Source organism: Brachionichthys hirsutus, chromosome 23 (assembly GCF_040956055.1).
Source record: "Brachionichthys hirsutus isolate HB-005 chromosome 23, CSIRO-AGI_Bhir_v1, whole genome shotgun sequence".
NCBI lineage: Eukaryota > Metazoa > Chordata > Actinopteri > Lophiiformes > Brachionichthyidae > Brachionichthys > Brachionichthys hirsutus.
Genome location: NC_090919.1, coordinates 3,237,779 through 3,374,201, shown reverse-complemented (window position 1 = coordinate 3,374,201; position 136,423 = coordinate 3,237,779). Strand labels below are relative to the sequence as shown.

Genomic DNA, 136,423 nt, shown 5'->3' with positions numbered 1-136,423 from the left:
CGGCGTTTATCTGTCTGTCTGTCAAAAAGTGATTTTCGTGATGATCCAGTAGAGATCCTGGATCCTGCATCACTTTGAAATTTTCATTAAAATTGCAGTCAGTGGAGCTTAAGAATTTGATCCTCAATATGTACGTTGATTATTGACCGATGTTTATGTAATTTGTCACAAACATGCAGGGTCTATCTTGCCACCGAATTCAATCCGGATCGGAGCCATATTATGAATATTATTGACTTTTTTTTAATGGGGGTGGACTTGAGTTTCGGGCCTGCTGTGCATTTAATATTGGAGATAAAGATTTTTAACAAGCGTCGTCTTATAGCTGAGTCAATTCCACATCAAAGCAGGTCGACGGATTTCTTACCTCCACCAAGGAAGGTTCTGTGTTTTGGCGGTGTTTGTCTGTTTGTTAGTAGGATTATGGAAAGACTGTCAGATGGATCTTGATTTTTTTTTAAATCTGAAGATGGGTCTTTGTCCGACTTAGATCCCATAAAATGTTGAGACCGATCTGGATTCTCATCTGGATTTTTCCATTTAATCATGATGGAGGCTTTAAAAAAAAAAAAAATCATATCTTGTAAAATATGCATTGAATTCACTCACCAAAACGTCACAGACATAAAGTTGTCCAATATGCACTATCATGCGAAATGACTTCTGGATCTGATCCAGAATGAGGTCAGGAAATCATATTACATTTTAACATTTTAGTCACAGGCCTCTCATAACTATGACGCAAATCCAGCAGTCGTCCTTTTCCCAGCCTTATGTCAAGCCCGCTGGTGTCAGCACGGTTCGCTACCAGCACCGTGCTGTTCCGGACCTTGGCAGGGTGGAGGTGGAACCGGTGGGAGGCTGTTTGGGAGAGGTAAGGAAGCCAGATGGCGACACAGCAGAGAGGAAAATGCAAGAATCGCTGTAGAGGCTTGTGAACACAGCAGATGTGTGAACGCCACCACCTTCTGTCCGTTTTCTTGTCGCTCATTAACATTTGCACATGCCGTGAGGTGATCTGCAGCATCCTGTGGTGTATGAAGACAGTCTCCTGACTCATAGGGGTGGGGGGGGTTGGAGATGGGAAGGAGGGAGGATAATGGGGTATAGGGAAAGGTTGGAAACGGGGATTAGTGGGCTGGTGTCGTGCTCGCTTTGAGACAGTTGCTGCAGTGACGTAAAAGGCGTGGGCTGTGTGGGCGGGATGATGTCTTTTATCCTTGTCTATGATCTTTGCAGTACTTGCCTCTGGCCACCTGGTGGACCCCCCCCCCCCCCCCCCTAAGTAGAGACTGCATAGAGGTGAGTCAAGCCGTGATTTCACACGAATAAAACGTCATTGCTTTCCTACTCATACAGGCATGGATTTTTATGCAGTCCTGCCCACTTCTTGTGTTTCTATTTGAATGAAGGCATTGCGTGTGTGTGTGTGTGCGTGTGTGTGTGTGTGTGTGTGTGTGTGTGTGTGTGTGTGAGCGTGTGGTTTTGGATTCTCCCTCCGCCTCTTCTCACATTGTGTGTTTCTGCATTCTGCTGTTATGCAAGCATTGAGCAGTTTAATAATTCAGCAGCGTCTTTTTTCATGCCCAGGCTTTCCTTCACACGACAGTGACCTATGATTAACCCACACACACACACTAACGATTCCCACACACACACACACACACTCTTAACAACACCCACACACACACTCATAATGTCACGCCAACGTCACTTTTTGTACACCACTGGATAGACTCCAATAAAACACGACCGCACAAGCTTTCTCTTTTTCTTGCTCCCGGTTTATTTGGCAAATTGTTCTCCGCTTTTTTTTTTTTATTATATATATATTTTTTTTGGTTCTCTTGTCATTCGTTTACAAGAGTAAAAATAAATCTTTCTGTTCAAGGTTTTACATTCGACATTTTACAAGTGCAATGTGTAACATGTCCATCTTATAAAGTGCATTTGTACTTTTTACCGTAGTCGACTGTTTCACAGCGCGAACGCGAGAGGAAAAAACAAAAGGAATAAAAATACAGTAGAAATAATAAAAGAACAACATGAATCAAGGACACTGCTTCAAGTCTGACATCACATGATCATTACCCAATAACACCCTGATGTTTTTTTACCTCTCCCATGTCGCATGTGCTGCGTCCTCACCCAGACCCAGCGATGCATAAAACAATGTTCTTCTATGAAGGCCATATTTGGTCCAATAGATAATTAGCTCTGTAATGTTTGATTTAGTGTCAGGTCTCTGCTCAAATGTTGCCAGGTTGGAGGTTACAGAGGGGAAACTGTTAGCCTAGCCTGACTGACCAGCGGTCAAGGCAGAGTCGCACTCGCGTTGAACCCTGCTTTAAAAAGCCTTTTGTGGTAACGCTTGTGCTCGGAAGAGTTGAAAATAAAGAGCATGAACGGGGAGAGGAATAAAAATAGAGAAAGATGAAAGCTTGAGAAAGGAGGAGATAAAAGACACTTAAAGACGCAGAGTGAATGTTCACCTCTGCAATCATGGAAGGAGGTCGATTTTCTTCTCCTTTACTACCCCCCCCCCCTCCTTTTTGCCTTTTTATCTGCTTTCAGGATACCTATTTTTAGACAGCGCCTGCACAACTAGCTTCTCATAGGCCACAGATAGCAAGTTACAAGCAAGACATGATGGGAAGCAGGGAAGAAAGGGTAGAAAAAAGAGAGAGATGTGGGAGAGTACAGCAGAAGCTCGGGAGAGAAATGAGAGCGCGACAAAGAGGGGAACGTGTGAGGGAATGAAGAGGCAGAGAGACGGGGGGAGGGTGAAGTGAGGGGGGGGCTGTTTATGAAAGGAGGAAGAGATGTCTTTGAAATGACCTGTCAGACACGACTCAGACAAAATGACGTCTGTCTGTCTGGTCGTCTTGACAAACGTATATGTACACACACCAAAAAAACTCAGACAGTACAAAGTGGAAAAATATGGCACTTTTTCAGCATATCTGATGCACAACGTTTTTAACCCTAACCCCACCCCCAAAAAAAATATTTTGTTTATAGGAAGATCACAAAAGAAGAGCGAGAAACACACACTTGCGCACTTGCAACGTGCTCACAGCAGCAAACATGTCCGGTAACACATGCCCTGATGAACATTACAAAAATATACATTTCTGTACAGCATTGCATAATAAACACACACACAAACACACACAAACACACACTCACGTGTATGTTTTCTTTTCTTTTTTTCACACACAGTGAGTGGTCACTCCACTCCTGCCCCAGGAACGGTTGACTTTAGCAGTGGCATATTCACAGATGAGTGTTATTCAGCTGTTGAAACAATCGCTAGGTGGACACGCCGGGTGGGACACGCCGGGTGGGACACTTGAAAAGACGGCTGTCTCAAATACTCCAGGACCGAAAGGTTTTGGGTTGTTTTTTTATCAATTTAAGCCAATTTTGGAGAAAAGGACGTCTGCAAAACAGCATTTATAAATGGAAATGGGGGCGTTCGCTGTATCTCGGCTCGTCCTGCTTTCCATTCTCGTCTGCTCGGACGTGACCTGGAAACCGCAGCCAATCAGGACGCACGTCTTTAAATCAAAATGTGCTCTTTGTTGCTTTTGAGCGTTAACTTTACTCTGGCCCTCCACCTCTACCTTTCTTCAATCTCCCCCCCCCCCCCCCCCCTTGTGGCTTTTTAGAAACAACATATTACAATTGGATGTTATTGCGAGGGAGGTTTTGAGGTTTTGTTCCCAACATAAACAAACAAACAAAAGGACACCAGAGGATTGTGGCTTTTCAAACACAATCATGGACAGAACAACACGATTGTTTGCTGCTGTCGAGATTCTAACCGAAAGACACTGAACCTCATGCGTCTCCCGAACGCCGTCGTCCAGCTTCCTGTGCGTATTTGTGTTCTTTTTGCAAGCGCTCAGTTCGGAAGTAACTTCCAATTGTTGCGATAACAACCTGTAATATTATTATTTTATTCTTTTTAATCTTTGTGACTGAGTTTAACCTCTGTTTTCTTACAGCCCGTGTAGTTTCAGTGAACTCTATTTTCCCAGAGCCAGTACACCTCCCACACGAGTGTGTTAGCAGCATGCCAGCGGCTGAGTCATGATGCGTCTCTCGGAGGTCGTGTGGAGGAACACGGAGGAAAACAAACTCTGTAGATCATTAAAACGCAGCGTTCACTGCGTCCTCTGCACATTAGGCCAGTTCCCAGCTTCATTATTGCAGAGCTGTTATTAACATTATGCCACATGATGCCCTTTCAGTGGCGGTGGGGGGGGGGGGGGGGGGGGGGGGGGGGGAGCTTCTTCCTGATTGCATACGTGGGGGACGAGACCTGAGGTTACGTTAAAGCATGTCTCGCCTGGCGTTTCTATTTCACGCCGCGTCACCTCGCCTCTCTTGCGTCTCATTAGCCCGCTGAGCTTTAAGGAACGCCTGGAGGCAGCGTGTATGTGTGTGCGTGTGTGCGTGCACGTGTGTGCCAGGAAATTAAATGGTTAAACATTATATGTGCATCGTTTTCAGATGAACTTTACCCGTCACGCACAAACATGTCAAATATTTTTAACGTCAAAAAAATAAATAGTCCAGCTTGTGCTCTGTCGCCAGAACGGTGTGCAGCCTGGATGGTTTAATGCGCCTCCACCCAGCCCTCGACTGAAGGCCCAACCTCCGGGGGGGCCCCGGGGGTCCTGGGGCTCCAGGGGTCCCACACTTTTGAGATGCAAGAGAGGCGAAGAACAACTTAATTTGGTGTTTAATGATCATTTAATCCTGATAGGAAACTTCTTTTTTTGTTGTTGGACTGTGAGGTTTTCCATCATCATGAAAGAATCTTCGTGTCGCTCCCTTCAGCGCGGAATTGTGTGTGAACTTCTGTTTGAAACGGCTCCTTGAGAACAGCGTTAACCCCGCCCCGCCCCGCCCACCGCAGCCGCAGCAACGAGCGCTCCCCCCGGGTGGCTGCGCTCTGCGCTGGCGCTGTCCTTGGTGCTGAATTCAGCTCCCTGCGCCACCGACGGGGAAGCAGGTTTGATTTCATCACGGCAAGGACAACGCACGCTGGCCTGAATCTGGAACCCCCCCCCCCCCCCTCTGCGGGTTTTTGACTGCTCGGGGCGGGGTATCTTTACATCGGGGGCCTGGTGGGCCGAGGAGCTGCTTTTAAATGAACTATACAAGCCCTAAAATGTGTTTGATTGTGCTCTTGGCATGGGGGGGGGGTCATCATGGCTTCTGAACCCATCGCAGGCAATTTCAAATCGCATAATAGTTCATTATTGTTGCGCTCGCCGCCCACAAACGCATTAATGAACAATGGAGCAGCGTTTTTTTTTTGTTACAAGGCTGCAAATAAAGCCCATTGAAGATAATCAAGGTAATTCCTTGTGCGTATACTTTAGCTCATTGTGTTTTGATCCGCGCACCAAACTCATACAGACGTTCAAGTTTCACTCCTGATTGCAAAGTTCCTGACCGAGCTCAGGTCCGAGATGAAGGACGTTTCCTCCCAAATCCCATCACGGTCCCGTTTCTGCTACTCTCGAGACGCGGGGCCTCGCTTCCTGCACTTCTAAAAGGAGGCCAGCTGGGAAAGACTCCTGATTCGCTCCTCACCATGAGGATGCCGTATATAGTCGGGGTCTCTCCATCAGGACGTGACCTCGTGACCTTGATGTAGCTCTATTTTGTTGCTGGGCCCTCTTTTCATTGTGCAGGCGGCGCTTTCACCGTGGCCAGCGGCGCCGCCCGCCGGCCCTGATATACGGCGATCCGAGGAAGTCGCCTTCGTCCTTCCTCCTCTTCATCCCTCCCATTACCAGCCTGACTCCACAGCAAACACCGTGCGTGGAGAGAAACCAACCCTCCGTGCTAAACGTCGCTGGAGGTTCGGGGTCTGAGGGACAGGTTGGACGGGACGCACCCGCAGCAGGCCAGCCACAGCGACTTCTGGATGTCCGGATTTCGGAACGCGTAGATGATGGGGTTGATCACGGAGCAGCAGGTGGCTGGGAGGGCGGTGGCGTAGGTGTATATCACGGGGTAGCTGGAGTCGGCGACAATGGAGTACATGGCGAACGGCAGCCAGCATGCCCCGAAGGCGCACAGGATGGCCGACAGCGTGGAGACGCCTTTGGTGGTGGAGATGGCCACGAACTGGTGCTGCACGGCGATCTGCTGCGCGTGGCGGAAGGCGATCTTGCAGATTTGCAGGTAGAGCTGCGTCATGGTGGCGAAGACGAGCAGGAAGGTGACGGCGAGCGCCACGGCGTAGTTTTTGGTGACGGGCCAGCAGACGCTGCACGAGGACTCGTCCTTCAGGCAGTTCCAGCCGAGCGCCGGCAGCAAGCCGAGGGCGAGGCACGACACCCAGATGAGGATCACCATGGCGTAGGTGAAGGTGACGGTGCGCTCTGTGTGGTAGGTCAGCGCGTTGTACAGCGACAGGTAGCGGTCCACCGTGATGGCGAGAATGTTGAGGACGGATGCCGAGAAGGCCGCCACGAGGAGCGCCGTCGACAGCAGCGTCACAAACTCCGCCGAGCTGTCGATCAGATAGGTGAAGACAAAGTTCAGGATGAGGCCCAGTCCCGCCAGAAGGTCCGCCGCCGCCAGCGATCCGATCAGGATGAACATCGGCGCGCGGAGCGTCGGCGTGTAGAACAGCACGGCGATCACCAGAGCGTTCTCGCAGGAAATGAGCGTCCCAGTCACGCAAAGCGCCACGTCCCAGGGGCTGACTTCCTGGATGGATACGGCGGTGGTCGCCGGCTGGAGGTCAGGGGTCAGAGTTCTCGCTACAGGCTCCGAGGAGGAGTTGGTGGGATCCTCCACCAGGCTCCAGGAGGTGGAGGAGTTCAGGCTGCCGCCGTTGCCGCTGCTCAGAGCTGCTGCTGCAGCCAGGGAGAGAATCATTGCTGGGGAGACGAGGGAGAAAGAGGGAGGTCATAAAGGAGGGGGAGCAAGAGAAGAAAGAAAAGAAGAGAGTGTGTGTTGATGAAAGCCACACACAAAAAGCAGGTGTGATCACGCACAAGTGATCAATACATGAGAGTAATCGTTCCACTACTGGCTTCAGAGTAACGGTGCAGAGACCCGCAACAAAAACACAACACGGTAGAACCATCGAGTGTGTAGCACCGAGTGTGTAGCATCGAGTGTGTAGCATCGAGTGTGTAGCATCGAGTGTGTAACACCGAGTGTGTAGCATCGAGTGTGTAGCATCGAGTGTGTAGCATCGAGTGTGTGACACCGAGTGTGTGACACCGAGTGTGTAGCATCGAGTGTGTAGCATCGAGTGTGTAGCATCGAGTGTGTGACACCGAGTGTGTGACACCGAGTGTGTGACACCGAGTGTGTGACACCGAGTGTGTAGCATCGAGTGTGTAACAGCGAGTGTGTAGCACCGAGTGTGTGACACCGAGTGTGTGACATCGAGTGTGTAGCATCGAGTGTGTAGCACCGAGTGTGTAGCATCGAGTGTGTAGCATCGAGTGTGTAACACCGAGTGTGTGACACCGAGTGTGTAGCATCGAGTGTGTAACACCGAGTGTGTGACACCGAGTGTGTGACACCGAGTGTGTGACACCGAGTGTGTGACACCGAGTGTGTGACACCGAGTGTGTGACATCGAGTGTGTGACATCGAGTGTGTGGCACAGAGTGTGTAGCACCGAGTGTGTAGCACCGAGTGTGTAGCACCGAGTGTGTAACACCGAGTGTGTAGCATTGAGTGTGTAGCACCGAGTGTGTAACACCGAGTGTGTAACATCGAGTGTGTAGCACCGAGTGTGTAACATCGAGTGTGTAACACCGAGTGTGTAACACCGAGTGTGTAACACCGAGTGTGTGCCACCGAGTGTGTAACATCGAGTGTGTAACATCGAGTGTGTAGCACCGAGTGTGTAACATCGAGTGTGTGACACCGAGTGTGTAACATCGAGTGTGTGACACCGAGTGTGTAGCACCGAGTGTGTAACATCGAGTGTGTAGCACCGAGTGTGTAACAAAGCTGCAGTGTGGTGCATTCCTACCGAGGAGACGCCGCACACAGAGGATGCTCACTTCTCTCACCATCATCAACAAATTCTATTTTTAGCTTCTTCTCTAAAAATGGTGCATGACGTCCCGGGGCCCGGCGTGGCGGCGGCGGCGGCGGCTGCTGTCCTGTTCGCCGGTGGCGTGCACGAGCGCGTGTGCGTGAAGACCCCACCGTTAATTCTCATCCACCACATATGCTGCTGCTGCTGATGCACGGAGACGGAAACATCAGGCGAGGTGCTAAGTTTAGCTCAGTCAGCCGCCAGGGCGCCCGCGCGTGCGCGCCACCAAGGATCTGGAGCTCCATTCACAAAAAAAAAACTCTCCCCTCTAGCACCCCGCCCCCTTACCTTTAATCTCGCCCCTCCTCTCCTCTCTTGCTTTGGTGCTCCTGTGCACGCGCGCGCGCACTCACCGCCAATGACTGAAAACGGCCGGCGAAGGTCAGAACCAGCGGCTCCCCCAAAGAGCCCTGCGGCTGAAGGGCTCACATGCGCAGCGGAGCGGCCACGCGTCCTGCATGCGCGCGCGCGTGTGCGTGTGTGTGTGTGTGTTTTAGTAATGGAGAGAGCAATAAACACCAGGATCACTTTCATTCAGCTGCAGCAGTGCAGTCCCCGAGAAAGGGGGGAGGGAGGGAGGAGTAGATGGAGAGGATGCCAGAGAAAGAAAAGAGAGAAAATTACCAGCTTGTCTTCTTCTTCTTCTTCTTCTTCTTCTTCTTTCCCCCCGCAGGGATGTCTCTCTTGTCCTTGCTCCTCCGTTTTTATTATATATTTTTTATTTTATTCTCTTTCTCCCCCTTTTCTCCCCAGTCAGAGGAACGCGCTCTCATCCCCGGTTGGCATGGTTATTAGCCTTCTATCGAAAGCTCCGTCCTCGCGCGGCGCATCCTCGGCTCCTCATTGGACGCGCTTGTCTGACGTCAGAATTCTCCTCTCTCCTCCAGTCACCGTCATCGTGGTCTGAGACGTGAAACGCGCAGAAAGACAGTCCGTGCACGTTGCTGTTATTGTTATAGTAACATGCATGCACATGCACAAGGTCGTGCGTGTGTAAGCGCGTCAAACGCGAGTGACTTTTCTGCACTTTAAATTCATCAAAGGTAAAATTCTTCCACTTCCACCCGTCACAAATCGAAAATGTAAGAATATCGAACACGGAGAATGTTACCAAAAATCGATTCTATATTTACTCGTGCGCGCGACAGCGTGCGTTCTTGCCGGTTGTCCGCAGCATGCAGTCAGTCAACAGCTCTATACGGTTATGCAATCTCGGAGCGCTGCAGGGCATCTCACCGCATTCGCTGCGCACGCGGGCGCACGCGCGCACGTATGTGCTCGTTTAGGGCTCACATGTGTCAGCCACGTATGACAACAGAATGGCGCGTAAAAAAGAGTATGCTTTTACTTATTTATAGTGGTTATTGTAATTTTACTTCAATGTAAACATGGTAATCATTGTAAAGCAAAAGCTCTCCGCAGTGGATTTATATTTTAAATTCGCACCCAACTCTGAAAGTCCCTGAAAAATTGTTTTAATAAGAAGGAAAGGATGAACAATTTGTACAGTATTCGTGAAAACCAAACATAATCGTGATCCTTCACAGCAAATCAAAAAACAGTAAATCAATCAGACAAATGAAGAAAACCGACAAAAAGCACTAAAATTCAGAACCATGTGATAAAATAATCGATAAAAGATCTGTTAAATCAGCAGTATAAAAACAAACAAAGTAAATTTGAAACAACTTGGAAATTTAACCACAAACGTTATGAGAGTCTTTTTTTATATGCCTTAAACTCTCATTTTAAAGAAGATGCTGATTTGTGAAGCCAAACTTCCTCAGGAAGATCGTTTAGTCATGTGTCAGCTCTCCTCTTCCTCTTCCTCTTCCTCTGCGAAATGATAAATAAAATAGGAAAGAGGCTGCTGTGCACGTTTGATGCACAAACACACACATTACTATACAGCCACTCCCATAAGCGCATCTCCGTGTATGAATCACAGATGAAATGTGTGTGCATGTGAGAGTGCGCGCGTCTTCATTGACTCCTCTGCCATGTCTCACTTCATTCATCTTTCCAGCAATGCATCATGGGTAATTGAAAGCTTGGTTACATCATCTTGCTGCTTTGGTATGCTCAGTGTAACATCTACGATGCACAGTCTTTGCAGCGGTGACAAAGTCAAACTGTATTACGTCACTGATGCATTTCCAACGCCGGGCTCTGTCCCCCCCCCCCTGCACCAACCCACGTCTCATCTGAGGACAGACGTTACACTGTTTCATAACTCCTTCATTTATAGGGCGGTGGTGTATTGCCATGACGTAGTCGTGTAATCAGGTGTGACGATTTCTTAAGTAGGAAGAAATGTGGGAGGAAAAACTCCCACATATATGAAGCATTTTATTTTTTTTACGATGCTGTTAAAAATAGAATAAGTAGAGATTATGGGTTCAATCGCCTGAAAGACCTCAGCAGTAAAAGTAGATGACTAAGACTATGGCTTTATTGTTGGTTGATGACATCACAAAGCCCTCCAGCATCTTTAGAGTATGTACCCGTGCGTCACTCAACCGCGGCGCTGATGCCGATCGCGTCACGCCGTGGGCCTTTAGCGTCTTTACGGGACAATGTTTCCTGTCGTTTCGCCACTGCTGAGGTATTAAGGAGCTGGATCCCACACTGAATCACCAGTTTGTGCCTTTACTCTCTCGTGCATTATTCATCTCGCTGCTGAGGGATTAAGAGGAGGAGACACAGATTTCATCAGACTATAGCCAAATCCCTGCAGTGCTGTCAGGGATGTGTGATGTTTGGTAGTTAGCGATGGCTCTGGGGAGCCATAACTGCACTTCAATTAAGGGTTGCTGTGAAATGGTCAACGGGGAGAGGGAGTCGGACTGATGGACTCCATTGATGGAGATGTAAAATCTTGCCTCAACAGCTGGACTTAAGCGGCTTCGCTGATTGTCCTCCAGCCTCTGGAAAATGTCCCCTGGAAGGCTCCCATGTCCCTTTTTGTGGCGCTTCTCTCAATTAACAGGAAGCGTCGAATGTCACGTCAAGAAAGAGTCAAAGTAACGACTCGTCAGGTCTTTTTTCTTTAAGGATGTCAGGCGTCGGCCATCCCTTTGGACTTCCTGCCAATCTTCTACTGAAGACCAGTCAGACGCACGCACACACACATAGGCATGGCCTTTAGTCTGTGTGCACGGAACACACACACTCATGTCTTCCTGCCTGGAGGTACTTACTATTCCTCACAGACTTGTGTGTGTGTGTGTGTGTGTGTGTGTGTGTGTGTGTGTGTGTGTGTGTGAGGCTTTGGCTCCTGTTGTGGGCAATTTGTCTGAAGGGGTTTCCTGCAGAGACCTGCAGTGGTGTTTTGTCAGCAGTGAAGACGTAGTAAAGGAAACCGACAATGTGTGTGTGTGTGAGTGTGTGTGTGTGTGTGTGTGCTGGCAAAGGGTGGAAAAGAGAGACGGCAATATGAGAGTCATTGAGAGTAATATTGCTCTCAGGACAGAGGGAAGAAAGAAGACAGCTGGAACAAAACGCGACAGCGAAAGACATAAGGAGAGACAACGGGACAATTAAAGACAATTAAAACCTCTCTCAAAATGCAATCAAGACAATATAACACCCATAAATAAAAGGGGTTGTTCCTGTAGCTTCCTAGCGCGTCGGCTTAAGCAATAAATACTTTGTCCTTCATGTATAATTAGGTTTTTCTAGCACAGTTCTCGACATATTTCGGACAAGTGTAGCTGCAGAATGTGTTTATTTCCAGTCAGGACGCTAACTAGCTTGTTAGCCTGCTAGCTAGAGATTAGCCTAGGGATTAGCCTTAAAGCGAACAAAAGTGTGTGTCTGGTTTTGTAGGCGACAGAGAAACAGTGATGCGGTCGGACAGGCCAGTGTCGGAGTGAGCAGCTGTGGGTTAAGACCCCATTGTGAACCCACTACTGCTGTCTGACACACGCGTATGCACCCCCCCCCAGTAAGAGGCAGTGACGCTGGGGGGTTGTATTTTTGGAGATGCACGTCCCTTCATTAGCGGTGCTGTGCTTGTTAAGCCTGACAGGAAATGTTGGCTTCATTATTGGAGGTCTTCACCTATTTGCGCCCTCAGTCTTGCGTTCCCATGGAAACCAACACTGGCCAGGAGTCACGCCAATCAAGGGCCTCTTTGTCTTTTCCACTTGTGCACGGCGTCATACCTGCATGTTCGCCACTCCTGCTGCAATGTTGACCTCTGAATTGCGCAGAGCCGAGTCTGATTATAGTTCATCTGGTTCACCGGGGCTATTAAATAAAAGCTATTGAAGTTTGACGTCCAGCTCTCGTGGCTTCAACTGGCGCCTTGTCCAGGGTGTGCCCCGCCTCTCTCTCCCGTAGACAGCTGGGATAGGCGACTAGATTTACGGATAAAGCGGTCAAGAAAATGAATAGAAGGATGGCATTGTATCCTCAACAATATTTCACTTAGCAGCGAAAAAAAAAAGGTCCTGGTATGGAACACCGCCATCTATGGCCCTGGCATGAATAGTGCAGCTTCTTTATTTTTGTGCATAGACGTGTAAAGTAAAATGCAGTGCTAATGTTGAATTAAAAAAAATAAAAATGCAAAACCAGACCTTTTTTTCCAGCACAATTGTTGCCCCCCCCCCCCCCCCCCTCCCGTTGCTAGTCTTCTGCTGAACATTTGTCTTTTAAACCATGCTCCCTCTACACGCCTCATTAGCAGCTATTAGCCAGCCTCACTCATCAAAGGAGAAATTGCAAATGAACTCCATTATTGATGCTCTTTAGGAGCTCGACGTCGGACTTCGAGCAGCTTTCCCTGACTCCGGTACCTGTCCTTCCTGCTCAGCGGCTCACAGATCATCTTTAATGGAGGAATAAATCACTAGGTGGCAGCATAGCAACACACGGTGCATACGTTGAAGGGAGCGGGTTTAAATGGACCGGATCGTATGGGCTGCTGATGGTGCCCAGATTACAGATGTGGAATAACAGTTGCGCCATTCATCTTTTCATTTATCGCTGCAATTCCCCCTAATTAGCAGATCAATAAGCCCCCAGTTTGAATGCAGATCAATTGGAATAACGTTAGCCTGATCCATTGATGACCTTTTGTGACCTCTTGAAAGCACATCAGGCCTCCTCCTGTGGCTCCCAGATAATGAAGATAGATAGATTTTGGTGCAGTTCATAATTCCGATGACGGCCAAATACGTTTTATTTATTCATTGTATTTATTTGCCTGATTTGCGTGTTCAGACATCGCTACATCTGGGGGGGTTGCCGTGGGTAACGACACATCATTAGATCTACAGCCGAGCGACATGGCTTATATATTAACAGTCCTACGATGAACACATTTAGAGAAACACCAAAAATATCAACTTTATGAGTGGAAAAGAGCCAAAGTAGAAAATATAGCTAAATGCAAATGTGGTTCCATTCACAAAACGACTAAATATGTATTTTGTGTGCAAACTTGCAGCAGGAACAAGTGTGTGAAAACCCAGCGAATTCTATGCATATCATTAAACGGCCTCTTTGGGGGGGGGGGGGGGGGGGGGTACGTGTAAATGATGAGTGCAGGATGTGCGGCAGCATGTTCGTATCTGCGTGATGATAATGGCAGCGTCGTTTGATAAGTGACACAGTGCCGTTAATTATATCCCCCGTTATCTGTTTCTGTTATTGCCGAGCTCTGATTGCTGCTCTCGCCGCGCTCTGCTGGGATGGAGGAAATTTGACAACCTGTTAGCAAGGCTGGCAGGAGGTGTGTGTGTGTGTGTGTGTGAGAGAGAGAGAGAGAGAGAGAGAGAACTTATTCCTCCTCTTTTCTGTCTCATCAGTCTTCTTTCTCTTTGTAACCGAATTTGTCTAATAATGTGAAATGAATGAAAATATCAAGAAGAAAAGAAAAAGCGCGTGCGACACTTTGGGAATGGAACAATTTAATTACGATTTTTTTAAAAATAGCAGCAGCTTCTCGTAGACGAGGGCTTTTCTGTTTCACTCATAGTAAACTGAATACGTCTGGATTTTGGACTGTTCTTATTTTTTAATTTGGATAGAATTAGAAACAATTTGGATATGGTTTTGGCTCTGATTTAGTTTTTTCACCCTGCTAACCGCCCCTCCCCTCTCTCTCTCTCTCTTCTCTTTTCATCTTTTAACCCGCATCCTTCACTCCGTTGCTAAGAGCAACTGGAGCAAAGAGCCCAATACAAAACAGTATCACCTGATCTGTCAGAGGATCCAGCAGGTGGGTGAGTTTGCACCTGTTACTACGCACGTGTCACACAGAAAAGCAGGCTCTCTCACAAACACACACACACACACTGTAAATGAAGTATCGGCAGGCTCACGGTTAATTCAGCGTGAATATTTAACTAACTGCAAACCAATCACTTCTGCAGCAATCTGTGTGTGTGTGTGTGCACCTAATTCATGTGGGTGTTTTTCTCTCTCTCTCTTTGAAATGGAGTTCCATCTCTTTGTTCAGCGTGGACTTTCCTTCCAACGACACTCATGAATGAGTTCAGGGTTCAGAAGAAAATATTCTTCAGTCCCAACCAGAGATAATGTGACTCAGCGGTGTGATCTGTGCGTGGAGCCACCCTAACCCTGACGCTGGGGTGATTGTCAGGAGGATTACGCAACAAGTGCAAGTATTTAGAGGTAATGGAGGGGGGAAAAAATAAAAGAATATAGAAGCTACGAAGCCATGAAGAGATCACCAAATATCAAAGGTGATCCGAGTGCAGGAATTCTTCTCCGGCTTTCCCTTTTTGTCTGATCCCACTTAAACTGATTCATCGACACAAAACTTTGAGGAGTGGGTAAAGAGAGCTAAACAGAATCAGATCTTAGTTCCTCGGTTTATTTAAAGGAGTTTTTCTGCACATCTAAAACATGAGATGAATATATATATATATATAAAAAAAGAAGAAGCAGAATATGGTTTCAGGCTTTTGTACGTCATCGTCGTGTGTCTCCTGGTTTCCCGCTGGATCAGACAACTGCTGACAAAGCCAAAACTGGAAAGAGATTGAGTCGAAACCTTTCGTGTGAGCAGTTTACAGTGCTTACAGTCTCAAGAATACAACTTAAATCAAATGGCAAAAACAAATAAATTACTAATTCAGATCAATCTCACACACAAAAAAGTAATTTTTCCAAACAAAAAAATAGCAAAGGAATACACATTTACACTAATAGCACAATATCAAAACACATATATTTATACGAAAGGCACTTTGTTACGTTTTAAAAAACATAATTTTGATCCATTCTTCCCATCAGGGCTTTCAAACTGGGATATCTTGGTGTTTTTTTTTTCAATGAACAAAATTCACTTTAATGTGATTTTAATGGATTCCATCTGTTGAAATCAATACAGCCGCTGTAATTCCACACTCGCCTATACTGTTAAGTGCTTTAATGGTGTCGAGCGCTCAGAGGAGCAAATGTAGTTTAAACCGAGACACAGCCCGAACCCCAAATTTCTCCTCCTCCTCCTCCGACCTGACTCAGATCGGCTCCGACGCTATGCGTATGACCGCGTCTCTCTCTCTCTCTCTCTCTCTCTCTCTCTCTGCAAGACGAGCGCCACCGGAGAGACCCGCCGTGCGCTGCTGCTGCTTCTGCCCGCCCGCGCGCACCCAACGCCGGCTGACGAGCGACCCAGGCCGGGCAACAGGAGCGGCAGAGCCCGCCGCTGATTGAATCCCCACTGCGGGGCAAAAAGAGGAAGACGAACAACCGGCGGAAGGTAAATATTTATATTTGGAGCGCGTTCAGTCGCGCAGAGGAGGTGGCCGCGCGGTGACGGTGGCCGTCCAGGCTCCTTCATTAAATGTGTTCGCGTTTCTGACAGCTGAGCCGACCGAGTCCGAGTTAACCGGAATATCGGTGCTTATTTCACACGCCGAGCGCTCCTGCGGCGGGCGGCGTCATGGATGGGAACGATTGATCGAGCCGCGCTGAGGCGCGCGACAGCCTGTTGTTGCGCATCCGCGTTTGTTTGCGATCCAGTTTCAAACAATAGCGTTACGCGCTGAACAACCTGTGCGCGCGTCCAGGTTGCAGAGCGCGTGCTGCGTTCGAAACGTTTATTTTTGGTAGCGATGTGGGGGCAGGTGTGCGTGCGTGCGTGTGTGTGTGTGCGCTTGTCCACATCGTATAATCAAAGAAACGCACGCATACGCGCGCGCGCGCTTAGCACACGCCGCAGATGGGAATCGCACTTAGCGGCTGTTCCACGTGCCTAAGCGCGTGCGTTAATGAGTCGAAATCGGGCACACGCACCAACAGCTGATGTCATTGCAGGTGTATCATAATAAATGGTCGTTCTCATACAACCCATCTGATCATCTTCATCATCATCATCATCATCATCATCATCATCATCACTCAGACAGGCTATGAACGGTTTTTCTCACCGGAAGGGGCGAAGAGGAACCGAGAAGGAGGAGTAGCTGCTATTCTCACTGAAATAGTGTGATTGAGGAAGAGGAGGAAGCATCGATATGAGCAGAGGAAGGGGAGGGTTTGTTTACATGCCCCTTCCTCTCCTCATGCCCCCCCCCCCCCCTTTTCTCTCCTGATCAATAATGAATCCCTCCATCTTTTCCAGAGTTGGCCTCCGACTGTAAACGGACGAGCGTGGCGTCCCAAAGCGCCGCCGTTCCGCTCGTCATCTTCTCCTCCTCCCCTATAAATCGGACGTTCCCTCCCGCAGCATCGTCTTCCTCGTCCTCGTCATGGCGTCCAAGCTGAGCCCCAACGTCCTGTACGTGGCGGAGCCCGGCGAGTCGCCGGGGTCGCCGCAGGCGGATCCTGAAAGGGCGCATATTGTAAGTAATACCGAATGAGATTTGATTGGATTGGAAATCATCTCTTGGATATATGTCGGAAAGTCTGAAAGACGTTTGGGCCAAAATTAAAGAAATAATTTCTTCAAAGAAATGTTGTCTCACAGGATTTTCTTTTTTTTTTTTTTAAGGTTAAGACAAAAAAAAAAAAAAAATCAAGAAAATGTATGCCGTGAATGACTCCTTTTTATTTTAATTTTTTCTAGGCTGGAGAAACCGGAGAGGAGTCGTCCGACAGCGACGGAGAACAAGAAGAGACGTCGCACAAGCTGATCCGCAAAGTCTCAACTTCCGGACAGATCAGGGCCAAGGTAGGAAAAAAACCGGTAAATGCAAAGGGGGGGGGGGATTAAATCCTCTGCAGCATTTACATCCAATAAAAACAGGGTTCCCGTAGCTCTTCCTCTCTTACAGATGATTCTTTGACTGGTTTTCAGTTGATTTTGAGAATTTTTTGATGTATATAAAAAAAAAAAGAACAAAAACTTACAAAGCAGCATTAGCGAAAGGGCTAAAATAATTAGCTTAGCGAACAAAATAATGGATGAAGCCAACAGGCTGAGAAGCCCGTGTGAACATTGGAGGCGGTCATTTGTTTAAAAGGAATTAGAGAGAAGGATGAATGAATGAATGAATGAATGAATGGATGAAGGGCATCTGGGAGGGTTTATAACTTGTTTGGCGCAGCCAGCGAAAGATTTTTCACTCCCAATCTGTCTTTGCTCTCTTCGAATGTCTCATTCTGTCGTAACTTTATTAACTCTCGAGTCGGACCTTCGATCTTATCCCGGCTAAGGTCACCTCTGCCTCGCTGCATCATTTCCCCCCCTCCTCGAGTTTAAAGCTCTGATCTCCTAACGAACTCCTCAAAGCTACCTTTTGACCTCTGGACGGCACTGATGGTTAGATATTTGCCTCTTACTGGCAGATACACTCTCTCACACACACACACACACACACACACACACATCGGCCTCATTAGTTATTGATGAGCTAATATGCAGGATGGGAAACGATACTGACATTGATCAAACGTAGACGGCGGCTGTGTAAATGATCCTCGTGTAAATGTGTCGTTTGCTGAAGTCATTATCCATCAGTTGCGCTGAGCATCATCTGGAAATCATATGCCAATCGATAGGAAGCACAGGACACCTAGCAACACTGTCGTCATGGAGACAGCATCCCATAATGTCAAGTTTGTTCCAGGAGCAGGATAATGGTGTTGAATGTCAGTCTGGTATCGATTGGGCAATCTCAAAGGATATCACTGTAATGTGGCGTCAGGGTTGATGCACATGCCCATATAAGGCATGATGACGTCATAGAGGGTCGCCACTGTAGTCGTGAAATTCAACTAATTTGGCACCAAAGTGATTCCAAAATCTTGCTGCACGTTTCTGTTCCCAGTGACTCTCTTTCTTCATCCATAGAAATGGTCACTTCTTAACAGTGAAGTCATTTTAATAATAATAATTAAAAATATATATTTAAAACTCCGAAAATTTTAAGAACAGGATGAGGATTGAGGATAAAAAAAAATAAAAAAAAGAAATAAAATACAGCGCATTTTGAATGCATTTTACGCATCATGAGAAGTTCTAAAATTGAAACTTTGATCACAATCTTTACTGTAAGTAACGTGTCTGTTGATGCGGTTCCAGACATAAATGAGATTTACTGTAATTTTCAGTGTAAAATCGCAGAGTTTGGTGCAAAAATATTCACTTCCGCAAATGACGTCATAAATCTCCGCTCCAATTGGCTGAACGACACTGCTGCTGCTACTCAGTGAGCTGTCAATCAAATTTGACAAAGACAGGATTACGTGTGTGTGTGTGTGTGTGTGTGTGAACCACACATGACTTGGATTAAGATAGTTATTGACTCCGGGATTATACCATGGTGATAATAGCCCAAGCAGATGATTTTATTTACTTGTTCTTCTAAACTGTTTAATTTATGTGCATGATTTGTTCATTGACAAACAGTCTCTGGTCTTGTCTGGCTTCATTTTGTCCCTTGCCTCTTGCCGTACTTGCGGGCTTTTGGCACACTTGTTGTTCATTCTGTGAATTGCGTCTTGACTTCCTGACACCGTTAGATTCATTTAGTCCCTGAATAATTGTACAGATGTCGCGATAGCCCCGAGACGTCAGGGTGTCGGATGTAATTTGATATCTGTGTACTTGGAGATGAACTTCTTCATAACCGGGAATCAGAAGTTCAAGTTTTTATTTACATTTTTCTAGAGGCCAGAAGTACAAACTGAGGAGCAAAACTGCCATGACTTCAAAAGGGTCTGGAAAAAAGGGTTAAGATGAAGGTGACTTAATCCGGTGATGCGTGAGATCTGCTGTAAGGCAAACAGTCGCCCTCCTAAAAAAACGTTTTACATTCAGATCAGCTGGTTTTGCAGTTTTTAACGGCACACGAAGGCCTGCAGCGACGCAAAAGCATCTTAGCGTTTAGTTCAATGTGATTTGTGACCTCCTGATTTTTATTATTGATCTTCCGTTTTGTCTTTTGTTTTATTAAGTCTCTCCAGGCTGCGTTACATAATTCTTCACACCATTTCTTCTCCCCCCCCCCCCCCCCCCCTTCTACAGTACTCTCCTCCTCCTCTTCCTCCCCCTCTCTCTCCTCCTGTTTGCCTTGCTCTCATTTACTGTGCGGAACATAAAGGAAGACACGGGAAGAGAATGAGGCGGACGGGCAAACAGCTCCAGCGTGTGTGTGTGTGTGTGTGTGGGGGGGGGGGACGCCCTCTCTCCACGCGAGACTCAGGACGCCGTCCTCTCTTCATTCTACTTTATGCAGATGAATTCCTGTCACTTCCTTCACGTTTTTGTTTTTTTAACTTTTCTTTAAGAGGAAAAAAAAAACTTTGTACATCCAGAGTTAAACCAAAAAGATCTAAACACGCTTCTTCTCGTTTGTCCAGCTTCTTTGAATTATCGCCGCCATTCCTGCACCTTAAGTCTCTTTTATAGATGTTGCGCAATCAATTAGCTTTCACTGCTTCCTACATGTTTCCTCCTGAAATAGCAGCCCCGCTTCGGTTATATAACCAGCCGTATCGCTGCCGTTTTGAGCAGTGACCATCAGGTAGAGCTACTTTTTATCCTCCATTTCTGTTCCTGTGGATTTCCTGCGTGGTCCCTTGGACTCAAACCCACACCACATTTGTTCTTCTTCTTTTTTTATCTGCATCTCGCTCCTCGTGCAGAAATCTGTGTGGGCGTTCACTGCAATACAGTCGAGGACGAGTCACGCCAGTGTGTGTGTGTGTGTTTGCGTGTGGGACGGCAACCAGGAATGGCTCGAGGAGAGCGCGCGAGTGTGTGGGATTGGCCGGTTATGTGCGATGGCCGCTTTGATTTATGCCCGTGGCCTGATGTGTTGCAGCTACAACGGTGTGTGTGGGTCAATGCTGAAAGGATGGAAAGAGATGCAGATGGACAAAAGGGAGAAAATTAGTAAGTGGAAGGCAGATGGAGGGCGAGTGGGAAGCAGCAGGTCTGGTTATATAAGAAAACAACAGCGTCTAATACCCATGTTTACCCTCACAACAGGTTGGCAGGACTGTCGAGGGGGCGGCTGGGCTATTTGAGACGTGTTATTCCGGAGCAAAACAAGTTAAGGCTGAACAAACATGGCTGCTGAACTTTCGGTGTAATAAAACAACCGAGAGGACTTTTTATGAACGTTTTGCATCATTTAAATTTACGTAATTTTTCTGTTTTCTGCATGCTCTCCAAAATGTGAAGCAGTTCTTATGGTAATCAAAGGATGGTAAAAAACAAACTTGTTCTTTTTGATTATGATCAAAGTTCCCGGCTAGTCAAATGAAGTTCATGTGAATATTTATAGCTTTTATTTTTAGGCTTTACACATATCCGCAGTGGAAAAGTTGCGTTGAGGTGACTGCATGGAACGAGTGAATGGAAATTTGCACCGTTTTGTATTTTCTTCTGCGTAATCTCTCAAAATTAAGTTAGATGAGATGGGATGGTTTGCATTGAACGTTTTTCAAAGTACTTTTTTTCACAAATAGTTGATGAATAATATACAAATATAGAATAAACTGATGCATGAAACAAGACAATTGTTCAAATTGTATTATTTTTCACTCAGTGCTACCTTTTTTTTAATGTTTTTCCCTCTTTTCGCAGCTCATCTTTTGAGTCCTGTCTTATTCCGATCCCTCTCCGTTATTGCTGCCACCTGGATGAGCTTTATTCCGCATGCCTTGATCTCTACATGCCCCCCGTCTCTCTTCTTTGACCTCCGCTTTTCATCATCCTAGCCTTTTTTTCCTTTCTTCCAGGCCTCACTAAACCTATTCACCCTGCTGACTTTAACCATATGACCTGAGCTTGATGACACTGGGTCAGTTATTGAGCTTGACGGGAATAAATTAACAAGGGTTTCGAGTAGAGTAGAGTTCCTAGAAGAAATATTACTTGTCGTGCATCCCTCTTCCGATCCCATTCTTCATGTTCTCCCCGCTTGCCCCGTCATCCCTCCTCCCTCGCGGCTGCAAAGTCTCAGCATCCATTAGCCTTCGAGTCTGCCATTTAGAAAAGTGTGTGTGTGCCAAAGTGTGTGAGGCAAACTCATCGACTTCTCGACAGCGACTGCGTCTGACGTGGCGACGCTCGCGCTGGAAACGCACTAACGATGAGCAGACGACGCCGCCGCCGCCGCCGCTAGTGCGTGTGCGTGTGTTTTAGCCATTAAGTGAACTCGTTTTCACTCTGTTTGCAGCTGTGTGTGTTTGTGTCATCACTAATGAGCGAACACATTTCAGTCTTGACAGCCGTGTGTGTGTGTGTGTGTGTGTGTGTCTCCACAGGCTTGTACTATTTGTCACATACTCGTCTCTCTGCTGTCGGCTGCCTAATGGACACTGACGGCAGAAAGCACTGAACTGATATTTCCTGTGTCGAGAGTGATGTTTTTCACTCAGCTGGCAAAGTTAGCATTGAGCTAAGTAGTTTGACTTCCCTGTAATAAGCACTAAAGTGCGTTTTAACACCAGGATCGTGCTACTTTTGCCCTTTCGAGGACAGAAATCTGGTTCCATGTTCATAACGTCGAACCAAAAATCACCTCCAGTTTGCCCAGAGGGCGCTCATGGTAATTAGCGTTCGCACAAGGATAGCCAGTTAGCGCAGTGCTTTCCTGTGTTTTCTTCGACCACACGCTTCAGCTTGTGTGAACCGCTTGTTTGCTTCTTCTTCTTCTTTTTTTTTTTACTCCTCTATTGCTGCGTCTGTCTTTCTCTTTCTGTGACCAAAAATAGACCGAATATCTCGAAACCTCTGTGACAGGAAGTGAGAGCGTCACCGCAGCAGATACACACACGCACACACACACACACACACACAAACTGATGTTGTTGTTATCCTGAAAAACAAGTACCGGTAATTCACTAAACTGTTATTTATTTGACTGTACTTGCAAAAACGATGTGCTTGTGTGTGTGTGTGTGTGTGCTGTCCATGCACATTCACGCCCCCTGATGTGAAGTACTGCATGAAGAGAAGCAGTATGAGTCAGCAGCTTAAAAAACCCATCTGTTAATGACACTTGATGTAAAGCCTACAGTGTGTGTGTGTGCGTGTGCGTGCGTGTGTCCTTGACAAATAAAGAGGACTTTGTGTGCACCGTTTTTTTTTTTCTCACCAGCTCTATTTGCTGTCCTTCCTCTCGTACTTTTCCATCAGCTACAGTAATTGCATTGATGATTATTGCCTACCTGCTGATGCGTGTCCATCTGCTGCTGGAGGGCAAACAGGTCGCACCGGCGGTAAATTCCTGTAGGCTGCATTTAAACGAGAGGTGACGTGTTTCCCGCGCGAAAATTACAAATAACGTTGAACACTTCCAAAGATGCAGAGAGAGAGAGAGAGAGAGAGACCTCCGTATTTACTCTTTGTTCATTTGTTAAAAATGTATTTCCGGACATTTGTCTGGAAACGGATGACAATATGACCGGAGACGGTCCCACGTTGGGTGGTTGAGCCGTCGGCGGTTCCGTCATGTTGAAAACTCTGACCACGCTCTAAACGAGATCAGTTCTTCCCAGGGAAATTGGACTTAACCAGATGCGTGTTTATCGTACCGGCCTCCTACATCTGCTGCAGCATCGTCTGCGTTCCTGCCTGAAGGCGTTTGAGATGCGCTCATTCTCCATTAACCGCAGATCGATCAACTGATGCTTCAGCTTTAACCTCAGCGCGATGTTTGCAGAAGATGCAGAGCCAGACGTCCGCTCTGGCCTCCTGTGGATTCTGTTTCCCCTTCTCGCCGCTCGGCTGCCTGAATTCCTGCTGGCGTCCGACGCCTTCACTTCATTTAAGCAACCCCCCCCCAGGACAAACCAAGGACACAACCGTCACAAAAAGATGAAGACAAGACGATTTATAATCATTTTAAGAAGCCCAGCCCAAAGTCGTACGAATGCCAAAGCCTTGCTCTCATCTCCCAGTCCTTGTCCGCGACTCTCCCTTTCGTCTCTCGCTTTTCCCGAGTCATCAAGCTCGACGCTGCGCCAGATAGCGAATCACATTAGAGTTAGAGCTGCTGGCAAGTTATCAGAAAGACAAAAACACCTCCCTTTCCGTTTTTCTCCTCGGCTTTTTAATCTGGATAATGATACCCCCCACCCCCATACACACACACACACACACACACACACACACAAACACAAACCCGCTCCTAACGGAAGTAAACTTGCCCTCAGTACTCGCTGCCCCAGAGAGGAGAGGAGGAGGAGACTGTGCGTCTCACCGTCTGTTGTTTGGGTGAAATGCTTCAGTGTGTGTTTGTGTGTGTTTATTTTTCACGCAAAGTGAAAGAAGTGTCCTACATACCCTCTGAGTGTGTTTGCAAGCCCTCTCTCTCACACACACACGCACCTCACTGAAAGAGTGTTACGGTAAACAGCAGGTGAAGACAGGAGATTGGAACTTTGAATCCGGCCTGGAAGTAGCTTCCAGGGTGTGTGTGTGTGTGTGTGTGTGTGTGTGTGTGTGTGTGTGTGTGTGTGCAAAACCTTGTGAGATTTCAGAAATGCCAACATGATTTATCTCAGGCGTGTTGAGTGGAGAAGTAGCAGCATAACAAACATTGTTCACAATAAACAATATTGTTGCAGCTAAAACGGAACCACATTTTCCTTCTTTTCAAAAAAGGAATCAAAGCCATGTTTTTGGCATCGACACTGTCCGTCTGATTTTCCTCTTTTTTGAGATGGATACAATGAAAAACAATTTTCCACACAAAGGGATTTTTTTTTTCTTTCTGCAGAGAGCGGATAAAAACCAGCAAATACTTTAACATCCCAATCTTTTAAAAAGATTTGTTCTATTTTTGCTCGAGCAATTCCAAACTGCTGTTTGTAATTCACGGTATGGAACTACTATCTCTGAAGCACAAGATTGGAGCAAAAAATAACAAAAGAATCCTGACAAAAGCAACCAACCAATGGACGCCTTTCCACCTGCAAACCAGATGAAAAACAAAAAATAGAAGTGCTTTTAATTTGTGTTCCTGTACACTTGAATCAATTACACTTCCTTCACCATACTATAGATGACATGCTCTCATTTTGAAAATAGTTGACCTCCATTTGAAGGAATTAAAAAGGACTCATGAGACCCCCCCCCCCCCCCCCCCCACAGTCTTGTCAGTGATGATCTAATTAGAGCTCAGTAATTAAAGGAGCAGTGTTCCTTCCTCCCAAACCACAGAAGAAGACATGGACAGAAAACCAGCTGAGAAGAAGTCCAACCACTTTGAGGTTGTGCCACATAAACACACACAGCTCACACTAACACTTTTTAGCATTGAGGCTACAGTGAACATGCTTAAGGAATCCCCAGAGCATCCGTTCAAAATGGGGAATCGATTATTCAACGCAACCTGATCGTTTACCGAAGCATCTCAAAATAAAAGCTTTGTGACGTCCATTAGAATCGATTGACACATTTGGCTGTTCCAATATACGTCCAACTACCAGCTTTGCAACTTTGTGGATCATCTGTGTGGAACTAGCCGCTCGTGGCTTTGCAGAAAAGCATCGGGGGGGGGGGGGGGGGCTGCGTTTGTGCATCTTCTCAGATGCCTGTTTGCACGAGATTAGGATTAAATTCCCCTCCTGTGTGTTTTTGTGTGTGGCCCGGGATTCCCCTCAGTCTGACGGCTCGTCAGAGAAATCGGAAGCACACAGACGGAGCGCTGAGAGTCTTCTCTATAAGCGCGCACGCACACACACACACACACACACACACGTCTGTCATGCTTTCTGCTATACTAACCGCTCAGCAAACGCCTTTTGTAGAATCTATTTTTGTCGACCATGTCTGTTTTTGAGAAACTGGGCCTGTTCTAGAAATGGGCTTGTTCTAAATCCCCAACATCCTCTCTGTTTATACAACGGGTCTTTTTTTTTCTTCCTCTTCTCTTTCATCTTTTTTTCTTTTTACTAGAACACATACAGTATTCTGCGTAAGATGAACTCATGTTGGTAGCACCTGGTGGTTCTGCTCCGGAGGTAAACATTCAATTCGAGTTCACCGACGGCCGGATGGCCAGATTTTTCCCGCATCTGGAAACGAATGTCATCCTTTGTGAAACCCCGAGAAATTCCAGCCTGAGCCGCAAGAATTCAAACGCGTACGCCGCCGGCATCCCCATGTTGCAAAACGGCAACATACAAGGACTCGTCTCCATTTTTAGAGCCTCTTCTGGGAGACGGGAGTCTAAATTTAGAAACGGGAGTCTAAATTTAGAAAGTCATTTTGTTAAAACAAATATCAGCATGTTGGAGTCGTGTCAAAACGCGCCGTCCACGTGTTTCCGTCAGTCTCTGTGTTTATGGGTGCAAATTTATCTTCCTCTGGACAAGCGCATGTGGCTGTACAGTAAGGTTATTTTAACTTTGCGAATTTTATACACACCAAAAAGTGGTGGGAGAGTGATGGAGGGGGAAAAGAAAAGGTAGAGCTGGATGGTGGGTGAATAGAGAGGAGGCGGAGGAGGGAGATGGGATTCACATGCACGCACGTTAGCGCATACACACATATAAGCAATGTAGAAATACAGGCTTCTGTGCTTGTGCAAGTCCCTTTAGTGCAACCGCTGTTCACCATGTTTCACCGGCTAGTTTTCTGTTCCTGGGATGTAATGTCTAGAAGAGGAACCTGTAGTGTCTCGCTGACACTTTACGAGCAGCGTGTTTTACAAATCCCATTTAGCAGGTAACACAATTAAGGAGCAACAGCCGCCAATAAGATCTCATGTTTTGTGTAAAAAAAAAAACTAATTTCATTGGGTCTTTCTTGTTTATATTCTTGACTTCCTCGAGGAAGAGGAAGGAGCTGTACGTAAGACCTCCATTTTTTATTTTCTTCTTGTGATCGCTTCACTTTGGAGCCCCTCTTGCGGTCAGGGCCTCGATCGAGTTCTCTGTTCGTAGTTTTCATGTTGCACATTCTTTAAATTTGCGGTTTCGCCATGCTTTAATTTTCCATTGTGCTGTGGTCTGCCGAGTCTCCACATTGCGTTAGCTGGGAAAACAACAAATAGTCCGTCTTACAAAGAGAAAGCTGAACGTGCAGATTTGTTTTTTTTATTTCAAACTAAACACTACAGCAAGTAATCTGTGGCTCGTTTAACCTTAAAACGGTAAACTTCGGTTGCATGTGGGCTGTTTATTTAAATGGCGGGCCCATGAAAACAGGATCCGGCGGTGTAAACTTTGGACAACGCCGCCATACTGTCACCATTGAGATGGGAAAAACAACTCTGAAAGAAAAGATGCCAGATACAGTTCCAGATTAAATTCACATATACAGATCACAGATCTCGCATGTGATGGAAGCAAATGAACAAATGACAGAGTCGTGGCTCGCGAGAGAAGATGGAGCAAAGAAAAAAGCAAGAGGAAAACCCCACATGGAGGTAAAAGAAACGAGGGAACGTAAAAGAGAGTGAAAGAAGGGGGTGGGCAGGACAGATGCAAAAGCACGGATGGAAAAGGCGGTAAGAAAAGGAGAGGCTTTGAAGATGGTGTAAAGCTGGAGGATGAATAAGAGGAGATAATGAGGATGAAGAGGTGGTGGTAAACAGATGGCCTGGATAATGGAAGAGTGGGCAAAGGCGGGAGGGGGGGGGGGGTAATTGATCGGAGGGAAAGAATGAAAGATCAGGGTGAGAGAGATAGAAAAGACATTTGGTGTCAGCTGATCCCCGTCGGCCTGCTGTTTGTTTTGTATTTATTTTATTTTATAATAACGGACAAATCTCCGGGGATAGTTGCAGGAGACTGTGGATTTAGGCACTTGGGGGGGGGGTTTATGTAATAAATAAAATTGCCAGCATTGTTTGTAGGAGCTCCGCGGAATTCAGTTTATTAGTAATTATGTGCGGAATGAGACTGTAGGGAAACGAGTCGGTAGTGCAGGAAATGCAAATGTAAATTTGGCTGTTCCTGTACAAAAACATTGTGTGTGTGTGTGTGTGTGTGTGTGACAATCAGTCAACACAGTCGATGTGTGTGAGAGCTAGGAGATGAGATTAAACTGTGTGATCTTCATGCTGACATCACACAAATACACAACAGGCATACTTCATCTTGACGCCTCCCCTCTTCACATTATCTCATAGCCTTATCCCATCATCTCTTCTCATTTAACCTCCTATCCTCATCTCTCCTCTTTTCATTTCATCTCATGTCCTCTCATCTTCCCTCGTTTCATCTCATTTCGTCTCATCTCATCCTCAGTCCTCTTTCTCCCCTCCTGTAAACTCGCCCCTGCTCCCCATCGCTCACTGACGATGTGCCAGAACGTGATTAACATCACGATTCACCGGCAGCATGGACGGCATGCTAATCACCTTCCTCTTGTCTTTAAACTTCCACCTCTTTCTGGCTGAGAGAATTATATCTTCATTCTAGTGTGTGTGTGTGTGTGTGTGTGTGTGAAAGAGAATTATGCCGCACCAGAGCCAGATTTGGCCCGTATGCTTCAAGGCAATAACCCCCCCCCCGACACACACACACACACACACACACACAGGCAGAAGCCAAAAACTGGATGATATTTCACCGCATCAACATACAAACATGGAATGAATGAATGAGTGTGTGTGTGTGTGTGTGTGACCCATCTGTCCTCTCAAGTACAACAAATTGTCCTTAGATTCTCTCTCTCTCTGTTTTATTGTGCATATCGCCGATATTTGTGTGCGTGTGTGTGCGTGTCTATTAATAAACACACGGAGGTACATGACACAGGATGTGGTCGCCATGGTGCAAGGTCCTCCCACTGACTGTGTGTGTGTGTGTGTGTGGTCAGGCAGCATGTTTATGCATGGAGATGATGAAAGACATTTCTATTTCAAACCATTTGTCTTGCTGTGTGTTTTGCCATTAGTTGCACAGTTTGATATAATTTGTTTTTACAAAATAAAAGTTGTCAAGCGCAGAAGGGTGTCACAAGTTCACAACACACAAACACACACACTCCTACATGGTGTGTGCATGTGTCGGCTTCTGTCTTTAGCTTTCAAAGCTGAAGGTTGTCTGAAAAACGGACTGCTTCCATGGCAACACTGCGTGCCTTTGCATCCCCAGCCAGAAATGTGAAGACATGAAAAAGGCGATAAAAGAAAATACGCTGGACCTGGTCAGCTCTTTGAAAAGGATGCCTTGCGTTTGTTTTAACCACTTCAAAGAACCAGACATTTTCGGTCTATTTTTTCTTTCTTGCATCCCAACCCCCCTCTTTCCACTTCTGTCTGACTGTTTCCATTCCCGTCCACTCCATCACTTTGCCTCCTCGTCCTGTCCCTCGTCTCGTCTCTTTGTCAGTCCGCCATCTGTTGGGCAGATTGAGTAACTGCATTCTAAAAATCTCAGCCTCTGGGACATGGGGGGGGGGGGGGCGAGCCTCATTTGGCATTCTGCCGTTGTCCACCCAAGGACAGCCGGCGTGGCCTCGTGATTACAAAAACAGGGATGAGTTTGAAAGGTTGGGGGGGGGGGGGGGGGGGTCCTTGTCTGTTCTGGCAAAGACACACCATTTTATTAGATAATGGTTTTTGCAATCGTGTCAAAAGAATATATGTCTGTCTTTCTGCGCAAAGCTTTTTCTATTTTGAAATGTCCTCTAGACAATGGAGTCGGATTTGCCGGATACACAATATCCCATTCTCTAAACTGAAGTGTCCCCCCCAACATCTGCCTCTGCGCGTGTTCAAAGTCACATGTATGTGCAAAACATCACCAGAGGAGGAGCCACATGACGAACTTCATCAGCGTAGCTACCAAACTGATCACCGTCTCTATTGGTACGCTGTCACAGCTCAGATGGGCGTGGCACTACGGTCATGTGACGTCCGGATGTGAAAGTATGACTCCAAACGTGACTCTCCTTGAAGATGTCCTATCTAAAAATGTGTGTGTGTGCAAATGATTATCTGTCTGCGTGTGGCGGCCCTGCGATGAACTGGCGTCTTGTCCAGGGTGTGCCCCGCCTCTCGCTGGGGATAGGCCCGCCACCCGGAAACGGGCAAAGCAGTCAGGACGATGTTGTTCCTAATTTCTGCTGTACTTCTGAGCTCATTTCTTTTTAATCCGTATTTCACTCAGAATCCACTTTTTTTTTTTTATCGCCCCTTCCGGCAGGAAAACAATTACGACTCCCTGTGGCACCTTAAAAGCAGCCTTGCTCCCGTTCTCAACGTTTGTCACTGCGTTATTTTTCTCTCCCAGGGTGAAATACTCCGAGCACAAATGGACTAAACTACCAATAACCCGTCTATAATCAGCCATTCCCCGTCAATGGTTTGACTACGCAACACAATAAAGTCTCTCATTAAGGTCTTTCACCTAATTCTGGAATCGGTTTCACCACAATCGATTGGGATGAAAGAGAGAGAGATTTACAAAGGCAGTTTGAGAATAGACTAAAAGACTAAAGGTAAGGGGGGGGGGAGAGACATAGAGTCAGACTCTCTCTCTCTCTGGTGTCTGTGTCTGTCTGCAGGGAACAACATGTTTCTGCTCATTAGAGGCACAATGATATGCCGACTGCCAATAAACACACGCAGCCACATGCACGCTCGCTGTTATTTGACTTGACACTCGCCTGACACGATGGTGCGTAGGCAGTGGACACACACACAGAGAGAGAGAGAGAGAGAGTCAGGACAGTTCATTTAGGGCAGGGGTCCCAAAACCTTTTCCTGTGAGGGCCACATCACTTTTCCCTTCTCTGATGGAGGGCTGAGGTCAGTTTGTAGGAAAAGTGTGATGATGGCAGGGGGGGGGGGCCTAAACATTTAGGGGCCGAATGCGGAGGCAGGCTGTAGTTTAGGCTTCATCTCACCATCGCAACTACACACAGTGACATGAATCGAGCGTCACACACGCAATGCCTCTCACACCCAAACTCAGTCTCTCTCCAGCATTATCACGAAGTGCAGAGGAGAAGAACGACTGGATCAATCAGCTGATCCAACACAGCTGCAGAGGACCAAACAACAAACCTCAAATTATCGTAAAGAACCTGAATGCTGCACGCCTTGGTTTTGAACCCAGGATCTCCCAGCAGGGAGTCAAGTGCACTACCCACTACACCACCTAGACGTTACCCCATCAAACGTTAGGATAAATAGACAGTAGCATTGTTGACTTTAGACCAGAGGCACTGGTTTCGAATCCAGTACGACGTCACCTGGTCGGGGACACGCCCACTCCACGTAGCACAAAATAACAACACAACAACACGCTGTGGTCTGAGATATCAACTTATTATTTGACAGGTACGACCTGAGTAATACCTCAAGCCTCCTCACCTATACGGTGGCGTGGTCGGTAGGGTTACCGACTCACAGCCGGAGGAACTGGGTTCGCATCCAACTGTGGGAGTGGGGGTGGCGCGGGGGCGGCGGGGCAGGCCTAGGGCCTTTGCCCGGGCGCAGTGGAGTTCGCTCCATTGCGTCCGGGCGTGCCCCGGGTCCGCCCTGTTGCCCCTGTTCCACCTCATTCCCGTAGTGGGATTCGATACCAGGGCCATTTTGCCCCCCTGCCAGGAAACTTGCCCTTGCCTTCCGGCGAGCGGTTTCCGGCGAGCGGGAACCAGCGCGGAAGCAACCGAGCCGCTCAAGTGAGCTGGAATGAACGTTTCTCTCGCATTTTCAAGCAGTATTTTATATTTTAGTACAGAATGAAGAAAGCTGCAAGTCAAACGCGACTTTTATGCGTCGTCGTCGCGCTAACGAAGCGCTAACGAGCTGCTAGTCAGCTGCTCAGGAGCTGCTAACGAGCTATGGAGGCTCACGCAGGTGAAGTCGGAGTCTTCGTCCGGATCGGACCGACGGCTAACTTCCCTCACAACCTTATCGAGTGTCTCCCAGACGGGCAGGTGAATAAAAGTCCTTCCAGATATCTTACTTTTAATTTATTTTACATTTAAGGAGGAGAGTCACTTTTGTTCTCTTTGGCTACATGATTAAACTAAGCTAACCTGAATCTGTGTTTCCCCCCATTAAACACGAATGACCGCTAATTAGCGAGTCAAAAACATTTAAGAGACTGAGTCAAATTTCTGGAATTAATTTGACTAGTTGTGACCTGTAAGACCAAGAAGTCTGGGTGAGTGATGGAACGGGAGCAGAACCATGTCCGGTAGAATCCGGGTCTCGGGTCCGGGAGGTCCGACCTGCTGTGACTTCCCAGCTTTGATAAGAGGCGGGGGGAGGGGAGTCCGGTTCCGAAGAAGCCCTTGAAGAAGCCCTTAGAGAGCGTCTCCAAGTCAAAGCCGAGTTCTGTCCAGACGCCTGAACGGGAACAAGAGCCAGAAGAACCCGACGCGGAGAACCTGGACGTACCGGAACCACCGGGACCTCACATAGAGCCCACCCGGGGAACAGGTAGGACTGCGGTCCCTTTTATCCCGCGCTAACGTGCAGCTCAGCTTGACCAGTCGGCCTCTGTCCAGCTCTCCTCCGCCCAAAGACGAAGCCTTTGAGTGTTTTAAGGTCGGACGAGGCAGCGAGATTAACGCCGTCTTTAAGGAGAGCAAAGCGGCGCTGCTGGAACGCCGGCACCTCCTCCGAGGAGGTGAACGCCGTCGAGAGACGGATCGACAGCACCGCGGCGACCACACAGCAGTACGAGGAGCTGACGGGAGGCCGAGGTGCCGGTTCGCCCGAAGCTCTGAGACGTTACACGCGTTACGGACGTTTGGGTCTCTGTGATTTAGCGATGGAGACGGATTCTCCACCGACGCTGCAGCTCAGGGAGCTGAAGGCCGTCTACCGGCAGAGGCGTGAGGCGCTGCACGGCCTCAAGGCAGAGGTCACTCCATTGCGCCCAGGTGTGCCCCGGGCCCGCCCTGTTGCCCCTGCTCCACCTCGTTCCCGTAGTGGGATTCGATACCAGGGCCATTTTGCCCCCCCTGCCAACTATGCCAGGAAACGTGCCCTTTTATCATACCGTATTTTCACGCGCTGGTTCGGTGCAGTCTCATGAACAGTTGATTTTTCTTTAAACATACAAAGGGCGCCGGCATGATCTGTGCGCACTCATGTTGTATGGAAAGGAAAATAAGTAAATTTTATTTTGGGTCTCTGGTGTTGTTCAGGGGGCCAGGCCAAATGTGGAAATGGGCCGGATCCGGCCCGCGGGCCGTAGTTTGGGGACCCCTGATTTAGGGCGACAGGGTGTTTGTGTTCATTTGTGTCGCTGTGATGTTCCAGCTCTCATTAACCTGCCCATCAGAGTGTGTGGGTGTGTGCGTGTGCATGTGTTCTCATTGTCAATCAGACAGGTTTTTCCAGTTCTATTTATAGCCTCGGGGGGGGGGGGGGGGGGGGCAGCACACAGACACAGATCTTTCCTTTCAGGTGTGTGTGTGTCATTTCAGAAAGGAGAAGAGCTTATTTGCATGCTCCACCTTATCTTTTCATCTGTGTGTGTGTGAGGGAGAGAAACACACACACACACAAAAGGTGTGTCGTACAGCACACCTGGAGGGGTGTGGCTAGCAAGCAAGGGAAGTTTAAATTGGAGCAGCTGGGATTAGAACAGAGCTAGTCCTGAGGTGGAGTGTGTGTGTAAGGGAGCGTCACGGCGAGAAATAAGTTAGAAATAGATTTTAAAAAAGGTGGGAGATTTTATTTATCAGGAAGAAAGCACGATCCCGACAGCTAGCGTTCCTCTCCGCCGTGCGTTTTGGGGGGGGGGGGGGGGGACATTGTGCTTCGCTGCACGCCTTGGTTTGCGCTCGGCGAGTGCAGACGGTGAGGTCATCCATGCCCGAGTTGTGTTATCCCAGCAGGTGTTGCATTGCACCGCTGCTGTCCCGCTCTGAGATAGAGCGGCACGGGGAGGACGACCAGCTCAGCCGTGACGACCAGCTAGAATCCAGCCACGTCGAGAAGGCCCAGGGGCCTTACCTGGCGGGGGAGGTCAGTGTGTGTGTGTGTGTCAGAGGTAATGGCGGTCGCTTAAAAGCCTTAATTCTGGTTTCAATCTTTCGGCAAACACAAGAACCCCCCCCCCCCCCATGTAGGAGTGCTGCAGCTGCTCTTGGTTCAACACGGCCCTTGTGATGTCACCATTTTATATGCACTTGGAGTAGCATGCGAATTTGTGGGGAAAAGACACACACACACTTAACATTGAGGTTTTGTGGCCAACGAGAGGACCGGGACGGGTTTGGCGGTTCCATTAGGATTTAACGACTTTAGTCATTATTATTATTATTGACTGTGATTGTTCATTTTATGTCCTTCTTACGATTCCTCTCAGGCTGTCACCGTCTGTGCTGTAAATATGACAATCGGCAAAAAAATTTTCTTTTTTTTTTGTTCTCTGGAAGCCAAAATGTGTCCAAACAAATGACCTATTTTGATCAATTTATTATTATTATTTAGTATCTTTGCTGAAAGGGTGTCTTTTTGTTTTCTTTGTGTGTGTGGGGGGGGGGGAGAAATACAAAAAACACAATTTCAATCTGATGGCAAAAACAAGCTTCAAGAATTAATTTCAGAATAATAAAAACCAAGATCATTTTTTTTCCCCAAACCTTTTTTTGTACTTTTTGAGAGCAAATGTGAATTAGAAAACAAGAGCACCGTGGATATTTCATCAGCAGCTGTTACGCCTGTTACAGGAATAGCACAGAATGATCTAACCCTAAAACACGTGTCAGACGATGATAGATTAATTTTATGTTTTGGTGTTTTCGTGGGATTTCTTTCCTGATGACGAATCTATCATGTCCTTGGAAGGAAGGCATTAAAGACGACCTGACCTGGTACATATTGGTGTGTTTGTGTGTGTGTGTGGGTGCGCGCTTTAGCGCTCTATTCTATTGTGTGTGTGTGTGTGTGTGTGTGCGTGTGCACTACTGGGGGTTTTACTGATTGTTCTGATGCAATTAGTCTGCCCTAATGAATTCTCTGCTCTGTCTGACAACATCTCAGCTGGAGATGAGAGAAGAGGAAAACACCGTCGAGGGCGCGGAGACGGTTTGACTGCGAGCCGACGCAGAGCCTTCCGTTACACGCCACGTCGGTGTTTACGCAGACGTCTGTGGAAGCACGTGAGCTTTTCACTCTGCAGAGGGGGGGGGGGAGAGTTGGGCCTGTGCCTAAACATGAACAATGGGCTTTTGAAGTACCTCCGGATTGTTTCTTTTATTGGAAGAAGACCCTTGAGGCCCTTGAGAATGACCCTTGGTCATTCTCATAGAGCACAGCTTCCTGGTAATTATATTACTGCTTAATTTCGTTAACAAGATAAGGGGCACATCACTACCCCTTGTGCATCACAATAGGCCTGCAATAAGGGACACTTTCCCCCCCCCCTAATTGGGTTGAAGGGCAGTAAACCAGCCTTTGCCTGTGGTGGCCAAGACGTGCAAATCACATTTACAAGTCCCGAAAACGTATTTAGATTTCTGACAACAAATGTACAAGAAGCAAAACGCCGTCCCATCATCAAATACATAAAAAAAAAAAAAACCCGCAATGTGATCTGCTCACTTGTGGGTCATCCTCGGATTTGGGTGTTTTCTGAAGTGCAGAATTTTATTTCGGGCTTTGTAAGCGGTGGTTTGCACGTCCCAGCCACCGTGTGAACTGGAGTTCAGTGGAAACGCTTCACACGGTGTCCTGAGGTGGGCCCAACCTGCGATGCGTCCTTCAGCCATATCAGTCGTTGCTATGTGATTAGCCACTTGTGTCAAACAAACAAACAAAAAAAACACTCTGATTAGCTTCTTGACTGACGGCTCATGTTTGGCGTTACTGTGGCAACCGGGGATAAGCCAGACTAAGGAAGCCTCGCCGTTATCGCAGACGTCTTGGGGGGGATTCATTCAACAGGGACCTTCACACTTTTTTGTTTGTGCATTTCTTTTTCTTCTTCTTTCCCTTCAAGCACAACCTGTTTGATCCTTTATACCCCCCCCCCCCCCCCGATAACGATACCACAGGGCTATTTGTCATTGTTTCCGCCAACAGTCCTCCCCTTCCTCTTCCTCCTATTTCTTTTCTCTCCCTTTTTTCTCAGTAAGAATGTGAGCGTGAGATTTGCGCTCAGGGTATATACGCGCATTTATTCTAAGAGAAACGCGGTGTGGAAACAAGATACTGGATGTGTCATTAAAAGGAAAGATGTCTCTGGACATGCGGAATCAGGAAGTGATGGAGCGATTAAATAGATTTTATCAAGGCAAGGCACTATAAGGATGGAGAGGAAAGCAAAATCAGAACACTTTGTCTTCACGAGGGAATGTAAATGATAAATTAGCACGATTTATCTGCTTTTTATATTGATTTCAAATCCAATGAAAGATTTGAATCAAGAAACAGTCTGTACTCGTCTTCTCAGTTTGTCGCCTCATGCGAGTGAACCGACTCATCTGCCGTCAGTACATTGTTCACATACTCACTCCCGTTTCGCTGCCAGCTTGCGGTTTTGTTAGACGCGATCCAACTTCCGGGTCATGCACTTGTATCCGAACAGCCTGCCAAGACGATGCTGCTCTTTGCCACACTTGTGACGCATGAAGCTAGAACAGTCCCAGTCCTTTTTTGGGAAGGGCCTGTCATGTATTTGTCTTAATGTACAATTTAACATTTTGTTTTGCTATATTTGTTCGGGGAGAATTCATTTCAGTGTAATTATAAAGCACGGGGAAAAACTCTTTAGAAGACGAGCAGGTCGAGACCTACCCCATTTTTTTTTTCTGCAGAGACATTTTTATTGCCCAATATCTGCAGAAGTAAGAGCCATGAACTTTGGTGCGAGTATTAATACGCTATTAGAAATATGAAGCAATAAAATGTCTCGAGGCATTGTGGGAAAGGTCCCGGGCTGGCCAATGGAGGCAGAGCTAATAAAAACAGGAATGTTTCCACAGCAGGTGATAAATGTACAAGTGGGGGGGGGGGGGGGGGGGGCAGCCATCAAACATGATCTGAGTTTTACGTGTGTGTGTGTTAGTGTCTATGTTCCCACTTCCAGCATTCATCACTTGTTTCCGAGTATCCTCTTGTTCGGGAAATGAGGATCTCCATGACGACCTCACAAGTCCTCGCTCAGATTGATTACCCGTGGCGCGTTCTGTCCTCGCAGGACCTGTACTCATAAATGGAGAGAGAGAGATAGAAAGAAGGAGCGCACGATGAGCAGGGGAACAGAAGCGAGATAGCCAAGTAGCTATCGCCGCAACAGTCTGGACCTCTTGCAAAGCCCACGGTATCAAATCGAATCGTCCCCCCCTCCCCCCCCCCCCCTTTTGATGCAAGACACGGATCACTAAATCTCCACCTCTTCCCTGCAGGAGATTCCTTCGGGTGTTTTTTGCCGTACGAACTTGAGATCAGCCTAATCGACCAACGCTGTGTCCTCATTTTCTTATTTTTAACAGTGTGCCACTTAGGGGAGACCTAAGGGGAAACTAATCCCGGGAGTCTCTTGACTTTGGCTTAAGTTCATTCCTGAATTAGTTGCACGCATTTCAGCAAAAAAAAAAAAATCGTGCTGCAACCGGAAGTGCGAACCCTCCTGGAGGAGCAGCTGTCGTTTTAGCCATTCAAATGCTCCGGCTGTGCTAACATCTGTTTGATTTTCACTTCCCGTCTCGTCCACAGAAAAGTGTCAAGGAGGGAATGCTCTTGAAGCAGACCAGTTCCTTCCAGAGGTGGAAGAGGAGGTACTTCAAACTCAGAGGGAGGACCCTCTATTACGCCAAAGACTGCAAGGTAGATCGGTGCAAACCGGTTTTGAATTGTAGTCGAGGCAAATGGGGAGAGGAGACGTGACGCGAGGAGTGACGAGCTGCCGTTTGTGTTACCGGCAGTCCCTGATCTTTGATGAAGTGGACCTATCAGACGCCAGCGTGGCCGAGACCAGCACAAAGAACGTCAACAACAGCTTCACGGTAACGGTAACATCCTAACAATGTAAAGGCAAGAGCTCTTTTGGACTCTGAAATGAAGACTTCAAACATTTTAGTCGTTAAAAACTATTACATCATTCATCTTTCTCACTCCAGCTGTCTGTATCTGTCTTTATTTCTATCTCTGTCTCCATCTCTTGTCACTAAATCTCCATCGTCAGCTCTCCCCGTCTCTCTACCTCCATCACGCTCTACCTTTATCTCCCCATCGATGTTTCTCTCTATCTTTATCTGTTCGCCCTCTGGATGTTAGCCTTTAGCTCGATACTGCAGGGCAGCTTTTCAGAATCGCCTTCGGTTGTAGAAATGAATAAAGTGTGATCTAAATGAATGACGTCTAATTTCAGTCTTTTTTTTCCCCCCAGGTGATCACTCCATTTCGTAAACTAATGTTATGCGCTGAGAGCAGGAAGGAAATGGAGGACTGGATCGGCGCCCTCAAATCCGTCCAGAAATGGGAAACCTATGAGGTGAGCCATTGATTATCCTTAACAGCGAGAAATGTGATCGATCAGCCTTCACAACGCTCTGCGTCTACGATGCTTCGTCCAGTTGCTCTTTTTCAGTATTCCCCTTCACTCCTCCTGCCGCCCCTCCTCCTCCTATCTGCTTTTCGTCGGCGCTCTTTACCAGCAGATTAATGTCGTTCATAAAATCTGACTCGCTGCCGTAATACATTATGAAGAGAGTCCGAAGACCTTGAGCTGCAGAGCTGATTTTTTTTTATTTTTATAATTTACGTCATTCCCTCCGCTTGTTATTGTGATATCTCTCCAATCCTGAACACTTCAGAACAAAATCTAAGGAATCATTTTGGACAGGAAGCTTTGCAGGTTTGATCCTCTCGTCCTTCCGTCTTTTTAAAGTTTCCGGTAAAGCTCATATTAGCCAGACAGATAATCGTTGTCTCTTATGTACCTCAATCTGGATCCCAAAAGAATGTGCCGCTGATGTCATTTTGTTATGCACCTTTCCTCTAACCCTAACCCGCTCGGCATATCTTTGCTCCCAGGCTGCTTATTTCTATGTTTCCACCTTTGATCGGCCACTTTAGCACCGTTCACATTTCTTCTTTCTATAGGCCAGCCAGTTCAACATGGAGCATTTCTCCGGGATGCACAACTGGTACGCCTGCTCGCACGCCAGGCCGACGTTCTGCAACGTCTGCAGAGAGGCCCTGCCAGGCGTCACCTCCCACGGCCTGTCCTGTGAAGGTGCACAGAAACACTCACACGAAAAAAAAAGCACTCGCATTTCTGTGGAGTTTAAACCCAGTAACCATAAATGGGTTTATGGTTTATAACTTTCTTTCGCAACGTTTGATTCGCTAATATCAGAATATATTCACTCCTGCTGTCTTCGGTAAGAATAATTATCTCAACGCAATGAATATCCAGGATTTACAGGAAGGTTTTAAATCATCATCCATTAAACCATTTCAAAATAGAAGAAACAAATCAGATGCTTTTCTATGTTTGTCTGAAAATGTATTTAAAGTTGCACATTTGCACATTTGATTTATCCTCTTGCAGTTTGTAAGTTCAAGGCTCACAAGCGCTGCGCAGTCCGCTCCACCAACAACTGCAAATGGACCACTCTGGCTTCCATAGGAAATGACATCATTGAGGACGAGGACGGGGTGAGTGTTCAAGCTCTGCTTTACCTATTTGAGTTTAAACTAAATCAAGGACGCATCCCTGCATGCATCGCTTCCATTTGTTGCCGGCGTCTCACGTCGGCTGTAATGTCCTTATTCTCCCCCCCAGGTGTTCATGCCCCACCAGTGGCTCGAGGGCAACCTGCCAGTCAGCGCCAGGTGTGTGGTCTGTGACAAGAACTGTGGCAGCGTGCGACGGCTGCAGGACTGGCGCTGCCTCTGGTGCAAGGCCATCGTGAGTGGAATTGGTTTTCCCCGTCCCGTCGAATCAATGCTTGTTTTTACGTAACAACTGGAAATGTTACGTTCGATTGAGAAAATATCCACGGCTTGGCGTCTGTAGGAATGTGTCACTAACCCCCCCCAAAAAAACAGTCTTCCGGTTATTTTAGCATCTTTGATCTTTGTTGTCTCCTTCTCGCATTGTTAAAGGAAGTAAACAACAACAACAAAAATAATGGTCTTTATCTGAATCTAATTTTATTGTGCGTTCACCAAGTACGCCGTTTTCCAGATCCGCACCGGAGATTCTTGGGACTTTGTGTTAGCAGAGTTAATTTGTACTGCTATGTCGTCTCGTTGTGTGAGCATAAGAAGCAGCCTTATCTACACAGCTGTAAAAAAAATATCAGCGGCACTAAAAGACTCGAGCAGCAAAGTCCAGAGGACCTGTCCTTTAAGACGCCGCCTGCAAAACGCTTACAAGGATTCAAGTCAAGCTTCCGTTCAGCAAAGGAAAACAGCCTTTCAAATTGATCCTCAGTTTCGCCAACAGAAGAAACACAAATGAATCCCGGTGGTATTTGTAAAGGTTGCGGAACTGACATTTGGTGCGTTTCAGAGGGATAAAACGACCTTTTATTCCTCTGCTGAAATGTAGAATTGCCATGGCGACCGCTAACTGTGTGAATGTGTGGACAACCTGCAGGTCCACAACAGCTGTAAAGAGCAGATGAGGAAGGTGTGTCCCCTGGGTCAATGCAGGGTGTCAATCATTCCTCCCACTGCACTTAACAGCATCGACTCAGATGGTGAGACTCCGCACACACACACACACATGCACATGCACACTCTTTCTTCAGAGTACAGCATGTACTGAAGGTCTCAGAAACATATATTGTCCTCATATAAAGACAGTTTTGACACAATTTCCATTCCGTCATGTTTATGATTCATGATGTATATTTTCCTTTCTTTCAGGCTTCTGGAAGGCCACCTCAGCATCGTGTACCAGTCCTCTCCTGGTTCTGGTCAACTCCAAAAGTGGAGACAACCAGGGGGTGAAGTTTCTCCGCAAGTTTAAGCAGCTTCTCAACCCGGCCCAGGTCTTTGACCTGATGAACGGGGGACCGGAGCTCGGGTACTCGGCTTTGCATTCTGTATTTTAAATATTGTATTTTCCTAACCAAGGGAATAATTAGCAAATCAATTAACTAACCGGTCCAACGAAGGAGACACATCTTTAATGCTATGGCATCTAACCCTTAGCATCTTCATTTCTCGCTCGTCTTCATCCCTCAGCCTGCGCCTTTTCCAGAAGTTTGTGACATTTCGTATCCTGGTGTGCGGAGGAGATGGCAGCGTGGGATGGGTGCTCTCGGAGCTGGACAAACTCAAAATCCATAAGCAGGTGAGGAGGAGGAGGAGGAGGAGGAGGAGGAGGAGGAGAAGGCAGTGGTTCCATGACAAAGAATAAACTCTGGTTTCTAGTCGTAATTTTTTTAAACCTTGTTTTATTTTTTCAATCCACTTCAGATTCCATTAATTTCATGGAGTAGGCTGAGGATTTTTTTTTTTTTTCCTGTCATTTCGAAGTTATTAATTTTTAGTTTTTTTTTTTATTTTAGCTTGACATTTTTCCTTTTGTTAATGTTTAGTTTCTGTTTTAAACTGACTATTTTATTAGAATGTGGGCTGTAAAATTCCAAGCAAGTTTTACAATTGTCTCTAAAGATGCAATTCAGTGTCTCCTTGTTCTAGTTCTAGGATGTTCTAGTTCGGCTATCTGTTGTCAACCACTTTTCTAAATCCTCATTTACGACCTGAAAGTTGTGAATAATGATCAGATGGAAAGGAAACGACGATTTCAGCAAAGAGAAAGTAATGCCATGATGAAAATCAGCAGTCACAGGTCTTACAAGCAGTGGCGGGCGGTCAGGGCCCGCAAGGCCTTCTCTGCTTGCCTAACATAACCAGAAATCAAGAATACATGATCATATTTATGATAAAATCAATTTAATTTTATGTATATATATATTCTTCACATTCATGTTATATTATATTACAGTGATGTATTTTTAGGTGAGAGTTTTTATCCAATCAGAATTCAGCTAGCTTGTGTTGCCAGGCGGATTTCATAGTACCAGTGGCAAGTACTATCCGTCCTTCGGTATCAGAGCTGCTTGCCAACCATGTTGTGTGAGTGAACGGGCTCGTAGAGTTGAGTTGATAGACAGTTGCGATAGCCAATCAGATCACGAGTTGGTGAAACAAGTCCTTCCTGCTTGTCTCACGTCACAACTCAATAGCGCGTCCTGCGATTGGCTCTTAGAGTTGATAGACAGTTGCGATAGCCAATCAGATCACGAGTTGGTGAAAGTAAGGCCTTCCTGCTTGTGATTGGATACTCCGTGTGAGAGGGCAGCGCTAGGCATATTGCGTCATCAGCTAATGGCACCGGTACGGCGCGACCGACCGAAGATAAAACCACAATTATTCCTGCGCTTTTAACCCACAATGGCCGAAGGAGGGGAAAGTGTGTATTTGGTTGTGGATATTCTTGAAAGGCCATTTTCAAGACGGACCTTTACAGAGAAGCTACTAGCTTCGGCTCACGAGAGCTAGCTTCAAGCTAGTTCCGGAGCTAGCTAACCTGTCCCGGGTGGGGAAAGGATTGGTACGCCGCTTCCAGGCTTCAAACGTTTGGCTTACAGCTTCTGAGGGTCGCTGCAAATTGTTCTGCTGGGAATGCCTTTTGTTTGCAAGGGATCGATTTAATGTTTGGAGCAACACTGGATTTAGGAACTTTAAGAAAGGAGAATGGATTTTGTTTTCAAACGGGACAGCCGTTTTGGTGAGTACCAACATTTTATTTATTTAACACGATAACGAAATAAAATCACAGATATACCGTAAATGCAGTGTGTGTAAATAATGTGGTGCGCCGGTGCAGCTGTGTGATTGTAGTGGAAGTACGACACGTTGTGTTGCAGTCTTTCTTATATTAAACTGCAAGTTTGCAATTTAAAGCTTCACGGTGGACTTTAAAACGTTTTGGAAAAATGTTAAATTCCCTTTTACTTATAGCTTTGATAGTACCACATATAGTGGTAAGTTTTAATTGCCGATGCAGTTTATTGATTTTTAAATGCTCCGGAAAAAATATCCTGTGTTGTACAGGATTGAGGTGATGCAGCACCCAGTAGTGCGTAAGTGTGTGTTTGTACATTATTTCTAAAGCAGTGGTGTCATAAATGATGGTATTATGAGGGGTATTTATTCAAGTCGGACTGAGTAGGACTTCACTGAAGGCCTAGGTGTAAAATGCACCGCCCGCCACTGCTTACAAGCAATTAATGTCGCGGGATTCATCTGTGTTAATCAATTTCATAGTTTCTCATTTAAATTAGTCTTTAATTTATTTCGATAAGTGCCATATCAAATCATTTTAAAGAATATCAGGTCATGTCAGATTGAACAGGTGAGCCAGTGGACGTCAATCACTTTGAAATCACCCCATAGAACCACACGTTCCACCAAATCAATATAAAAAAATCAAACCACAACCTTTTGTAATTCTGTCTATGAACAGCACTGCAACATTGTTGGGTAATAAGGACAGTAGTTCTAGATTATTATTATTTAAACAACAGTTCAACGTTGCTGCGTTTGACAAAACACGGGATAAACTCCTTTGCAGATGATGTGCTGGTTTATCTGTTGGTTGTCTTCTTTCTGCAGTGCCAGCTCGGTGTGCTTCCTCTGGGCACAGGGAATGACCTGGCTCGTGTCCTGGGCTGGGGAGGCCTCTGCGACGATGATGCCCAGCTGCTGCAGATCCTGGAGAAGCTGGAGAGAGCCACCACCAAAATGTTAGATCGGTAAGACCTGAGGCAGAGAGGGCTGACATTAGTTTCGCTATTAATTTGCAGCATGGTGCTCTTATTTTCTGTCGGACAGTTGGATTCTAGCTTTGAATAACTTGTTTTTGTGTATTTTTTATATAAATGGTCCCAACTCATTCTCTAAAATGAGTTTCTTGAAGATATTAAAAATGTCTGAATCCACTTTAGTTTTATATACTTCTGAAGGGCAACAGACAGAAGTAAAGCAATAAACATAGAAGCACTGTGTATTTCTATTTATACTTTTGGGAAATATTCATAAAGACCGATGTTGCTAACATACAGCAGCATCAGTCTTGCCTTTATTTCCTTGTGCTTTTCTGTGCACCTTTGCAGATGGAGCGTGATGACGTACGAGGTGCCCACCACCACTAAACGCATGCCAAACATGAAAGAAGACGACGCCCTCGATTCTCCGCTGCAGGTAAATTAGTTTACAGAACTGTAAGCTGCTGGATGGGGATGCTAAAATCAGATCCTTCCCTCCTTACTGTAGAGCTAACATTTTCACAATGTGCAATACGTGGGTGTTTAATTTGAGATAAACACTCAACAAATACAACAAAAACAACAACTGCTATCACATGTAGTGACTTGCGTTTGAAGAATTGTATTAGCTGACGCTACGAGAGTCTCCTGTTCCCTCTCAGGTCCACATCACTCAGTATGCAGACTCCGTGGCTTCCCACCTCGCCAAGATCCTGGACTCGGACAAGCACAGTGATGTCATTTCCTCTGCCAAGTACGTGCATGTGTGTGTGTGGGGGGGGGCATGGGACTGCAGATGAGAATTAATGATTTGATTTACACCAGCAGCTAACACAAATGAGCTTTAAACACCATGCTGTCCCGAGGAATGTGATTTTGTGTAGACGTGTTTATTTTAGAGGGGGGGGGGAGTGCTCAAATGCAGGAAGTGTGAGATCAGATAGACTCTACCTGTTGAGTCATGCAGCAGCACCTGCAGTGAGTAAACGGTGACTGCGTGGGGGCGACGTAGAAGAAAAGAGAAGTGCGGTGACTCACCTGGCCGCTTCCCCTTTCCGACCCCTCCCTGCAAGGTTTCTGTGTGGGACGGTGAACGATTTCGTGGCGGAGGTGGGGAAGGCGTACAAGAGAGCCACGGAGAACAAGGAGGAGGCAGACGCCATGGCAAAGAAGGTAAACGGTTCTCGTAAGAGCTTGTGTAACACCGAGCAGTGGGCGGCATCCCGTGGGTGTGTGTGTGTGTGATAGTCAGAGATGACTCCCTTCCATTCCAATCCAATTTAAAGAGCCGCTCAAATTCCAAGGCAGGCACTCTTTAATGAAAGGGATTAATGAAAGTTAAAAGAAAAGATGCCTTTTGAATAGAGTCGCACAGAAAATAAAAATCCATTTCTATCCGTCCATCTCTCCTCCCAGTGCGCCATGCTGAACGAGAAGCTCGATTCCCTCGTCAAGGCCCTGAGCGAGGAGGCGGAGGCCCAGGTAATAACCCTGTCACCTACAATCAATAAGAGATTGCAAATGAAATCGGCGGCTTCTGGTTCAAAATCACAAAACTCGTGGAGCTCCACGTTTGGCAGCAACGTGAGATTTTGAAGAATCTGGAGGGAAAAAAGGAACTTTAGCAAACGTTGGGTTGAACAAAATCGTGCTGGCAGAAGAAGCCTCCTTAGACTTTAACCTTTGCCCTACATTTTAATGGCAATGCTCTTTAAATGTAATCATCTCCTGCTGGATTCATCTGGAAGGATCCGTGTGACGCAGTTAACGCCCTTGGTCAATTTTCAGGTGGTGCCTGCAGGTTCCGTTCCCACCCAGGAGAGCGACTCCTCGAGCCCGGGCGAGAACGGCGGCGAGCCGGGCTCGGAGGGCAAAGCCTACCGGTCGAAAGAGCAGCTGATGCTCCGGGCCAACAGCCTGAAGAAAGCCCTGAGGCAGATCATCGAGCAGGCTGAGAAAGGTAGGCGGGGGGAGGGGGGGGGGGGCATCTTCACTTACGGCACCATTTTGACACCATCGCGCCCTCGCGTTTCAGTGGTGGACGAGCAGAACCGGCACACGCAGGTCCACAGGGTGTCGTCGCTGTCCTCCATCAAAAGGGAAAACAGCGAGGAGCTGAAGGACGCCGACCCGCGTGAGTCTCCCTTCTCGTTTTTGAGCGTGAGGCAAATGCTGTCGGTTGGAAGATGAGCCGATTCCCTCGTGAAATTTCCGAGACTTCCCGCGTTAGTTTGTCAATTCCAGAGAGGAAACGACATTTTCCGACTTGAGACCGACTGCCCTTCTATCCAGGTCAAGGAGGCTCGAGTCCCACCGCGCTCATTGTCCTCGAGAAACAAGAGAGCGTCCACGCCGTCACCTTCAGCGAGGACTCGGTGTAAGTCGCGCCCACGCACCTGCACGCGCCTGCCGTCGCTAAGGAACGCACCAAACAGTCGGCGTGCTCTCCGTACTTGCAGGCAGTGTTCAGAGAAGTGCGTGATGAACAACTACTTTGGGATCGGCCTGGACGCCAAGATTTCCCTCGAGTTTAACAACAAGAGGGAGGAGCACCCGAAGAGATGCAGGTATGAGCGCACGTTTCTCCAGCAGCGTTCGTCCCGGACACGTCTCGGCGGCTCGAACGACCCCCGCCTCATCTGCCGGACGTGGCCGAGGACCAGCCGAGTTTTATTCTGATGAACTAAAAGTAGCTCTTCGATGGTTTCCTCCTCCTCTCCCCCCCCGGGGGTTCTGCTGCAGCAGCCGCACCAAGAACATGATGTGGTACGGGGTGCTGGGCACGAAAGAGCTGCTCCAGAAGACGTACAAGAACCTGGAGCAGCGAGTTCAGCTGGAGGTGAGGCTGGAACGGGACGCTGCCAGCGTTTTTGTCTGCTGCTTTTTTAGCTTCCTCTCCTCTCTCTCTCCCAGTGCGATGGCGTCCCCATGTCTCTGCCCAGTCTGCAGGGCTTGGCTGTCCTCAACATTCCCAGCTACGCAGGCGGCATCAACTTCTGGGGAGGCACCAAGGAGGATAACGTGAGTGCCGCGGAAGAAGGGGGTAACGTCAAATGTGCTTCGTTTGCGCCAGAGTGGCCGCCGGAGCGATTGTTGGAGCATCTTCTCCCTCGCCGCAGAACTTTGGTGCGCCGTCATTCGACGATAAGAAGCTGGAGGTGGTGGCGGTGTTCGGCAGCATGCAGATGGCCATGTCAAGAGTCATCAACCTGCAGCACCACCGCATCGCACAGGTCGGACAGGAATTACTCGGCGCTCTTCCTCCCGGGTGCTAGCGTTGAGCGCGTTAGCACGGCTGCCATGTTAGCCTTTAGCTTTTCCGTTGCGCTCAGATCGCAAGTCAGTCGTGAGCGAATAATCCGGTTTTAGCAGCTTTGCACCAAGAATATTATTTACGTTACTATTCGCTACCAAGCAAAGCCGAACGATGGAACGTGGCTGGTTTCTTTTAGAATCAGATGAAATCGCGGGTCCGCACGGGGCAGAGGAGATCCAGCAGGGAATAGAGGAAAAATACTAAAAATAAAAAGCAGGTCGAAGAGACAAAGAGCTGACAGCGGGTTGTTTTCCCCGCTCTGTTGCGTCTCAGTGCCGGCAGGTGAAGATCACCATCCTCGGGGAGGAAGGTGTTCCGGTGCAGGTGGACGGCGAGGCCTGGATCCAGCCGCCGGGCATCGTCAAGATCGTCCACAGGAACAGGGCGCAGATGCTCACCAGAGACAGAGTAATGTCCGACACACACACACACGCCATGATCTTTATGACCATAAACTCAATTTAACACCCCCCCCTCCCAATCCTGTTTGGCACTCGCGTCTCAATAAAAAAGCGGCGACTGCGAAATCAAATGGTGACGACCTTCAAACGTCTTTGTCTCGCCAGGCGTTCGAGAGCACGCTAAAGTCGTGGGAGGACAAGAGGAAGTTCGACAGCTACCGCGCCAGCAGGCCCCGCCTCAACTCCCAGCAGTCCATGGAGTACCTGACGGACGAGGAGTGCGCTCAGGTGCAGCAGCTGGGCGTCGTGGCCGACACCCTGATCAGCGAGTAAGCAGAACCGTCCACCGATCGGGGTCTCCGCGCTTTGTTTTATTCCGTCTCGTGACCTCCCTCCTCGTCATCATCATCTTCATTTGGGTCCAGGCGAGATTGTGCTTTACGTTTTGGGATTTCTTCCTCCCACCGCAATTACCTTTGATTGTTTGTTTTTCTCTTTTGCGCCGACGTTTTCATGCTTCAAGCCTTTTGTTTAACCTCTGAGGATGTGTGTGTGTCCCCACCTCCCCTGCCCGTTTTGCAGTTTATATAACAGAATTATCATTAATGTTTTTGCTAAACTAAATTCTCCTCCTGATGTATGAGAATGACTTTTATTACGTTGCCCGATTCATCTGAAAAGTTTCTTCTGTGATCGCGAAATTTTGTAGCGCAACAAAAGAGGTGCAAAGTTAAAAACAGTAATTTATAATCTGAGGGTTGAAATTTAATTTTTTTTAGTAGGTGGGAAAAAAGCTGACCTCAGAGGTGGGGATAAACAGGCCTTTTAAACAGACGGTGCGACTTGTTGAAGCAATGATTGTACCCCCCCCGCCTGTTGAAGTAATAATTACAGCTCTTTGAAGTTGACGATTCCCTCCCTCATTCCTCTCCAGGATCCGCGAGGCTGCCAAAAGCCACAAGCTGGTGGAGCAAGAGCTGGCTCACGCCGTCAACGCCACCGCCCTGGTGCTCTCCGAGGCCAAACTGTCCAGCCCCGAGGTAAGAACCCGAGCGGGGGACACGGATGGACGTTACGGGGCTGTTCACCCTGCGGGAAAGCATAAATAAGATGAAGAAAATGGATGGATGTGAAAAAGATTTGTATGAACTGATGCTTGATTTTAAAGGAAACTCATCAACTGTTGCACACTGGGAAATGCGTTTTGATTTAATCTTCTGAATTGAATGTAATTCTCTCTTTTCAGTGTCTGAGTCGGAGCACAGCGGTGGAAATCGTCAACAGCAGTAAAGTCCTGCAGGCGGAGACCAGGATGCTGCTGGACGGAAAGCTACTGGTAACAATTTCCTCCTCATTCTCCGTTTGCCTCCGCCGGTCTCTTCCCATCGCTGTCCCTTCCCGAAGCCAAACACTTGGCGTCTCACGTTTCATTGTCCGCTGCCGTCGTCTTTGTTTGGTCCTTGTTTGCTGAAACGACCTTTATTCACGACCAGGGTTATGTTAGTTTTGAATTTGGCTTTCTCTCATTGAGTTAGTTTTGAATTTGGCTTTCTCTCATTGAGTTAGTTTTGGCTTTCTCTCACTGAGTTAGTTTTGGCTTTCTCTCATTGAGTTAGTTTTGAATTTGGCTTTCTCTCATTGAGTTAGTTTTGAATTTGGCTTTCTCTCATTGAGTTAGTTTTGGCTTTCTCTCATTGAGTTACTTTTGGCTTTCTCTCATTGGCTTTCTCTCATTGAGTTACTTTTGGCTTTCACTCATTGGCTTTCTCTCATTGAGTTACTTTTGGCTTTCACTCATTGGCTTTCTCTCATTGAGTTAGTTTTGGCTTTCTCTCATTGAGTTAGTTTTGGCTTTCTCTCATTGGCTTTCTCTCAGAGTTAGTTTTGGCTTTCTCTCATTGAGTTACTTTTGGCTTTCTCTCATTGGCTTTCTCTCATTGAGTTACTTTTGGCTTTCACTCATTGGCTTTCTCTCATTGAGTTAGTTTTGGCTTTCTCTCATTGAGTTAGTTTTGGCTTTCTCTCATTGGCTTTCTCTCATTGAGTTAGTTTTGGCTTTCTCTCATTGGCTTTCTCTCATTGGCTTTCTCTCATTGGCTTTCTCTCATTGGCTTTCTCTCATTGGCTTTCTCTCATTGGCTTTCTCTCATTGGCTTTCTCTCATTGGCTTTCTCTCATTGGCTTTCTCTCATTGGCTTTCTCTCATTGGCTTTCTCTCATTGAGTTAGTTTTGGCTTTCTCGCATTGAGTTAGTTTTGGCTTTCTCTCATTGAGTTAGTTTTGGCTTTCTCTCATTGAGTTAGTTTTGGCTTTCTCTCATTGGCTTTCTCTCAGAGTTAGTTTTGGCTTTCTCTCATTGAGTTACTTTTGGCTTTCTCTCATTGGCTTTCTCTCATTGAGTTACTTTTGGCTTTCACTCATTGGCTTTCTCTCATTGAGTTAGTTTTGGCTTTCTCTCATTGAGTTAGTTTTGGCTTTCTCTCATTGGCTTTCTCTCATTGAGTTAGTTTTGGCTTTCTCTCATTGGCTTTCTCTCATTGGCTTTCTCTCATTGGCTTTCTCTCATTGGCTTTCTCTCATTGGCTTTCTCTCATTGGCTTTCTCTCATTGGCTTTCTCTCATTGGCTTTCTCTCATTGGCTTTCTCTCATTGGCTTTCTCTCATTGAGTTAGTTTTGGCTTTCTCGCATTGAGTTAGTTTTGGCTTTCTCTCATTGAGTTAGTTTTGGCTTTCTCTCATTGGCTTTCTCTCAGAGTTAGTTTTGGCTTTCTCTCATTGAGTTACTTTTGGCTTTCTCTCATTGGCTTTCTCTCATTGAGTTACTTTTGGCTTTCACTCATTGGCTTTCTCTCATTGAGTTAGTTTTGGCTTTCTCTCATTGAGTTAGTTTTGGCTTTCTCTCATTGGCTTTCTCTCATTGAGTTAGTTTTGGCTTTCTCTCATTGGCTTTCTCTCATTGGCTTTCTCTCATTGAGTTAGTTTTGGCTTTCTCTCATTGGCTTTCTCTCATTGGCTTTCTCTCATTGGCTTTCTCTCATTGGCTTTCTCTCATTGGCTTTCTCTCATTGGCTTTCTCTCATTGGCTTTCTCTCATTGGCTTTCTCTCATTGGCTTTCTCTCATTGGCTTTCTCTCATTGGCTTTCTCTCATTGGCTTTCTCTCATTGGCTTTCTCTCATTGGCTTTCTCTCATTGAGTTAGTTTTGGCTTTCTCTCATTGGCTTTCTCTCTTGCAGGAATAACATATTTTAATCCAATACAACTCAATAACATATAAAACATTTATTCAGTAATTTCAACCAACCATAACAGTCCACAACATAGCTCCAAACACGCTACAATCTCACACTTCATTTGCCACTGATGATTTCCTCTCAGCATGGATGAGCTTTCTTGCTCTTGATATCAGAGAGTCACTATTTGGATGCTTCAGGCAGCATTCAGGGTGACAGCCAGACAGGGATCCTCAGGACTTGTTCACTTCTCCATCTGACAGGTCAAGCTCTGAGCAAAAAGAAAACACACAAAGAGTAGTACAGTTCAATAATTACTTATTAAACTAGTTTCACCAGGATAAACCACTTAATATTTTATATTCACCATGGGCTCACCACCATCACATGCAAAGTGAGCTGTGCAACAGCCAATGCCAGGAACCTTGCAATCCCATCCTTCAGGGCAGTTGGACTCTCCTCCACTCTGGACATGCCACAGGGGTGACAACACTTATTGCCCCCCAGCTAAATGCCTATATGTTGGAGGTTACCCCAGTAAATAGCAACAGAACCTGACCTTTGTTTGTGCCTAGGGTCAAAACAGCAGTCCAGAGTATCCACCCTTTTTGTGGTCCCTGAACCTGTGTGATTAGAAATAATCCAACTGGTGTTTTGTTATGGTAATTCTGTGCTCATCACAGACTATCCATACCAAACACAATATCCAGGCATAAGTGTGTGCACTTGCCACCAGTACACCCTAGGCTGCAGTTCAATCATCAACTTTATAATTCTCTTGTACACTCAGGTGAACACATGGCCTAACTGTCAACCAACCAGCACCTGTTGCTAACCCAACTCCAAAGGTGGTGGACTATACCAGAAACACCAGCCAGGCCCAAACCTATTTTGATGATCCATTGGGAACATCTGGCAAAAGCTCCTGCCAGAAGGACTTTAAACTACCACCTCCAGGAAAATGTCAACCATGTACCAGGACAGGCATGGGACATTGATTCCAAGTGGACTATGTTTAACACCTCCATTTTGGAGCAGCCAATCAGTACTGTGGCCATCTTATGGCCAGTGACATATGCCATCAACTTGAAGAAGGGCCCCTTCCAGGCCTGCACGACTCCAGAAGCAGCTGACAAGTGCCAAAACAAAAGCCCAGGCATGGGAAGCAGTGCACACTGTGTAAAGTCCAGGGCCCGCGGATGGATGTTAGACACCCTCTGCAGCATTGCATGGACATTAGAGGGATGACCCTCCCTGGTAAGCTTTATTCAAGGGTACTAAAGAGGAGGATCTGCTGAACAGTCATACCTCAGATCCAGGAGGACCAATGTGATCTCCATCCCAGCCATGGACCAGCTCTACAGCCTCAGCAGGGTCCGTGGGGGTTGCCCCAGAAACAAAGGGTTTCCATTCCCTATACGACCGGTGCAGGCAGGGAGTTCAGCTTGGTGACCTCAGTATTGGGTCACTGCTCCTTGCAAATTACACAATCCTGTTGGTTCCATCAGTCCACACCCAGGATGAGAATCAGCACCTCCAAAGCCATGGTTCTCAGACAGAAAAAGGAGGACTTCAAATACCTCAGGGTTTTCTTCACAAATGAGTAGAGAATGGTACAAAGCTCTCAATTTACCAGTCAATCTTTGATCCTACCCTCACCTATGGCCACAAGCCTTCGGTAGCGACCAAAAGAACAAGACCCCAGGTACAAGCACCCAAAATGAGTTGTTCGGGACACACTGGAGAGACTATGTCTTTCACCTGGCCTGGGTCTCCCTACTTAGGCTCCTGCAAACCAACCCCAATGTTAGATCTGGAATCATGGCATAACAATGACTTCAGTGTGACAATTATACATTTCAACTTTTAGCAGATGGAGGCTATTCTGTTTCCTCTCCTTTTGGGGTTTTAATATCAATTAAAGTTGACAACACTGGTTGATACATTTTATACCAGCATAAAAGGTCAACAAGACTAATGTACTTGGGACTAGAGCCACTCACCAACATGTTCAGTGTCCTCGTCTCTAAACCAATCCACAATTCATCAAGACCAGCACCTCCTGCCTGAGGGGGGCTCCTCACTTTGGGCTTGGCCCCAAGCAGCTCCAGTCAACACATATTAAAAACAGTCCCTTATTGTTGTCTCCTTCACAGTCCTAACTACTAGCAGGAGGACTAATCACGGTTAGCCTTCTTGTCTCTCTCCATCATAATAAGCACTTCCTTCCAGCTACCACCAACACACGTAACTCCGAGCAAAATAAATCAATTTGAAAATCAACAAAAACAAACAGATTCCTATCTTTACTTTAGTCTAGGTTAACCATAGTAACCCTATTCACAATAGCCTCATTGCAGACAGACTGACAGTACCTATATGCAAAACTCAACAACACCCAAAACTTATCCAAACACACCACTCGTCTCTACAGGCACACAGTAGCATGTATTACAGTACAAATAACATCCTGTCTAGGTGAGCATTTCAAAAAACCCTTGCAAGCTTGTTTCCATTGAAACTCCTTCATACACAAATAATCCACAATACAAATGAACCCAATATTATATTACTCAATTGATGCAACATAACATTAGAAAAATAAAAGTATGGTGGCTTGATCCAGCCAAAATCATGAGTATTATCTCCATTCCACCCTTGAGTGGCCATATGTAAAAATATGATTTAACCCATGTTAGGCCTATAGGACAGATTGTTGTTTGAGCTCCCTCTAGGAACGCGGACGTGTTCCATCAGGTATGCAGGGACTGAGCTGCGTTGACCATTTTAAATGCCAATCCCACCTTGAGCTTTTAACCCTGCCTTCTACCCTGAACCATTTTAGGCCAGCAAAATGTCCAGAAAGAAGGCTAGTCATGGCCCCCGATTGAGGACATGCCGAATCAGTTTGTTTTGGGAGGTTTGGAGCCTGGTTTTCAAGGACACTTTGATGGATGAATACCAGAAGGTGCTAGCATAGTCAAAGACGGGCTGAACAAGAGCTCCAGCAGGTATCCAGAGAGCACTTTTGTTGACAAAAGCAGACATTCTACCCAAGAAACTTGTCCCTGATTGACTTTTTTGATCACCTTAGTTGCCACACTATCACCAGACAGGTATTTGTCAATAACACAGCCCAAATAGGTAATCTCTTCTTCCCTGGAGATGACTGTATTATCGACTGTGACCTTGAAATCATTAACATTTATCTCACATAGAGGGTGTTTAGACCCAAAAAGAATCAATTCGGTTTTACCAAGATGTAGTGACAGTTTGTTATCAGTAAGCCAAGTACGGATTCTGGTGAGAGCTGAGAGCCTCCTCAACCTGCACTTTGTCCTCTCCCGAAATCAGGAGTGCTGAGTCATCAGCAAACAGGAACAATTTGCAGTCACAGGCAGCATTCATGTCGTTAATGTATATTAGGAACAGTAACGGTCCTAGAATGCTGCCTTGAGGAACCCCGCAGCTTACCGGGAGGGACGAGGACACGGTTCCGTTTATGTCTACCATTTGTTCTCGTCCCTCTAGGTACGATTTCATCCAGTTTGTTGGTGTGCCACCAAAACCAATCGCCCCTACTTTATTCAATAGGATTGAATGATTAACGGTGTCAAAGGCCTTCTGGAGGTCCAGCATGACCATGCCGCAGTATTTGCCCAAGTCTACTTCACACTTAATGTAGTCGGTCAGGTATATGAGGCACGCGTCAGTGGAGTGCCATGTTCTGAAGCCTGATTGGAATTCAAAGAGCAGCCTATGCTCGGCGAGGTAGCGGTTGATTTGCTCCTGAATTATCCTCTCCATAACCTTTGAGATGGAACAAAGGATGGTAGTTGCCAGGTTCTAATTTGTTTCCTTTTTTATACAGAGGGATAACCCGCGCCATCTCAAATCCCTGTGGCGCTGATTGATGGATAAATTTATCAGATGGGCGATAGACACAGCTGGGTCTCTGAGGAACCGGGCGGATATGTTGTCAAGGCCTATGGCCTTGTTAGCTTGAAAGGCAATTAGTTTTTTTAGCACATCAATGGTATTTACAGGTGTGAAACAGAGTGTCCTTTTTGGCACCTTCTCATAGTGAGTTTGCTGACCGACAGAGTGGCAATAGTAGTGAAATATCTGTTAAAACAATTAGCTACCACCAACCTGTCACCCTGGAGTTAATGCAGATATTACTGGTTTTTGTGGGTTGCTTTTGTTTGCCTCAATGTTCTCATTTAAGAAATTCTTTTTATCATTTTGTTAACCTCATTGCCTACTTTTCTGCTTTTTTTAAGTAGTTCCTGGTTGTTGGTTTTTCTGTACTCAGAGTAACATTTGTTTCTGAGCTTGATGGCATTCAATATTTCCCCTTTCATCCAAGGTTCTGTACGGGCTCTGACCCAAACAGCTGTTAAAGGTGCTATCTTACCAATTATGTACAGAAATGCATATTTAAAGGAAGACCAGGTCCCCTCAACACAGGCGGAGTTTAAAGTTTCAGACCAATCAGTTTCCTCCAGCGCTGTTGTTAGAGCTTCTGTGGAGTAATGGTTCTGCAGTTTATTGTGGTGTAACAATGTGCTGCAGGTCTATTAATTTTTCAAGCGCAGAAAATCATGTTGTGATCACTTATATTGCACTCAATGACACCACTGTTTTTGATTCTAGATTTGTCCGATGTCTATGATGGTTCTAGAAGTGGTGCTTACCCTTGTAAATTGCTGAAGGACCTCCAAGCTTCCCAAGCCAATCACATGCTTCTCCAATAAATCATAGAATGAATTTTGGTCTGTGGGTCTGTATACTGCGCCAAAGACCAGAGCTAAACCTCTGGGATAAATGATCTTTACCCAGACAGACTCTGTGTCTAGGTCTGATCTGACGTAGATGCAGACCCCACCCCCATGACAGTCCCTGATAACAGTGTAACCCTCAGTGTCTTTACAATAAGCATCCAGTTTGGTTTCAGAAAAGGAGAGAATTCCAACCTTACCGTTGCCAAACATCAAAACACCTCTCCCCAAGAAGATGTTATTCATATCTTCCATGGAGTAGAAGCCTCTGTTACTCACTGTCTCTGGGGGGAGGGGGGGTTATTGCCCGCCAGTGAATGGGGTAGGGTTAGGCAGGAGGCAGACACTGGGGTGACAGTATCAATCATAAACAAAGGGAATGGCCAACCGATACCTGGGGGGGAGCGCAGCTGGTGTTCTCAGGCGTTGCTTCGTGGCAAAAAACTCCAGTGGAATACTCCACATTTCCAAAGCCTCTGCTCAATGTGACCCTCTCTGTGCTTCCATGGCGATGGGTGAAGCCCCTTCCATCATCATGACATATCTGCGCCAGGGAAATACCACAACGCATTGGCTGCATCCCTCAGTGCAAAGTGCCAGAAGTGAAAACAGGGAGTTTTACAAACACATCACATGGTGTTATCACCAAAAGTACTCTGCACGGCAGGGGCATCATCATCATCCCTGAGCCAAACTTGTCTGACTGCATACCAGAATGGGGCTGGATGTTACAATTCTTTTTTACCTTGATAAATCGGTAGGGATTATAGTCATCACAGGGCAGGATAGAAGGGGCTAACAGTTTCATTGGGGTCATCAGGTGGGCACCCTCCATCATAGGTGTTTCACTGAACAGGCCCACGACACCTCAGGAGGGTTCAGCAGCAACACCTGGTGTCCCCACCTCTCCCTTACCCCTTTCTATACCCCCTGATGTTACCCCAGTCATTTCGGGGCCCAGCTGTTGTCTCTCCTCCTGATCCAGGCCCACTGGCTCCCTCATTCAGCGGCACTGGACAGGGCTTTGATGATTTGCCGTTGGGCCTGGCCCCGGATCCCCATGCCCCTGAGGAGACTAGTAGCAGTCCAGCCCCGTTGCTCAGCATACCGAAGCCTCGTCTATAATATCCTTCGAATTGAGGTAGACCACAAGATCTGGCCTGAGGTTGGTCGTGGCGATCTCCACTGGAAAGCAGAGTCACTGCTCCCATCTGTCCTACCTCTGATTTTGGAATACATCTTTTTTGTTGTTTTTCCCCTTCACGGACAAAATGTTCTAATGATGTAAGATGGGACGAAAGGGGGGGCAGGGCATTGACGACCATTCTTCTATTCTCCGGTGCAGCCAACTAGAATGTGCTTCAAGTTTGCTGGAGATGGACAGAGGGGGCATGTAGGATCTTCTCCGTACCATTGATTGAGGTTCTGTGGTGATGGTAGCACATCATATGTCGCTCGCAGGATAAAGCTGGTTCGATAAGCTTCCATTTCCCACATCTTCCCAACGCATCCATTGACCTTGCTTTCCTTGTCAGACAGCCTTTGCACACCTTGCAGCCTGCTCCTCTCGGCAAACCTCCTCAACCACCAGCCCACGTCGCTGAGCTGGAGATGCCTTGCACCAGGATGGTTTACCCTCCTCTTCCCATTTGCACATGGCCGACAATATCCCAGTGCTTAAGGGCTGATCTAGCCTGATGTATAGCTACAGTTGGAGTCCACTTCCTCCCAATTGCAGGAGCAGTTTGAGCTACACAGGGGTCTCGAGAATCTGTCAGCATCATCTCCAGCCTGACTTTGCTGCTCTTGTATTCCTCTGTGAGGCTACATAGAGGAAGCTCCAGGATGCCTTTACCATACAGTGCTATGTTGGTAAGGCGGCTGATGACCCTCTCCAGCTTCTCAACCTTCGAGCACGGTACCTCATAAATGGTCAGAGGCCACATCAGCCGAGGTATGAGACCAAACTGAAGACACCAAAGTTTCAGCCTGCCAGGGAGCATGGTCCCGTCTAAGCTGCTCCACTTGAACCATATCCTTAAGGGTTGCATCGTACCAACGCCCGAGGCTCTTGATTGGCTTCTCTAACACAGTTGGTATGGGCTCCTCGCCGATGTTAAAGCGCTGGTCTGATAGCTTCCCTTTCACCACAGATAAGCTCCTGGACTTGCTCGGTTTAAACCTCATCCGGGCCCATTCGATGTTCTCCTGCAACTTCCTCAGCAGCCATCTTGTGCATGGAATGGTTGAGGTTAGAGTGGTCATATCATCCATGTATGCCCTAATGGGAGGGAGGTGCAAGCCTGGTTTTATCCACTCTCCTCCCACCACCCATCGAGATGCACGGATAATCACTTCCATGGCCATGGTGAAGACGAGTGGGGAAATGGTGCATCCTGCCATGATGCCCACCTCCAGATGCTGCCAAGCCGTGGTGTACTCTGCTGTTGACAGGCATATCTGCACGTCTCGGAAGTAGGCCCTGACGAGGGCAGTGATAGCATCTGGAACTTGGAAATAGCTAAATGCCGACCATAAGATGTTGTGTGGAACCGAGCCAAAGGCATTGGCCAAATCAAGGAAAACAACATGGAGGTCTCTTCCATCCCTTTTTGCAGCCTGGACTTGGTGCCATATCATGCTCCATGCACCCGGGAAAGCCTGGCATCCCCACTTTCTGCACAGATGTGTCAATGAAGTTGTTCACTTCCAGATAGTTAGTCAGCCTGTGAGCCACTACACTGAAGAAGATTTTACCCTCTACATTCAGGAGACTGATTTGGCGGAACTGGCTAATATCAGTAGAGTCCTGTTCCTTTGGGATCAGGATGCTCCCTGCCCTTCGCCAGGCTGTTGGTATCATCTGCTTCAGCCATACCAGCCTCATCAGTCGCCATAGGAAACGCAGGACATCTGGTGCATACTTATAGAGTTTGTATGGCACCCCGTTGAGCCCGGGGGAGGATGCTGCTCTTGCTCGGCGTACAGTTCTTTCTACTTCACTCCACTTGGGAGGGCTGATGTTTTGGAGGATGTAACGGTGGCATGTCATGTGGTAGTGAGACCTGTTCATGTCGGAGTATATTTGTGATAGGTGGGCTTCCCTTATTGTTTGGAGTTTTCCATTTTTCTCCTTCGTGAACAAACCCTTTACAAACTTGAAAGGGTCTTTGAAGTTAGCTCTTGCCCATTCCTTCTTTCTACGCCTCTTTCTCAGGTTTTCAGCTCTTCTCAGTACTGATAGCCGGTTCTTAATTTCTGCCTGCAGCACATTTATGCCCTCCTTCTCTGTGGTTTTCCTCCACTGTTTCTTCAGCTGCCTTCTTTCTTTGACCAGTTGAATTATTTCCTGCTGTCTCCTGGATTGAATAGGGATGGATGGTGTTTTCTTCCTTTTGCTTGCAGCTCCGAAGCGTTCAGCTCCATAGTTGTAAATGAGCTCTTCCACTCTATCCAGTTTCTTCACTGCATTTCCACGAAGCTGCTCCAACAGCAATATGAGGTCTGTGTTGACTGTTTCCCATACCTTTTTATCACAGGATTTTGGCCAGTTAATGGGTGACTTCTGCTCCTGGGTCTTCGTTTCTGTTGCATGATGTTGTATGCTAGGCTCATGGTACTCTGCTGTGCAGCGCAAGTGTTCTTGCGCTGCTCCTTCTCTGTCTTGCTGCTGGGGGGGTTGGGTGGTGGGCGATGTGGCATTTGGCTGGGTTGACCTCGAGAGGTGTGTCACGAAGCCCTCGGGGCACAGCCTCCACATGTCGCTGCTCCAGATGTTGTGAGCGGCGACAAAGGGCGCGTCCCGGGTTTGGGTGTATATTTCCGGACAGAAGTAGACTCATACAGATGATTTTTCTTACTGTCCAGGTGGAACACATTTCTCCTCCTGGATTGAAACCACTTCAGATCATCCAGAGTTTTAAAAGGCACTGAAGAAGCGGCGCACAGAAACAATCCATTTCTTTCCGATATCCCCGGTAAAAGTACTTCCTGAGACTCGATGAAAATTAATCCCTGTAAGGTTACCGCATAGATCAGCACAAAATAGATCAATATTTTTAGGATGGATTTCAGAAGAAGATGTTGTTTCCTCTTGTAGAGCAGTGATCAAGGTGGAATGCAAGAGCTCACCGGGAGCTCAGCAGCGGTGCAACCGCTCTCACCGACCATCTCTAACAATGCTCCTTAAATTCTTCATCCTCTGCAGTCAGACTCTCCAGAGGAAGAGGAGCTTCAATCGACTCTGAACAGCCTCAGCACAGAGCTCCACAAGCTGGACGACATCCACTGGATCTGTCCGCTGATGCAGTGCCCAGAGGAGGTGAGGAAGAGGCGGTGGAACCGGGGGGGAGACTCAGTTCCAACTGGCCCTTCTTAACTTCCTTTTTCTTTTTATCCAACTTTCTCTTAGGATCCCCTGCGGGGCAGCATGAAGTGCAGCAGTAATATGAAGCTGAAGATCATACCCAAAGTGAAGAAGGACAGAGAGAAGCTCCACAAGCAGAAGTCCAACAGCTCATTGTCAGGTGAGAGATCCGGACAGATCGGGTTCTTCGGTCTGCGAAAGAAAAACGTTTCTACTTTGGTTTCCCTCCTGCAGGAACGTGGGACCTTAAAGAGACGGATTCCTCGGGCAACTGAGGTTCTTTATGACTGCTCCAGTTATAACCAGGGGGTGAGAAGCTTCCCCCCCCTCTAATCACAATGGCCTGAACGGGGTGAGAGAAAACAAAGGAAAACCTGAAACGTATGTTCCTATCCTCCTCCTCCTCCACATTGCTTGGCAGAGGTTTGTTTTTTGACGTCTTATTTTATCATCCAAGTCCCGGCTTCGCATCGCTTCACTGTTAAGCGTTCTGCTTGTTGGTTCCACTAAATGCTCGATCTCAGAAGTCGCCCTTCCCTGAAGGTTTGGAACCAAGCTTCTTTCTTCCTCTTTGCATTGAAGAAGTGCGGCAGTCTCATTTTACGTCGTTCACGATGTTTTTATTTCACAATTTTCCTTCTTCCGATATGGATCGCCTTTAAAAAAAAAATTTCTGGAGACTCTTGGAGAGTATTTATTGTCGCTTCTGCCATGTGGAACTCTACCAGGAACAAACGTCGCAACCTTATCGTCTACTGAACTTGTTCTTATCTTTAACATTGCAAAAAAACAAAACAATCGTACTGAGGAATGTACTTGTGCGGGACTTGAACTAACCTGTGAATTATGCTAACGTTAAATGATGTGACAGATTTCACGAAGGTTCTACTGTTATTGTTATCTTGCCTGGCGCGACCCGAGGCTATGCGGCCACACTGCAAAAAAATAAAATGTCCTTTTAAAAGATGAGCCATTTCATCTGGGACTCAGCCTTGTGAAACGTTTGTGGCGCTTGGCATACGGTACGTTTACTCACCTTGTTGTTGGGGTCTGAAACACCTTAGTGCATAATCCTTTCGCTCAGATGAAATGACTCCGTGTTTTTGTTTGGCCGTGTCCCTCCCTGCATGCAGATTTTGTTCGCCTCACACTGAAGCTTTGTTGGGTGGTTCCAACCTGCTAGCTGCATCAAAACAGGGTTTATTTATTTTTATTTAAGCAGAAACAAAACAATACCACCTAAATATCCATTATTTAACTATGTCCAAACATCAGGAGAGAGCGCAGTGACTGAAACCCCCGTCTATCCAAGTAGATCCCAAGATTTCATGTCTCGTATTTATTTTAAGACAATGTTATTGTATAAACCTGGACTGGTGCAACATTAGCGGGTCCGGGATTCTGTTGACGGTCAGACATTTGGGGAAAGTGGATTATTTGCTATGTCGAAGCAACATTTGTTTATGTCCGTGCTCTCAGGGTGAGCTTAGCTTAATTTAGCAACAAACAAAAAAGAATTAAAAAGGTAAAATTGTGAAGCTTTCTATTTTGTATTAAAATATGCATCTGTATTCAGGAATCATGAATGTCTAAACCACTTGCTTGTTTTACGAGTGGGTTAAATACACATAGTGCAACTTTAAAGCATCTAGGCTAGCTGCTTCCTCTGCGCGCTGTGCTTCATCTTAAGCTAGGCTAAGCGCGTCATGGAAACTAATGGCGTTCTTCTCCTCTAACACTTCATAAGGCAGCAAAAATGTGAAAAGCTCAAGAGTTTAATCTGTCAAAATGTGACGAATTTCAAGATGACATCAAACATTAGCTTCGTGATGCTACTCCACAACTTTCAAAATGCTAACTATTTGCCTTGCACTTTACGAAGAAGCAAACTCAAAGGGGAAAATGACAATTGTTTGCGTGTTTGTTTTTTATTGATTTTGTGATAAATTATTTATGGTAAATGTATACGGACAAATGTGTGTTGCTGAAATGTAATGTATCTAATCATATGTAAAAGAATGAAGAGTATATAGAGACGTACCCGCAAACGTTTATTACATCGGTGGTTGTGCAATTACTCCCACAGCAGAGCTCCATCTTCCGTGTCATTGAAATGTTACAAATACTAAAGGTGGTGATTCTCAAACGCTAATAGATATGAAATTAAATCAAAGTTAAAAAGATTCTCCAGTGATATTAGAATATAAGGGAAGTCAGTCAACTTATGTTTCACTTTTCTCTGTAGAATTTAATGTAGTAGAAGATAATGCTAAAAATGAACACAACTCATGTTTGTGGAAGCCATTCTGAGATTAGAAAAATATTACCAGTAATTGCCCTGAAACTAATTCAGTTGTTATATTCTTTGTTGGCTTCTTTTTTTGGGGGACTGAAACTGAGTTAAAAAGAAAAATAACAGCTGCAAAAGTGAACTGGTTCCAGTCACGCCGCCACGTTTGTGCAGCAGTATTCCATAAATGACATTTGTGAAGACGCCCTCATATCCAAACACCCTCCGTACCAGGACTGTGTGCAAAAGCCAGAACGCCAGACTCGATGTTTGCACGACCTTGTACGTTGCAAGGTGTTTTATTGTGTAATTGTTTGCAGTGTGTAACTAAGACAGAGTCGGTGCAACACTTTGGAGATTAAAAAAATTATTGAAGTGTGAAGTTTGTGCGTTTATTTCACACCAGGAGGCAAAAAACAGCCGATCCAAATATAGGCACAACTTTATCTGCATTTCAGAATTTATTGCTTCCTGCTTTGACGATACTCCTCCACCCAGTTTTATGACGATGGTAAACAGTTTAGGGCATAACTGTCACAAAAAAAAGGGCGGGAACAAAATGCAATGCAGAGTAGTTTTCCGGTACTGCCGTCGGACAAACCACACTCGGCGAGTATAAAATGAGTGTTTATGTATCAATGGACGTGAAAAATGATCCGTCATAACCGGCTAAATAATGGCTGAAGGAAAATCCGCCCCTTAAATTTCAAGCCACTGAATGTGGAGATCAAACCCAATTCAGGAGTTACTCCAGATCTGGCATGTCTTCGTATCCTACCTCTTCCTTTTCTTGCCTCCTCTGCTCCTCCATTTTCTTCCTCTCCTCCATCGCCTTCTTCATTTCCTCCTCCACCTCTTTCCTCTTTGCATTTTCTTCCTCCTCCTTCGGTTTCTGCTCCCTTTTGTTCTGCGGCGTATCATAGGCCCAATCGTCATCCGAGTCGCTGATGTCGTCATCATCGATGTCCCAATCAGGCCGGTGGGACTCGATCGGGTTCCCCTCAGACTCGGGTTCAGGTTTGAAGTTTGGGTCTTCCAGTTTTCCCCAGGCCACCTCATCGGCTTTGAAGAGTGTGATCTCCACTTTTGATGGGACCATGTTGGCTGAGCTCTTTTTGACATTCACCACCTGTGAAAAACAAAATGCCGCTTCAACTGAAGACACTTGTTATGAACGTGTTATTACATGAGCTGACCTCCCCGTCAGACGTGAACATGGATTTAACAGGTACTCACGCCCCAAAGACGGAAGTCTCGCTTGAAAATCTTATTGTCCTCAAACTGAATTTGACAGGTGAGCTAACCAGAAGAAAAACACACAAATTAAGAAGAAGGTAAATTTCTGTGTTCAATTTCACCCCTGATCTTGCGTGTACTATATTACCAACGTTTATAAAACATGAACTAAAGGATAAACTGTAATTAATGACCTTTTAACGCGTCTCTGAAGCAGATTTAATTACCCAACAATCGGACAATTAGTCTTACAAAAGGAAGATTTATCAGGCAGCGACTGCTTCCGCGTTGGTGTCACATTCACAAATATTGCGAGCACTTTAAATGTAACCAATTCAGTGCATGCAGTCGGGAGCACCAACACCCACCACTGTCCGGTTGGCCTCGATGCAGCTCAACTCTGGGTTGGCATTCTTGGCATAAATCGTCACGACGACGCGGCTTCCCGTTTGGTGCCAGTCGTGTCGACACGCCACCTTCTTCTTGTCCTGTAAGCGCATGCAGATAACCGGGTCACTTCTCATGTCCAACATTAGAAGGATTTGTCAAAAGCATTTTCTGACCATCCGAGATTATTCCTGGCGACATTCCTTGCCCTTTGTGCAATCCCGACGGAGATGCCAACGGCTTCCCACACGGATCCCATCCCTCATTCTCACGTAATTCCAGGGTACCTGCTTCGGGATCCAGCGATGTATGGCTGAGGTGCAGCCCTTCTGGTCCAGGAAGGCGTTGAAGTCTACCGTCTTTATGCAGCAGCAGCTCCAGGACTTATACCTAAACAAAGATGAGTTTTAGTGTGCATTCAAGGTCTGTAAATGTTACAGATGTCTCACCCCTCGTGGAAGACGGGGCCTCCGGGGTGGTGGACGCAGACCTGCGTGTCCGTCTCCGGGCCTTGATAAGCCTGAAACGCAGCGATGATCAATAACTGGTCACAGATTACGGTCTCTCTTTAGGCCTCTGCACATCGGGTCATGAGTTCAGAGGTTTGTTTGAATGCTGCAACTCTCTATCTCAGGTTCAGGAGCCCGGGTGGAGTCGTTGGTTTTGTAGACAGGGTCAAAAAAAGATTGATCAGGAGCCAGAATAAACCTTTTGGTCCCGATCGGAACAGTTTTCAGCATTTACATTAGTAAATCTACCTTTTCCATCTGATTGTTGCTAAATGAGATTTTTTTTTTTCATCATAACACTCTTTTTAAAATGAAAGTTTCTCCTGAAGCCACTTATTTATTTTTATCAAATAAAAAATCGGCTAGGCAGATAAATTGAGCGGTTTAGGTGTTTAAACTAGAACAAAATGTAGAAATCTAAGGCATTTCAACGGTTCAAAGAGGTTGTTGCTGGTTTCGGCCACTAGATGGAGCTGTTAATAAACGTTAGAACAGTGCGCTGAGCAGCTGCTGTGAGCGTTTCGTTTAGTCCAACAGGATGATGGGGTTTTTTTTTATCAGAAGACAAACACACTCACCGTTTTACATCCCGCATTCTTGCATCGGGTCCCCGGCATGACTGTCTGACTCTCTGTGGAGAGAAAAGATGGGGGGGGGGGGACGATATGAGGAAATCACAACAGCGTCACACACTGACGGAGATGTAGGTGAGCTTCTACAAGTGTAGTAAAATTATACTAAACTATTTCCAGGACTGATTATTTTGTTTCACGAGCACATTCTCAGATTCCTTTATTATGGTTTCAGAAAACTTTACTTGCATCCACAGATTTTTATTATTATTATTTATTGTGAGCTACAACTCACTAGATTTCAATAACACATTTATTGTACACACACAGATGGTCCTCGCTGCAGTCACGTTCCAAAGACCCCGTCGCTAAACGAAACCCCGTTTACTGACAACTTAAATTTCTCTGGATTTCATATCGTTATTATTTTATCAATCTACTTATAGTTTTTCTTGGTTTGTTGCCATGTAGAAATCAGATTTGTGTTCAGGAACAGCGACGCAATAATGAAAAAGCACGCGCTGACCTCGCTTCTCGTTCTCAGCCTTCCTGCTGTTGTCCTGTTTCTCCAGCACCTGAACCAGCGACGGCGACACCTTGGGGGTGAGTTTGGTCTTGGCCTCGTCTGATCTACACACACACACAGGTGCCATACATTAAAGGAGTTATTCCAGGAATGCTGCAGGCAGCCGGGTCCTGCCTTCTATGAATAAATGATTACACAGAGATGCTGCATCTGTGAGTTAAAAACACACCTGGGTCTCTCTTTCTGCAGCTTCTCTGCAGATTTGGGTCCCTGGTAGATTATTTCTGGGCCATTGGTGGGTTTAGTCCCGCCCTTGTCCGACGACACCTCCGGGCGCAAAGGCTCCTGGGGCCTCTCGTTGCTGTGGCGCCCACGGGTGCAGCCCTGCGTTAAGACCGGATTTATGAAACGGGAACAAAATGTCTCTAGTCCAGTTGAGTTTTATTTTTCCCATCTGAAGCTGGCGTTACCTGGATGGAGAGGAACTCTGAGAAGTCCGTTGTCCTTTTCTTGCAGCAGGACCATCCCTGGAGGACACACACATCCGGTTTGAAATCTAACTAAATTAAAGTGCAGCCTCTTAAATTTGCTCTTTTATTGTCGGTCATACCTTCAGAGCATCGTGAAAAATGGGAAAGCCTGGATGGAAAAGGCAGGAATCTTTTTTGGAGGAGACAACGGTAGTGTCAGTCTTTATAAGGAGAGAGAGAGCACGCAGCTGTCACCAGGTGTCCCAAAAAAGGAAGCTGGTTTCTGGAACACATGGCCCATGCTACAAGCTAAGCTAGCTCAACCTGCCCCACCTCAGAGACCAAGTCCAGATCAGAAATCTGGTTTAAGCTCTGAATTCAGACTGAAATACAGTCTAGTATGTTCTCTAGTACCAGTGAGACCAAATCAGCTCGCAGGAGCGCTTTAATAAAACTACAACTATACAGGCTTCACTTCTCAGAAGAATATGGACGGAGGGACTTCATCCGAGACATTAAAATAAAAGAGCAGGCAGGAGGAGGAAACAGACGGGATCTTACCGTCCTTGTTCTCGTCAGCGTCAAAAGTAACTCCACAACCTTTGTTGTAGCACAGCAGCGCCATGTCCCCCGGTTCTGTCCCCGGATCCGTCTCCTGGTCTTATTTGCTGTGGTTGGACCTCCAGAAGTTTCTCCAGTCCGGAAAGGAGCAGCAACCAGATCAGAGACCGAGGAGGAGGAGGATTTCTCTCCCTCTTCTCTCTCTAGTTTTTGCCCTGGGTGAATGAAGGATAAATATAGCGGCCTCACCTCCCTCTCCTTCCCCCCCCCCTCCCTCAATATTCAGCTGTCAAATCTTATCTAAAAGGTCGCGGCTGACATTCCTGCCGCTGAGTGTCGGCTGTCGGAGGCCGGCCTGCTGCCGCCACAATAGGACCCGACAACATCCTGGACTTCTGTCACTTTCTCTATGCAAGTTGATCCTAAAATTATCCTCCATTGCAGGATAAGCTAAGATGCTAAACCTTTAAAGGGGACATATGAAGTTAATCCATTTTCCCATGTTTCGACACTAATATTTGGTGGTTTCAGGTCATTACCAACCCAAAAACTGCTAAATTAAACCATCCAGCGTAGCTCTGTAATCATTTAAGCACGTCTTCCCCTTTGTGACATCACAACGGTGTTATTTAAAAAAAATAACAAACCATTCGCTATTTCAAGCCTTGAATTTCTTTTCATCCGAGAATTAAATATACATTTTAAAGCCCTATAAACGCTCAACTCTTCAGTTTGAGTAAAAAAAAGAAAAAAAAACAGAAACAAATATTTAGGAATGGAGAATGATTTTATTTCTTCCAAAAAACAGATCCCTAGAATAAACAAATATACTGCTGTAAAATACAAGCCTGTGATTTTTTTGTCAACTGTAACATGTTTTGCCTTTCCATGCTTGATACAATCCATATATTTCTGCTTTAAATAAATAGATAAAGAGATGAGAGGGGGGGGGGGGGGCAGAAGAGAGAGAGAACAAAAGGGTGTGTTCTGCTCAAAGACAATATTTGGCATGATTGACATTTCCTGGTGTTCGGGGGGGAGTTCTGCAGCCCCCGTTTTGCCCGCCCCCCGCTGTGAAGCATTCAAACCAACCTGCTGCTGTAAGTAACACTAATATCATTATAAAATAGCGCGGTAGCAGATTATGAGAGTATGTTGAACGTCTGTTTCTCTATGTACAGAATTGTGATGCAGCAATCAGAGGGTTCTTCCCCAAAAACAAAACAGACGTAGAAAGAAAAAACCACACACAGTAACCGAACGTGCACAAAGAGATCTTCGTTTCGACACACGGACTGACAAAAATAATGAGCGCATCCATTTAAAAAACAAATCCTCTCTTGGTTTTGATCCTTTCATTCCTCGTCTCGCGTCGCCGCCCCACAGATAGTGTAGAAACCAGAGGGCAAACAGGAACGACTGACATCTTTAAGAGAGGCAACACGCACAAAAAAAGAAAGGCGCTGCTTTGCTACAGTGGCTCATTTAAATGACATCCCCGTCACGTTCAGTTCCCACAACTGATCCAATTTTGCTGCCAAGGAGCAGCGAATGACTGACCGGGGGAAAAGGCGATCCACGGCACCCGACAACGTTTATTAAACGGGGACAAACAAGAGGATTTTATCTTTGTCTTCACGATCACGGTCATATCATGCTTTTTGGAATAAACAACAACACCGACAACAAAACACCCCATGCACTCGCTGACCCCGAGCCCCCCCCCCAAAAGAGCAAGAAAATGGTTGATACTCTCGGCCTTAGCAGAGAACAGACATTGCAAATGTGGCATCAAGGTTGATCTGTGTATTATCCTCCACCTGGATTCATGCTACAATAACAAAGAGGGGAGTGGTAGCAGCTTTTAAAGTTGACAAGAGACTTGAACACAAGGCTGACTGTTCGGACCCCAGACGTTCTGGGTCAGGGACCAACATAAAAAAAAAAGTGGTTGTCCCAGGAAATTCCCAGCTTTAACGGCGACTGAATTTGAAGACAGGAGACCAAAAAAGCCCCCCCCCCTCCCTGGATCAACACCCTGCCCAAAGTCTAGAAAGCTGCAATAATTACTGGCGGTGAGGACAGGGAACCGGCGACATTTATGAGACACACAAATCCAGTCTTACACACTTTCTCTGTAGATCCAGTAATATTTAAAACACAAAGAAAATGTCAAAAGGCAGGACTGGATTACATGCCGAGAAAATGCACACAAAAACAGACCACGAAAAAGGAAAGAACAGAACAGACGGAGGAGAAGAAGAAAAGGTCGATCTCATTTCAAACAAAACAAGTCCACCGAGAAAGGAAGTTAACAGCTTTCATACCGCTTTGTCGGATGAGTTGGATAAGATCCGACAAAACACCCCGCCACAGATTGCACTGACCTTCACACCAAAGCGAGCCCATTATGCATTCTAAAGAGATAACGAACATCAGGAATGATTAGATCTGCAGCGCGACCCGGCCGTGATTCATTATTTTTAAGATCCAAGATGATGATCTGACTCTGGATCAGTGCCACAGTAATGGCTTCTTTCTCTCGAGTGCCAATTCATCACATCAGCGACGGTACAATAGCTTTCTGAGGGCGGGGGGGGGGGGGGGGAGGGGTAAAAAAAGCACATAATTGTAACCAATGGTGCCAAAGCAGAGACATCCATTAAAGAAAATAGTTTAATTCGCGTCCAGGTAAGCCACCTATAGTTCAGACCCCGAGACAAGCTCCACGGCGTCCCCCGTTTAGGACGGCATCAAGCCCACAGAGACGAGGGGACAACGAAGGTTCTGTTCCACGACACCTGTGGAGTTTATGGGCCCCGACACAAAACAAAAGAACAACTCAGCGGTTGAAGTCAACCTTTGATTCGTGCGCTCACTCCCGCTCTTCCCACGCATCCGAGCGACAGCTTGGCCGGCTGTCAGAGAAGTTCGGTGAGCAGACAGACTTTCAGGCTGCCGCCGACGTCCCGAGCAATCAGCTAAATCGAATATCCGGAAAAGAACTGATTGGACAACATTTCCAGATAAAAAAAAAAGATGATGTGTGTGTGTGTGGGGGGGGGGGGGGCTCTGAGTTGGACCTATCCACGGTCTGAGCATTAAGAGTAATCGTTGTTTTGCTGCGTGGGAACGGTAAAAGCAAACCACGAAGCCGGACCAGCCTCCGAAGGGTTTCGTCTACAGCTAAAAGACAGCAACATCAAGAAAGATAGAGCTATAGTCACTAAGACACTCGGCAAGGGGGGGTAAAGGTTGGGGGTACCTAATGCAGGAGGCTACGCTAACACAAGACTGCGACAAGAAGCATTTTTAGAGCAATATCGATCCAACGGCGACAGCGATGGGTGGGAGCAGACAATCTAGACAGAAACTGATTACTACTACTGTTCTTTTTTTTTTTTTGCGTAGCTACACACAACGCACAATGACGAAGCAGGCTAAAAATAAAAACATTCTAGAGATAGACCAACTAGACACAGCTGAGGTACTGAAGCGATATCTAGAACTTGAGAGCAGAGTGGGTAAAGCGCGCGATAACATTTGACTTCCACTGATGACAGGGATGAGGACACCGGACTGGGGGGGGGGGACCACAAAAAAAGTTTCAAGTTCCTTGTTAAAATGGCGGAAAAATAATTTTCATTTAGATTAGAGAAACTTCTTATTGTAAAACCCAAAACAATTTGTACAAACTTCAAATCTCTTCCATCGTTTCACCCCCCCCCCCCCCCCCCCACCTGGAAAAACCGTCGGCTGCTCTACTACGGCAGGATAGTCACTTCAGTGCAAGATTTTTGTATGTGCATTTAAAAAAAAAAAAAAAAAAAAGAAAAACACAATTTGATTTTACAAACAACAAAACAAGCACACTAAAGTGTCGAACCCCTCGGCTCAAATCCGCCTCAGAATTTGACCCTTAGAAATAGCCCTCAATGGAAAACAAACACAAAAATGCGCGGCAACAGCCAAACTCGTGCTTGACGGATGCTTTGGCTGAGGAATGCCCACGACCTCCGACCTGCAACTTAGCGTGAACCCAACTCGATTCAGTAACATTTCATCAGCGCAGACGTCCTCAATAGTTGGCACATTATTTTTTGATCGCTTATTAGACGTACCTAAAGAAAAAAGCTCGTAATTTAGAAACGTTTGACGTCTTTGTCTGGTTGGCGAGTCGATGGGGAGAAGAGGAACAGATACACACAGGTCAACAAGGTGCTAACGGGAAGCTAACGGGCTAGAAAATGTTAATTATCACGGCAGTCTCTTCAGCGTCCAGAAAATTATAACAACTACACAAATCTCTTCTAGTTTTACCCTCGACAGAGCGATGGCAGTCATAAATGTAAAGACTAGCATGAAGTTAGCCTCTAAATGATGTCTGGCGTTGCGCCGGCATATTAAAGCTAATAATTAGCAAAAAAATCAAGCTCTTTCTAATGTAACAGCCGGACGGGGAACGGACATAGCTTTAGCTGTGATGCAACCTCCAGTTTCACCACCTCACAATAAATTTGCTCGACGTGCGAGGAACGATTTGGATACCAAAATAGATCCTTTGGATAATCTGAGAATTGAGCGTCCTTTTAGTAACAAAGTGAGAATGCTAGCTGCCTTAGAGCTAGCCAATGTGATTAATAACTAGCTTAGAGCTATCACTCTTTAATAAATATGTTTTCAATACATGATGTACAAAATGACGGGGGGAGTTACTACACCGATAATCGTAGACAAACATGAATTTCATGGACCCTTTGCCGTCACCAGGACAATTTGAACGTCGCGGGCTTCCATACCGTCACTGCCACGCCCTGTTTCTCTGAGTGTATCTGTAGCTTTAAGAGAACACAATGCAGCACGATTAACAAAGACTTAAGCTTAAAACCCAAAACAAACGCGCGGCTACCATCAACGCGTGGTTAAAAAAAAAAGTCGCTGTACAAGACCCGACGACGTTCAGGCGAGGCTGCGGAAGAAAAACGGGATGAGAAATACAAAGACGCTTCGACATGTCTTCGCTGACGGACGGCGAACGGATGAGATGGAGAGCTCGGTCGGACGCGAAAGGTCTGAAACAACTGCTGCGAGTACGCAGGCACTCGTTTAAACACAAGCACTTCCACACGCGCGAAGCAAATACCTGCCCCCCCCCCCCCCCCCGAAGTTGCCGTTGCAGGCGGACGGTAACCCAGAGAGGACAAAATAGCACCAGTATGAAGTAAAGCTAGTTCTGCAGCAGAGACTCTCACAGGCAGTCAAAGACGGCCGGAACCAGAGGTGGGAGTTCCTCATCCCCCTCTTTCCTCTCCTCTCCTCCATCCTTCCGTCTCATCCTTAATTCCCTCCCATCGAATTTAGATCACAGGTTAGACAGAATGACAGAAAGCCAATACACGCACACACACACAATCAAGAAGTTGTTTCAGACAACCGATACGAGATCCTCCCCATCCCTCCGTCCGTCCGTCCGTCCCGCGTGTGGTGCTGGTCCTCCTCCTCCTCCTCCTCCTCCTCCTCCTCTTTCCAACTTGATATTTGGTGATGGTTTGTGATCCTTTCGTCTGTCTCCAAGTCGTTTTAGCTTGATTAAATTATTCCTCCGTCCAGCTCAACGATGCTCTTGTGTGTCGTCTTCTGTTTGTTGTTGCTTTTGGCACTCTGCTTGTCGTCGTCGTCGTCCCCCTCCTCCTCCTCCTCCTCCTCCCCTGGACTCGATTACATAAACTGCATCTGAAAACACAAACAAATTTAAAGAGGACTCTGCTGATCAGTTTAACAGTACGTTGACACACACACACATTTAACTTACAATGCAAACACGGCCCGTCTAAATCAAATTCAACTCGTAACAAATTTGCTTTTGGATCATCAAGAGTCACATTTTGACAAAAGATTCTTGAATGGAAACATTTGTCGGATTAACGCGACACAGTCTTCATTTTGCCAACGCGTCTGAAAACCGACCTGGGCTCCCGGCATGGGTGTGAAGGGGTTGGTGGGTCTGAGAACAGGCTGGTTGTACATCATCGGCTGAGGAGCCATCAACGGTACCCCACCCATCTGACCCATCTGGGGAGGGACCTGGAGAGAAAGATAGAGAGAGAGAGAGAGAGAGAGACCCCATTTTCACACCGGACAAAACAACACATCTTTATCTCCAGGCCAAACGACTAAGGGGAGTTAAGGAAGCGCGATGCTAATTTTCCCGCCGTTAGCGTTCCTACGCTGCTTCCAGTAAACCGGGAATGACTCCGAGGCACTCACCATTCCATACACAGGCACTTGCGGTGTGGTCATGGGAAAAGCCATGGGAGCTGGAGCCTGGGAGGGAAGCAAAAAAAAAAAAAAAAAAAGCAGGAACACAACTTAAAACTTGGGAAGGAGAAAAAAATAGAAGCCATGACAGAAAACCTTGCATCCCTGCGTATGTGACGTGTGAGAATAGCACAACCTTTAAATAACTGTCCTTAAACTCGCCTGAGTCCGAGCACAGTAAATAAATACGCATTCTCCGGGAGAACGCGTTTGATGTTCATGTCGGGAGTGCGACAGCGGTGGACCCCCCCCCCACTGGGAACGATCATTAGCTCGGCTTTAAAAAAGGGGGCGGAGAGCGTTTAAGCCCCGGCCTCCTGACTTCACAAACAAAATCCACCGCAGACGAACGGGGTCTCCCGATTCAGCACGACGGGCAGTCCGTAGCTTTTGTGACAGCGACGCAGCCGATTGGCAGTTTGGTGCCTGACGGCGAGGGTCATATTACGGTACGTTATTCTATTTTATCAGAGGCTGTGATCGGTCGCTCCGCTGCAGGTCAGCATGTTCGAGCCCGAAAGTCGCCGGGCCCCCCCGCCGCTTTCCAGAATCCATTAGCGGCTCGCAGGAAACGCGCTCGCTGCCTTCACAGTCCTAATCCATCACTGTAAATCAGAGAACCGAGGCATTCTTCTTCACACGACTTTAAAAAAAGCGCCTCCATCATCGCGGTGTTTGCGTTCGAGCGTGTGAGGATGCACATTGATGGGGGGTGGGGGGGGGGGGGTGACCGAAATAAAACCGTGTGAAAACAAACTTCCTCTGCAGCCTGACGTCAGGAGATGGATTACATTAATCAGGGCAACACAAGGGGGGGGGGGGGGTACAGAGCCAACGTCATCCTCTAATTGGAATTTACTGTATGCAACAATGCATTAATCAGTGTTTTAAGAAACTACAACAAACAGCGTTTTATGCTCGGTGACGCATGAAGGGGGTTTGGCTCACCTTCAAAAAACAAAATGTCCGTCCCAGTAGTGTAAAACTAAACGCGTGCGGTCCTGGTTTTCATATTTTATTTGTATTTCCTCATTTGATGCAGACTTGCCGCTGCTGCTACGTGAGATTTGAAGGACAAACAAAGATGCACGACTTCTTTTAAGAGGCCAACTAATATGACGAATCAGGAATCCCGTCTTTTTTTTTTTTATTCCTGCCTCCAGAGACCGCCACTACTGTTTATCGTTCCCATCCCTGATTAAACTGCCTAAACTCTTCTTTTCTCGGCCATTTTATCGAGCCGTTTGCCGGATGTTCCTTATTTTTAGCGAGCACCTGCTCAAAGCGGCTAAAATGATTCTTAGGCGCTCTCATCTTCACCGACTTCTAGCATTTAGAACCAAATGCAATTCCATGGCGGCGCAGAGAATCTGAACCGCAGCGTCGGTTCCATTTCTCCGCATGCCTGGAGTTTTCATATGCACACAGTTTGTAGCATCATGATTAAAGACCGGCGTAACGCAGCAGCATCTGTCTGGTCTGTGTCCGTGTCCTGCTGGTGTAAAATGATAGGCGAGGGGGGGGGGGGGGGGGGGCATCACTTCGTCTTTTCTCTCCTTGACGAGAGGATGTCTGACAGCGAAACAAAGCGGGTGAGGAACTGTTTATGCACCTCTACAGCTCGTCCGTCAGTGTCTTTGTCCATCTGTCTTTCAGCCCAGCTGTCGGCCTTCAACACATTACGCTATAACGTGAACCAGCTCTCTGTGTGCTTTGGTGAGGCTCCCTCCTGCTGTGTCTTTGTTTCCAACGCGACTCTTTGCCCCTAACCTGCTTGCAGATTCATTTTTCTATGAATTTAATCCAATTTCTGCCACTCTGAGCCGAGTTTTTTTTTTTTTTTTTACTTTTCCACCTCCCTCTGAAAAGCAACTTCTCCTTTCCGCAGCCTCTCTGTAAAGTCGGACTCCTGATCCTAAAGTGAACCCAGCGGATGAATAAGTTGGAGGTTTTGCAGGAATTCTGGCTGACATTTTATGCACCGAGCAAGCTCCAACTGTTGCAACCGCTCCCCTTCTGGCCATGCATGATGCGTGACAGCCTGCGCAGCCGCTGCTCGACTACCTGTGATGTCTTATATAATACCGGCTATGACTTATTTATCACATTATTGGCTTTTGGAGGTTATGTTTGCTGTCAGGGACAATCTCTCGTAGCTCTCGGTGAATAACGAGCAGTTCTATTAATAGTTTAAGCGGCATTTGTTCGTGCTCGAAGCCGACGCATTTCCAATCTCTGCTTCTTTCTGCCTTTGCTAAAGCGAGCGCTGCTAAACAAGGTCGACAGAACGTTCACGTCAGGAGGACAGTGTATGCATGAATGACGGGTTGTGTTGTGATGAGAAACGGGTCATCCATGGAAAAAGTAAGGATGGGTTCTTTTGTCGATTTCGGACAAACGCAAAACTCAATGTCAGGATTCAGATCCACAGGCGACACTTTCATTTAAAAGCTCGTAGATTTGTTGTAGATTTGTTGGAGCTTTATGTGACTGTGGTATTGAGGGGGAAAAGATTTGCAAAAAAGAAAACCCTTCTGAAACGAGCATCTCAAAAGGACACAAGGAAAGAAAGAGATGAAGAGGAAGACAGAGAGGCGATGGAGAAAGCTCGTTCTAAAAGTCACCGAGCAGCGAGGAAACACTGGTTTTCCTAAACATTGAAAAGTACTTACATAACTAGTATAGAACATTCCATTCTGCATCGGGACGCAACAGGGAAAGGAGACAAAATACAGCGAGGAGGAGAGACACAAAGATCGAGAGGAGAGAGAGAGAGGAGAGGTAGGCGATGACAGAAGGATGAAAGAAAAAGGAGAAAAAAACAGAAGAAAAGGCAAAGATGGAAAACCAACAAGTGAAGGAAATGAAGAGGGAAATAAAGGGGGGTCAAAATAAGGATTGAAGGATTCTCAAAGCAGGAACGGGACGAACAGATGACAAAGCAAAACAAGAGGAAACCGCGAGCGAGCGAGAAGCGGGGAAGGAAGACGAGTCGATGACCGTGCAGAATCAGACGGAAGAAACGCAGGAATAGGATGAACGAGGCAGGAAAGGAGATGAGAGATAATGAAAGTGATGGGTGAGGAAAAGAAAGAGGGAATGGATCAGCAGGAAGAGGGAGCGAAAAGGACAGAAAGGACAGATGTAGGAGGGGAAAAGAGAGGAAACGGAGGGTTAGTGGCAGTTTGTCCTCGTCAGCCGGAACTCGCTGTCCAGAGTTCAGGAGAACAATCAGGAGATCAGCAGACACACACACACACACACACACACACACACACAGCATGCATGGGCAGGATATACAGCAAGTCAATGCGCGCGCACACACACACACACACACACACACACACACACACACACACACACACACACACACACACACACAGCATGCATGGGCAGGATATACAGCAAGTCAATGCGCGCGCGCACACACACGCACACACACACACACACACACACACACACACACACACACATGCAGTACAAGACGTTAACATGCAGCATCCAGCGTATGCACGGCAAACATTTGAGTTATGGCTGCAGGTTTCGTTCGGTGTTTTAAGATCCACACAAAACACAAACGAATACCAGAGTCTGTGCAGCAACAGCAAATGTACCTGCTGGAAGATGAATGTGGAGGAAATATGCTTATTACTATTCACTTTCCTACGCAGCCAGGCCCAGCTGTTCCACCCTCTCAGCGTCTTCGTTGCTACGCTAAAAACAGCGGCTACAACTTTAAGGACAGACGGTTTTCTTACCCAACCATGTAAAGAAAGACAATAAGCATACTTCCAGACACTACTCATTCCAGACGATACATATTGAAGTTAACTGGAGTCCATCAAGTCCTTTCAAAGGCCTCTCAGACATACGATGCGACTCGTGAATATTTTCGCGCACCGACACGACGGATGGACCCTAACTGGAGAACGTAAGGCTGCAGCCGGCCCATGCGTGCGTGTTTCTGTCTCCTCACCACGTGTTGAACAGGTATGGGCTGTGGTGCCATGGGGGCGGGCCCCCACTGGGTGGTCGACATGGTCTTGTTCTGCCAGTTATGGCCTCCCGTCAGCTTCTTCTCCCCAGGCTGGCTCCAATGCATCTCCGGCCTTCAGACCGCACGGAAACAAGCACAGCGTGAGGCTCGAAGCAGCAGCCCGACCGTGAAGGAGGGAAATGAAGATTTGCTCTTTTGACTTATATATAGTTGCAGCTTCATTTTCCCTGTGAGATACACAGCGTGACTTTATAACAACACAATGAAGCAAATAGAGCAGAAACAAGAACACAAGTCTCGCCTTTAACATTCAAAAGAGACTCACTTCTTGGCTGGGGTCCCACCGAACTGCAGATCTGAAGGAGGACACACAACATCAGTCTACATCCTTTGTGTGTGTGTGTGTGTGTGTATAGTATGGACGGATGGACACAATAAAGGAAGTATTCATACAGCCAAGGCCAGTAATTCCTCTTTAAATGAGATGACATAAATGTCCAATCAGTGAACCGTCGTTGCTTTATCTGCGAGAGCGTATGGGATCGGGACACTCACTGCCGACAAGGTTGGCTAGAGACGAGTCGAGGTCGTTGGCGAGCAGCTTCCCTCCAGGATGGATGACCATCTGAGGAGGAGGCGCGGCGTGCGCGGGCATAGTGGGCTTCAACAGGTCGCCGAGAGCGTCAAAACCTGGAGGAGAAACGCCAAAGCGCGTCTGGAAGCTAGTAAAGATATCCAGCTTTCTCAGGTAACTTCTATTCGAGTCCCTCAACGCCGACTGAGAGTCGAGGTCATTCCCGAGCGTCCCCCAGAGAAGGCGTTTAAATCCTGAATCCAACGGGAGCCGACTCGAGTCTTTCAACATCATTTTCCAAAAATGTTTAAAAGCTACAGATTCAATCGCCGGAGCGAAGCGGCGCTCGACGCGTTTGATCCGAGAATATTGCTGAGCCGCGCGTCCCTTCATGAGAACCGTAATCTAAATGCTTTTGCTGTTAATTGAATTCCTCCTGGCCCCGTCTTTAGCTCCACCCAGCCTCTCTCTATTTATTTTTTTAACTGTCATGTAGCAGCAATCCTATAATCCCCCAACTCAGTAGTTCGCAGCACTTTTTTCCCATTTGATTGATCTATCTGTTCGTAGCAGTCATTGGTTCCGACTCCAAACAGCGATTAGTTTTTAAACATGTTTTTTTTTTCCCCCCTCGTGGAGAAACCGATTGTATTTGTTCAAAAATTAAATACTGACAAAATGTAGCAGAAATTAAGATAAGAGGAAAGAGATCATATAAAACTGGACAGAAACAAGTTTGATGCTAACTATAAATGCACAATGTTCCTGCAAACTGCAGGAGGAGAAAGGAAGAAAGGAAAAGCAGCAGCTGCTGGTGAAAAAAAAATAGGGAGGAATAATATTTAGTTGGGAAGCTGTCGGTCTGACAGCGGTGCTGACATGAGATATTCAGAAAACACTTTCCTGCTAACTTGGCAGATGAGAGGAAGTAGAAAAGAGGAAGAAGAAATGAAGAAAGTGGAAAAGAGAAAGAAAGCAGATTTCCCCTCGTCTTTCCAAATCTCTCGCCTCGCCTCTCCGCCGTTGCCGGGGTTTTCAATCATTGTTGTCGCGGTGATAAAATACTTTGGCAACGCGGGGTCGATTTTGTTTCTTGTCAGTGTAAGACCCACGGAATTAAAGTGAGCCACAGAGTAATAATAAAAGAGATGCAGAGATAAAAGAGGGGAAAGAAGAAACAAGCCCCCCCCCCCCCACCAGGGAGAGGGCGGAGAGAACAATAACACGGTCGAGGGAGAGGAAGGAGCCAGTCCAGAGAGCACAGCGCTGAACAGAGGATAATGCTATCAGTGTTAGCCGACGCGTTCCAGCAGAGGATTTCAGTCAATGGCGTTTAAGATCAAAGAGAAGGGAGGAAGAAATCATGCAAAAAGGTTTACAGCCCACCTTAAAATGGAGCGAGAGTCAATTCATCCACGTTAACAGAATGTGAGAATTCAAACACAGGATTGTTCTTTAAACATTATTAGCGCTATTTAGGGTAGGAATTAAAATGCAAAGCATTTAACATTGCAGTCACGCAGCAGAGATAATTAAGTGACACGTTTATCAGACCACTTTTAGCTGGAGCGATATTCTCCGTCCCGTCTGTGCATTTGTCCTGATGTTGTCCCAGCACTGTGTAAATGTTTACAAATACAGAGAGAAATCAGTTCAAAATTCTGATTCAAAAAAAAAAAAAAAGACACTGTAGAGAAGGCAAAGGAAGGAAAATTACTGAATTTTATGATGGGAGAAAAATGGGGAGGAAGAGGAGCAGATGGAAAGGAGTTGCCCGGGTGATTCTCGCCTTGTGAAGTCTGATAGGGAGACGACGAGGCAAAGACGGAGAGAGATGAAATGAACGGAGGGAGGGAGGGAGGGAGGGGGACGGCGTGAACAGCAGACGGAAGAGACAGAGAAGACAGATGCGATGGCGCAAAATGACAGACGACGTATGAACGGGCGCAGATGTGGACACAACCAAATACGAGGACACAGAGATGAACAATAAATTGGCGCGCACAGGAGGGAAGAGACAGTAGCTGCACAAACACAGGGCATTCTGGGAGACGCCGCCAGTGGCTCAGATCACGCATTAGTAGTCGCAGTGGCAGCTTCGCACAGACACTATCAATGGACAAAGGTTAGTCTGTCTAGAGCCAAAAGAAAGTTGACTTTAGACCCAAACCTCCAAAATCTCCCCCCCCCCCCCCTCCCCCGAGCCCCGAGCAGCAGAAATCAATGAGGTTTAAACAAGATAAGAGCAAGCAAAGAAATCTGCAGCGTAATCTGTACAAGCTTCATCAGGCCGACGTTTGAGGAAGTTACAGCTGGGAAAAAACGCAACTAACACACCTAATAATGCCAGATGACCGTGTAATGGAGCATCTACCTCATGGCGGTCGCCATGGTAACATCACCATACTCTTATCAAATCTGTAATAGCATTAGACACTGTCGTTTCTAAATAAAATAATATTCAATAAGCTGGGTACTACTTTCTGTCGGGGATTATTACACAGCCCCGCTTTACTAGTATCTACAGAAGCCCCGCCCCTTCATCAGGAAGGGGCGGGGCGTCCAGGACATCACTAAATTCAATAGCATCCAAGGATAATTGAAATGTGATTTATCGTATATAAATAAGAAAACTAACTTTCTGAGCTCTCACAGCTTAAACTGCACCTTCCTCCGAACTCCTTTAACCTCATATGGAGGAAATAGTTTTTCAATAACCTCTGCAGGGAGCCGATCCTTATCCGCTAAGCATTATTTGGCATGGTCGATAACGTGCCGTGGCCTGAAATTATACGCTTTGCGAGAGGGGGGGGGGGGGCGTCTTGGGACCAGAGAAGGTTGAGAAACGATGAGATTGATCGTGTCCGTTTGCTGGGAGGTTAAACGAAAGGTAAGCTAATAAGAGGGCAACGAGCCAAAGTCTCCAACCCTGGAACACTTAAGAGGCATCGGTCTAAAGGCTACTTACAGGAGGAGGAGGAGGAGGGGAAACCACGATGAGCGAGGCCCAAGCAGGAGGAAGGGGGGTTCCTGCACATCGTCTGCTCCATTCATGAATTCTAGGTGACTTTTTTTTTTTTTTCTTTCTTTGGACTGGATTAAAAGTTTTGTTTCATGCCAAACGGTCTCTCAGCGAACTATATTCCTTTTTCCAAGACATTTAACGTCGTCGATGAATTAAAAAGTGAGCAGAACAACATCAAGACTTTTAAAATAGTTCTGGATGATGCTTGTATTTTAAGAATTTGCAGACCAAACCAACGAAGGAAGTTACCGATTAAAAATCGGGACTGGGATCAGTTAACTCGTTATGGTAATAAAAATATAAAACAAATTAAAAAACAGTCGATTTATTAAAATGAGAAATCCTGTAAACCACTACAAAATGTTCTGCGATGTCTCCTATTGATTTTGGGAACATTCCCCAGCTGAGTCACGGGGGGTTGAGGGGGGGGGGGGGCAGGTAGAGAACTTTGTATTGAATCCATTCAACACAACTGATCAGGTCATTTCTTACATTATTTGAAAATCCAGCTGAATTTTAAGTTAACTGATCCCCGATCGATGGCCCGTCACCAAAAAATTCTATGTAAAGCAAAGACAAAGAAGGAACATGTCACCAGTGGCAGGAGCCCCCACCTCCCCCCCCCACCCCCACCCCCACCCAACACCATGCTGCCCGTACTCGACAGAGGGTTAGTCAAGGGCTATGCTTGAGCTGCCAGCAAAGCCAAGAGGTTTTTTTTTTTTTTTAGTTTTTCTGCCTGGACAGTCAGACAGACGGTCAGAGGCTTTACCGGCTGCAGATTGCGGACCGTTGTTACTGGGCGTGGCCTTATTCCCAAACACAGCGTCAAAATCTACGGTCACGGCCGCGGCGTTCTGCTGCAGAGGCTGGCTCTCCGTTCCTGAGGGATGCAGTTGAATACGACCGGTTAATCCCCTTGTTTGGAGGATTAAACAGCATGAGACAGGTGTTGGGATCATCTCTACCTCACACAGCGGTAAAGAAAACAAAAAGGAAATGACATTAAATAACATCGCTGTACGTTTCATCTTTATTGCGATTCGGCCTGGATAAGAAATCACAGCCTTGTTTGAGGGGAGATTCCTCCGCCTCCCGCTAAACTAATCCCATTAGATTCGGAGCACGGGGACATTACAGTCGCCGTCGCACCGTCACTGTTGCTTAGTAACTTTGGTCACCGTGCAGGCTGAATGTCTTACATAGGAGAGTTAATCCTGGGCACGAGGAAACCCACTGATGATCCGTTTGTGTTTTGTTGTTGTTGTTTGTTTGCATTTATCCACATCCCTGCCGGGGATCGATTAGGGCTTGAAGCCTCAGAGAACCACGAAACAAGGGCGAGAGCTCGTCCCAATCTGTAAAAATTAATCTGATAGGATTTATACCTAGAGCCTTTCAGGAAACGCAAGCATTCAGAGATGATCCAGGGTTAATCGAGATGAAATAACTTCATGTAAATTATTGTTGGGAACGTCACCTGTACATGAGATGAAATCAATGCCACCGCCACGCTGTACGTACGTAGCAGGTACTACAGACAATTAGCTTAGCACAAACACTGGAAGCAGTGAGTCTCTGGTTCCAACCAGTTAAAAAGATGGATACTAAACGCGGTAGCAAGTAAACGTGAAACGAGAAGCCCTTTCCAGCCTTTGTGCTAAGCTAGGCTAACTGCTCATTGGCTGCAGCTTCCCATCCCCGTCACGTACGCCTGATCCGGAGCGTAACGAGCTCGAGTCCTCGAGGCTTCATCCGCTGCTACATTAAGAGCTGCGGGAGTTTATCCGACTAAACAATGTGAATATTTACAAAACGCCCGCTCCTGGATAGTCAAACTGCGTTTGCGCGCCAGAAACCGGCCGAGACTTTACAGCTTTGGTTTCTGGGGAGACGGAGAAGGGAGTGATCGTAGATGGGTGGCTGCTTTCGTAAAAAGACAAATGAATGGCTGGCCAGAGGGAAGACATTATGCTCAGACAAATCTGTCGCCGTGCACCTCCGTCTCGCATCCCTGCGCGTGTGTGTGTGTGTGTGTGTGTGTGCGTGTGTGAATGCAGGTGTGTCGGTAGCGTACCTCCCCAGGCACTGTTGGCGGTGGCGATTGAAGGAGTGCTCTGCACAGCGGGGATGAACGCTGGCTGAAGATCAAACAGGTCACTGTTCAGATTGGGCACGCTGAGGAGCAAACGAGTATGGAGTGTGGGGGGGGGAGGGGGGGAGACGTCAGCGAGCGATGAAGAGAAACGGCACATAGGGATGAGGAGAGACAGACGGAGGGAGCGCATTAATATTTAAACAAACGCACATAATTAGCTAAAGTCACCGGTGAAAGTTGCTCATTTGTCACAGAGATTCATCCTCGCTCTCTGAAGGCCTGTAAAAACCTCCAGAGCAATAAAACAGTTCCAAGCAGCAAAGCAATGGCGAGCGACGGTCCGCGCGACTCCTTCAGCCGGGAACGGCATCTAAAACCGTTTGAGCGCATCTCCCAGCCTCCACACGCAGCGAACCATAAAAGGCGACGCGGCGGATAAACACGTCACGTAAACACTCTTCTTACCGCCACTGCGTTTCATCGACACCTTTAAAGCGTCTAATTCGGTTTGCATTTCAAGAACTCCGATCACTAATTTATTCAGAAGCGCTCTTTATTATGGATTTGTTTTATCCCGCATAATTTTTTATTTCTATCGGGTGGTTTTATTTCCAGCATGCGAGCGTCTTCGTGCGCACCTGTTGGCCGACAGCGTGGAGGGGAACATCTCCGGGGTCTGCGCGATGTGGTTGTTGTTGTTGGTGCTGCTGCTTATTGACTGGCTGCTGGGGGAGGCAGAGGGCGGAGTCTGCATGCCGATCTCCTTCAGGCGCTGGTCCTGGAAGACACAGACATTAGCATATTAAGCTAAACACACAGAAACACACCACGATGGAACGCAATGGGGAAGAATGAGGCTCCTTCCCGGCAAACTCTCTTTGATGTGCTTCTTGTGTTTGGATCCCTGTTGTCAAAACATGATTTATTGATATTCAAATGGTCCTTGGCTTTATATGTATGATAAAACCCAGGCCTGCTCCAACTCTATCGTCATCCTGATGCGTGTTTTGCCTGCCAGGTTTGTCGGCCGGTTTGGGGTTCGGCATGCACATTACGACGCCAATTCATGTAAAGCTAATTGCATTGGTTTCAGGCTCCTCCCCCCCCCCCCCCCCCCCGTCCGTCCGTCCGTCCTGCCCCACATGCAGCTGAAACGTCGACCCCAGCTTTAGCTTTGCAGAAATCAGATGGACTGAAGTAACATTAAGATTAAATGAGCTGGATTATTTTATCTTTTTTACGTTTACAGTTAATTGCGATTGAGTGAAGGCATCAGAAGCTGATGTGACATCAAATGATGACAAACATTTTGCCCCCCCCCAATGACAGTCGGAGAAGAAACCTCAGCCAAGGCCAGGAGGGTTGAGTTAATGCTCTCTCTCTCTCTCTCTCCTATGCAATGAGGTGTCAGCCAGTTTTACTGTTAATGATTTGATTAGCCTGCAGTGGCTCTTGAGGAAGCAGCAATACCAGAATCCAAGCAAACAATAATGATAATGTCATTTTAATATAAATCTAAAAAAAATAAAAAAAAACAGCTTTTAATCTGCTATAAATTCTAAGTATTATTTCTCCATTGCAGCTGATACAACATATTCACCCCGCCTGGCTTGTTTTTGTATAATCCTGTTAGCGTCTACATTCAATTTTCTGCCATATTGACTGATTTTATCCTTCTTCCCATTTTATTGCTTTTTTTTCCTTGCTTAAAATTCCATCTGCCTACATTCCCACCTAGATGGTGTTACCTTCACTGCCACCTAATATCTCCACGGGGATCAGTACAATCGAGTCGTATCAAGCGGGAACATGTAAGAGGAAATAACAGCAATACATATATATGTTGTTGCTAGGGGGGGGGGGGGGGTAATCAGAAGATACAGTTTGGTCGAAGAAAGCAATTTCCAGCAAAGCAAAGATAGATATTATTATTTTTTTTAGCATGGATGGCCCCTGTGGGAACAGAAACGGCGCCTCCCACAGGGCTGGCACACACACTCCTCCACCTTTAAAGGAATTTGGGCTTTGAGCAGATTAACAGGATCCCCCGCCGCACCGGCCTCGGCCAGGCAGACATCTCTTCATTTATATTCTGACAGTGTAGCGAGGCACAAACGAGAGCCGCTGTTATTGTTTGGGCTGGGCCCCAGCTGGACGGTAGCTGAGTGTGTTGTAAGTGTTTTTGTATGATGTGTTGAGGCCATATGGACACCGGAGAGACAGCTGGACTGGAGTATTTGGACGACCCCGTGCTCACCCCGGTTTCTCCTCCCTCTGATTCTCCCTCGGTGACGCTCCCACTCACTTTATCTCCCTTCCACCTTCGAACTAAACCCAAAGGTAGTCGCTGGACCTTGGCAGTGAGAGGGCAACCGAGGGCACAAAGTAAACAGCGCACAAAAACACACTCCTATGTTCACACAGAGGTAGCGTCAACGCCACCAGATACACTGAATCGTCTCAGCTCGGGTTTAAGCAGACAATGCCGCACGTGTTTGCGTTCCCGGTTCGTGCCGTTTGTCAGGGATCAAGTGTTCCGGAGCTGCTGCAGCCCTGCTGGATGATTCCCGGCATCGTCTCGGGTCCAGAAGCCAAGACTCCACTTAACTCGCGTCATTTCTTTGTGGTGACTCTTTAGCTGAAATGTGTTCAAATAAAATCCCCATATTTTACACAGGCTAAGTGTTTGTCGTCTGTGTGCTGGCCTTCTCTCATTTATGTCTTCTATGATTAAAAAAAGCAACAAGGGTTACACAGAAAATTAAAAGCTAGGCTGCATAATTGTGTGACTGGTCAATAAAAAAAGATCACATTAAATTGCCCCGCGGTCGATGGAAAATTAAAAATGCATCCCTCACAAACCCCGTTAGAGAAAAGCTTTGCCGTAACTCCTCGGCTGATTCAGAGGTAATTTTTGATTTCAAAATTACAAAATCGTTTACCTTCAGAGCCTGCAGTCTGGCCTGTTCCTCCTCCAAAGCCTGTTGTTTCTCCTTCTCGTCCATGCGGGTGAAGGACATGCCGGTGGAGGAGAGAGACGAGACGGCGCTGGACAAGGTGGACGCTCTGCGATGGACATGACAAATGTCACTTTTTCGCTCGCGGGTTTTTTTAAGTGGCGTCACGCGTTTCAAGAAAACGAATTAGTGAGTCAACCTGGCGTCTGCGTTCAGTTCCTTGGTCTTCTTGCCCTCCAGGGAGGCCAGGTGCTGCTCCAAAGCCTCCAGGAGGCTGCTGGGGGCCTGACCCAAAATGAAGCATGGGAAGAGTGAAAGGAAAGCAATCAACCTTTTGTTTGTTTGCTTGTTTTTAAGTCCTAGCTCTCACGCCTTCACTCTCACGCGCACAAAACAGACGCACCCACACATTAACAAAGTACCCAGAGTTAGTCGGTCTCACAGGAAGGTAACAGAGTGCATCGATTTCCAAGAATAGCCATGGCAACATGCAGCAAACGCTCACACCGTTAGCAGGAAACTCAAGAGGAGAGAGAACAAAGGCTGAGGACGAGAAGGTGGGGGGGGGGGGGGGGGGGGGGCATCACTTTTATTTGTGGCCAGGATAAACGCTGCGCCGCCGACTTGTTAGCACGTCTCCCAGTCCAGCTCCGCAACACGCATTCAAACCTTTTTTATGTCGGTTAAATCGTAACGGCTTTAACCTCATCTTAATTACTCGTGCAGGAGAAACGGGGGGGGGGGGGGGGGGCGGCTAACAAACACACTGACATGTTTCTCGGGCTTTTATGACGACATAAGGCAGCTGCTTTAAATTAGAGCTCAACCTTTCTAGAGGAGAAGTAATTGAGCCGGGAATTGTTGCTACGCTACTAGAGAAAACACATTTCAGCTCAAATGCGAGTTTGGCTCCCGTTTGAGTTGCTCGACGCGGCGCCTCCGTGCTCTCTGGGAGCTTCATTACTGCCAAACAACGCGGGAAACAAGAGGGCAAAAAAAAAAAAAAGTGAGCGAGCCGGCTGCATTATTAAGGGAATATGGAGCTGCCGTCTGCAGGAGGAAAGGAAATGCTCAGCAAATATGACAACGTCACGTCTGCCTCTCTCTCCATCCACAAGAACGCACAGTGAGCTGTCGATAGGGCTGCAGACGTGCGTGCAGACGTGCGTGCAAACACACACACACACACACACACACACACACACACACACACACACACACTTGGGAGCGCTTTGGGCCTCTGAGCCCTTTTTTGCGGCGGGCTAAAGAGTGGGTACCTTCACACCAAACTGTTGCCTGCTTGTTAAAGACACAGCGAGCTGCACAGAGACACCATCTTTTAGCGCGCACACACACACACACACACGGGAAGATGTTTCCTTGTCTCCTCGCGTACTACTGCAAGTTCACTCTCGTTCCTCTGCAGGCGTTTAGCGGATATTTGGGATGCAGAGAGACGCAGAAGCATCTCGCCTTTCTCCTCTCTCATCTTCCCCCCTTTTTCTAGTCGATGATTATTCGGCATTAATTCGCCTCCGCCATGCATGCTGAAGCGACGATACTTGCGCTCGACAAGTCTGGAATAAACGCCATCCGGAGCGGAGGGCGGAATTTGAACGAGCGAGTCAAAATCCAATGCAGGCGTTCTTTCATGCAGATGCAGACGGAGCGGCGGAGGGGTGACGCCTTATTTTCTATTCATGAGCTTTCATGGCCTTTTGCTTGTTGTGCCAGGGTGTGTGTGTGTGTGTGTGTGTGTGTGTGAGCACTACAAACAATCCACCTGAGGCAAACACACACATGCCCGAGTGTACGGCCGCAAACGCATACATGAGCATATATGTTCATGCAGAGTGTGAGCAGGTTGGGGGGGGGGGGGGTAAAGCAGTACAGTAACCCACCACCTACAATGTATGATCCTTTCGTCTTCTGCGTCCGACGAGGGAGAAGAGAAACATCTATTTAACGACCACATCTGCACGCGTGGTTTTACGCTAACAGATGCCGTTAAGCTCGACGCTGTACATTCAGCGACGCTTATTAACGCTGGAAAAGGTGTCTTTATTGACTGAGAGCTAACAGCACCGCACCGGCAGCCCTTTCAATGTGAATTCATTGATTGGGGTCAGATAGACAAACAAGACATCCGGTCACCTCAGGCACCTGTAATCTGGAGCGCACGCAGGACGCTGGATCATGTGACATAAATTAATATCTAGTATAGCCAAATTTTCCTTCCTACACTGTGAGAGGTGGCTTATTTTCTTTTTATGGAAATAATAACAGGGCAATCAAAATAAAAGCATCCAGGCATCAACAACTGAAGATGGTCCACCATTCTGTACGCTCTGATGCAGATCACAGGGAAGCAATCAAAATGTCCTCCAGCCTTCCTGTAGTGATTATATATATAATATTTAGATATTGGATGTATTTTTTGACTGGATGTTTTTCCGTTATGATAGCGGTTCTGATGGTGCAGCATTAAAGGCGGCCCGACTCGACACACCTCAGCCTGCCGCTTAGATCTTTAATGGTGACGGAGTGAAAAGAGAAAGCAGGAGATCAATCAAACCACGGAGGAGTTGCCTGGACCTGGATCAGGTTAGACGAGACGGCTGATTGAATTAAAATGAGTGGGTACAGAGTGAAGGAGCGAGAAAGAGGGAGAGACCGGTCAAGTGGGGGGGGGGGACGACAACACAGTTATATGCAGGGGTCAGTCAATGTGAGAGAAAGAAGAGATGAAAAGGAGGAGTGGAAGGTGAGATGTACACTGACCTGTGAGAGATCTGTGATTTCACCCTGATCTATTCCAACTTGCTGTCGTCCAAAAAACAAATCGACAAAACAGAAAGGGAGGAAGGAGGGTGGGATAAAAATGAAGAAAAAACAAAAGGAAGGATAAATATGGAAAAAAAAACAAACAACAACAACAGGGGAATAATTACTTCATGCATTGGCAGCGTCAACATAAACAACACAAATAAAGAAACGTCTGAAGTCGGGATCGGCCGGTCAGGCCAATCCTTACAGTGAATGATGGTGACAGTGATAAGTACATCGGACCAATGAGAGAGAGTGGGCGTGGCGACTTGTGCGGGGTGATGCGACAGAAATGAATACATTCATAAGGATGGCGGGATTCATCTCCACAGATGAACAACCGACACGCGGGTTGATGCGTCAGGACACGGACGAGCATCAACTGGACCGGAAAGCAGAATACTGTATATCTGATTGTACATTAATGCGGGTTTTCTGCTGAAGTTACCGATTCTCACTATTTCAAACCTGCTGAGGGGGGGGGGCAAAAGATGAGGGATGATCTGTGTGTACAGGGCGCAGGAGAGCCACACGGGCATCAGTCTTTGTCAGGATGGGAGGGGAAGAGAGCGGAGTGGAGGGAGGGAGAGAAAGACACCTGAAGGAGCGCCAAAACCACATCCTCCATCTTCGGGCTATTTTGGGTGTAGATATGTGTGTGTGTGTGTGAAAAGTGAGGGTAGCGTCTACAGAGAGAAACGGTGCCGCGTCACCTTGCCCGGCGGCGTTCGATTCGGCTAACAGGAGCCGCCCTTCCCGTCTGGATGAGAAATCAAAAAAGACGCGCGCGACTGTACCTCAGCCACTTTGAGAAACTCCGACAGCTTCGTCATCCTGTACAGAAACTTCTTGTAGATGTCCAGGGCGTCTTTGCATTGATTCTTCTTCATGTCGAAATACTTCTCTGCGGAGACAGAAGGCCGGGGGGGGGGGGGGGTGAAAATGGGGACTTTTGAAAGCCACCATCCGCTCCCTGGTTTTCTTTATTCGTGAGAGTCAGACGATCAAATGCTGCTTATTGGTGTCCATTTATTTGCGTTGTTGCGCTTTCACAGCTCGACTTGAACCGGATCATTTTTGCAAGCACCATTTGTAGACGAGAGATCGTGCGTAACCGTGTGTGTGTGTGTGTGTGTGAGGAGTCACCCAAGAGGTTGATGACGCCCTCGTTGTAAGCGGCAAACAGCCTAATGGAGTCTTTAAAGAGCAGCATGAAGGCGGAGTTGATCACTCCGTTGGTCAGCTCATTGGGGTTGGCCTGCAAAGAGAACAAAAACACAAAACCTGGACTCGCTTGCCGCAATAGCCCGCTTATACTCCGTCAACACCGGAAGGCTTCAAAACTGTCGTTTCAATTTCCATTTTGATCGGAAACATTTATGCAAAATACACACACGAAACGCTCCGAGTACCTGAAAATCCAGCAGAGCATCCAGTTGGTTCTGAATGATGGGGAGCGTCTTAATCAGCTTCTCTGTGCTCATGGTGCGCATTACGCCATCAATCCTGGCAAAACAGGGAACAAACAAACACACACAGGCTCGGATAATTGGCGCTGGCACCTTGTTTGTGGGAAATTCGTATGCTAATGTTGATGCAAATTTGGAAAAACGTAAATAAGGAATTAAGGAAACAATGGGAAGCGCGGAAACGTAGCTACCGTTTCGCACTTGAAAGCTTTTCTCACACAAAATAAAACTGAAACGCCACTGAGGTGAGAAGCTTTTAACAAACGGTGGCCGGAAAATATCCAAATGTAATAATTAGCCTCATCTGGAAGATCGGCGTAAACAAAAGGCTTCAATGTAATTCCTAAAAAACGACCTCCAGGAATGATGTAAGCATCGTTTACCCCGGAGATTCAGATATGAACCAAGTGACGTTCAGCTTATTCGAATCCTTTGTGGGATGAAACAATCTCCATCGGAGCGAGAGCAAAAAATATCAAAGCTGGGATCAGGGGACTGTTTTTACAGCCGATTCATCGCATTTATAAATGCTAAATGATAACAGCAACTTCACAGAGAGCCACACAAAAATAATGTGGTGAATGTCATTTTATATCCAGGCGTTTATTGGGATATTCAGCATCTCCAACCGGCGTTTTATCAGTTCAAGGTGGTTCAATTTATTGTGAACATCACGGATTAAAAGGAAGCTTTTTCTGTGTGGTTGAATTCTCTTGATTATTCTCTCGTTATCTTTTGATTTTTTTATATTTCCCTTTATGCGTTTATTTTCCATGGATGTTTTGAAGGCAGAATGATTTTACGTACAAAATTAACACAAACAAATACGTCTACCATTAGAAGAGGAGCTCGTGTGGTTTTATCGGAATGTGTATCGGAAAAAAACAAACACTTTTCTATATTGCCAGAAGCTAAAGCACCCTTGTGTGTGATTGTGACACGAGCTGTCAAAGCGCGTCTCCTCCCCTACCCCCTCTTCATCTTGGTGAAATCCACAGCCACCAGCCTGTAGGACATCGCTTTCTCGTTCAGGTAACGGCTGTAGCGCCTGATGAAGGTCGACATGTCGTAACCTGGAGGAAATAGAATGTGAAAACAAAAACACACTTACGACAGCAGAAAACAGCAAAACGCTTTTTTTTTTTTGCTTTGACTTTTGAGAAGCTGATGCTTTACCTTGCAGAGCTCCCTTATCTAGGAAGCTGTTGAGGTTGAACAGAGTGTTTCTGGAGGCAAGGTACTGGATGAAACGCTGAAATACAGGAAGGGGGAGGGGGGGGGGGGGGGGGGTACATGATAAATCTATTTAAACATTAAGATGGAAAGATTAAATATGAAACAAAGCAAATGAGACATTACAGAAAGTGTCAGTTAGCCAGTTTTACTCATTGAATATCAGCTCCTCATCGCGGCTAAAGGAGCAACTGTGGGTTTTAAATATGATTTTTGCTTTGTTACCGGTAGGTTTAAGTAGGATTCTGACCAGGAGTTATCAGTTTTGCACTCGTTAATATGTGTCTTCTTGCAAATGATGGACGTTTGAATTAAACATTTCACGCATAAATACTTGGGGCTTGTGTTCTGGCTATCCAGAGGCACTGAGCTAAAAGACAGTGGGAGTAGAGGAGTGCAACTCAAAGAGCATGAAACCCCATACGGAGTGCAACACCCTGAAGTTCAAGGCCGAGCGCGCAGTACGCCATCTATCAGGATCTTTATTAGCGGGCTGTGGCACTAAGGCTAATATTTAACAGATATATCTGCTCAATACGGACTGAACTGACGCGCATGGCCATTTCTAAACTCAAGCCGGTGGGCCTGACTGAGAAAGGCAAAGACGTTTTAAAGGGGAGCTGGTGAAACAGATCCACGCCGTGCGACGAATGGTGCAAACACGCGCTCATTAGCCGGCAGCTAATCACAAAGACTGATACGATTCATCACCGACGTGACGCGTAGCCTCTCTCGAGATGCAGCTCGGCGCTACGGCGCAACCGCTTAATCCGTCAGAAGGTTTAAACGCTCCACGATGATCCGACGGCAAATTTGATTTTAAGTCAGCTGCAGATCAGGAGCCGGTCTCTGGGGCGTTGGCAAGGAAACACTGAAACATGCGCCTCCGGAATTCCACCTGCTGCTGCTTCAGGGGGGGGTTTCAGCCTAAACTGTGTGCCTCATCTCAGGATGGGTCGATATTATTATTAAAACTAAAACCTACCCCCCCATCCCCCCCCCCCAAATGCTTCTTCCAGCCGTTTATCAGGTCTCCTCATGAGAAGCTGACAGCAAATTCCGAGGGATGACAAATGGAAAGACAACACTGTCAGAAAAAACTATTAGATTGGCAGGACAAATTAAATTAATTGGTAACCACTTAAAAATACCACAGAGATCCATTTCAGTGCACCGATAAATACTTCATCCCGTTCTTATTTTCCAATCCAGCTCAATAACTAGTTGGATTTGACAAATTGGATGTCGCTTGGTGCCGGAAGCTCTTTACATCCCCATTTTCCAGACGTAGCTTTTATTAGCATGCGTGTTCTCCCCCCCAATCCAAGCCTTCCAATAAATTTGCACCTCTGTCTTTTACTGTTGCATACTGAACAGCTCCTTTTCCCTACCCTCTTTCACGCTTGAGGGACGTCCAGTGCCGGAACATTAACGACGTGGAGGGCTCATTCGGGTTTTGGGCCGGCGAGCGCGAGTCCAGTTCCACCCTTTGTGATGCCTTACAGCTGAGCAGGCGCCACATTTGAGTCAGCGTCTTGCAACTAAAACAAATCTATTTTACACACGGCATAAGTTATTAAGGTGACACTTTGAAATAAATACCAGGTCTTAACATGATCTGAGTTGTGGAAGTTTTTTAAAAATGTTTGGCTATAAAGGACCTGTAAAAAATGAAAATACGAGATTGTGAAAAAGTTGCTTTGAGGTGGCCCTACTGAGTTAGATATCGGTCAATCGCATCATCATTTGTAGGGATACGTTTGCCGAGTCGAGCCACCAGGGACACGGAGACCTGACTTGAACTCCAGACTGTAAAAGCGTGAGGCTTAACCTGGACTCTGTCTCTACAGACAAAACCCGACTTGAAGTTTGTTCCCATATGGCTCCCTGCCATCTCATCTCTGAGAGCAGTGGAACGAGTCATTGGCAGTCCGTCCACGGCATTTGGGAATTCAGGCCTCAGGCGTTCCCCAAAAGCATTTCAATGTTAAGGACGTCTCTGTCCAAACTGGCTTAAAAATCATCTGAGATTTGCCAGTCTGTCAATTCCCAAGAGAACCGGTGCTCACTGACTGGTCGGAGCATCGAAGGATGCACGCGTGTGTGTGTGTGTTTGTGTGTGTGTGTTTGTGAGAACAAATATGCTTACGGGAATTTGTGTTGGATCCTGCACAATTCCAAGGCTTCTGGGACTGATGAAAAAGGCTTTAAGCTTTCCTTTGGTGTGTGTGTGTGTGTGTGTGTGTGTGTCTATCAGGAGTGGGGATTCAGCTCCCATCTGTGGACAGAGATGCCGCTCCACATCCGAGGCTTGCCTCGACTCTTGAGTTAAGACATTTAAGATTTACAAGTAAGTTAAGGCAGTAAAAGGAAACACAGCAAGTCTGTGAATTTACTCTTGCTTATTCCTGACAGACCAACAACATGTGTTTTTATAGTAACGCAAGAGCGTTGTGTATTGTAAATCACTATACCTCAATTATATCAATGGTGCCTTTGGTCAATGAACCTCAAAAGAACATGTGGGGAACAAGAGATCACAAGTTGAACCAGCAAAGATGTGATTGAAAGATGATCTTAAAGTTCCCTGAGCTCTCTTCGTCTCTTCTTGTGGGCCAACTTTTGTGCCTGCGTATCTCCCTCAACCGCAACAAACGCCAAGACGGAGCCCACGTAAAAAAAAAAACCCACATGGATATGGTTCAAAGAGAGGAAATCTACAAAGGACTAGAAGCACTAGTCGCCGAGAGATAAACAGGAAGACTCAGGAGCCCACTGAGCCTCAGAATATTCAGCAAAGACAGCACCAGTAGAAAAAAAAAAATGCATTTCTGAGAGGCCGATGTGTCAGAAAAACGGACAAAGAGACGGGGAAAGGGTGAGATGGAGAAGCAGGTTGGCTCTTCACATAATTCAGGCCAGCATATCGGAGCACAACCTCATGTATAATTGAAACCTAGATCCTGGCTGTCTCTCTACGTAAAGCAGGACTCTCTAAAGTTCAAGCTGTGGTTTCTGTAGCAAGCAAAGACCAATGCCTTCGAGGTGCTCTGAAAGTGGCTTCCTTTTTTATTTGGAATCATGCATGCAGGTTATGAGGAGAGGAAACCAAGGCCGGGTCTCCCGCGGATTGATGTGAAGCTTTATAGAAACTTGTGGCTGGAGTGAGAAGATCCAACAGAAAATTCGGTTTAACATAGACTCCCTGAAGAACTTAAAGTTTACCCTCTTCACCTCTACTTGTAATACATTTTAATTTTTTGGCTCCATATACCAACTCTGGTGTTTTCCAGCACATGTGGGGGGGGGGGAGACGATTTCGAATACAGGAATCCAACTTTGAACTTCAGATAAATGTGGGCTTCCAAGTATTTTAGCACCAGTTTGAGGAACGGTTTTCCCAGTTTGCTGTGCAAAGAGCAAAGATCCCCAATCCTTTCCAACACCAATGGGATAACATTATTTAGCGGCTGAGGGAGCAGCCAGGTTAAAAAAAAAATAATAATAATGTGTGCAGACCTTTCCCGGAAGATTTGCAAGCTGGAGATTTATGCTCAGTTTAGGGGATGTCGAATAACTTTTGACCAACTGAGTTTGTTTTACAAGAATTGCCTTCATGATGTGCCAAGAAGTGAATGTTTAAGATTTCAAAGTTAGAAAACTTGTCAGACACAGCAACCCGATTCCAACGTCACAAAACTTCATGTGGCAGACTTGTCTATAAAGGTCTGATACACTAAACTCCTTTTTGTCCAAATAAAATCCCCTTTTTTTTCCTCACTCCTCTTCTTTCTAGTTTTACACCAAAAGAGAGTCACACCGGAAATGGAAACTCGAGGCTGAAATCAGAACCGTTCCCACACACGAATACATAATCTGATCAGCGAGGCAGAAGCAGAACTGTGACTTGGAACATTCTTCATGGCTTGTCCCCGAGTTGGTTGTAATCAAACAGTACATGTCCAAACCATCGGAATCTGGCCTCTCTGACCTTATCTCCAAAACCTTCACTGTCCCTCTTATGGTCTCATTTCTAATCCTATCCAACCTGGCCACTCCCAAGGAGAACCTCAGCATCTTCATCGCCGCCACTTCTAGCTCCGCCTCCTGTCTCTTTCCTCAGAGCCACTGTCTCTAAGCCGTCCATCATGGCTGGCCTCACCACTGTCTTGTAGGCCTTTCCTTTCATCCTCGCAGACACTCTATCACATAGTACACCTGATGCGTTCCTCCAGTATCCAGTTTGCTGAAGGAATAAACTTGGCAGCTCACTCAAATACAATCACCGTTTTGGCTCAAGGACGCTAAAGACGTTAAAGAGCTGAAAAGGACTTCTTTATATTGCTGTTACATGCACGCCACATTGTGACTGAAGTTTGTGGTGGAATAAATCAGTCAGTGAAGGGTAGTTATCTCCAAAGAGATGTCAGGAAGTGCACATGGGAATTTATTTTTGGCTGCTGGGTTCCTGACTTTGCTTTCTCTCAGACACACAAAAGCAGATCATCATCAGAACTGGCTGCAAAAACGAGTTTCAGTGAAAGGTGATGACTCACGCGAGAAGAATGAGTCGTGATCAGGCTGTGCTGAATGAAACCAGGGCTTATGCAAGCAGCGCAGTGCAACGCAACACACACACACACACACACACACACACACACACACACACAGACCCCGACAACCGCTTTCCTCCAACCTATACCCAGACTGGGATTCTCCCACTAGACTTTTTTTTTTTTCTTCTCCCAACTAGTTTCTCCTCATCTTATGCAATTAATGCAATTTGGCTCCTGAATACAATTTAAGTATGCGTTAAAAAAAACAAAAAAAACATGACTGTGTTTTAGTCCCAATATGGGATGAAAATACAGCTTCAAGGAAGGGAGCTCTGGAAAGACAAACCTAAGTGACTGGGAGCTGGCAGATTTGCAGTGCAAACAGGAGAAGAGAACAGAGGCGATGATGTTGTGGAAAAATATGACTGACTCCAAATAGCATTCAGTAAACAGCCATCACTGAATTTATTTGTGGAAGAAATGTGACAGAATATTAAATGCATGAAAATCTAAATCGCATCAATTAGAATTCCCAACCTGTTGTGGATGATATTAGCATTCCAGAACTGTTAAATGGGCTGTGTATATATATATATATATATATATATATACACACACACACACACACACACGTGACTTTAACAATGCACCTAACCATTAGCAGCATCTGCAGCGGTGGAACTAATTACAGCGCTTCCAATTAAACCTGACACTTGATAAGAGTCGGCGTAAAACGACTTCTCACAGGGAGGATCTTTAAGACAAGAAGTGTAGCTGAACAAAGAGAAGACAAGACGCTGCAAAAAACAAGATTAGCTCAAAACACAAAGACTGAAAGGAGGAAAAAAAATCAGCTGTAGTCACTGGTGCTTATAATGGAGACATGCTAATGATTGCTACATCTTTCAGTTCTTTAAGTCTTCTAAAATAAATAGAAATAAATGAAAACATTCAATGACATAAACCCACCCTTCATGCCTTGCTAAATGCTGAGGTGTTTGTACAAAGCATGCAACCATGAGGAGAATAAATACCATCCGTGATTGAACAATCGCTGTCCTGGGAAGGTGTTTAATTACTAATCAGAAGAGTCATGTTGTCAGCGCATTCTCCAAATCAATAATCTGTATCTACCGAGGACAAATAAAAATAAATAAAAAGATCCAGATAGCTTTGAACGGGGGGGGGGGGGGGGGGGCGGGCTCTTCTGAACTTGTTTCGTATACTTCGAGTATCCGGATGGCTGAGAAACATTTCTTTAATCCATTGCCCACGCAGTTGCAGCCAATTTACTTGTGGAAGGAGTATCTGCTCGTCTTGGGTCACCCTGGAGGCGTTGGTTGTTTTTTTTTTAGATATGATGTTTGGGGACCAGAGATAAGGAGGTGTGCGTCAGTAACGCACACACACACACACACACACACACACACACACACACACACACACACACACAATGTGCCTCGATACCAATCATCTTTACGGCCTCCATACCGGCAGCCGATAAAGGGACATCCAAGCACTTCTGATTATCACAAGTGACCCCCTATCACAGTGAGGGTGACCTCGAACGCACGTGCACACAAATAACATCCTGTAACTGCTTCCCCTGACAGAGGGGCCGCCGGAGTCAGCAGATTTCCACGCCATCTCTTTTTTTCCTTTTTCGTCTTCCTCAACTTCTTTTCCTTCCGGTCTCGCACCAATCCAAGCGATCCGTCTTTAATAAGATCGCACACGACATCCCTCGCCGTAATCTCCCGCGTCCGCCTGCGCCGTGTCCTCACTCTCACCCAGAGGAGGCGAGGGAGTGTGACGAGGAGCGCCAATCGGTGACGTCACCGAAACAAACGGCCCGTTTCGCTATCTGGGACACTGGCGACAAAGCGAGGCGGCGTCTACCGGTACAACTCCTCATTGCTTGCAAATGTAAAAATGCTAATTCTGTTGCCTCACATAAAAAAAACCCACACCTACACACGCAGGGAAATGGTGTGTCCTGCTACCGTCAGCACTTTCACCGGCGTCCTCGCCAGACCAACGCCGTCTCGTGCGCTTAATGACTCCAACACGCTAATCTCTGCCTCGCTCCGTCTACATTTCCTCCTTTCCTTTGCCTTTCCCGCATTTCTCTCATTTTCCAAAAGCACTTCTACCCTACGCCTGCGCTCAGTTTTGACGTACAGAGTCGCAGCTCCCTATCCCGACTCCCAGCTGCACTCGGGTGCAATCCATCCGACTGTAATTTTCCTCGCTGACATCTAACAACTTCCCCCCGTCCTGAAGAAGAAAGGATGACGGGTAGCATATTTCTGAGGACTTCATGTCCTTGAGAACAAACTTCCAATAAGGTTTTATGGTATGCCGTATCTCGTCCGGAAAACCTTTGTGCAGTGGACAAACCTTTAAATCACAGCGCGCCGAGGAAAACTATGAATGCATTTAGGCATGACACATTATAGGGATGCATCGTTTTCTACTCTGATCAACTGGCAAGCGCACTAGTTCTCCAAAATAAGCAAGTTAAGGCTCGTTCACACTCCATCTAGAGATGAACGGCGCACCAGAAAATGTTCACAAATGTGTACAAATACTGCTTAGGAATTGTTTAGCATCTCGATTGAAATCTACTGCACACACTGAAGTTTGCAGATACCTTAACCTCCATCTGCCATTATCACAGCTGCACCAACTTCTTGATCAGCAATTGCTGCCGTGCTACCAAACTAAATGACGTCAGCAATTGCATGTAAATCACGCTAACCCCGGCGAGAACGCTCGCATTTCGCTCAAAGACACACGCTGCATCCAATCAGCTAACAGCTTCAGACCGTCTCGTCGTTAAAGCTGGTTTCCAATGCCAAAGCTGATAAAGTCTACTTCTGACAGCTGTTTGAATTTACAAACATTTATTCTTTTTTTTTTTTAGGTAAATGTCAACATTTCTTCGAAACGTTGGCCCCATTTCATTACAGAATTTCGAGCATTTGCAACAATTAAGCTACCGAGCATCTGGCTTACGTTAGCCTCCGCGGACACGTCGGAAACACACCACACTCCATCCTGAATTCATTTTGTGGAAACGCTGTACGGTTTTGTTTTCCAGCCGTTGTACAGTCACCGAGGTTTTACTTTTACTAAAAACATAAAGTAGCAAATATCTGCGACCCTTTATCTTCTGCTGAATCTGAATGCGGAACGGAAACAACGGAAACAAGCCCGCAAGGGCTTTTTTGAAATGCTCCTCTTAGACAGGATGTTTGACGTTATTTGTACTGTAATACATGCTACTGTTTGACTGTACTTGTACTGTAATACATGCTACTGTGTGACTGTACTTGTACTGTAAATACATGCTACTGTGTGACTGTACTTGTACTCTAACATTCTATCTAATAAATATATTCATTCATCAGTACTGGACCGTTGTCTATTACTTCCCGAACCACCACGGACTGGCACCATTACTCCCAGCATGAACCCAATCCCGTGGACAAACCAGGCGGCCGAGGCACAGAAGAGACATTACATCTTAATTTACCTGCTATTTGCTCTGAAAGGTAAATTCAAGCTTTCAAATTGAAGGCATGGGCCGAATATTCCTCTCCTCCCGGTGTTATAAATGAGCTGCATTTAAACCGGCTGCATTTAGGCGACATCAGCTTATTTCAGATCCTTGGAAATTACAGACTGAGAATCAGCCTATTTGGAGGAGATGCAGAGTTGAGGTCAAACTACATGTTTTAGTTTAGTCGCGCGTTTTTCACTCATTAGACAACCAACTGTTGGAATGATAAAAAATTCAAGTTTGATGACTTACCAGTAAATTAGATCTCTTTCAGCCTCCATATTTTTTCTCTACCTCCTTTTATTTTTCCTTTCCTTCTCTGGGAAGTCGTTGGTTTTGGCTCGTCAGTTTTTACACCGGAAAAAAAGGCAGCTTGTCGCAAAGTTTCGTGACTTACAGCTAAACAGTCCATTAAAATGTGTTTCTGAAAACACCCGAGGTGCATCCATCACTCAGAAAAAAGCCGTAGCTCCTGCTCTTCATAGGAGATGAAGAGAATCCATCAACTGGTTACAGAGACAGTCTGTCTCCCCCTGTCCCGTCTTACCTCCCTCATTCCTTCTCTACGTCAACCTTTTAATCATCTCTCCTCGTCCTTCTTTCCCACCTCCTCATTGTAATCCATTCTTCTACCTTTAACTTTTCTTCCTTCTTAAATATCTTACGCTATAACGTGTTGATTTCATTTCTCTTTTTTGTTTATTCTTATCAGAGCAGAAAAGACTTTGAAACAGTCCCTGGAAGAAAATAGCATTTCACTGTGTATCTTTCATTCTGTGAGGAGACGGCAAATGTCCGATAATGTAAAATGACAGGAAGCAGCTGTGCGGGCACGGATATCTTTATTATCAAAGAATAGGAGACTTAAAATGAAAGTATGTTATCGTTTCTGGTCATTGATTTCAATCGACTCAAAGGTCCTTTAACCGTCAGACGTTATCAGGCGTTGCACAAGGCCATCCTCCAGCACACTAGCCAAGCTGGAGCCAGTCAGCATGTTGATCCAAAAAGGACAACGTACAGCCTATTGACCCCAATTCCGCGGGTCTAACTTTTGCAGCTGCTTTTCTAGAAGCTCCCGAGTCTCTCGAATGGGATGGCCACGAGGGAGCAGCGACGCCTGGCCACCGAGCCAACACGCCGATGAATGCCATTTGATAAGGACACACACTTGCTGTACTAAAAAGCCGCAGCCTCACACTGCGGGGCAAACACGAATGTAATGTACAGGGGATGCGTTCATATTCGGGTGGGTGTGCGTAGCTGTGCATCATGCCGGAAATGACCACAATTAATAGCCACTAAACGGCAGCATGTTGACAATAAACACTGCATTTTAAATATCCACTGCAGTTGAATCGTTTGCGACTTTATTGCTTTAATAAAACCAACAGATGGCTCCGTTATTAATTTCAGGAAGATTATTACTATGTGGATCCATTTACTCCACATACACAGCCTGAATTATTTGTTGCTAAAGGGCCAGGGCAATGTGAAGGGACACAATATAATAACAGGTCTTAATATTGTTTCTCTTCTACTTGTGGAGAAGACAAAAAAAGATGCGTAGTACGTTAATATCATCGCATCAAAACGGACCGAAGACTACAATATAAAAATATCTTAAAATGACAAATGGCTGTAAAAGAAAGAGTCTAGCGGTCGCGATGTAATTAACTGTAAGCCGCTCTAGGTAAGAGCATCAGTGATAATTGAAGACCAATCGGAGGTCAGCTTGGAAATACTTCTAAACAGCTTCCTGCTGGCTCCGCAGTGACCTACTTAATGTGATTTAGTTCGTCGAAAGAGTTGCAGGAGTTTCCACGGCACGAGCAAACATTGAGCACAGAGCGACCTGCCGACCTGATGTCTGAAGGTCCTACGCTTACGCAAGCGTCTATTGGGTGACGGTGTCTCTCATGCAGCTAGCTTCACCCAGGCTGCCGTGTAGGCGTCCAGCTGGTTGAAGCTACGTGCCCATGTCTTAATTTTCTCAGAGGAAGTCTAGATTGACACACAAGGAACAAGGAACCGACAAAAGGAAGTGTTGTGTAATGTCGGCACAAGAGATGCTGGCCAAACAAGGAAGCGATGCTTCCCTATTTAAGTAGAAATTTACAAGGAATGCGGAGCAGGGGCGTGCCGTTTTGGTGATACGATCGCCTGCTTGTGTTTGTGTAGGACAGTATCACAATCAAGAAATGCACTAACACACAATACTCTATATACTATATTATAGTATCTATAATGTGCACGCATAATCAACTATTTCACTGAAGATGGTTGACTGGAAGGAGATCAAATGTTCAGGGTCACAAACAATCATCGATATTTGATATAGTCTCCTGAATTTTCCCTTTTTTGAATCAATCTGGTCATCCAACAGTCAAAAGAGGCAACAAATAGACAGAAATCAAGCAGCAACTAAAGTAATACCAAACAGTCTTCAGCCGGCAATGAACTGAAAATAGTCTAGAGATCATATATTTAACGTTATAATAAGAGAACACGAGCAGCAAATAGCACGAGTCCATCTGGATATCAAAGTGATGAATCCGACCGTGCGCGAGTTCCACATGCGTTCAAAGGGGACGAGATATGAATTATTAATGCTCGGCAAAGTTTACGGAACGCAAGCTACAGCGGTTCGTTTTGAAGAAAACTTCCAGCTTGATAGCAATCTCTGAAAATACAACACGGTCTTTCTGAATCACGCTCCCTCTCCGAGGCCGCTTTGCACAGACCCCGAGGCTTCCCGGCGATTACAGGATTCTTCCGGCAAAAGTCTCTCGATCGAGATCGCAAGCTATATAAAATATAACTATAAAATATACATGTAAATATTTCCCCGAGCACAGCGGGGAACTGCCTTCAATCATGCTAGTCAATTTATTTGTTTATCCATTTGCCTTCATCCTTCGTCCAACCTCCAATTCCCAGCTCACACGACGAGCAAATTAATGGCTCCGCACCGCAAAGCTATTTCTATTATTTACTCCGTGTGTCCAATACGTGTATTCTCAGTAGGCGCTCGCCTGAGATGTATTACCGTTTACCCTGATGAGTAATACGTGGATGAGACAGACCCGAGCAACGCCGTTTATTGACTGTGTGTCTCTGTGCAAGCCTCCTACCTCGTTTCCATACATCATGAGGTGGTGGGTGGTGATGAGGGCTTTGAAGACCACCACCCAGCTGGAGTTGGCCGTGCGCTCAAACAGCGTGTCCGCCAGCTGGGGAATGCTCACGTTCATCTCATTGGTGCAGTGGATCAGATCTGGCAGACAAGGAGGGGGGGGGGGGGGGAGGCAGATGAAAAGTTGCACAAGCTCCAGAAAACCAAGCCGTAATGAGAAAAGCTTTTAAGGGTTTGATAACACTGATCGAGGACAACGGCAAATTGCTTTTGGCGCACACAAATCTAGACGCACCGACGTGCCAAGGACAGAAAACTCAATCCACACTTCAGCTTAAACCTTCTTGTGAATTAAGGGCGAAGGGCAGCCGCCAGTTTCAGAACCTGCGTGAACCTCCACCCCGGCGACTTCCGCTCTGCTTTCCTCTTGATTCGAAGCACGTTTAGCAGATTTTCAGATCATTCTCCGGGCGTCGCTCGCGTGAAAGGCCGAAGCCCGAGAAGCAGAAGGCGCTCACTAATTCACTTAATGTGTTGTTTTTGCGTACACAAGTTCAGGCGGTCGTCGACTTACGACCACAATTGATTCCGAGGGTTTTTGTCCTAAGTCGCCCCCCCGAGTTAAATTACCGCAACTATATTATGCAGTGTCATGATACCGTCAATGAGGAGCAGAAAGAGACAATTTCCTGTCGGCAGACTCTCGATTTCCTCTCATTCTTTCAGGCGTGTCGTTAAAAACACGTCTCGCAAGTCGACGACCCGCAGTAAATAAAAGTTAAGTAATACCTCGAGCGTTCCGAGATATGAATTAAGGTACCATTACGAGCTCGGTCCGGGAATGAATAATTCTCGTTTGTCATGGTATTACTGTACAACTTAACACTCCAAACAAACTCAGATCGGAGTTTGATTTTCTTCCAAGTCCTCACTAGGTGCGTTTACATGGACACATTTAACCCGGTTAAAATCCTGATCGGAATAAAAATGCTTCACGGACACACCTTAACCGGAATAGTCTAACCCAATCCAGCCTGATCCGGTCACAATTCTATCCCGATCGAGAGGGGTGGTTTGTACCCATTTGCAACCCGGTCAGGGCGCATGAAAACACTTATTCCGATGTATCGGTACAAGTCGTCCTTACTGCGCATGTCTGTGACGTCAGCTACACGCGCTCCTGCTATTGCCGGAAGCTAGTTGAAGCAGAGCGAGCGAAAGGCACGACGGGCGGAAGACAGAACTGGTCAATATCTGAGACAAACATGTTGCCGGAGACATTAAAGGAGGAAACTAAAAGCGCAAACGGGGAAAACGAGCGAAATAACGCTGACGTTTCACGCAGAAAAGCGCGGAGCGATGATTTGTTTACAGCGGAAGTTGCTACGCTACGCTTCTTCTTCTACCATTTCCGGTGCTTTTGGTCAAACTGCGCATGTCGGAATATTCTGTTCCGATCAAAAGTGTGATGCATGAACACGCAAATCCTAATCGGATCGGATTTTTAGGGTCCGTGAACACGGCGCATCGGATCACAATTTTACTCTGAACTCTGATCGGAATAAAGAAATTTTGTCCATGTAAACGCACCTACTGTAGTTCACTTCACCCATGACCGGAACGCACTCCAGGTTCACTTTGCCCCTTTGCTATTGTCTGGCCTTGCGGTAGACAGATCACATACACTGGGATGTACGTACAAAAGAATGCAAAGAACCACTGTGGCTGCAAAAAGCAAAGGTCCATCACTTAGAAAGTGAAGAGTCCTTTTTTTTTTAAACAAATACAGTGTGAACCAAGATCCTAACATAACCCGTCACCACTTTACAAGAGATTGATTCCAACAGACTCCTGATTGGGTCCCTTAGCCCATTATAAAGAATGTACCTTCCCTCATGGTGATGCTTTCACACAAACACACGCCTCTGAATTGATCGTTCACACCAGAATCTGGTCTGGGGGGTTTTTTCTTTCCCCCTCTTTGCCTTTACGTCCTTTGTTCCTCGCCGCAGGACATTATGAGCTGCCTGCTCTCACACCTGGTAACTACGGAAACGGCTTCCCATTAGACTGCTTGAGGACTGTAGCCGGGAAAGTCCCGTGGGGAGACTTCATCATCATAATCAGATATGTGCGCATATACGGGCAAGGCACTTTCAACAAAGCCCGTCTTTGCACTTCCCTCCGCTTGCTTAACACATTATCTCCATCAAGGACTTGTCCACAAACCCAAAGTAACGAAAGCTAGCAGACCGTCGGTTCGCCATTCGCCGGTTGTCAGGGCGACAGGAAGCTTCTTCCACACTTCTCGCACGAGGCAGCATGCGGTACAAGTGAGAGTACTACAAAAGGGTACATCACAGGATTATGCATCCCTTCGGCTGCATCTAGTGTCGAGCGTGTTTGACCAAGCGGAGGGACATTCAGCGGCTGCATCGATTGCGGACTTCATGTCCGTTGGGAAATATGAATTCATGAGCGTGCTGAACGAGTCCTCGGTAAAAGGCCTTCCTCTGATTGTTAGTCTCATCTCGTCTACCCCCCCCCTCCAACTGCTTCATCGCAAGATACTACCGACGCCACTCAGAAACATTTAAAATCCTTGAAATACAGCGAGGCATCCAGAGTGACTGGCGGCTTTGTTAATGAGTTATCTGCCTCGCTTCTCCTCCGTTTTTATCCATCGACTCCATCTCTTTTTATTTTGCCACCTTTGTCTTGCAGTTTGCGCCCCATCTGTCCATCTGGGGGTGTCTTTTAGACAGAGCTCATGTTTTTTCATTAGGTCTGGAGTGGTAGTGGGAGACGGTACTAAGAGAAGGACTGATTAGGTCCGTGGGGACGCTCGTGCACGGCTTTGTGAGCGATAACGTAAAGACGTGCTGACTTTATCAGGCATCGGATGCTGGACCGGGTCGAGGCGAACGAACGGTAGAGGAGAGGGAGGGAGGCAGAAAGAGATCAGAGGGAAGGGATAGGAAGAACGCTACTTGGAGGAGGATAGAAATCAAGTAGCATTCAAAGTAGAGAAAGAGGAGCGACCGCGAATAGAGGAAATGAAAGAAATAGTCAAATGAGAGGCATGAGTGTCTCCTCATGCGAACAATTTGCAGGGATTCCCACACAGCTCGACAAGCCTCCCTCTCATCGCTTCATCTCATCCATTTCCTTCCGTGGTAAGGAGCAGGAGGAAATCTGGGGGGGGGGGGGGGGGGGGGGTTATTCTCACCAGAAACAGAAAGCCATACATAGAAAGAAAACCTCCAACAGGCTTCTGACCAACACCTCAAAATCCTACGGAAAATTACTCGCATGAAGAATCAGACCCGGGCAATTAATGCCGACACATTACAAGAAAGTTAAACAAGAGCGTCTGTCCTCACCAAGATTAAACCGGAGCCGAATCCACGGGTTTCTGCGGGAGCCAGATCTGATCTATATTCCCTTCATTAGCCATCTGTACCAAAACACCAGCCAAAGAGATTGAGTCCACATTCATTCTACAAATATATATTTTCCCAAAAGACCAAGACATAGTTTGAATTTTACCATCTTTGAATTGAATTATTATTTTTATGATCACATATATCAGGACGCAATAACTTTTTGCTGCTTCATACCAGAGGGGAACCTTCGTGGCGTCTCATTTTCCGTGACTAATCGACAAGAGAACAACATCTGATAAAACAGAACCGTTTTGTGGGTTCTCGGAAGCACGGAGTTTGTTAGTCTTGAGAGACACGCCGGCTTATTCATGCAGTGAATGGAGTCTAGAAGCTGCAGCTGCAAGTCTTGTCTGGCGAGCGGAGGTTCTTCAGCTACACCCTTTGGCATGAGATTAGATTATGAGATCCACGTCTCGTGGTAAAACCTCAGCTGCATCTCTGGCGTCCGGGGAGAGAAATGCACCAAAAATGGTGACTAACGCTCCATTTTTTTGCACAGCAATGAAGCTTACAGTAGGCATCAGGCCGAGCGGCAGTTAATAAATCTTGTAGCATGGAGACAAAGAAAAGTCTCTTCTATTGTTTCCAAACTGCTGGATGCGTGAAAAGGGTTTCGCACTGAGGCTCCAGCAGCGTTTTGTTTTGCTATTTTTTCCCCCCCCATTTGCTTCTTCGGTATGCCTTTCTACTCCTCTTAGACTTATTTTTCCTCGTAACTGTTGAGCAAACGTGATCTCATTCCCCAACAGCGCGTCTGGTCCGAGGTCCATTGTTACTCGTCGTGGGCTTTCACATTCAACGACAATTGACCAGAGATTTCCTCGGCGCCGGGTGAGGAAGACTCTGGATCTGACGAGGAAAATCGACCCATGTATTCGCAGGCGCAGTTCTTCTTTTCGGTGCGGTTGTCGTGTCGGTTGCTCCCGCGAGCTTCCCACAAATCTGAATTTAAGGCGCCGCCCGTTTGTGTGTGCGTTTGACTGCAAAAGCAGGTGGTCAGATCAAGAACAGGAAGAAGAGGCGGCGATCACCTCTGGCCCAGCTGGCTAGCTATATGCTCTCTTCTTATCTGTTCATCCAACTTTAAGTCCCCTATATCCACTGGCTTCCAGGCAACTCTCTCTCTCCCTTCTACTTCCCTATACACCTCCATCTTCTCTTCTGGTCTGCAAACAAACGCCTCTCTTGTCCGCAGCTTTTATTCCATTTCTCTGTCAGTCTAGTTCATCTACAACCTATAAAATATAACAAACTCCCCCTCGTGCAAGATTAATTTTCTGCAATATTGCCTTTTATCATCACCGAATAGCCCCTTTCCTCTTTGCTCTCCAATCCATTTCATTCTAATCCATTTCGGGCAAAATGGGATGAAATTGATTTGCAGTCAGAAAAGCCAAAAAGTGCAAGTAACTGAAAAATAATCCCCACAATTCACTGCAAAGATGCTATTATAGTTAATAAGAAATGTGATTTTTTTTTTTTGTTGTATCTACTTTCTCCCAAACAACCCGTTGCCATAGCGAAATGCAAGTCTCGACCCCGGCTGGTATTTTGCTGCACGTTGCTTGGCCGGGAATTCACCTTCAGTCTCCAGCTTGAAGATCTGATGCGGATTCATCGAGCCTCCGAATAGGATACAAGCAGAGGAGGATCAACCCTCGTGAAAAGACCTGAAATCAGCTTCCCCAATCCCTTGACATCTTGACATCTTTTAAAAACCTCAGTCACGCATCCGCGCTTTGCTTTTGTGCTCCCTGGCACAGCTCAATCCACGGACAATCCCCTCAGAGACCACCAAGGGAAGGTCAGGCACACATCGTTGGAATTCCTAAATAGATGGCTCTATCAAGAATTTGTCTGGACAAAATATAAAAGGCTGCGATTCTTGTGAAGGAAAGACAGGAGACGCGTAGCTGCCAGTGTAATTACTGAATGCTCATCGTCTTGTTCTTTTTGCCACACAACAGACAGGGTTAAAGGGCTTCCGCATCGAAGCTCAGGAACTCCATCTCTTCCTGCGAGGCCTTCGCCATTGGCCGAAAGTCTTACTCACCAGCTGGCTCAGACTCAGCAGCACAACGTCGCCCGAGGCACAAAGCAAAATCATGCAAATTCCAGGCGAGGTTTCCATTTGTAAACTTGAATAATAACATTTAGTTGCCACCTGCCAAATCCTGAATAGCTCACAGCACCGCAGCCTAAATGCACTGCTGCCCCCCCCCCCCGTAAGAGTGCCGTGTTCTTGCTGCGAGGCCTCCATTTGGTTTGAATGCCATCTAACTGACCACCCCTCGGTTCCAATCCCTCCGTGTGAGATTAAGACCATCAAGGGCTCCGCTGCAGCGTTGATTGACCATTGACAGTCTTCAGAGGTACTGAGCAGCAGTGGGGGGGGGGGGGGGGGTTGCAACACAATATGTCTGACACCACACAGATGACGCAAAAGGCACCAAGGTGGAGGACAGGCCCAAATCTGTTCAAGATTAATGCTCTGCAGCATCTGCACCGAGCCTGGCGTGCACTGCTAATCTGCTTCCCTCCTGCGTTTCTGTGTAAGGGACTGCGGACAGGATTCCCCTCCCGCCCCCCTCTTCCAAATCCTAAAGAGGAGAGGTGTGAAAAATTGTATGAGAATTGTAAGCCTGCTACCATCGACAATGCGTCGCCTCCCTTCCTGTTGGGCTCCACAAACCCGCTAAGCTGCTGGCTTTTTAAAACCCAAACAGCGCTTTTGTAAATACTTATTAAAAAAAAAAAACACTCCAGCCTTTACCAGTCAATGAAGTACACCTTCAGACACTCGGTGGCATCCGATTGCACCTACGATCGCTCACTTTGCTCCAAAATACAGAGAATGTCAGTGTCGATGCTCCATCATTGATCTGAATTTAAGTTTACGATGCCGTGACCGTTAAGGGCAGAACGGGAGCTACTCTTCACCGCTGATGACAAGTTGGTATTTACGAGTCGCACACAAACCCGTACTGCATTCTCACGTCTGCTGACAGAGACCGTAAACTGTCAGTAACAACAACTAGACTGTCCTCAACTGTGTTAAAAAAAAAAAAAAAGAGATCAAAATAGAGACGCCGACGACTGGACGAAGGGGTTTGTTCGTGCGCGTTTTGTTTTTCCTGTGTTGCCACTTTAAAGTGTGTGGACATCTTTTGAATCGTGAAAAGTGTTTTCTTGTGAAGATGCCGGATGATAATGGAAACAGAAAAGCGTGTCACCAGCAGGCTGGCAGTTCCCGTCCCGCTAATAGAGGAATTACAAGACTGTTTGTAGGACGATGTTGTCTTTGGAGTAGAGAACTTCTAAAACGTCAAAACTCCACTCACTTTGATGCATTTTCTTGAAAAATCCCCCCCCCCCGAGGCCTTAAATAAGAGTCTTTCCTCTTAGTTCCCTCACACCCAGATATACAGAGACGGAGAAGAAGTGACATCCCCCTCCGTCTCCCGACATGAAATCTTGTCAAGACAATGGGATTGAATTCTCGGTCCGTACGTCTCCGAGTGCGTCTCCCTGAGCGCGCGCATCCAGGTGAGAACTTCTGTCACAAAAATGTGTGACAACGACGGGGGAGAATATCAGGCGGGGATGGCAGGCAGACGAACATGAACACAGGTCGAGTACGGAAAAAGAAAAAAAAAAACACGTACTTGAACCTATCCGAGGGCTCCAGAGAGCGAACGCAGCTAAAAATAACCAGACACCAGAAGAGAACCGGGAAAAGCAGCACTGAATGTTCCCAAACACACACAGACAAAGCCTACTTAAAATGAATTACTTATATTACGTGACTATCCTAAATGTACATAATAAAGGTGCATTGATTACTATGAATAGTGCCGTTCATTAGGCTGAAGGGGGCGACGTGCCAGTGTGGTTGGCCTGGATAAATAAATGTGGATTAAATTTTGAGATCTGAAGCAGAAGCTAAATAATAAATCGCAACCTCAGAAGTACTTTCTAGACAAGTCGCAGTAATTTGCAAGATGAATTAACAAAGAGCACGCTTTCTACTCGTTTTATCATCCTCGTTAAATCTCGGAATATTTTCAAAAAGCGTGACGAATGTCAATTTCTCGCCATTTCCCCCAACGTGTGAAACGCACACTCAATTTCTCAAGTACTGGATTTACCTCATGTTTCTTTTCTATTAGCAACACAAGAATACACCAATGCGGCACCCTTTAGCTTTTTGAGGTGTCCAAAATCCAAGAGCCGTCCCTTCAACAGTTTTGGAGCGGTAAGGGCACCAGGCCGCGGTGGAGACGAGCGCCGTTACGGCTATTTCGAAAAGAATAGTTTGTCAGGTGGTTTGAACGCGGCCAAAACGAGCATTTAGAAATGAGCGTCACACCGATTTCCCACTGGGATCAAAAAAAGTACTCAGATTACCTGGTGGAGCTTTGTCTTCTCGAGTGCCGTCTAATAACTCAATGCATCACATGACAAGCTCCAAAACCGAAGGAGAAGGGCGACTGAAATACTCCAGATGTAATCAACTTGATTAGTTCATCACACGAGAACATGGAGGGGAAATGTGTGGAATCACGCAAATGAACGTTAATGACATAACGAGTTGAAACCGGACTCCAACATGTGGAGCAATTTAAGCATGCAGGCAGACAAATTTACATAAAGCAAGACTTAAAAGTCATGCGGGAAGTACTGTACAGATACTGAATAATATATTCGACTCAAGTAAGAGAAAAGCTGCTTCTCCTGTCGTTTTACAGCACGATTGGATTCTTTCAATTCCTGTCACACGTGCTCCAGTCCAGCCAGTGCTGTGATATTTGTTCACTCAATCACTACCTGAACGCACCGCGGGTATTACGTGTACCCTGACTGTGTGTCGAGTAGCAGGTTTGCAGCTGAAGTACTCTCATGTGGTGGTAATTTCTCCCTCCTCCCACACAAGTCTCGCGCTCGGAACACACACCGGCATGCATTCCCCCCTGGGCCGCACTTGAAACAGACGCATCCAGACAGCTAGTAGTAAGCCTTTTTTCCTCGTCTGGTAGGGTAAAAGCTGGGCCTATCTCGGTTCTGCAGGCAGGGAGGAGTCGTCCCGCTCCGTTCAGATAGCGTTAGACTCACCTACGTCGCAGGCGTCGCCGTCACCGAGCTAACCCAGCCACACCCTGCTCCAGGTCTATCAGGGCCCGGAATCAATGCCACACAAACGGCAGGAAATAACGTGGACTACTCTCATCATTAAATGTCTTTCAAACACATCAGATCCTTTCATTTCCCTGGATTATTTTCCATGTTGGGAGAGCGTGAATGTAAATAAATCACCTAATCGGTATACACTGCAATAATAGTTTCAAAAAGGAAAGATATTCCTATTTTAATTGAGATTTGAAGCTTTTGTGTGACTTGCATATTTATACAAGTGACATTTTATTTCAGATTTTTTTTGCAGGCAGACCCTTGGGTCACCGTGACCACAGCATGTCCAAATGTGGGGATCTACTTAATGGAGCAAGAACCTCTCTCATGCAATAGTCTGATTTTGATCCATTCCCCAAATCTCTAACTTTCACCTCCACCATATGTTGAATAGTGATGAGAAAAGCAGCATTGTGCAACTGTAAGTATGTAGAATCAAGTGCACGCTCGTCACGTCCCTGCGGTTGCCAGACGAGGAATGCTACAAGTTTTTTGACAGCTAACGACGAAGCAACTTTCAAAATCTGTGGGGAGAAAAGGACCTTTTTTTGTATTTGATCAACGCTGCCTCAGTTCGATTTGCATTTAATGACAAGTTTCTAAATTATGTTCCTTCTTTTATTGAAATGTACTGAAATAAACAACGGCTGATTATCTCTGGTCTGACACGCTTGTGAAATATTTAATGAGAAAGCCTGTAATAAATCAGCCTTAATGCGATCAGTGTTTAAAATAACCCGACATCAAGGTAACTTAACGCCAGAGCTACGGCATCCATATTTCTACGCGCCCATATCTAGCACACAAACTCAACCATATGCGCGCAAGCACAATAAATAGATCCAGTCAAGGTGACCCACAATCTCCCGTCTGAAATAGAGCTGTAAAGTTTGAATGGGCACCATCTCACCGGCGGCTGAAACAGACACCACATAAACCGGAGCTCAATCACCCACAGTGCATTGTACCCGCCTGTCTCCTCAAATAACCCCCCCCCAAGACGCACAAACCCTGAAGTAACATCCCCCATTTGGTACTAATTTTAGTGATATTTATTGGCTAATTATTATAGTCTAGTGCTGCCAAAAAAAATTACAATTGATTAATCTGCCAATAATTGGCATCCATCAATTAAAATTGCATATTTCAATTAATTTATATAACTCTACCATCAGAAAATGCTTCAAATCAGTCATCAAACGCCACTATTTTAAAAACCGTTTTAACATTCATGTTTTGAGCGGTAAAAAGGTCAGGTCCGTGAAGGAAAGCGCTCCTTCAGATCGTCATTGTTTTGCAGCAAAGGCATTTTTTTCCTGATCACAAGTTCCTCTTGCCAGTCAACATCCCGTTTCATGCTTTGGTTTCTGCAAAAAGGTGCTGAGGCCAGAGGCTGGGGGCTGGGGGCACGCTCGAAGAGAGCAACTGTTGCTTTCTCGGGACAATAATCCGAGCAGCAAATCCTCAATCTGTGCGTCCCCTGATGATTCACCAATTTAAAATCAACAATCTGACATGGACAGGGTTTCACAAAGTTTAGAATCATCATTTTAACTCAATAACTCTTACAACAGAACACTTCAAGCGGGAGTTTCCCGGCAGTCGACAAAAACGTAACCGATATTGGGTTGCCGTTTGCCACATTTTTAAAAAAAAATTAGACGAGACAATATACGGAGACGAAACGAGGCCCGGTACGTCGATGTGACGAACTGGCAGTCACAAGGAATGAAGCAACGTAATAAACCGTGATTAATTCAGAACGGAAAAAGTGGCACTGATTATTTAGAATTTGCCATTTCAAATTTATTAAGGATTTCCTGACTCAAAAGTGCCTTTATGAGTTAAACAATGAAATGAGTAGGAACTCTTTAAAAAAGGGAAGAATGTGGCCATAATAATAATTTAAGAACTACACACCAGAGTGTTGTGGAGTCGCCATCATGTTTAGTGCAAGTGTGATCTCCCCAGTGAAGACAGATGGTCTACAGAAGGTGTGAGGAAGGCCCTTTAACAGCACACCAGGCTGGTTTGGGTTACTTCACACATCGACCTATGCTATTCCAATGATGGTCACGTAGCTATCAACTGGCTCCGAAGTGGGAATTGCCAACAGAAGGAGAGTGCTGTTCAATCTCCCCAGTAATCAATCTGTAGGACAGATAAATGGAAATGGAATAAAAACCAATTGTTCCGGCTCCCTCTCATTTACAGTCAGCGGACATTCCAATACCGGGACGGCTAGGAAGCTACATTTAAACCTCATTCATTGTCCGTAGGAAACGCTAAACTGACAGCAAGCCTCTTAAGCGATGTTTGTAAAATCAACCCCGCGACCGAGGCCGCGAGCCAACCCCACCCCCCCCCCCCCCCAGTCAACTTCAGGCGATTTAGCAGGCGCCAGTTGGGGCGTTTGCTGCCGTTGATGGGGAAACTAGGCTTTAGGTTAAATGTCACAACTTCTCCCTCAGCTGTAAGATGGCGAAACAACCAGAGTTTCAATGACGCTGAAGTGGAAAGTGGGGGGGGGGGGGGGGGGGGGGTACCGCAGCAATCCGTTAACAGCGCACGAAAGGCTGGGATTAAGCACAACAACATTATCGCTCTCACCTTGACAACCCGGACACTGCAAGCAGATGTACGAGCAGATGCAGGAGTATTCTTCGCTGATTCTTATGGCAATAATGTCCATAAACAGAAGAGCTTTTTAGAACTGGTGGGAAGGACTCGCCATTTTGCAATGAGGCAGCTTGACTCGTGGCACTAACTGGCTTTAAAACGGCACTTATTTTGGCCGATGGTGCATGAACGTCACAGCTGATCAAACCTCCGGACCCCCTGAACCCCCCCCCCCCTTTGCTGCTGGCAAGCACTGGGAGGCTTCTGCCAGGGTTGTTCGGTTGTCGGGTCTAGATGCAAATATGCCGGTGAGATCATTCACAGCTTGCCGTCAGACAGTCGCAGCTGCTTGTGGCAAAATTACGCCAGGAGGAGAGCGAAAGGAAGACATTTTGGAGAGCGTCTGATTATCTGTAGCCAGAACCGGGAGACGAATTATTAACCGAGTGGCGTGCTGCGTCGCCTACGGCATCCCTGTTGGCCGAGCCTTTGTTCAAACCCAGCACCTTACTGATATACGTATTGTCATTTTAATCTGAGGAGGGTCTAGGTGGACCAATTGAGATTAGAATTACACTCAGATACTCCTGCGGACTGTAGCCATTATCAGCTAAATTACTGTATGTAACTGTATACGATATCCGTCACCAAACAAAAAAGAAATTTCATTTAAAAAACAATGCGAACTTTGGGACTTTAAACCTGACAAACAAAAGGACTTAGAGATCAACATCCAACGCCACTTGTTTCTAAATGCACACTGGTCTGCGAGACAACTTGCTAGACTGTGCACAAAAAAAACACACAAAATAAAAGTCAAGCACCAGAAGCGTTTTTCCGCAGTCCTTTTCCAACACGATCAAATAAACCTTTTCTTTAAAATTATTAAAGGAGATGCCAAAACAAAGTGTTCATCAAAAATCACGACAATTGGATGATCAGAGGCCTCAAACGGCTTTGATTTCATACGTAGCACTGACGTCCTGTCATTAGTCATCGTCCACGGTGACGTCTCGCTTGCTGCGAGGCGTCCTTGTGAGATTTGGTCGAGTCTGTATTACAAGATCAGCTGACTTTAAAATAAGATTTTCTCATTCACGACGAAGCACAAAGCGGGAGAAAGCCAAGAACTATCCCCGGGAAGAAGATGATTACCTTTTACGTTGTCACAAAGACGGTGCTGAACGAGAGATCGGGACCACCGATGGGTCGAGTGAGCAGAAATACATGAGAGAAAGAAAAAAAAAAAAGCGATATTCACTCGCTCCGGTAGCCTCGTCACAACGTTCCATTTTCACCTCGGATATACAAAAGCGCCGTGTCACATCATCACAGTCAATTTTCTGTTTGGCAATGTAGACAGCACTTCCAGGAACTGTCAGATGTCTTCCATCCATCCAATAATGTTTTTTTTTTTTCTTCCCCAGGCTGTGTTCATGAAGCATAAAAAGAAAAAAATAGCAAGACCTCAAATGTCCAGATGAGGCCCCAGTGGTGATGTGGAGGTTTGAGTTCACACAGGCTTTAGACATGTTAGCGCAGGCATGGGCAAACCAAGGCCCAGGGGCCATACATGGCCCTTTGGGCTATTTAATCCGGCCTGCAGAACTTGTCCAAATTAAATTATTAAATAAAATTTTATTATAATTAAACCTCATTCATTTGACCCTTTCCCTGTAATGATACCTGTAAAAGGCCAAATCCTTTCATGTAATGGCTTTTGCATGTTATTTATATTGGCTAACACAAAAACGCCATCCATCTGTTCCTGGCCCGGCCCCTCTGTCAAATTTTAGAACCCATTGTGGCCCGCGAGTCAAAAAGTTTGCCCACCCCTGTGTTAGCGTGATAGCTTGGACTTCACATCGACGGGTCTCTACTAGCTGGCTAGCTAGTTAGCTAAAGCAATGATCGTATATACGACTTGCCTTTCATTAAAATACAAACACCACAGTGAAGAACTTGACAATGCTGCACGTTGTCGTCATGTTCAGATGGGGGGGGGGGGGGGATAATAGCCGGACAGTCAGGCATTCATGCAATGCATCATTCAATGCCCCCCCCCCCCCTCCTCCTCTCTGCAGCACTGAGGTCATTGCTCTCACGCAGAAATCAATATCCTACAATGATTAAGCTTGACGCGGCGTATTGGGCCGTAAAGGTCTCGTCAAGTTCACAAAGGGAGCGGAGACGCTACCTCTGCTGAGCGTCAGCATCCGACTCTCCTGAAAGCGGACGAGATGACGGATGGGAGGCAGCCCAGACGTCACATCGATCAGACAGGAATTCCAAGCACATTTTTGTTGCAGTAACGTTTCCCCAAGTTCAAGCAGCCTTTTCCGTCAGGAAATGAAAACTGTATAGACGATCGATTGATTGCTATGACGGTGATTTATAAAAACACACCAGTAATAAATCTGTTCTTCAGCTGCTTTAAATTGGTATTCGCTGCTTTTATATGCGCAAAATATCAAAAAAAAAAAAAGAGGCGGTTTAGATCTGAAACAGTCGTCGCTCAATCTTTGGTGAAGATCCATCACTTACTTCAAGCGGGAAAAAAATGTCAAACCAAAATGCTAAATTTGGAAAAGTCGATGCCGCCGGCCACGTCAGAAGACGGCCTCTGGGGACAAGGGCACCGTCCAGTCTCAAGTAGAAAACGTAAGTGATTGATCAGGAAAGTAAACGACCACTTAAACAATGACAGAAGGTAAAGCGTAGCAGAGGTTTACACGAGGATATCTGGCTGACAGAGGGGGGGGGGGGGGGGGGGTATAAATGCCAAGGTGGGACGATTAACAAAACTTAAAATGATAATGACATTGTTGGAAATCAATTCCAGCTAAAAATAGTAATCAATACCCCCCCCCCCCCCATCAGACACATGATGCATTCTGCCTGGGCTGCCCTTTCCTGATGGTCTCCAGGTAGTGTGAAGGAATGTGTACCAGTCCGCGTTCTAACGCCCTGCAGCTGCTGAGACACGCGCACGCACACACGCACACACACACACAGCTAGAGAGGACCATGTACTCACAGTCGAGGTGTTTCTTCTTGGGTCCGCTGACTTCGTGCGTGGTGGCTTTGCACACAGCCTTGCTGATGGCCGAGCCGGTCATGCTGTGCTGCGCGGCCGCGATCCTGTCCGTGATAGACTGGCCCGACATCGCTTCTATTTCTGTCCGTCTGTCTGTCTGTCTGTCTGTCTGTCTGTCTCTTGCCCCCCCCCACCGCCCCGATCAGCACTATACGGATCAATGGATCAACAACCCCCCCCCCGTGTCAGGGATGAGGTAAAATGGTTGCGTGTCAGACAACCCGCTATTTGTGTTAATATTTCCTCCAGGTGCGTAGAAAACCTGTGACGTAATGTCAGATCACTCGTGTCCAAAAAAAAAAAAAAGAAGAAAAGAAAAAGAAATCTTTTTGCAGTTTTCTTTTGTTGTTAAATTGTTTTGGCGACTGTTTGATCCGTAAAAACAAAACACGACGACACTTAACCCGAGCTAGTCTGTGTTAGCTAACGTTTCCGTCGCAGCACTCGAACCAGGAAAGAGTTCCACAATCACTGGAAATCGCTTTCTGGCCGCCGCAAACGAACATAGCTAACTGGCTGGTTTTGGATAAAAAAAAATGCAAGCAGCAGCAAAAAAAAAAAAAAAAAAGAAAGTAATCCGTGTGCAATCCCAGTTTGGAAACAACAATCTCGAGTTCTTCGTCCACGTCAACTTGTTAGCATGTACCTTCTTTTTTAGCTATCACTGGTCGGTGGTTAAAGTGGGCGCTAAAAAAACCCAAATGTGATGTAAAAAGTCACGAACAACGGAGCAACACATTGTATGTTTTATAAGAAGGTACCGCGGAGACTGACAAGCCGGGAGGGGGGAAGGGGGGGGGGCAGGTGCTCCCGGTGAGATCCGATGCGGGGAGCGGTGGGTGTTAGCCGCGCAGCTAACGGGGTTAGCTAACCTGCCAGCAGAGCGACTGAAAGTCTGTGACAGTGCCCGGTAACTTTAAAATGACAGCCCCCCCTCCGGTAGTCCGGTTGTTTCCCCGTCGGGCTCAGTCGGTGCTGTCCTTCGGCTTTCGACTCCACATTATTAGCTCGATTCTTTTTCTCCTCCCCACAGACAGTCCCGTCCGGTGCCGCTGCGTAAAAAAGTCTCGCCAGTGGTTTCTGTTCTCAGGCTGGCTGGTTGCTCGTCCGCCGGACAAAATGGCAGCGCAAAAAAAAAAAAAACAGCTGATCTCACAACTGTGCTGCCTTCAGGTGTCCCTCCTAGGCTTGGAATTTAGGGAACTCCTTTCGTATAATGAATGTATCGTGCGTTCAAAATGCATACCGTCGCTGTTTTAAAACTCAGTTGTGTAAATGTATGTTATTGACGTCTGTGTGCAGCAATGTGACTTCAGAATCAACGATTAATCAATGAGGGGGAAACAAGTATCGAACATTAATTGATATTTATGTATGCTTTTTCGTTCCCTGATATTTTATTTGAATCAAACAGCAAGTGATGTATTTATTGATTAATTTTATTTCACATAAGTGTCCTCATATTGCAAATAAAATAATTATAATTATTTCAAATAAATATATAAAAATGTCAGTAGCAAATGAATGTTGCCAACGTTTACCATCTAAAATACTGTACAAATTATGGATTATAAAACAAATACACTTTTTTCAATCTCGATTTAATAGTAAAACACAGAAACGAAATGGGCTAATTTCCGGACGGCATTTAAACGCCCCCACTGTCTATTGGACAAGAGCTGAGTTGGGCGTTTTGCCTTTGAGGTTGTCTCTGTTTAAACCAGGGGTCCCCAAACTACGGCCCGCGGGCCGGATCCGGCCCATTTCCACATTTGGCCTGGCCCCCTGAACAATACCAGAGACCCAAAATAAAATTTACTTATTTTCCCTTCCATACAACATGAGTAGCCCCTCTTTTATTTTTAATGACTGTCACATACGGCCAGAAAGGTAATGTTCCGATGTTCTGTAATATCAACTTACCGTATTTTCACGGTAAGATGCACGTAAATGTCTTAAAAGAAAAGTGATGGTATATGGTGTCACTCTCAACCCAAAGAGCATATAGTCTCTCAACTTTGACCGCTTTGGTTACAAAGAGCCAGTTGCAGTTTGCAGTATTTCCTGCGAAGGGACCCCAGAAGCAGCAGAAGAAGACCTATGACCTCCAATGACCTCTATTCTCCCGGCGTGGAAGCGATGACTGATATAATTAGCTGTTGAGAGAAAAGTGATGAGGAACAAACCTGCATATCGAGCTGGATTTAATCAGCTCCTGAAAGCTGAAAGCGTCTGTCGCAGTGCCTGCATGCAAAAAATTTTATTATTTTTTTCCGCACATTTCTTCCAAAATTAATGAGGTGCGATCATCAGTGGGCGTTAAAACAATGTGCATGCGGCAGAAATAAAAGAAATAAGAAATGCAACCTCAGCAGAATGAGAATTTTAGCAAAGACCACCCAAGAAGGTTCAATTCCCAATTTTGCAATGTATAATGCGAGGAAAAGTCACTCCAACACATGCATCATGCATCATACATGATGAAGAGCCAAATGACTTGCATGTGAAGCGAAATCTTTCAATCATCACTATAGACGCCTTTCTCTTTGAGGCATCAGAAAAGCGTCGCTTTGGAGGGCAGCGTTGCCATCTGCAGGCGAAAACTCCGAACTCCCTATTGCCATGGTAACTGCACGGATGCGGGGAAGTCCCTGCATGGCAACAGGCTCAAGGCCCATGGATTTAAGTCCTATCAGCATCTGTCAATCATGGAATGATTCGCTGCCTCACCTAAGGCCAGTGTGCTTGGAGAGATAGTAATAAATCCATTGCAGGGCAATTTACAGGTATAGCGGGGGTCGGCCGAAAAACACTTGCAGAGACAAAAGATGGAGGACCTCCTAGACGGATGCACAGTTCATTTATGACATGTAAATATTTACTGCAGAAGGTCAGAAAGGGCCGATTTCCATGTAGCTATAGTGGTTATAGTGGAGGAAGTATTTCTATAGCATCATGTAAGAGCATTACATGATGCTATAGAAATACATATTACAACATAAGATCTGTCAGTGCACTCGAAGTTTTTTTGAAATGTCTAAAAACATATTTGTATAAAGAATTCTCTGTTTTTAGTTGCTTTGTGCATTTATAGTAAATCTCAGCGATATTTTATTCAAGCGTGTAAAATGCCACTTCCTGGTGGGCGGAGCCTGGGGTCCATATGAGGCAGCTCTCGAGTTGAAGTTTCAGCTAAGTTATTTCCTAATACCTACATTTATAGAAGATTGTGATTGTTAATTTATTAAGTCAAGAATCATTCTGTCGCGTTGAATAAACTTTATCCTGTTTTCTGTCAGACAAAACCAGCTCAAACTCCTTCAAAATAAAGCGGTGGAATGGCGTAGCTTTTTTATTGCTTATGAGCGCTGTATTTTGTTCACATCTCTTTACAGTAGTGCTGCAAGCTTGCGGTTGAAAAGCACGCAACAATGACTTCCTGTAACTATAAAGAAGCTGTTTTTGTTGTTACATGAATAAAAAGCTGAAACAGTTTGTTAGCTCTGCATTTTCACTTCAAAACAAAAAGTGCAAAACAAGCCCCATCTACATCATATTCTATCTAAAATGGCGAATCCGGAGAAAGTCACAATCTGCTTGATACGTAAAGTAATTAACATTCAGTTTTCAGATATAACTCAGTTGATGAATTAGGACAGAGCAGCGGTTTAAAACGTTTACACGAGAGAGGATGTGATTATTAGTGTATTTTCCTGACGATTAGAATTAGAATAGGGATCGTTGTGAAGTATGAATTTCTTTGAAGTCTAAAAAAATGTTTCAATCAAGAAAAATCTCCAAATATTTTTTCCAGGAGTCCGATTGCAGCAATGAAATTATTTTCTTCAGGGGGGGGGGGGGGGATCGCAAACTATTTCGCTGTTTCCTTCATCACCTCTTTGTTTGGCTCAAAGAGGAAGGAAGGAGAGGCTTCTCATTAAGTTACATTAATCTCCTTCCTCCTCTTGGTCTCAGTCCAGTCTGTTAGCTCCAGTGCCCCCCCCCCCCCCCTTCAGTCGTTGTCTCTGTCTCTGGATTTAAACGAGGGGCATCCAGAACATCCGCTGAACCTTTTCTCCTTCACGTTGTAGTCAAAGTGAGGCAGAACCAGGACGCTGCCATCCGCCTTCGTGCTGCCGGATGTGGGGTCGCTCAGAGCCGGCTCCTCCTCTAGCGACAGGATGCTCCTCACCAAGCACGCGATGGCGGCGTCGATGTTGGTGTTATCCTGAGAGAGAGAGAGAGAGAGAAACAAAGAAGGACACAGATGAAGATCAGGACCATATTTAATTTAACAAATTTAAAAAAATACAAAAAAGTCCCATTTCTGGACATTTTAGTCACTAGAATTGTAGAATATTGTCAATATTTTAGCAGATTCGGACCTAAACAGGCTTTGAGCAGACATGGAGCAGCATTAGCATCCACTGGACGTCATTTGTTTGTCCAGGCAATGAATCCAAATTCAATATTTGCTTTGTTTCCACAATGGTTTTTATAGTTTCCTCCAACTCCTCCCTCTTAGCCTGCAATTCCAGCATGGTTTTGTTAAACCGCTGACCTGTTGTGGTACTATTAAACATCTGGAAATCTCTGCTTCAAGCTAAAACCAATGGATTGACTAACTAGATAAACCAAACCCAATTAAACAAACAGAACACTTACAATTAGTGCTCGTCCGCAAATTGTGTTGGCTTCTCTGAGGCTATCGCTTTAAAAATAAACAGGCTCTAATTTTAGCTGCAGCAAATAGATGTGCTTGTGAACACTGATGAATGGAAGGAGGGGAAGGCCGAACATTTTTTAAAACTTAATTCGTGGGGGGAATATTATTAGATCTAAAGCCAAAGCAACACTTTGCAAAGTTCATCTGAGCTTTCAGGCTGAATGTGACTTTAAATTCTTCTGTATCCTTGTTGAGTCAACACTTTAAACCGTTGACTTGAGTCACGGAGTAAACAGAGAACGGGGAGGATAATGTGAAACAGACAGGCCAGTGTTAGTGTGACAAAACAAACCGAGAGATGGGGGGGGGGGGGGCAGTAAGAGAGACAAGGAACAATATCTGCATCCGAGGAGAAGAAGAAGAAGACAAAGTGAGCGAGGACAATCGTGACTTACTTTGGCAGAGGTTTCGTACCAGCCTACGAAGCCGTAGTCCCTGGAGAAGTTCTCCATCTTGGGGAGCTTCGGGCACAAGCCGTGGCACCGCTGGTCACACTTGTTGGCCAATAGAACGGCTGGAACCGACCTCCCGTTGCAAAGGGCAACCTAACCGAGCCGAGAAAAGAAGAGACTCGTCACACGACCGTTGAACTATACCTCTACTTGAGGTATAGTTCAATGAATCCACACAAAGAAATGTATAATAATAACTTGAAGACTTCCACTTTGGTTTGGTTTTACGCAGGAAGGCTTTCCATGCAGTCAAAATGAAATGAGCACCAAGGGACTTTGATATTGGTTCATCAGTCACACATTCCTATTTCACTTTGAAAGAGAGGTTGGAAAGTAAAACACGACAAGCATGAAACATCAAGCATGAACTTATTTTTGCAGGCTTTTAAAGATGACAGAGCCCCCCCCCCCCCCCAAAAAAAACCCAGAGGATCAGTCTTTTTACTTTTCCTTTTCCTTCATCTTTACCTTTGAGTCCAGGTCTCCTTTCCATTTGAGAATGGCCTGAAACGTGGACAGTCTGGTCATGTCGAAGACGACGAGGGCCCCCACCGCCTCTCTGTAGTACACGCGGGTCATGTTGCCATAGCGTTCCTGACCTTTTAAAGAACATGATAAAGACATTAGATTTGTGAAGGTCTCTCTTTCTTTTTTTGGGGGGGGGGCTTCACAGACACACAGTCGAAGACACAAATCTTTTTCTTGATATTTGCAGAATTATTTTTTTTGACATTTTTAACATTTTTTGACAATTAACATTTAATCCAAATTAGTAATTAGCCTAATAAATTACCTTAAATATCTCAACATAATCATTGATGGAATCATGTTAGATACAGCTAAAGGTGCATTTAAAGAGATGACTAAGTAATCAGTCTATATTTTAATCTACCAGGTAGCTGTTCTTATGAAAGATGCTGCAAAAAATAAGTTTGTGTAAAGCAAATTAAAGGGTTTTGCCTAAGGACATTTTGATGAGCTATTGTTAATCTGTGATCTTCTGATCTTTTCCCCCAATCAAACAAAAGACAATTTTTGTCTATCACATGAGAGAGAAGTTTGTTATAAATCCCTGGAACGAAATATATTATATTATATATTTGGGAAAAGCATTTTGTTTGGAATCATACATTATGACAAAGACTGTAAAAAAAAAAAAAAAAACGTGGAGGTTAAAGATAAAGATAAGCATGATGTCAGAGCGTGCGTGCCAGTGAGGGTAATCCAATCGAAGAATAGGTCTGTATCCAGGAAGCTAACGTCTTCCACATGATCCCAACGCAGAACGAGACACGCACCACATGACCAAAGCAGCATGACAACAGCTGATAAGGAAACGTAAACACACAAACACACACATATATAAGCAGACGACGCTCTTTTGTTTACCACCGATAAAGCGCCTGCACGGTTGGACATTCGGCTTCATCAGTCACACATTCCTATTTCACTTTGAAGGAGAGGTTGGTAAGTTAAACACGACTGGAGAAACATCAAGCGTGATGTTTTTTTACTTTGTTCCGCTTCAACTAGAAATTCAAGAAAGTCAACCTGTTTCATTTCAAACATTCTTAAACGTTTTGGTCGTACGACTGTTAGACATGTAAAAAATTAGATTGTTTCTATATCAGAAAGGATTTCAGAACTTCTCTTTCTGAAATTCTTTACTTGGCATTCGCAGATTTTATTTGATTTTTTTTCATGAAATTCCCAAAAACTAAGTTAATGCAAAAAAAAAAAAATGTATAAGTGGAATTTGTTTTACAATTGAAACGTGTAATTGTAAAAAAAGGAATTGTAAAAAGAGATTGCTGATTCCGTATTTGCAAGTAAATTTAAAAGCTAAATTAGCCAAGCTGAATTTCACATTAAACCACTTAAAGATGACATAACTTTATTATTGCCCCTCGCCGTTGCCATTTCTGGCTAGATCTTTTAAAACCAATTTATATTTTATTACATTATTATAAGCCGATTATGAGCCTTGACATCTGAATGATCCCCCCCCATAAAAAAAAAAGTCTGATATTTCTTTGACACATTTCACCCGGCACCATGACAACGCCTCTTGTGAGCAGTCTGAAGTCCATTTACACAAGCCTAAAGCCGGATATCACTATGTAAACGACAGCTTCTATCAGCTTTGATGTCGTTTCTGCGCTTCGGCTGAATGAAACAGTCGCTCACTGTGAGCGTGAGATCACTGGGAGACAAGCGGGACAAAGACACGTCCCAAAAGAAGATCAAATTAGATCAGATTGGGGAAGCATGATGGGGCAACAAGCTCCTCTTTATAAAATGCCTCATCTGGGAGGTAATGGAGTACTCTGGAGTTTAACCGCAAAAGGAAGACATTTTTACCACATATATTTGCATGCTTTAAATTAATTACTAATTATAGAATGAATAATTTTCTATTGGTTGACATTGAATAGAATATTGATTGATTGTTATTCACACGCACAAGCATTATGCAAAGGTTAATGTTTTACATACTTGAGAAATTCCAGTGATTGAATGTAACTAAGTACATTTACTCAAGTATAGCCTTTACAGAAATGGCTTTGCTTGCGTGCTTTTTTTTTTTTTTTTTTACATTTATTTCTGTGTTTACCAACAGTTGCTGCCTCACACATCAATAACTGCTTCACCTCATAAATAGAATCTCGTTTTCCAAACGCGCATTAAAAAACAAAAAAACGTGCAAAATCATGCAAAGTGGAGGATCATCTGGAACAGAGTGAAAAAAAAACCCTGAGTTTGGCTTATTTTGACTAAAAACACTTTGACGCACCGGCGATGTCCCACAGCTGCAGCCGCACCCGCGTCTTCTGATCCCAGTTCAGCACTTTGAGAGCGAAGTCCAGCCCGATGGTGGCGCGGTAGTGCTGGGAGAAGACCTGGTGCACGTAGCGCTTTATGACGGACGTTTTACCGACTCCGAGGTCGCCGATCACCAAAACCTTCAGCAGGCGCTCCTGCTGCATCGTTGGCGCTGTGGATGTGGCCGCGCAGGCAGCGCGCACGGAGTAGAGGTCTCCAGTTAGACAGGGGGGGGGGGGGGGGGGTCTCCGCCTGGAGATGTCGGCAGGTAAGAGTCGGTCTGAAATACGACTCTATGAGGAAGATCCAAAACGAGTCCAAAACGAGTCCCTGCTCTCAGTCAGATAAAAGTATCAGAGAAGAAGGCAGGGCGTCGATGACGTCACATCGCCTGCTTGATCCGCTGGGGGGGGGGGGGGGTCTGTAAGCACTTTTTATTATTTCTACATTTTAATAGCAGTGAACTTTTGGCGCACTGAAAGCCAGTTTCTAAACTCAGCCAGTCAGGTGAGCATTCTTTTTTTTATTATTATCTATACCAACGCCAGAATTAAAATTGATAAACAACTAAAACGATAAATCGAGATAATTGTGTGAATACTTTCAAAAGAACTTTAAGTGACTTTATCAACTCAAGAGCGCATATCTTGTGTTGCGTCATGTGGTCGCTTACAATGACTGTGGGGGGGGGGGGGACTGGACTGTTCGTCCAGTCCAGACGTACATATGACACATCCCGACGCGCAGCTCGTCCAGTTCCGCGTCTGCGCGCGCCGCGCAGGGCTTGTCTTTTCGGCTTCTTCTATTTGCGCCGCGCCTCTCTGCCGTCCTTTACGGTACTGATGCTGATGCGGGATGAGTCAGGCGATATCTCTGATGCCGCTGCTGCCATTTCATCAGCAGCGAAAGCCCCCCCCCCCCCCCTCCCCTAAACGCACATCGCAGAAAAACACAGAGATGAGGCCGCGGGGTTCCCCCTGACCGCACGCGACGTGCGTGGAAGCCGAGAGCAGATCCTCGCGTGGTTTATTGGAAAGATCCGCGCTTTTATTTTTGGCTGCACCTGCTCTGGATGCGGGTTTTCTGGACCTGAGACAGCAGGGCCTACCGCCCCCCCCCCCCCCCGCCCCCCCGCCTCATCCTCTTGTTTTCGGGACATCATCCACCCCTTCGGAGGCTTTGAGGGAGTTTCGGTTTGTTTTTGCGGTTGTTGAGACGCTCATCGGGCCCGCATGGAGTCCGCCTCATTCTGGTCCTGAACTGCAGAAACGATCCGACAGGGAAGAGCAGCGACCATTCCGGCCTGAACTCCACTTCTGTATGTAAGATGTTATTATATATATATATATAAATATACTTATACATATACATATATAAGCGTGAAGTAAACACAAAGGGACATTTGTGTTAAAACTCGGATATCTTTATTTAGACTAATAAGTCTGAGCGTCTGTTGGTTGCAGATTTATATAGCAGCATAATATAGTAGAATAGAATTTAAATCTCATGTCGGAGCTGTGACGTCACGAACACGGCAGGGATCTTCAATCACGAGACGTAAGCAGATATAAATGGACATATATATATATTGTATACACATATACACATATTCCTCCACAACGCATCGCGTGGCCGCGAGTGTTTGCGTATACCGACCATAACCGTGCAGGGGCTGATGGGAGGTGGAGTCCAATGAGCGTCAAAGAGCTGTAAATGTAATTATGTATGTAGTAGGATAAATAGAAGTACTCTGAGATAAAGTGGAGAAAATACTTCCTTACAGGTCAAAGTTCTGTGTTCATTCATCTAAGCATCGTGTGTGTGATATATAGTTTGATCAGAACTATTGATGCATTGATTGTCACGTTAATGTAGCAGGAATCGGTTCTTTCATGATTTATCATATTTATTTGTGAATATTGGGTATCTCAATTTGTAAAGTGGCTTAAGATGTCAATATTTTGCCCTCAACTGTGAATTAAAGTGTAAGTATAATGCAAATACCTCCAAACTACACGAATACTGGAGTAAATCAATTTAGTTATACTTCCCACCACTGGGGTGGAAGTTTAAGGAAGTCAAAGTACAAAGAAAAGTGCCTATTTGCGTACATGAATTCAGTACTTTACTTTGTTATACAGTACTTCCTATTTCAAAATCACATAATGTCAGAGTATTGTGACATTATTAGCAAAATGAAAGGTGCATCAAAAGATTCCTAACGTTTGATTACATGTACTTAGTTACAAAATAGTTCCAAAGTGAACAGGAAATTGTTCCCAATTAAATATGAACATTAAATATGAACTGGCGGCTGTTCTGTTGAACCTTCCGCTCTCGCTCTCTCTCTCTCTCTCTCTCTCTCAGCCGCGTAACCGCGACAGACACACCTGTGAGAGGCAACCCGGCGGGCGAACCAAGTCATGGAGGCGATATGGCTCTATCAGTTCCGGCTGATCGTCATCGGCGACTCCACGGTGGGCAAATCGTGTCTGATCCGCCGCTTCACGGAGGGACGCTTCGCCCAGGTGTCCGACCCCACGGTGGGCGTGGACTTCTTCTCCCGGCTGGTGGAGATCGAGCCGGGCAAACGGATCAAGCTGCAGATCTGGGACACCGCAGGACAGGAGCGCTTCAGGTGAGACGGAGCCTGTGCGTATTTTACGCGTGTCTGTGTCGCGACATTACGGCTGCTGACTTTGTTGCATGCAAGAAGAACCGGTTATTCTTCCAGAATGAGTAATTCCTTTATTTGCAAATGAATTAAGAGGAAGAGAAAGAAGAATAAAAAAAAAACATTAGAATGTGTTACTGGCAGGAAGACAGAAGGAAATTCCAGTAATGCTGCACCGCTGGTCAAAAAATAAGCGACACAACCCGATTGTGCGGTTTATTATAATTCACTTCTGATTCATATTGAAACTGAAAGCATGAAATGTGATACTTTAACCCCAACCACCATATTTGATGGAGAAAAGACTTGCTGACCTCTGACCCCTTCCAGAAACCTTGATGACAAGCGCCATAAGTTTTGTTATAATTTAGATTCTGTTGTTGCGACTTTAAAACGAAAAACAAAATCATACATATGCAGAAAACAGGCTCAAATTAATGGTCGGAATGCATTTTGTTCATTACAAAAGGGGGGGGGGGGGGGGGGAATGTCTGCTTAATGCTCGGATCCAACGACATTTCTCAGAGATGCCGAAACTCGAATTACAACCCGGGACTCCTGTATTTGCCCGCACAACAGAAAAAGCAGTTATTTAAATGAGAACCGAGGAAACGCCTCGAGGGTTGTTATCCCTCATGTGTGGAAAACGTCTGAGAGGAAGCCGCCTCTCCGGAGGGAAGAAGAAGAAGAAGAAACAGAAGGCTGGACGTTACAAACTAAAGGCAGGACACGGTTAATAGAAATGAAACATTTAAATGTCAGGAAAAGGCAGGAAGTCTTCTTACAAGATAGTTTTTACAAGATATGCTCCGATACCCTCTGCAAACAAACTTCCTTCTGAAGATGTATGAAACCGTTTTTAAACACACACCATAGCTAACGTTAGCGGCGCGTGTCTGCTTGCGACAGAACGGGGACGCGCTTGTCGCCACGGCGATCACGGCACGCACCCGCCGGGACGAATCCAGAACCTCCCGTACGAGTCGCAAAATCAGCAAATGACAATATTGCGACGTCCGCAGGTCCATCACGAGAGCTTACTACCGCAACTCGGTGGGCGGGCTCCTCCTGTTCGACATCACCAACCGCCGCTCCTTCCAGAACGTCCACGATTGGCTGGAGGAGGCTCGCAGCCACGTCCAGCCGCACAGCATCGTCTTTCTGTTGGTCGGGCACAAATGTGACCTGGAGGCACAGCGCCAGGTGCGTAAAGAAAGCGAACGCCGCTTCCGTGGCACCACGTGGAGGGAAGTTCAACCTCGTCTTGTTCTTCGATCTCTCCAAGGTGACCCGCCAGGAAGCAGAGAAGCTGGCGGGGGCGTACGGGATGCGCTACGTTGAGACGTCGGCCCGCGACGCCATCAACGTGGAGCACGCCTTCACCGAACTGACCAGAGACATCTTCGCCCTGGTGCGCTCCGGCGAGATCACAATCCAGGAAGGGTGGGAGGGCGTGAAGAGCGGGTTTGTCCCCAACGTCGTCCACTCCTCGGAGGAGGTGACCAAGAGCGACCGCCGCTGTCTGTGTTGATCCGGCGGCTGTTTCGGACTGAAGGCGGACAAAGTGAAAAGGGATCCATGGAGGATTCGGATGGGGAGCGGCTGGGGGGGGGGGGGGGGGCGGAGGTGTCAGCCCCCGGAGACGGACGTGAACCGTTAGCAACCCGCTATTCTCATTCCTTCAGACTGGATTAGTGGAATTTTGATTAAAAGGGCTGGAAGAAGACGGAAGGGGGGGGCTGAAGGGTTGCGACCATTTTTGTCCACCATTTTCTTTTTCTGTTTCTCAGAGCAGGAGGTTCACAGATGCTCCACTCGCGGGCGATGCGATCGAATCCCTCGAGTTTCGGCTTTCGGCTTCGTGCCTGAAAAAATCCTTCGAACGGGCTCCGGTTTTGGTTCCGTCTTTCTCCCGCCACTGCCTCTCCTCCGCCAACTTCTCTAATATGCAAATCACACGAATCACGTAGGACTGAAATCGGTGTCCAACGTCCCTTCCGAGACAGTTCAGTCGGGCACCTTTTGATTCTAATGCCATTGTGACACGAGTCGTTTTTCGCGTGCTGACATTTTGCACCACACTCTACCGTCAGAGGTCGATAGAGGGGGTCCTGGACGTCCTACATTCTACCAGGGAAGACGGTGAGGACTGCAAGTTCGTCATTTTCGTTTTCCCCTAAAGCGAATTCAGGTCGTCCAGTGAGCTCAATGACATTGACACCGTTGTTTTAGCCAGCGTCAGTCTGCTACGATGAAACGCATCCCCATCGTTCTAGTGACCCCCCCCCCCCCCCCCCCCTTCACCCGGAGACAATGTGTACAGCCGGACAGACAAGAGACGGACACGCTGGACGAGGTTAGCAACTCCTACTGGGGGCTTATTAAGGTAGACCCAAGAGGAGCGTCGCTTACAGGAAGCACCTTAACTTACGGGGGGGGGGGGGGGTCCTCGTGGGATGAATCTTCAAGAGCGTCTTTACGAGCTCGGGCATCATTTATTTATTTATTGAAAGCAAAGCAGAGACAGGCCAGAAGAACCGCCCTGCTCGCATATGGACAGAGAAGGTCCCATCAAGGCGACACGGGTTGAGACGCAGACGGAAGTGCGCGAGCCATCGGGGGAATAAATAAGGCACCGTTTGAGTCGCGTCAATCCCAAACCGCATGCCTTTGAAGTCTACCTTCAAAGGCATGAAGGTAGACCTCATGGTATCTACAGAATTAATCTGTAGATCACTTAAGCTTATTGGGTTTTTTTTTTTTTCTTGCTACGTCGCCACCAGGACTTTCTGCTGAAACATTCCCAGACAAATGGACGTGATGGAACACACACACATTTCAGAGCGTTGAGGTTTGTGTAGCTCGCCCTGAACTTCTCTTTCCCCCCACAGATGGCTCGGTTGAGCCGCTTTGACCGCTGGACATCTCGAAGCCGTTATATCTCGCTTCCACCCTGAAAATATTGTCTCAAAGAAACGCAGCGGTTCCGTCTTTTGGGAAATATGCTTCTCTGCTTTCTTTCCGAGAGACGGTTGATGCCACCTCTTGTCGATACGACGACGCTGCAGTCAAGACAGTTAGCGTAGCTTAGCATAAGGTTCAGGAACAACACAATCTGCATACCAGCACTTTTTTTTAAAGCTCATTAAATGATGCATTAAATCTCGTTTGTTTCATTCTAATACCCGAGAGAGAAAAATGATTTGGTTTTACTGAAGGCTACATGCAGGATATTTGGGGTGGCACAGTTTCCTAGACAAAAAAAAGGTTGTTTTTTTACACTGGCTCTTGTATGGATGAAACAAACATGATAAAGCATGTCGATCAGTGACTTCCGGGTGTTAGCGTGTGCATTTTGTTGCCTTTTAGAGAACCATCTACCTTTATCCCTCCCATTTTTAGCCTTTAAAGCTACAGCTGCAGGCTGAAGCTCAATCTTTAGTTTACCGGTACACACAAGAGTGGGATAAATCAGCTCATTTCGGAAGAAAGTGAATAAGCATACTTTGCAAAGTGGTAAAAACTGTTGATTTCAGCAGTAACAATAAAATAAATATATGAAATGACATGGTTGGGTTTTATTTGACTGAATAGATTTTTTATTTTTATTTTATTTCTCAGTTCAAGATTTAGGTTCGTTTGCGACCCCACATTCTTCCTCAACGTCTAAAAAAGGATTTTTTTTAAACACAGCATAAAGTGGCTCGTGGTGCTAAGGACCCTGGTGGCCAGGAGGGGGCGTCCAAGATGCCGGATTGGAAATATGAACAGAGAATTATGCAGAACTTCTCGACGCGCAGCAACGGCTGGGACCACGACCACACATCGTCAAGGGGGGGGTAGCTTTTATTTATTGATGACAGATGGAGGACGCTGTGACGTGGACATTAGGACTTGTCTGGCGATTTGAGGATGCTTTCTCTGGCCCTTCTCTTCACGTCCCAGTTGTAGACTCGTGCCATGTCTGAGGGGTGCAGCGAGTCAAGAAACAGCAGCAGACATTTTTGGAGCTGGACATGCCAAACGTTGGGTCCCAGTAATTTCTATATATATTTTATGGCGCTTTGTAGCACTTTGAGCAGTGGAGCCAAACCCAGGTGAACCACAGGGTGGAAGGATACTGACTTCAGTGGTGGTGAACTGGTCTCGCAGGAAATCCAGGTCGTCCTCGAGCGTCTCGAGGTTACGCGTTGCGGTGGAAGCGTTCTTCTCGAGGAGCGCTTGGGCTTCATCGATGTCGTACTCCAACATCACGTTAGCCTTCGGGAACGTGATCGAGGGAGAGGAACAGTGAAGCATTTATCATTTCTATTTACGGGACAGAACAAAAGAGGAGAAAATTACCCGAATCTGAAAATGCTTCGTAACGAAACGGGACGTCGCCGCCCTAACAGAAGGGTGGGGGCCGAAACTCCAGAACACTCACCCCTAACCAGAGCAGACCTTGTTGGTGGGGGGCACTGAGGCCTTGCAGTAAACATTATCAGCCAAAAGGTAGTGCGTCTCTAGCGGTTCTGTGGTATCCTGGAAAAACAAAAAAAATCGTCTTTAGTTTTCTTTGGACTTGCACAAAATGAAACTTGAGTCATCTCAGCGTTAACACCCCCCCCCCCCCCCCCCCCCCCCCCCGGTATAGCCTCACAAACGACAACGCACACCTTTCTCTTCTGCATGTATCGGAGGATTTCAAGCGTTTGCGTGATTTGTGGGATCTGGCTTTTCAACCTACAGACGGAGAAGGAAAGATGCCATTAGATTAAAAACTTAACCAGCGTTGGACACGCGTACATGTTAACAGTGGCACTTTCTGTTGCTATTGACGACGTGCCTCATGCTACTAACACCCTTCTCCATAAATCCAACGTTTGGGTTACGTCCCACCGCAGCAGTGTTTACGGCTTTGTCTGTCGCTACCTGAGTTTCTTTTGAGACAGGTTGAGCTCCATGTATTTGTATTTCTGGTACTGCTCGTCCAGCTTCCGCAGGGCGGCGTCGGCCGTCTCGTTGCCCGGTTGCTTCATGAACGATTCAACATCCTCCTGAGAAATGGAGCAGCGAGATCACACGGTAATGCACGAGAGCCTTTACGTCTCGAATTACAAACTTATGCGAGAGGACAAATACATTAACACGAATCATTTAAAATACGCCCATCATAAAGTAAAGCGACACTTTCAAATTGCTTGGAATATCCAGAAGCGTTTGGTTTGCCGTCACCGACAAAGGACGCAAATCTTACATTTTGATAATCAGCTAGCCTAGCAGCGCTCAGTTAGCATTTACGGCTAACGTCCGGCTACATTAATCAGAATCAGAATGTGTTTATTGCCCTTAACGAGGAAACGAGGTAAGCTCAAAGTGATCCATGCCCATATATGGACGTGAGCCGCCCGGCCGACCAGGGCACACATCCAGGGTCTTCTTAGTTAGCGCTTTCGCTTAATTACCGAGCTAGCTAGCTCGTAGCAGGGATGCTGCGCCCTCACAGGCAAAAAGAAGAGTGTTTACAACCGTCTGACCCGCCGGAAAATACTCCCAAAATGGATACATTTCAAGGTTTACGCACCACGAACACGGCTTCGGGAATGCCGAGGTGCTTTTTCTTTGTCGCCTGTGCTGCATTGCCGTTATCTACGGTCGCCGCCATGTTGGACAGAGGCCACTCCTTCCTCGCTTCCTTCCTTCCTTCCTTTCGTCGAAGTGAGCGGAGGCTCGGCTGCCTCTAGTGGCCACAGGCGGCAACTGCAACGAGTCGAGAACCACAAATCTCGACGGAGATGTGAAATAAAGTCTCAAAGCATGTCGACACCTGGCCCTTATGGTCACTGGAACTTTAATGTCATCCCAATTTAGGCTTTCTACAACATTTTTGGAGTGTGTCTGTGTCAGGCAGTGATGTAGGGTGAGAAAGTCTAGCTCAGGGGTGGGCAACCTCTTTGACTCGCGGGCCACAATGGGTTCTAAGATTTGGTAGAGGGACCGGGCCAGGAAAAGACGGATATAAATAACATGTAAAAGCCATTACATGAAAGGATTTGGCATTTGGTAGCAAAGCATGAATATGCAAGTCTCATTGTACAAATTACAGGGAAAAGGACAAATGAATGAGGTTTAATTATAATAAAATTTTATTTATTAATATAATTTGGAAATGTTTGGTAGTTAGCCGTATATGGCATGCGGGCCTTAGTTTGCCCATGCCTGGTCTGGCTCTATTTCATCCCAGTGGTGTTGGATTCTGCACACCACACCAAATCAAGCCATGTCTTTACACTGTAGATGCAGATGTTTGTGCTGAATCAGAAAAAGGGCCTTTCCAGAAAGGTCCCACAAAATTTAGAGGAACAGAATAGCCCAACGTGTCTCGGTTTGATGAGGCGTCAAGATTTCTCTTCGCTGGAATTAGCGCAACCCCTGACAAGGAAGCCCCCCCGACCCACTAAAGCAACTGAAACGGAATCCAAACATCATTGTGCATTGTTACATAAAGCCAAATATAGCCGCTATGGAATAATTCTACTGGCAGGTTTTCTCTGTCCAGGAGTCTCAGGTCTAAGGTCCTTAGGCGACACCGTGAGCACGCTGAGGTGACTTGGTGATGGCGCTGTGTTTGACTTGGGCCTCAGATCATTCAGGGGTCTGCATCAAGAAGTTAGATTTTAGTTGTTCATCCGCACGTCCAAATCTGAGGCCATGTGTTCTCTGCTGAAATAAAGATGGTCTGCCCTCTCCGGGTCGGTGGGGAGTCTTTACCTCAAGTGGCCTCCGGGAAGACTTGGGACACGCTGGAGAGACTATGTCTCTCAGCTGGCCTGGGAACGCCTCGAGATCCCCCTGGAAGATCTGCCTGAGGTGGTTCGGGAGAGGGAAGTCTGGAAGTCCCTCCTGAGGCCGTCGCCTGTGCGACCCGGCCCCGGGTAGCTTTCACACTTTCCTGTGAAATTCCCTGTCATTGTTGCCACTCGGAGTAAACAGTCGATCAAATCACCTACAAGTAGATAAGAATACGCAAGAAAAATCAAACCTTTCCATCCATGACAAGCGCTTGTATAAAATGTGAATCATTCACTGCCTGGTGAAACATCATCCCGACACTCCCAGGTAAAAGGTCGGTCCAAATCTTCCTATCAATTTTCTTCAGAAATCGAATGAGTCCAGATCACGTGTTGCTTTCAGCAGATTCTCTAGAATTCCTTCATGGATTACTGGACTCTATAAAAACAGCAACAGGGAGGTCCTGCAAATCACAGCTGTGGAGCCGAAGCACAGAGGCGACTCAAAACCAACCTCCATCCCGACACAAGAGCTCAAAAACACCAAGATGGGTACGTACAGCGATTGAATTTGAATCGGCTCCGGTTTTGACAGTTTGGAATGACACAGATCCAATTTGTCTATTTCCAGCCTGTAAATTTATTTAAGCATGTATCGTCATGAAATGCTACGACCAAAGTGCTTTGATGAAATAACACAATTTCAATGTCTTTTGTGTTTTTAATAAAAAAGCAAAGGTGATGTTCACTGCATTGGCAGACCATGGTGAGTATATTGGACCCTTCCCCTCAGAAAGAACTCTGGTTCTCAGCAACACGATCACAAACATTGGAGGCGGCTACGATCCTACTTCAGGTGAACACATCACACACAAGCACAAGCAGAATCACCTGTGTACATTAACAAGTACTGGACATGAAGAGAAAGGGAAGTACAAGCTGTCAATGTATATGTGTATTGATTATGTGCATGCTATTTAAAGAATCGGGTCTCATAACCCCCACCTAGTAAATTATTACTTTCTCATTTCCACTAAGTTTCCCAAAGTTTTTTCTTGAAATCTGAGGAGTTCTCTTGCGTTTCCACTGGAGAGTTCAAAGCTCCACTCTCTGGCTGCTATTATTTCACCTTCTTCTATCATGCTGATAAGAGCCAGATGTCAGGACTGACTCTGATGAAGAACCGCGAAGTCATCGTCAAAGCTTGTGATGCCAATCAAAAAGACGCCGAACTTGTCGACAACGCAGGAAACGCAGCTTGCCTGCAGCTGGTGAAAGGAGACACGGTGCTTTTACGTCTGCCTGCAAACTGTCACGTTTATGGGTCAGACAACACGACCTCCTTCAGCGGTTTTATGATCGCTTAATTGTGAGAAGTTGATGACTCCAGAAGGACGAATCCAAAACAGCTGAGATCTATGAAATTCAAATTTCATTTTAGCTAAGATATTCCGAAATGAATCACTGATCTCAGGATTTTAAGGTAATTCCTGTCCTTTCTTACCGGTTATGATTGTGCTTTTGCACGTTGTTGGGAAACTAAATCCAAGTGAACTCATTATAAAGGAGTTTAACTGAAAGAGGTTTGAAACGTCTTTCTGTGTGAGAAACAGTGAGGGAAATCATGAACGTCCTGCTTTTGGCTCCAGGAAACGTATCTGATCTCAGATGTGCTCCAGGCCCTCGGCAGAGACCGTCCCTCCTCAGTCAATATCTATGTGATGCTGATTTTGCTTGCAAACAATAAAGATCTAATGAGAATCTGAATGCTGCCTCACCTGGTGTTTGAGTGTCGACTCTCATCTGCTCTCGACAAGAACTGACTCGTTAGTGTCATTTTGTACTTGAAGTTATCACCTTTCATATGGAATATTAAATTGGATTAACATATATCTGCCTAAAGTGCTTCATTTGGGTATTTTGGGCTGGACGTCCAAAAATAAAGTCTAAAAAATCGCAGCCAACAAAAAATACAACTGAGCAAGACGGGAAGTACAAAACCAAAAAAACCCAAAATCACCATCAGAATAATTATCAGCCAAAAACACAGACACAAAAATCGGGCAGAGCACAGACTGGCATCAGGGAGCAAAACACTCTGGGCATGACACTGGGAAGGCACGAGAGCCAAACCAATAATCCGGCGAAATGCGATCAGGAGAGCAGAAGTTTTAAATCAGTCAATGATCGGAAGATGGATCACAGGTGTGTCTGCGCCGCTCTGCCAATCTGTCCTCCGCCACGCCCACTGCCGAGAGGGAGAGGACAAAATGAATGAAAAGGAATACCAGGAACAGAAATGATCAAAATAAACCAACGAAAACCAAAAACCTGACAGATTCAACTTAAAAAAAAAAAAACACCTACAGGACTTCCTCCTGTGGAAAAAAAAGAGAAAGCCTGTCTCAGAGCCGCTGATGCCAGAAAGTACGAAGGAAGTCGTCCCTTGGGTCAAGATAGGAGGTGCAAAAGGATGGCAGGGACGCCTCATTTTATGGGAGACCACATGATTTCCCCATTTCTTGATCTCCATGGAAAGGCGTCACCCTCCATTGCTTTGCCCTCTTCGCTCTCCTCCTCCTCCGGGCTGCAGCAGGTTGCCCCTCGGCCTGGCAGGAATTCCTCTCCTGCTCCCCCCCCTCCCTGCATGTTAGATGAGGCCTCACTGCAGGTAACATCCCCCCTCAGGGACATACTGTCCATTTCCTTTTTCAGACAACTGCAAAACTGCAGCGAGGACCTTTCGTCTGGTTTTAAGGCTTGTCTTCATGGCTGTCTGCTGCAGAAACAGAAATTACCAGCTGGACAAGGCTGCAAACCACACACACACACACACACACACACACACACACAGACAAAATATAATCTCGACCACGTTCACACCTCTCTGTTATATCAATGGCAACACTAAAAGACCGTTTTTATGGTGTTTAGGTTTTTTCAGTGCCATGCATTTTGCGAGGAAGGAGAACCAGACGTCCTTTGAAACTTCACGTGATAAAGCTCTGCTGCTTCTGACGGTTTGGGTG

General features: G+C 46.2%; 7 protein-coding genes across 8 annotated transcripts; 2 read left to right on the top strand and 5 right to left on the bottom strand.

Annotated features, from left to right (window-relative positions):
• Positions 1-5,865: 5,865 nt before the first annotated feature.
• Positions 5,866-6,909, bottom strand: gpr185b (G protein-coupled receptor 185 b). Its single transcript, XM_068755939.1, has one exon. It carries the CDS (start codon positions 6,907-6,909, stop codon positions 5,866-5,868), a length of 1,044 nt encoding a protein of 347 aa, XP_068612040.1.
• A 9,915-nt stretch (positions 6,910-16,824) lies between these two features.
• Positions 16,825-59,567, top strand: si:dkey-172j4.3 (diacylglycerol kinase eta). The gene is made up of 30 exons (XM_068755936.1): positions 16,825-16,917; positions 17,142-17,246; positions 37,120-37,230; positions 37,329-37,409; positions 37,793-37,897; positions 38,509-38,641; positions 38,960-39,066; positions 39,194-39,319; positions 40,013-40,115; positions 40,285-40,444; positions 40,606-40,714; positions 43,045-43,184; positions 43,545-43,632; positions 43,859-43,950; positions 44,270-44,369; positions 44,613-44,678; positions 44,985-45,156; positions 45,232-45,330; positions 45,489-45,573; positions 45,656-45,763; positions 45,939-46,035; positions 46,110-46,217; positions 46,316-46,429; positions 46,786-46,920; positions 47,079-47,242; positions 47,848-47,953; positions 48,160-48,249; positions 59,134-59,247; positions 59,338-59,452; positions 59,527-59,567. The coding sequence occupies exons 1-30, from the start codon at positions 16,825-16,827 to the stop codon at positions 59,565-59,567; spliced, it is 3,267 nt and encodes a 1,088-aa protein (XP_068612037.1).
• zgc:92429 (uncharacterized protein LOC445063 homolog) lies at positions 50,204-65,991 on the bottom strand. 2 transcript variants are annotated; one of them, XM_068755938.1, is made up of 12 exons: positions 65,844-65,991; positions 65,423-65,472; positions 65,283-65,339; positions 65,042-65,196; positions 64,813-64,916; positions 64,293-64,345; positions 63,655-63,725; positions 63,493-63,595; positions 63,187-63,306; positions 62,819-62,881; positions 62,361-62,711; positions 50,204-50,416 (listed from the first exon to the last, which is right to left on the bottom strand). In XM_068755938.1, the coding sequence occupies exons 1-12, from the start codon at positions 65,905-65,907 to the stop codon at positions 50,390-50,392; spliced, it is 1,218 nt and encodes a 405-aa protein (XP_068612039.1). In that variant the 5' UTR covers positions 65,908-65,991; the 3' UTR covers positions 50,204-50,389. The 2 variants fall into 2 exon arrangements, with proteins under 2 accessions (XP_068612039.1, XP_068612038.1); XM_068755937.1 differs by lacking the exon at positions 50,204-50,416 and having other exon boundaries at positions 60,622-62,711; positions 65,844-65,988.
• Positions 65,992-69,603: 3,612 nt separating this feature from the next.
• si:ch211-200p22.4 (phosphatidylinositol-binding clathrin assembly protein) lies at positions 69,604-116,058 on the bottom strand. Its single transcript, XM_068756013.1, has 20 exons — positions 115,887-116,058; positions 101,596-101,738; positions 90,284-90,359; positions 90,078-90,180; positions 89,051-89,144; positions 88,785-88,896; positions 88,436-88,542; positions 87,594-87,635; positions 85,012-85,097; positions 84,798-84,921; positions 82,494-82,633; positions 81,835-81,935; positions 80,530-80,640; positions 76,714-76,848; positions 76,484-76,514; positions 76,138-76,270; positions 74,834-74,857; positions 72,111-72,167; positions 71,811-71,927; positions 69,604-71,576 (listed from the first exon to the last, which is right to left on the bottom strand). The coding sequence occupies exons 1-20, from the start codon at positions 116,014-116,016 to the stop codon at positions 71,562-71,564; spliced, it is 1,881 nt and encodes a 626-aa protein (XP_068612114.1). The 5' UTR covers positions 116,017-116,058; the 3' UTR covers positions 69,604-71,561.
• Positions 116,059-119,958: 3,900 nt separating this feature from the next.
• zgc:162171 (uncharacterized protein LOC565931 homolog) lies at positions 119,959-124,111 on the bottom strand. Its single transcript, XM_068755732.1, has 4 exons — positions 123,919-124,111; positions 121,593-121,723; positions 121,068-121,217; positions 119,959-120,174 (listed from the first exon to the last, which is right to left on the bottom strand). Exons 1-4 carry the CDS (start codon positions 124,109-124,111, stop codon positions 119,959-119,961), a joined length of 690 nt encoding a protein of 229 aa, XP_068611833.1.
• A 2,259-nt stretch (positions 124,112-126,370) lies between these two features.
• On the top strand, positions 126,371-128,152 carry rab39bb (RAB39B, member RAS oncogene family b). The gene is made up of 3 exons (XM_068756018.1): positions 126,371-126,585; positions 127,644-127,824; positions 127,907-128,152. Exons 1-3 carry the CDS (start codon positions 126,371-126,373, stop codon positions 128,150-128,152), a joined length of 642 nt encoding a protein of 213 aa, XP_068612119.1.
• Positions 128,153-130,449: 2,297 nt separating this feature from the next.
• Positions 130,450-132,309, bottom strand: vbp1 (von Hippel-Lindau binding protein 1). Its single transcript, XM_068756020.1, is given in 7 exon segments — positions 130,450-130,585; positions 130,743-130,881; positions 131,048-131,058; positions 131,061-131,145; positions 131,280-131,346; positions 131,536-131,660; positions 132,188-132,309. Coding segments are annotated over 7 exon segments (585 nt in total). The 5' UTR covers positions 132,269-132,309; the 3' UTR covers positions 130,450-130,508.
• Between the last annotated feature and the right edge of the window lie 4,114 nt (positions 132,310-136,423).

Bases quoted from the DNA above. Each gene is read 5' to 3' on its own strand.
- rab39bb (XM_068756018.1), top strand. From the start codon at position 126,371: ATGGAGGCGATATGGCTCTATCAGTTCCGGCTGATCGTCATCGGCGAC. The intron at 126,586-127,643 runs GTGAGACGGAGC...CGACGTCCGCAG, and splicing joins GCAGGACAGGAGCGCTTCAG to GTCCATCACGAGAGCTTACT. The intron at 127,825-127,906 runs GTGCGTAAAGAA...GATCTCTCCAAG, and splicing joins ACCTGGAGGCACAGCGCCAG to GTGACCCGCCAGGAAGCAGA.
- si:dkey-172j4.3 (XM_068755936.1), top strand. From the start codon at position 16,825: ATGGCGTCCAAGCTGAGCCCCAACGTCCTGTACGTGGCGGAGCCCGGC. The intron at 38,642-38,959 runs GTGCACAGAAAC...ATCCTCTTGCAG, and splicing joins CCACGGCCTGTCCTGTGAAG to TTTGTAAGTTCAAGGCTCAC. The intron at 48,250-59,133 runs GTAACAATTTCC...CATCCTCTGCAG, and splicing joins TGCTGGACGGAAAGCTACTG to TCAGACTCTCCAGAGGAAGA.
- zgc:162171 (XM_068755732.1), bottom strand. From the start codon at position 124,111: ATGCAGCAGGAGCGCCTGCTGAAGGTTTTGGTGATCGGCGACCTCGGA. The intron at 121,218-121,592 runs GTAAAGATGAAG...CGGCTCGGTTAG, and splicing joins AAGGAGACCTGGACTCAAAG to GTTGCCCTTTGCAACGGGAG. The intron at 120,175-121,067 runs GTAAGTCACGAT...TCTCTCTCTCAG, and splicing joins GGTACGAAACCTCTGCCAAA to GATAACACCAACATCGACGC.
- zgc:92429 (XM_068755937.1), bottom strand. From the start codon at position 65,907: ATGGCGCTGCTGTGCTACAACAAAGGTTGTGGAGTTACTTTTGACGCT. The intron at 63,596-63,654 runs GTGAGACATCTG...ATCTTTGTTTAG, and splicing joins GGCCCCGTCTTCCACGAGGG to GTATAAGTCCTGGAGCTGCT. The intron at 62,712-62,818 runs GTGAGTACCTGT...TGTTTTTCACAG, and splicing joins GAGACTTCCGTCTTTGGGGC to GTGGTGAATGTCAAAAAGAG.
- si:ch211-200p22.4 (XM_068756013.1), bottom strand. From the start codon at position 116,016: ATGTCGGGCCAGTCTATCACGGACAGGATCGCGGCCGCGCAGCACAGC. The intron at 76,515-76,713 runs GTGAGTGTCCCG...GTCCTCCTTCAG, and splicing joins TCTAGCCAACCTTGTCGGCA to ATCTGCAGTTCGGTGGGACC. The intron at 71,928-72,110 runs GTGAGTGCCTCG...CTTTCTCTCCAG, and splicing joins AAGTGCCTGTGTATGGAATG to GTCCCTCCCCAGATGGGTCA.
- gpr185b (XM_068755939.1), bottom strand. From the start codon at position 6,909: ATGATTCTCTCCCTGGCTGCAGCAGCAGCTCTGAGCAGCGGCAACGGC.